The 136,431-nt window shown below is 49.8% G+C and overlaps 10 protein-coding genes across 15 annotated transcripts in view; 4 read left to right on the plus strand and 6 right to left on the minus strand.

The window, feature by feature from the left end:
- Positions 1-14,222: 14,222 nt before the first annotated feature.
- Positions 14,223-64,583, plus strand: ELAVL1 (ELAV like RNA binding protein 1). 2 transcript variants are annotated; one of them, XR_004061418.1, is made up of 7 exons: positions 14,223-14,317; positions 24,597-24,780; positions 41,865-41,968; positions 42,737-42,890; positions 45,988-46,213; positions 53,485-63,072; positions 63,830-64,583. XR_004061418.1 is itself a non-coding variant. In XM_030966549.1 (6 exons), exons 2-6 carry the CDS (start codon positions 24,609-24,611, stop codon positions 53,807-53,809), a joined length of 981 nt encoding a protein of 326 aa, XP_030822409.1. In that variant the 5' UTR covers positions 14,223-14,317; positions 24,597-24,608; the 3' UTR covers positions 53,810-64,583. The 2 variants fall into 2 exon arrangements, 1 of the variants encoding a protein (XP_030822409.1); XM_030966549.1 differs by having other exon boundaries at positions 53,485-64,583.
- Positions 64,584-75,092: 10,509 nt separating this feature from the next.
- LOC115914217 (excitatory amino acid transporter 5-like) lies at positions 75,093-89,626 on the minus strand. The gene is made up of 11 exons (XM_030966615.1): positions 89,450-89,626; positions 87,115-87,194; positions 83,714-83,926; positions 83,002-83,044; positions 82,064-82,286; positions 79,077-79,176; positions 78,634-78,867; positions 76,950-77,144; positions 76,186-76,320; positions 75,330-75,429; positions 75,093-75,230 (listed from the first exon to the last, which is right to left on the minus strand). The coding sequence occupies exons 1-11, from the start codon at positions 89,624-89,626 to the stop codon at positions 75,093-75,095; spliced, it is 1,638 nt and encodes a 545-aa protein (XP_030822475.1).
- Positions 89,627-90,624: 998 nt separating this feature from the next.
- Positions 90,625-93,629, minus strand: PRAM1 (PML-RARA regulated adaptor molecule 1). Its single transcript, XM_030966865.1, has 7 exons — positions 93,589-93,629; positions 93,235-93,289; positions 92,857-92,950; positions 92,418-92,580; positions 91,831-91,864; positions 91,220-91,254; positions 90,625-90,759 (listed from the first exon to the last, which is right to left on the minus strand). The coding sequence occupies exons 3-7, from the start codon at positions 92,926-92,928 to the stop codon at positions 90,755-90,757; spliced, it is 309 nt and encodes a 102-aa protein (XP_030822725.1). The 5' UTR covers positions 92,929-92,950; positions 93,235-93,289; positions 93,589-93,629; the 3' UTR covers positions 90,625-90,754.
- A 6,990-nt stretch (positions 93,630-100,619) lies between these two features.
- On the plus strand, positions 100,620-102,874 carry POLE4 (DNA polymerase epsilon 4, accessory subunit). Its single transcript, XM_030966728.1, has 4 exons — positions 100,620-100,920; positions 101,729-101,813; positions 102,100-102,141; positions 102,448-102,874. Exons 1-4 carry the CDS (start codon positions 100,717-100,719, stop codon positions 102,459-102,461), a joined length of 345 nt encoding a protein of 114 aa, XP_030822588.1. The 5' UTR covers positions 100,620-100,716; the 3' UTR covers positions 102,462-102,874.
- Positions 102,875-113,444: 10,570 nt separating this feature from the next.
- Positions 113,445-115,836, plus strand: LOC115914347 (bone morphogenetic protein 2-like). The gene is made up of 5 exons (XM_030966831.1): positions 113,445-113,709; positions 113,824-113,960; positions 114,382-114,504; positions 114,871-115,069; positions 115,430-115,836. Exons 1-5 carry the CDS (start codon positions 113,445-113,447, stop codon positions 115,834-115,836), a joined length of 1,131 nt encoding a protein of 376 aa, XP_030822691.1.
- Positions 115,837-117,905: 2,069 nt separating this feature from the next.
- LOC115914252 (potassium voltage-gated channel subfamily V member 2-like) lies at positions 117,906-121,570 on the minus strand. The gene is made up of 2 exons (XM_030966676.1): positions 120,132-121,570; positions 117,906-118,759 (listed from the first exon to the last, which is right to left on the minus strand). The coding sequence occupies exons 1-2, from the start codon at positions 121,380-121,382 to the stop codon at positions 118,493-118,495; spliced, it is 1,518 nt and encodes a 505-aa protein (XP_030822536.1). The 5' UTR covers positions 121,383-121,570; the 3' UTR covers positions 117,906-118,492.
- A 1,560-nt stretch (positions 121,571-123,130) lies between these two features.
- CD320 (CD320 molecule) lies at positions 123,131-127,178 on the minus strand. Of its 2 annotated transcripts, XM_030966677.1 has the most exons (5): positions 127,001-127,178; positions 126,617-126,826; positions 125,663-125,734; positions 125,165-125,313; positions 123,131-124,819 (listed from the first exon to the last, which is right to left on the minus strand). In XM_030966677.1, exons 1-4 carry the CDS (start codon positions 127,095-127,097, stop codon positions 125,168-125,170), a joined length of 525 nt encoding a protein of 174 aa, XP_030822537.1. In that variant the 5' UTR covers positions 127,098-127,178; the 3' UTR covers positions 123,131-124,819; positions 125,165-125,167. The 2 variants fall into 2 exon arrangements, with proteins under 2 accessions (XP_030822537.1, XP_030822538.1); XM_030966678.1 differs by lacking the exon at positions 125,663-125,734.
- An 808-nt stretch (positions 127,179-127,986) lies between these two features.
- NDUFA7 (NADH:ubiquinone oxidoreductase subunit A7) lies at positions 127,987-129,534 on the minus strand. The gene is made up of 4 exons (XM_030966694.1): positions 129,457-129,534; positions 129,283-129,332; positions 129,040-129,189; positions 127,987-128,231 (listed from the first exon to the last, which is right to left on the minus strand). The coding sequence occupies exons 1-4, from the start codon at positions 129,505-129,507 to the stop codon at positions 128,135-128,137; spliced, it is 348 nt and encodes a 115-aa protein (XP_030822554.1). The 5' UTR covers positions 129,508-129,534; the 3' UTR covers positions 127,987-128,134.
- A 41-nt stretch (positions 129,535-129,575) lies between these two features.
- RPS28 (ribosomal protein S28) lies at positions 129,576-130,435 on the plus strand. Its single transcript, XM_030966695.1, has 3 exons — positions 129,576-129,678; positions 129,756-129,803; positions 129,878-130,435. The coding sequence occupies exons 1-3, from the start codon at positions 129,640-129,642 to the stop codon at positions 129,998-130,000; spliced, it is 210 nt and encodes a 69-aa protein (XP_030822555.1). The 5' UTR covers positions 129,576-129,639; the 3' UTR covers positions 130,001-130,435.
- Positions 130,436-131,687: 1,252 nt separating this feature from the next.
- The window catches only part of KANK3 (KN motif and ankyrin repeat domains 3), a 12,268-nt gene continuing 7,524 nt past the window's right edge, over positions 131,688-136,431 (minus strand). For 2 of the 4 annotated variants that reach the window (XM_030966691.1, XM_030966690.1), the window contains exons 4-10: positions 135,844-135,943; positions 135,507-135,704; positions 134,933-135,020; positions 134,385-134,604; positions 133,907-134,049; positions 133,457-133,657; positions 131,688-133,374 (exon numbers count right to left, since the gene is read on the minus strand). In XM_030966691.1, coding sequence (XP_030822551.1) covers positions 133,144-133,374; positions 133,457-133,657; positions 133,907-134,049; positions 134,385-134,604; positions 134,933-135,020; positions 135,507-135,704; positions 135,844-135,943 — 1,181 coding nt within the window. In that variant the 3' untranslated portion in view covers positions 131,688-133,143. The remainder of the gene's footprint in view (positions 133,375-133,456; positions 133,658-133,906; positions 134,050-134,384; positions 134,605-134,932; positions 135,021-135,506; positions 135,705-135,843; positions 135,944-136,431) is intronic. The other 2 variants (XM_030966693.1, XM_030966692.1) reach the window with 2 other exon arrangements.

Genomic DNA, 136,431 nt, shown 5'->3' on the forward strand with positions numbered 1-136,431 from the left:
CAAGAAATTAAGATTCAATTAATATCATACTATTACAGAGCTGTAAGTGATATATGTATTCTGAGGACAAAATGTGTACAATTTTGTTTTCCTAGTGGTCCATGAAAATGATGGGAATTGAAGTCTTCAGTCCTAGAAGGGATTTCTCCCTGTATGAACCACACAGTTTATTCCAAGAGGTAATCTGGTGGCCCCATGGTTCTCACCCTTCTCTACACTACAGGCACAGACAGCATTTCAAACACCTTTTCCTAGCTTAAAACCCTTACTGACAAACTTGATTTGGAGCAAGAATAGCAAAATGGCACATCAGGTCTACAGACTTGCTATTAGTGGCATTAAACATGGACCAGGGAAAGAATTGTTGTGGTGGGCAAGGAGGGAAGTGTTTATTATGGGGGCTGGATAATGGTCCCGTTCTTCCCCTGTCCTCTGCAGAACTACTCCTGTGACCATGGAGCATCCAACAAAGGTTATGAGCATTTTCTGTTATAGCACAAGTATCTCTGCCTTTGTCTGGAGCTCCTTGACAGCTCACAGGACTCCTTCCTCCTCCAAACATCCCATCCTATGCTTGGCAGTAATTTAGTACTTGTCCTTAGAAGTAAATCCTTTGGCTTAAGACAAATATCTAACCTGTATTTTCCTTTTATTTCATTTCTTGCTATATCTCAACTTTGTAATCTTCATGGCAAAAGATGAAGTAGGTCACTAGTAGATATGTCAAATTAGCCTGGGGAGGAGGAGGCTCAGGGAGGACCTTGTGGCTCTCCACAACTCCCTGACAGGACGGTGCAGCCAGGTAGGGATCAGGCTGTGCTCCCAGGGAACAAGGGACAGGAGGAGAGAAACAGCTTCAGCTTGTTCCAGGGGAGGTTCATGTTGGATATTAGGGGGAAATTCTGCCTGGAAAGGGTTGTCAAGCCCTGACACAGGCTGCCTAAGGCATTGGTGGAGTCACCATCCCTGGAAATGTCTGAAAAACATGCGAATGTGGTACTTAGGGACACAGACTTGATGATCTTAAAAGTCTTTTTTAACCTAAACAATTCTGTGATTCTAGGAAATGCTAATGACGGAGTGGGTTGGAGATGTTACAGCGCCATGTGTACTGATGGTCAGTCTAGGCAGTATTCTACTCTCCCAAAGCTTCACAAGCTGACATTTTTTTTCTTCAAGATGTCAAATCTTCAAGAAAAAAAATCTACTCTTTTATCAGAGCTCCTGGCCTGTACCCAGTGCAGGCAAGCCTCATGCTTTCAGAAAGAGAACAAAACATTGATGTATCCTTATAGACTAAAAGCTGCTGATGAATTTATTCATCCTTGATGCCAAAGCAGATATATTCCTATGAAACTGATCAAAAACTTTCTATGAGCTCCATTGTCTGCTGAAGTGCTCTCAGTACATAGATTAAAAGAGCAAATCAAAGCAACTCCCTCGTTAAGCAAACTCCCAACCAACCCACTAGTTCAAAGCCACAAGTCTGAACAAAAGGTCTGTTTTTTTCCTTGGAAAGCATTAGCAATGTATGTCTGTAATAAATCACATGAGATATAAAGACAATGACTCACTTTATTATCTTCAAAGTATGAGAACAAAATATTCTGCTGAGACAAAAGTCCCTCAGAAATGCTGATACCCACTGCACTTTGCTCTCTGGTGGCAGCAAGGAACAACAAAACAATTCCAATAAACCTCCGCAAAAACAGAACTGCAGAGATTACAGGAGTTTAGTCTGGATTTCTGTGTTGTACACACTCATCTTACAGCTCGAAAAAGGCTCCCTTTGAGGAACAGGCCTGCAAATTAAACCTAACATCTCAAAACTAAATATGTGCAGAGCTGAGGAGCAAACATGGCAGCAGTAAAAGTTCTGGTGGCCAGAGGGAAGGAACCCTGTGGGACATGGCAATCATTTCTGTGGATAATCACAAGGTTAGTTCAAGACATTCCAAAACTGACACCTCTACTACAAGCAATAAAACCCTGCAAAATCTTCATAATTTGACACTGTGCCATACCAGGAAATTTCTAATTTAATTCACCCAGAGCCCTTACTGCCCACAAGCCACATCCCTTCCTTCTTGAAGCTGCCTGAGTACTTACATTGGACAGGTCTGTTTTATCTGCTCTATCAGGCAGCCACAGGTAACAGGAACCAATTTCTCCTAAAATGATCAAAAATCCTGACTCTAATCCAGGAAATAAATGTCGTTGATGAAAGCTCAGAAACACAACCATGATGTCCATGGGCAGGACCACAAAGCCCCTGCCAAAGGACGCAGTGCTGCTGGTGAGGCATTCCTGTCAGGAGTCCCAGGGAATTACTTGGAATAACCTAGACCAAAAGCTGAGATTTATTAATCCTGATGCACTGTTATTTCCAGAGTTACACAAGGAGAAATATGCAGCAGTAAAATTCAAACTGCATTGAACTGTGGTGTAGCAAAGGAAGTTGGAAAATGGGGTTTTATTTTTACTATCCCATCATTGGAATGCCAGGATGAACTGTAAAGGCATGGAGAACATTGAAGTTAGTGACAACTAAGTCTTTTCAATTAAACATTTGCCACACAAATCATAGAGGATCTTAATCTTTGCTGCCTTGACTGTGTAATTGGCATACAAGAAACCCTGCGGGGCTGGAGCATGTCCAGACATGAGAATGGAGCTGGAGAAGGGTCTGGAGCACCAGGAACAGCTGAGGGAGCTGAGGAGGCTCAGCCTGGAGAAAAGGAGGCTCAGCGGGGCCCTTGTGGCTCTGCACACTCCCAGACAGGAGGGGACAGCTGGGTGGGGGTCAGGATCTGCTCCCAGGGACAAATGATAGGACAAGAGCAAACAGCCTCAAGCTGTGCCAGGGAAGGTTTAGTCTGGACATCAGGAAGAATTTCTTCCCTGGAAGAGTGGTGAAGGGTTAGAACAGGCTGCCCAGGGCAGTGGTGGAGACATCAACTCTGGAAGTGTTCAAAAAATGAGGCCCTTGGGGATATGGTTAAGTGGGCATGGGGGGATTAGCTTGAAGGTTAGACTTCATGGTTCTGAAGGTATTTGATGATTCTGTAATAAGCAAATACCATCAATACTGGTTGCCAACTAAAACTGCCCCAGGTTTTAATCCATGTTCCATTCCTGAATGTTTGCTGTTAGGACAGGCTGGGGAATAAGTTCCTCTGCTGCCAGGCAAGACCACAGCCTGGCCAGTGGCCTGGACTGGACAGGGCCAGAAGGGACAGCTCACCTGGGCCAGCAGCCACAGATGCGTACATGGGAGTTTGCTCTCTGGTAGAGCTCACTCCACTGATAGATTAGACTTAAACTGCACATGGCTGAGTGCTTAAAAAGACCTAAAAAAGCCAACAAATCAAAAAAGTTGTATTTAACAGACCCAGCTTCCAGGCAGGGAATGTAGCAATATACCAGTCTAGCATCACCCCACAGCCGGGCAGTTTGTAAAGACAGACTGACTAATGCAGGTCAATCCGTGATACAACACTGAGGCCACAACTGATTAGACATGGAACTGAGATAAAGTCACACAAATCAGACAGGAAATTCCAAGCAAATAGATAAACAGCTCCTGAATTCCTAGCAATTAAGGATTTTAAATTGCAAAAATACTTCTTGCCCAGCATGACCAGCCCAACTCTGTAATAACAAGTAAACGCTGGATTTTTGTAGGTATTGTTTCAGTTACTGTCTCAGTTTGGAGGCAAATTGAGGAGAAAACGCTCTGAAATGAGTGTTTCCTTTAAAGAGAAGGGCTCCAGTAATCCTTTTTGCTAATGAGAAATGGAAACCAGTGGGTGAAAGTGAAAAACCCCCAAACTGCTTATTAACGAAGAAAAAAACCCAAGAGGTGTCCGCAAGGCACAGAAAAGGATTGTACAAATGCCAGATGTGGAAGTTTCAACCCTTAACCCCCATCCCCAGCAGGGTGGGGAGGCGCCGATGGCGGCTGCCCCCCTTTGTCTCAGGGAATGGGAGGAGCAGGAGCCAACGCAGCCACTCGGGAGGAATAGACGGGAACCTTCCTGGCACTGGACTCTTCCTCACAGCAAGAATTGTTATAAGTAACTAATGTTTGTTCATCAAAATATGGAATGTAACTATAGGAGCCTGGATGTTAAATGTCACAAGACTTTGTATACTTAACAGGAAATCTTGTAACTGCACGAGCCTTGTTTAACAGGAATAGCACAAACCCACGATAAGCACAGCAGGAAGTCCCACTCAAGATAAGAATCCACTCGCTTGCAAAAACAGGAGGGTCAGGACCACCAGAAGGCAGGAAAAGACCCCCCTAGCAACAGCCCGGAGCAGGAACAGAAGACATGCACGCAGGAACAGAGAACACGCACAGAAGACATGAACGCAGGAAGATGGAGCGGATAAAAAAGGACTCAGGAGCCTTGGGAAATTGCGAGCCTTGGGAGAATGGAGACTCCCGGCCACCAAGCGTGCTGAACTTTCTTGTTATCCTTGCCCAATAAATTCTCAATTCATATTCTGATTGGCTCAGAGAATTCTTGATTGGCTTAGACAATTCACAAACCTTACTTATAACAAGAATGACTTGTGGTTTTTAGGGTCCTCTCTTGTGTTGGTTCAGCTTCTCTTGAGATCGGTTTGGGGCAGCCCAGCTCCCTGGATGGGCTGAAAAAACCCCAAAATCGAAACAGTTCAAGGAAAACAAACAAACAAACAAAAGCTGCTGTTATAGATGGATAATGAGATTATTGGTTCTCACAATTAAAAGATAACTATTGTATGAATATTAAGAAAAGCTTTAGTGATGTATAGTTATGTTATTGTAGTTTAGATGTCTTTTGTTCTCCAAATAGTCCCCTTTTTCCCCCTGTATTGTTGCCATCAGACAGACTGGGTTGTCTAGGACAGGTAAAAAGAAGGCATGCACGTGTGTCCCTTGCATGGGGCAGCTGGGAATGGAAAAGCTCAGGGGGTGCTTAGGGGGTGCAGCATGGCAACACCTGACCTCCAATCCAGTTACAAGAAAGCAGTCTCCACCGATAAATGGCAAAGAAGAGCAGACTGAAGACTTTGAGAAAGCGCAGGGCTGGCTGATGCAGCCCCCAGGGGTATAAAAGACTGAGCATCCATCCTGAAGATGAACCAGCCACGTGGTGTGCACGAGGGGCAGTTCCCAGTGCTGCAGCTTTTTCCGTATGTAGTCCTTTGTTGTATTTTTGTCAAGGTTTAACAAACCTCTTAAACTTTTCAAAGTGAGCAGTTGTCTCTCATAGCTGCCAAGAGGATTCCTGGTACAGCCTCCAGGCTAGGGGAATGGGGAAAAAACCCCTTCTTGTTTCGAACTGGCAAAAAAGGAATCCAACAAGAGGAACAATGAGGTGTCCCGGCCACACCGCAGCCCAAGCACCCGGGCAGAGAGGGTTTGAATGGACCCGTGCCCCTCCCGGCTCCATCTCAGAGCTACAGCAGCCCTTTTGGGGCACAAAGCAGACGATTAGGGAATAAAGTATCATAAAATCAGCCCACCACAATTGCAAAAAAAAGCTGCTCCTTTGTTTATGTGGACAAACCAGCATCAGCTCAGACCCCAGGAGTTCCCACAGATATGCTGAAAGAAAATATAACCCTGCTGTCGCTACCTTGGAAATTTTATGGCAGAGGTGATTTAGAAAGTGAATAAATGATCTTTTCATGTGTCCCTAAGTCATTAACTTAGAACCCTATTTCTGCATTCAGCAGCTCTAGTTTGCTGCTAGATTTAAATTAAAGCCATACTATGCAGATCAGCTGGGTCATGGCAGTGGGGAAGCTCATGTAGAAACCCAAAACTGAAGGAAGGAAAAGCATTAAGGTCCATTCGTTGTAACAGCCAACAGAAGAAGGTCCCTAAAATGATGCTGTTAAATTGAATGAGGAAAACTGATTTAAGAACCTGCTCTAAAAGCCTTTATCACATCATACACTCTCTCCTTACTGAGGAAGACAGAAAATTATCAGAGCATTTCTCCTCTTGCTGTAGCTCCATCTCTCATGCATATTCTATTCTGAAACCATGGTTCACATCAACATTCAAATAATAGAAATTTTATTTTTAAAAAGTTAACATTTGCAAAGATTTTACAAAAATTTTATAGTGCCATTTGTTTCCATGCTTAGTTATTTAACTGCAAAGGTGAAGTTACGGCAAAAGTTACTTCCAGCTCCAGAAATTTTTGACATTTGGTCACTAGCAAAAAGTTACATTTAAAACAAAACATTTTAAAATTTGATACTAGTATTACTGTAATAATTGCAAGTATTAGTTTCCATTAAAGAAAAGAACGTTGAAGACAGAAACAAGAATCATCATGCCTTGTAAAGAGACTTCAAAACAGAAGAATTTGTACACCCAAAAATCCATAAACTCAAAAAGCACTGTGCTGTAAGTCTTTAAACACTGACAGTTTTCCATCCTCCCCAGATACAGGATTCTGTCATTTGAAAAGAAATCTGGGTCTGCATCGTAGCCTTGACTTCAGTTTATTATCAAATTTAGCTCTTCAAAGAAACCAAACCTTGAAGTCTGGGTAACCTCTAATGAGCAGGGTAACACCTTAAAAAAATAAAGCAATGCAGAGGTGAAGATCTTGTCACATTTATAAAGAGAAATTATTTAGTCACGTTGGCTCCCCCCTCCCCTTTTACACAGCACTGTTATTAAAAGCTGTTTTAGAGTTTTATCTAATAGCTATAGGTAAGTAGCAAAGATACAAACATCAAATGCAGGAGCTTAACCTATAAAGTAGGGAAAAGTTCTTTATTACTCTCAGGCAGATCCTGAGGCATTGTGATGTCACAGGAGAGAGTCTGACTTTCTTCAGCAGCCCCGTGCTCAGCTGGTTCAAACTCCATTGCACCTTTTCCCACACCAATCCTCCAGGCAGCAGCAGCAACACACACATCCACTGCTGAACTCTGACTGAAACGAGAGCTCATGTTGGGACACAGCAGACCAACAGTACAGGACAATTAATTATCATATAATTGTCATATAAGACAGGTGACAGTTACCCACATCACAGCCAGCTCAGCAAGCTGCAGAGGAAGGATGGGAAGGGCCTGTCAGCACCATCACTGGGAAGTGACACCATCTGAAGGCCATGCTGGAGTAGCCCAGGGCCATTTCGAATCAGTCTGGGTCACAGCTGAGTGCTCACACATGACCATGGTGGCTGATATGCCTCAGCTTCAACTGGGATGAATTTTCCCCAGGAGCTCCAGTGCTTTGCAGCATCTCCAAGCTGTTCTTGTGAGAGATTTTTGAGAGATTGTGCTTGGCTTCTGTCATGGAATCTTAGAAAATTTTGCCAGAGGAGGTTTAGACTGGATATTAGGGAAGGGTTCTTCCCCCAGTGGGTAGTCAGGCACTGAACAGACTCACCAGGGAATGGCAACAGGCCCTAGGCTGCCAGAGCTCCAGTAGTTTTTGACAGCAATCGCCAGGGGGGGATTGTTGAGGTGTCCTGTGCAGGGCCAGGAGTTGATGATCCATTTGCTCCCTTCCTACTCAGGAGGTTCTATGAATCTACAATGCTATGAAATAATATATTCAAATTATATTTATTTTGTAAGCCGTTTAAAGAAGATAAATCAATTAAGGCTTAGCCAGCCTTTGAATACAAATTCGTGATGTCAGACAGAGCTGGTGCTGCCCAACTGACTTGAGAACTCTGAATATTTTAGAACACTTAGTCCAGATACAGAATCCCTCACACACCGAGGCAAGGGCTCTCAGCCTCCAGGAGTTCCCTTGGGCATCCCAACCCACAGAAGAGTCCTCAGCTGCAGACCTACTGCTCCAAGGAGGGCTGACCCCACTGAGAGCCTGGCAGGGCTCCACCACAGCCTAGTCAGATCTGACTGATGGTCAGGAATGGTCATGCTCACGCTCCCTGGTGGGCTCTGACCTGCTGCCCACCACAGCCACTCTGAAATGTGGTGGGGTCCAGCCTGCACAGAGAGCTAGTGATTCATCCCTGGAGCCACGCCACAGCTCAGGCCAATCCAGGTCCCTGCTGGGGGAGCACCTGCACAGGTGCTGAGGACATTGTCTCCTGACTGCTCTAACACCTAGCAAGCTCCTGACCGGATGACTGGAATTTCTGAAGTTAACCCCTTTGAGGGCCACAGCTAATGTGGGTCATGTGAGCAGACATCCTTAAGACACCCCAGCTATTCAGAGAAGTGTTCAGCATGTAAACACAAACCATATTGCTGGAAACAGGAGCAAAATATCCCAGCCATCAGCAGTACCACTGGACAGCCACACACATGTGACACAGCAGCCAGCACAGCCACACACGGACCAGCTCCACGTCCTCTTGCTGCTGTTGCCCAGGGCTGGGGCAGCTCTGCAGGTGGGGTCTGACCTGAGCACAGGGGCAGAGGGGCAGAATCCCCCCCTCCCCTGCTGCCCACGCTGGGGGCTCAGCCCAGCACAGGGGGGGTTTCTGGCTCAGTGCCCATGGCCGGGGCAGCCTGAGCCTCTCACCCACCAACACCCCAAGTCCTTCCCCCTGGGCTGCTCCTGATCTGTTCTCTGGGTTTGTGCTTGGAATGCTTGACCTCAAGGCTAATAAACCACTCTCCAATAACATTATTAAAGTGCACATCAGGCCCTTCAAAACTCCCCACTGCTAGTTCATACTACCACTCATAGTGCCATAGCAAGTGGTAGGTTTTGTCAAACATTCAAAAGTACCAAAAACAGGTGCTTTCCCTAAGCTGCTGGAGAAACAAAAAACATAAATTAATCAGTGTGTTTACTGTGCATTTTACTACTGCTTAATATCTTTCTGGAAAATTATTATAAATGTAATTAATATTGTCTAACTGACAGTCTGACAAAGTGTTTTCCCAGCAACATCTCACTGGACAGATACAACTATGCTACAAATTCATTCACAACCAGAATAAAACCACACACAACCACATGCTTCATAAATTATGAGCTTGAAATAAAGATGACTCCTGGCAACCAGGAAAGCTTCTGGCTTGCTTCCTCACATTTTGATGTTTTTTCTGTTAAATCTTTTACCTACTGATAAATTTTAAAGGAGATTATTTCAGAATCTAGGCTAATAGATGGTGGCTGCTGCACAACAAACATCTGGGGGGGGGGATATTTACCGACGTCATTAATACATAAAGGAAGAGAGAAACCAAAGAAAGAGTGAGGGAAAAATCAGCTTCAATAACAACTTATAATAACTGCACATTTAAATTGAATTAAAACTTTTCCACATTTATCTGTAAGATTAAGTGTGGCTCATTTAATTAGAGCAGCTCAGTGCAGAGAAGCCTGAACCAACACATTCCTCAGCCATTGTCCTGCTGGTGGCAGCTGCTTTAGGGCTCACACACCTATGCCTGGTGTTTTCTTCAGTGACCTCAGGAAATCCAGAAAATGTTCTACAAGTCACTGGGAATGTAAATGGGGGTGATCTTTCTGCAGCACAACTAGAGACAAACTAGAGACAAATTATGCTCCAGGTGACATAATTCACCTTACAAGTGAAATGACAGCAGAGGCAGAACAAGAACAGCAGCTACAGGTAACCTCAGGGAAGGTGACTGTAGCAGTCTCTATGGACATAAGCAAGGCTCCTTGGAGGATTTGAATGAGGGAATGAGACAGCATTTTTACTTCCTGACTTCTTGACCCCCACCCTAGAGCATATCCCTGTAACCCTATAGGTTAGGACTTTAACCCTTTGCCATTGGTTCAAACTCAATTCTTCTAAATCCTATAAAAGGGGCATACTTTAGCCCACTCCTCAGAACAAGCGCTGACCAGGACCCCTTCGCATCAATAAAGACATCTCGCGGAACCTCTAGTCGCCTCTTCTCCTCTCTCTCATCTGCTGTGCCTCTCGCCCTGGGCTAACCCTGCCTAGCAAGCAAGCTGAAATCCTGAGCTGAATCTCACTAGAGCTGACAATCACCTATGCTTGCTGGCAGATAGCCCTGCGGCCACGCCTGTGCTACGCCGGGACTCCGGGCGTTCTGTTCTCAAGGGAACAGGGCTCCTGAGGTTAGCTAAGGCCACACGGAGGCTTTATTAACAGGTGACTCCCATGGGAGTGAAGCAACAAGAGTGAGTCCATCCTTCTGCAAATGGCCAGAAGGGAATTCCAAAGAGGGCAGACTGCTCCAGACAGTGGGTATTATTCCTCCTGAGGGGAGGAAATGACACTTGGAACAAAGACAAAAGCATCAAGGAACAGGACACCAGGAACACCTAGGAGAGCACAAGGAAACACCACAGAAAGAAAAGAGTTATCTAGAAGGATGCTGTCAGTGGAGCAATACTGACAAGAGGAGCCCTCAAGTCTGGGTGATGGAGTCACAAACCCAAAGATGAGGGATCAGAAAGGGTCGATAAGCAAAGCCTGGGAACAGAGCTGGGGCATGTGTTGAGAGAGGTGGGGTGAATCAGAGAATAATGGAGAACAGGGGCTGAAAGCCTGTGGAGAGGAAGACGCAGGAGAGTAAAGGTGATCTCATAAAGGTGAGGAATCAGAGAACAACATGCAAAACCCTGAAGAAGGGAAAGAAATTCAGACACAGAGGAGCCAAGGAGGGGTGGCTGGAAGGTGCCAGGGCATCTTTCCAGGGTGAATCATAGAATCAGGGAATGGTTTGGGCTGGAAGGGACCTTAGATCCCATCCCATTCCACCCCCTGCCATGGCAGGGACACCTCCCACTGTCCCAGGCTGCTCCAAGCCCTGTCCAGCCTGGCCTTGGGCACTGCCAGGGATGCAGGGGCAGCCCCAGCTGCTCTGGGCACCCTGTGCCAGGGCCTGCCCACCCTGCCAGGGAACAATTCCTGCCCAAGATCCCATCCAGCCCTGCCCTCTGGCAGTGGGAGCCATTCTCTCTTGTCCTGGCACACAAGGCACTTGACCAAAAGACTTCTCCAGCTCTCTTGGAGCCCCCTTAGGCACTGGAAGGACTCTGAGGTCCCTCCCCTTCTCTTCTCTAGGCTGAATATTCCCAGATATCTCATACTGAATAAGGGCGGGAGATCAGGGCAGTGGCAGCTGCCCAGGACGCTCCAACGCCCGCAATACCCCTGTGCCCTGCGGTCAGCAGCCGGTGAGGGGCCAGACGAAAAGTGCCAAAAAAATTCCACGGCCGGGCCAGCCGGTGCCGCCATTTCACTCCTGAGGGCTCGGGGAGAGCGGAGCGGGCGTGGGCGGGGCCGTAACAGACCCCGCCCCCTCAGCCGGCCGCCATTTCAGAGCCGTGCTGGGACAGCGGGCCGGGGCGCCCGGCAGCGGGTGAACGGCACCGCCCGAGCGGCGCTGCCCGAGCGGCGCTGCCCGAGCGGCCCTGCCCGAGCGGCCCTGCCCGAGCGGCGCTGCCGGGGGGTGACGGCGCTGCTCTCCGGGGCTTCGCAGTGCTCCCAGCCGCCGGAGCCTGGGGCCTCAGCGGCTACGAAGCTGGCACTGCCCACTGTGAGCGTGTCGGGGCGCTGCCGCTCACGGGTGTAGCCGGGAGAGTCCACCCGAGATAAGGCGGCTTCTGGAGCCTCCCTGCTGTTCTCTGTGTGGTGTCTGCGCCGTTAGGCATCCATCCATCCATCCATCCATCCATCCATCCATCCATCCATCCATCCATCCATCCATCCATCCTCTCACCTTCTATAACCCGGACTGTGCAGCTCTGGGCACTTGGCTGGTTCAGCTGCAGCCCAGGAGACTGAGGGGAGGCTCCTCGGGGGCTGCAGCTCCTCCCCAGGGCAGGCACAGGGGCAGGGGCTGAGCTCTGCTCTGGGACAGGGACAGGAGCCCAGCAAGGGCTGGAGCTGGGCCAGGCCTTGGCATGGAGCTCAGGGCAAGGTTCTGCCCCCCGAGGCTGCTGGGCACTGCCCAGGCTCCCCAGGGAATGGTGCCAAGGCTGCCAGAGCTCCAGGAGCTCTCAGGGTGGGGATGTTGGAGTGCCTGTGCTGGGACAAGGGCTGGGATCAATGATCCCTGTGGGTGCCTTCCAATCCAGAACATTGTGATTTTATGATTCTGTGTTTATTCACAGCCAGGTACGACCATTTGTACTTATGGTGCTGCTTCCATCTGTCAATTTGCACTGCACATTTCCCTCCTGTGTCAGAACCACGTTCACCAAGGGCTTCCTGGGTCACCCTGTTTTCACTGAGCTTTTTTCATGTTTCAAGATATCCCAAGAAATGGCATGACCGAAAATACCTGTGGCATTCATGTTGCATTATCTTGAGATGATTTCAGACATGACACTTGGCTGTACCTTGCTAAAGTTCCACATTATCATGAAACCCTCAGGCTGATGTTTTCATATTGAACTGAAACACTGTAACAGACCATCAATATAGAGCAAAAAGCATAATAACAAAAAGAGATAATTCCTTTAAAAACTGGCACACTGTTTCAAAGGACACCTTTTAACTGCCTGCACATCTTAAATAAGTGTTTATGGTGATAGATGAAATTATGAGATTGCAAATATGCTGTCAAAAGATAAAGGCATCAACACTCTGTGCAGTGTTGTGCTCATGGCCTCAATTTTTGAAGATTTGAGATCCACCTCATGTCCAAGAATGGGATTGTTAATTAAAACCTGGATGATACAAGGAAAACATCAAATTTTCAGTAAAAGAAAGCTGCCACTGATGTGAATGACAATATTGTGATTTTGGGGCTGGCAGGATGAGCAAATAACAGATGCACAAACATCTTTAATGTTTTATGAGGCCTTGAAGGATATTTCCAAACCTGTGAGGCTTGGAATTTTCATGTGAGGATTCCCCATCTGGCACTGAGCTATTGTAGAGAGGAAAAGAAAATGGCAATGTTTTAAACATTGCTCTTAATCTAACATCCTCAGTAGGCTCTTGATGGAGCTGAACATTAGGATCTCTGTCATGCTGTGCCCATTGCATATGGCAGAGGCCGGGCTGTCCCTGGCTGTCACATGTGGAAGGTTGGGGCATGGCCCAATGTAACAGGGCCACTTGAAGGGGTTTCTGGGCAGTTAAACCAGAAAACATCAGTGCAACCATGTTGGGAATTTACCAGACAAGGTCTTGATAGAAGCCACATCAGGATAGGCAGAGGAAGATAATTGTATTTTCATGGAGTAATGTGCCACATATTCCAGTAGACAGAGTATTTCCACGTGTGTGCACGGAAATACCAAAGAACACAAACTCCTGTCTTGCTGCAGTTCCCATCCTTCAGGTGAGATCTCACTTTTCTAGACTCAAGAAAGGAGCTAGATGAGGAGAAATTTGATTTTCTGGTATGTCACTCAACTAAGTGAATGAAAAGGAACATCATGTATTGTAATGCAGAAGTATTCTGATTTTTCGACCTTGAAGGAGAACACCTTAATGCAGGATTTACAGGCCTGAAACTTACATGTCACACACTAAGCATGCTGCTTTGTACTGGGGTATTATTGCAGAGTACTGTTGGCAATGACAAAAAGACTTCTTTTTCTGCAGAATAGTGGAAATTTGCTCTCACAGATGTCTCCTGTGCAGGGAAAATAGGTGCTGACGTAAAGGGATGCCCTTGGCTACAAAAAGTGAAAACGGAAGAGGGAAAACTCTTGGGCGGCTGGTCCCTTCAGGGCGCTGCAGAATTTCTCAGAGCACAGCCAAGCGCAGGCCACCAGTTTCTCTGACAGATCATCATTTGCATCTCATTTACACAGAAAGCATTTAATCTCCTAACTGGCATTCCTGTGGGTTGTGCCCGGGCTCCGGCAGTCACTGGCCCTCAGCCGAGGAGAGCCTCGGCTACCGGGAGCGCTGCCCACAGCCGCCGGGCCCAGGGCTGCCGTGCTCCGTCTCCCACGCGAGCCTGGCTCCCTGGCACAGGGCACCACTCGCGTTCCTCCTGCTCCAACAGCCCGGCCGGCCACAGGAGGCACGTTCTCCTCCGGGCTCCTCTCCACAGAGCAGCCGGACCCGCGGCCGGGGCGCACCGGCCTTTCCCGAAGCCCCGGGCCGCCCCGGGTAGATCACTCTGTTTACGCCGCCGGGCCCCTCCGCCCCGGGCGCTGCCCGCTCCGCGGTGCCCCGCTCCCCGGCCCCGTTCCCCTCCCCCCGGCGCACGTAGGCTCCGCCCCTGGCCGGCACTTGACGGACGGGCGGAGGAGCCAATGGCGCGCGGGGCACGTGCGCGTGGCAGCCAATGGGTGTCGGCGGGCGGTGCGGGGGCGGGGCTGTGGCGCTGGAGCGGCTCGTTGTGCGCTGCGGACCGATCGCCTCCCGCTGCCCGGGCCCGGCCGCCGCCGCCGCAGGTGAGGCCGCGTGCGGGGCCGCGGCGCCGCGCCTGAACAGCCCCGGCGGCGCCCGCGGGGCCGGCGCAGGAAGGAGCGGGCGACGGGGACGGGGCGGCCGGGCCGAGGCCTGGGCCTGGAAGGGTAGCCCGGCCTGTTGGGGAGGGGCCGTAGGGCTGCGCGGGCCCGGGGCGGCGGGCGGGCGGCGGGGTCGCGGCCTGCAGGGCCTGCGGGGGCCGGATGGGGCACGGGCAGGGAGCGGGTCCTGAAGCCGCCGCGCTTGCGGCGGGAAGGCCGCGGGTCGCGGTGCCGCGATGCGCGGCGGGTCCGCGCCGCGTCTCAGGGCCTTTCTCCGTCCGGTTAATGGCCTCATCTTTCATGTTTATTTTTCCCGTGTCTGTGCGGATACAGCTTTTCAGTCTCCCACGTTGGTTAGGACTGGCACGTCGTTGTTGACTGGCGGTACCCGAGGGTCCATGCCAGCGCCGGTTGGCATCAGTGCTGGCAGCGGGGCCGGGACTGGTGTGGCGGGTGCTCGGGGCCGCAGGAATCGGGGCTAAAGCGGCAGCCACTGCTGTTTGTGCTCGTGGGAGCAATTCAGTGCAGAGCGTTTGCTCGCTTTTAGCGGCTGGAGGAGGCAGGATTGTCCTGGGAGCGCTTTCTCGGCAGTGGGACAGCCGTGGGGAGCCGCGCTCCTGCCGGGTTCTGCACTGCTGGGAGTGCGGATGCGTTTCTTGGGCACAGAGTTGTATCCGAGACTTGCTGGGAAAGGAAGCTCGGTTTGTTTCATGAGGACTTGCACTGGGATCCTGTGATCTTTTAATGAGGCATGTGTGGAAAACAAAAGAGGAAAGAGTTGGGAAGGGTAGGGATGAATTCCTTTTGTTAACGCCTGTTGTTGTTATATTTGATCACTTTTTGAGGTGTTTGTAGTTTTGTTCATTTTACTCCCTGATGGTGGGTGTTTACTGCTCATGTTGCTCGGCTCTCACCTCTTTACGAGTTGTTGTTTCTCTGTACTCCTGTTTTAACCACTTTTTTTTCTGGAGCTGTGTGAACCGTTCTGTGACTTGTTACATTACAACTAGGGTGATGCACATGTTCCATAGTCTTTATCAAACCTGTAGAGTTGATGGGATTTCTTAGATTCCTGTTGACTCCTGGGTTATGTCTATGTGTGTGATGAATAGTAAAATCAAGAGTCCTGAGCCTGTAAGTCTGTCCTGCATGAGATGTTACTGTGAGTGTCCTGTGTTTTGTTCTGAGGCAGAGTAACTGTATATAATGATCCCAGTGCTCCTGTGGTTTCCATGATTCAAGGGGTTCAGCGGTCAGGAGTTACAGCTGTGGTTGCAGTAGGCTCTTTCCAGGCCTGACTGGAATATGAACAGGAACCTCTTAAGCTGGTGTGATTGTTAAATGTGTTGTGCAGTGAGTTTATAGCCCTGCTGTGAGTGGTTCTGCGGGACCAGATGAACTCCTTAGGGAGTTGTCTTGTGTGGTACCAAGTTTGTGAAAACAGCAGCAGCAGTAAGCACAGTCTGAATGGAGATGTGAATGTCGTGTGTAGCAGCTTACTCATCTGTGTTTGTTGAACAGTGTTTGGTGCTGACATGAACCTAATGGGAAATGTGCTCTGTGCTCTGAATTCAAGTACTATTCTCTTTCTGTTTCTTGAATGTTCTATCACTTTTTTTCTTCTGGAAAAAGCCCTCCATGTCGTGATCTGAGACATTTTACTTTCAGAATCCATCTCTTTCAGCTGTTGTACCAGCCTACTTTGTCTCTTGAAGCTTTGGTCTCTGTCTTGTTTCTTGCTTATTTGTTGTGAGCTCTCTGAATTGATTCCCAGAGTTACTGGCTGTCACTGACCACATGTGGATAAGCTGCCTGTGAAGTTGGTAGACTTTTAGTCATCAAGTTTAGAAAGCTCAAACTTGCTGTGTATTTAGACTTCAAGAAGAAGTTCAGAGAAGCTGTTCTTTCTGCACTTCCAGGTACTTTAGAAGCGGCCTGGAAGGCATTTAGGGAGAGTGACAGGAGAGATGATAAATTTTGGCTTGTGCTGAAAATGATCAGGGCGTTTCTGTCTGATGTGCAGTTCTGTATTCAGGCACCTGCAAGCTTCAAACTGCTGGCCTAAATGATCCATTTGAGTATACAACCTCATTATATGTAGGTGATGTATGCAAAAATAGATTCTAATTTTTTTTTTTCTGAGGAGATAGGGTGGAAATAAGCTGTACTGAGAAGGCAGAGATGTTTTTCATGTGTGTGGGTTTGCTGCCTTTGGGGGGTTTTTTTTGTTTGTTTTTAAAATTAGTAGCAGTAGTATAGTACTACAAAGGTATAATTTTCCTGTCTCCTACTGCTTCCATGGCCTCCATGTAGGAACACAGCAGCAAACTACAGTGTCTCACCAGGCCCTCAGAGGTAGATTTCCAGCTAGTTGTTTTGTGCTGGTGAACAAGTTGGATGCTGTCTTTTCCTCTTGCTATTACTTGTCTTCCTGACCATTCTGAAGATGGGTCAGTGTTATAAAAGGTTGGATCAATGTGTGGGGCAGCTGTTGTCAGAAGGTGTCTGGAATCTACAGTTCTTATGTCCACTTCTTCTCATCTCCTGCCCTCTCCCTCAGAAAGGAATCATTCCCTCACAGCACAGTTGTCTCCCATTGTGTAGGTGAAAAATTGCCAAAGGCAATTTATGGACAATCTGACACTGTCTAGAAAAAGGAAGATAATAAATTATTTCCTTTTTTCAAAGATCTGTTTATCATAACTCTGTTTGGTTTTGGTTTTTTTTAATACCAGTGCAGAAGGTGAGATAGTCCAGGCTGCGCAAAGTTCTTTGCTGTTTCTTCCCTGTATAGGAACTTGCTGGTGGTAACTGGCAGCATCTTTGACCCAGGGGCAGCAACTGTGGAATCACAGAATGCCAGAATGGCTGGAGTTGGGAGGGACCTTAGAGACCATTTCATTCCAACCTGTGCCACAGGCAGGGACACCTCCCACTGTCCCAGGTGCTCCATGCCCTGTCCAGCCTGGCCTTGGGCACTGCCAGGGATCCAGGGGCAGCCCCAGCTGCTCTGGGCACCCTGTGCCAGGGCCTGCCCACCCTGCCAGGGAACAATTCCTGATTCCCAAGATCCCATCCAGCCCTGCCCTCTGGCAGTGGGAGCCATTGCCTGGCTCCTGTCCCTCCAGGCCTTGTCCCCAGTCCCTGTGCAGCTCTCCTGGAGCCCCTTCAGGCCCTGCAAGGGGCTCTGAGCTCTCCCTGGAGCCTTCTCTTGTCCAGGTGAGCACCCCCACCTGTGCCAGCCTGGCTCCAGAGCAGAGGGGCTCCAGCCCTTGCAGCATCTCTGTGACCTCCTCTGGTCTCACTCCAGCAGCTCCATGTCTTTCCTGTGCTGAAAAGTGTATTGTGATGTGGAACTCAGAGCAGAGCCTGCTATCCTCTGTCTGTCAGGGCTGGCTGTTAACCTGGGGAGATGGGGAAATGTGGATCTGGCAGCAGATGTTCAGTGTCTCAGCCACAGGTTTTCTGACTGCCCTTGTTCTTCCTGCTCAGGCTGAGAGGGGCCCCAGTCCCTGCTGGGTGTTGGACCAGCAGTGGATGGTAATTACGGCCAGCCTGTATCTGATTTCTGACAGCATCCCAATGATGATTAATTTTGTTCCTAGGAATTGAGTGCAGTTCATCAGACTGGTAAAGTAAGGTCATTGCTCTGAAGAATGCAGCTTTGTTTTTGGCCTCAAATGCTTTTGTCTCTGAATGGCAATATAAGCATGGACAAAAACACCTTGATGATGTTATTATATGCACATGAATAAAAATAACTAAGGGAGGCAATTCCAGACAATCTGATTGCTAAAACTGCTTTGCTGAAATATTAAAATTATGACAGTTGAGATTTGTAAGACCAAAAATATGCTCAAAACTAAGTTTATGCCCAGTGTTTTTAAAACAACATTTAAAAAAAAAGCTTAAAATATGTTGTACTGAAATGAGTGATTCAGCATATGGAAATAGAATTTGTGGAAATGCAGCAGCAGATTTTAGTAATGGCTGCTTCTGGTGCTGAGCTATTTTTACTGGCAAAAGTGTTGGAATCTTAGGTGCAGTCAAGCTGAGGAGAACAAGGGTAATGTCCTCGTTTCAGGCGTGCAAAGGGGAAAAGAATCAAAGAGATAAGATCTGTTACCTCTGGAAAACCCAAAGGGCTGGCAAGTAGAAAGGGTTTGCTTTTTTTCCCTCATACACTGTATAAATGCTGTTCTTGAATTTAAGAGACAATCTGGATGTTGTGATTTCTCCACCCCCAAGTGGCTTTTGATGTTTGGTCAAGATTTGAGGGGAATTAGAAGGAATAGTGCATGAATGTGTGGTGAATCAAATACCAGCAGGGCTTGCACTGCCCTTTCCTTGTCCTGTGGTCTGTGTGTTCATGGAGAGGTCTGTGCTTGTGGGGTGCAATATGCAGAGCTATTGGGGCCATGAAAAGAGTTTGTATAAAGAATAAAAGGTGTTTTCTTGTAGATTATGGGGAAAGGCTCTGTGATGTAGAGAGGTCTGGATTAAGTAATGGAGAGAGATGTGTTCTGACTGTGGAGCGCTGGGAAACTTTTTTTCCTTTGGGAGGCAGGTAGGCCTAGGGGAAGGTCTTCTGCTGGTGTGGCTCTTCAGGTGAAACCTATTCTGTTCCTTACACCAATTTCAGAGAAGACAGTATGTTGCTTTTTCTTCCCCAGTGTCTGTCCTACTCTGTTGAGATTAAACTCTTCCTTCTCAATCCTGGTATGAAGCTGCCTGCAGAGCAAGTTTTTGCATGACAACACTGTGTTGGATAGTTTTTGAAAACTTTTCCTGAAGCAGTTTAAATTCATAGAGGCTCTTCAGGCCCTTCTGCGTGTGGCATTGGTTTTGACATTCCAGCCTGGACATCTCAACACCTCTGCACCTGCCTTCTGGATTGGTTTGGCACTTGCCTAAATGTAGTAGTGTTCTTTTTGTTCTGTTTCAGGTGTGGTCTCCAAGAAACAGCTCAGCAGCTTAAGACAAGATTGTTGCCTTGTAGTCAGCCATGACTCTGGGGGCGTGTCAACAAAAATCCCTGTGCTGGAGAAGCAGAAGGGCTCTAGTAACCTTGGGGTTCTGCTGGAGAAGCAGAAGGGCTTTAGTAGCCTTGAGGTTCTGCTTGAAGCACCCCATTTAGATTCCTAAGTCCACAGGCAGAGCTCAAGAATAAGCCTATGAGACTGTAGTGCAAGTTGATGAAACGGCTCATGGGCAGAACACTGCAGCATCACTGGTCTCAGGGCTCCTGTTCATTTACCACTGACACCATCAACAAGGAGATTTCACCAGTTCAGGGACTTTGTCAGACACTGTCCACTGGAGCCTTTCCTGTGTAGAGTGTCCTGGGTAATCCTGACTTGCACTTCATGGCAAAGAAAGATGGAGGTTTGGGTGAGTAGCTGGGTCAGCAGCTTCAGGTCTGCATGGTTTAAAGACCATGCTGTGCTCACTGAGGCTCATTCCCAGTGCTCCAGTCAAGGTGCCATGAGCTCTGTGCCACAGAAATCATTGATCCAGGAAGAATTTCCCATCTTAAGTTCTGCACTAGCTGATCCATCATCCATCCCACCTGAAGAGCTGCCTCCATCTCTGGGGACCCCAGCAGAAGAAGGACATGGACCAGTTGGAGTGAGACCAGAGAAGGCCACAGAGATGCTCTGAGAGCTGGAGCCCCTCTGCTCTGGAGCCAGGCTGGCACAGGTGGGGGTGCTCACCTGGACAAGAGAAGGCTCCAGGGAGAGCTCAGAGCCCCTTGCAGGGCCTGAAGGGGCTCCAGGAGAGCTGCAGAGGGACTGGGGACAAGGCCTGGAGGGACAGGAGCCAGGGAATGGCTCCCACTGCCAGAGGGCAGGGCTGGATGGGATCTTGGGCAGGAATTGTTCCCTGGCAGGGTGGGCAGGCCCTGGCACAGGGTGCCCAGAGCAGCTGGGGCTGCCCCTGGATCCCTGGCAGTGCCCAAGGCCAGGCTGGACAGGGCTTGGAGCAGCCTGGGACAGTGGAAGGTGTCCCTGCCATGACAGGGGGTGGAATGAAATGGTCTCTAAGGTTCCTTCCAACCCAGCTATCCTGGGATTCTGTGAGCATCTGTTTAAATGTCTACATATGAATTTGTGACCTCAGTAGTGGTCTGGTGCCTTTTTAGTCCTGTGAACAAGGTGAAGGTGGACAAAGCCTCTTGCCTGATGTTGAAGGCGGACAGTTCTTGCCAGTGTTCCCATTTCACATGATCTCCACAGTTCCTTACAGCAAACATCTTGAAGTGAAATAATAGCAGTGATTCCTAGAAATCTGGATGGAGGTACAGAGTGTCATTGGGAAAAAACTTCTAGTGGTCTGTTGCCAGAACCATTAACCCTGTGTGATCTGGTGTGCTTTTGTGAGAGGGTGATTGTCATGGTCAGTGCAACATTTCTGCAAATAATGCTCATGAGAGCTTTTCAGTCCAGTCCTGGGAATGCTGGCCTGGCTGAGGATGCCTGAGCAGTCACTGTCACAGGTGGTGAAGTGTTAAGCTGTGTACATTCGAGCACCTCCAGAATTAGTGGAAGATTCGGGCACAGCACATGTGATTCCCTTTGTTGCTTTGTGCACCCTTGGCATTTTAATTTTGGGGCACCTTACTCAAGGAAGAAGGTGGCTGCTGCCTTTTCAAACATGCCTCTGTAGCATTTGGTTATTTTTAAAAAATTGTCATTTTAGGAAGTGCAGTTCAGTGGAACCTAGTTTTAAAGTTTTCGTTTTTTGGGACATATAAATGAAGGCCTCTTTTGGAAAGGTTGCAAACTACCAGTCTCTTTTCAATCAGCCTTCCCAAATGGAGCTGTTGGGCCTTCTTGCCATCATTGACCAGTCCACTGGGAATATAAATGCATTCAGTCTTTTGATTTATGTCATTGTGGATTGACAAATGTCAGTTACCCAAGCTCTCACTTGCAAATAGTGTATAGGCCAGGTTCTCAAATCTGGAATATTTACTGATAGAAATGGATTGTTATCTCTTTGGTAGAGAAAGATCAGGACATTCCCTCAGTGTGTTTCAGTGAGAGCAGAATAAACTTGTTTTGCGGTGTAGCATTGCTTGTTTCATCCATCCTATTTTATAGCTCCTTTTCTTTTTGGAAATCTTGTTGGTATGCAGAGGTTACAATTCTTCAGGGGCTCTTTTTAACTTTGCTGGCATGAGAGCTGTTCACCTGTTGAGGAATACACCTGGTGCAGGTCGGCAGCAGCAGTGTGAGCTGCAGGTTATTCTGGGAGGGGGTTCTTCAACTCTGACAGACTTGGGGCCATGACCATTTCCCTGGGGAGCCTCTTCCAGAACCTTTTCCTAATATCCAACCTAAACCTCCCCTGACGCATTGAGAAGACCCTGGACTAAACATCAGCATCAGAATGGGCACAGCCCGGGGGGGCTTTGTCTGGAGTCCCCCCTGAGGGCACCAGCTCGAGGTGTTCTGTGTCCCTGCACCACAAAGGAACTGGAGTCTGGGACTGTGCTGTGGGAAACCTGGGGCCGAGCTGGTGAGAGGAGCTGGCCTGACTGGGGGACTGTGGGGTGTACAGGGTCTCACACGGGGCCTGTGGGGTCACTGGAGCCACTGCTGCAAAGGGGCTGTGATCCCAGCACTGCCAGTCTGCTGACAGTGGGACCCCCGGAGTGGCGTCAGACCGGTGGAGTGCTGGAGTTTCCTTAACACCTCAACAGCAGAGGAAGTGGTGCCCACTAACTTCCAGGCTGGCTGGACAGTGTTAGTCCTGCAGCCAGTTGTGTAAGTGCTCAGCAAGAGATTGGGAAGAAAGAAACATCTTCTCTCTCAGCACTCTGCTCCTCCAGCTCTTCACTGTGCCTTTATTGCTCCTGCATACTTGGTTCCTGGTCTCCCATGGAAACCTTTGCCAGGCCTGTATGCAAGGGCTTCCTATGTTTACTTTCTAAAAGCCTGAAGAAAAGCAGGTGGAAGCTTCTTTCCCACCTTCTGATGGCTCTGAATCAGCACTGCCCCAGGCACTGCTTCAGTATCCTGGGAGGGCAGACTGTGAGCATTGCAGCAGGTTAGAGGATGTGGGACAATGATGGAAAGTCAGCAGCCACTTGCCAAACACTTGGCAATTCTGCTTTATGCCAGATACAAGTGTGGTAACTTGCCATCCTGGTGTGCTGGGAAGTTTTCTCTGCTTCATATCTGACTGTGGTGCCTCCTTTTCAGATACACCCTGGAGAATTAAAAAAAAAAACCCAAACCCCAATCTTTTAAGTATCTGTTCTTGAAATCAGTAGAATTTATAGCAATTTCTTAATCTCAGCAGCAGGAAGGATTTATATCATAAATAAATGGCAATAAAGGGCAAAGTTGGTTAAAATGAAGGAAGTGTTAACTCTTTCCTCTTATAGGTGGAAAAATCTCAACATTTCTTCCTTTGCTTACTAGATATTCTAGTTGTGCCATACAACTTGCAGTCATCAACATATTGGTGTGTTCTGCTTGTAGGACTTGAATTTTGTGGAGTGCAAAGGCAAGCAAAGCTGCCTTCTATTCAAATTATTCTGAAAATGTGTGTTACGTGGTTTTATAACTTAGACATGGTGACTACAGATGGTTCAGCTGTTTGAGTGTTGTTTACCAGAACAGGAAACTTCTCTGAGATTGTGCTCAGCAGGTTCTGACACAGCCAGGAGGGAACCTGTGTTTAATGACAGAATTTGCAGTACAACTGAGATGACCTGGCAGCTTAAAAATTGTCTCTTCCCTTGCTTCCAGCTTTGCAGTGCCTCCTCCTGCTTTCCTATCCTGTGGCATTAGCTGGTGCTTATCTTGCTGCAAGGAAAGCAGATTAAAACTGCTGACACAACAGAAAGGGCTTCCCTCCTGTGTGGTTTTCCATTGCTTTCACAGTACAGATTGGTTATCCCATGGGCAGAGGGTGCTGGAATAGGCTCATGTTGACACTTGAAACACAAAAATGAGGGTAGAAGCTGATCTGTGGGTGAAGAGGAGCAAGAGCTGCCAGCTCTTAATGCTTCAACACACACTGAAAAGATAAAGATTCAGTTCAAATCCATACTGTGTTAAATCTCAAATTAGCACTAAGTCTTCTCATGGTTTATTCTATAATCATGTGCTCAGGTATTTGTTTAAAAATTTGACCTTCACTGTCAGACATGAGTTAGCAGCAGCTGCTGGTGAGGGGCCTGGAAGTCCCTTCAATGCAGGGAGCATTCCCTTTCTAAACTGAGGATTTCTGGTTGCTGTTTCTGACTTCGTCTGTTATTCAACTTCTGGCTGTCAGTCATGATGCAGTCTCTGGAAAGGCTTATCCTTTAGCAGATCCAGATCTGTAGATCCTGTTGCAGAAACAGGATTTAGATATCTTGATTTTGACTATTTCAAAGCAGTTGAAGGGCTTTAAAAACTAGGATTTTGGCAAGCCATGAGCAGCTTGAGTCTGGTGTGAGTTTTAGTTGTAGGTCAACTAAAACATCAGGATTCAGTCCCTGATGGTGAACTGAGGCAGAGAGTATCTTCCTGTGATAGGAATTCTGTATGTTTTCTCAAGGCTTTCTTTAAAAAGCTGCAAAAATAGAAACTGTCAAATACTCAATATGCCCCCAGGTCAGTGTGCAGCAGACTCACCAGTTTCATACACACAGTAAAGCAGCACCAAAGGCAGCAGTAAACAGTAAAAGGCCTTGAGGTGCAGGATGAACAATGTTTACAGGGGAAAACATTCAGAAAATTAATAGTTTCCAGTTGAAACACTGAACTGGATCAGATCTTGCTGTTCTTGTCTTCCTGTCTGAAAAAGTTCTGGGCATAAGGTTGGAATTCAGATCGAGGTGGCAGTTTGGTTGTGGCTGGTTAAGTACCTGGACATGGGGGACCTGATTTTTACCTTGGCTGTTGGGAATATTTTGGTGTTTACAGGAATGTCTTCAAAATCTGTCTTGATGCTTTTTATTAATGTAAAAAATTAGAAATCCTGAAGAGCTCTTTAATGGTACATAGTTCTGTAAAATGTCATGTTTATGCTTTTGAAAGAATGAATTGTTCTGGAATTTTCAACAAATAGCATTTTGTTTTCTGAGTTGAAAAAATGCATTGCTGAAGCAGTGGTTTGTTCTTAGTTTTTAAAATAAACATTCAAACTTACTTCAGGTGGAGGAAGTTTGGTTTATGGAAATGCGAAGATCTAAACCTCACTGAGGGTTTTTTTCACTTTGCAGATTTATTGTAAAATGTCCAATGGTTATGAAGATCACATGGCTGAAGATTGCAGGGATGATATTGGTAGGACAAATTTAATTGTGAACTACCTTCCTCAGAACATGACACAGGATGAATTACGGAGTCTGTTCAGCAGCATCGGTGAAGTGGAATCTGCAAAACTTATTCGGGACAAAGTTGCAGGTATGATTTAATGTTTCAGAAATTGTCACCTTGTGCTAGACTGGGTGAGCAAATACTTGATTGAATACAACTTAATCTAGAAATACTAAATATTTGTGTGTGTAATCAAACTATTGACACGTTTACCTGGAGCTCCAGTAATGCCAGGATTGGGCATTGGGAGGATGGAATGCTCGAGGCTAAGTTCATGACTATTGTGTGTATGGCTGAGAATTCTAAGTACTGTTCCCATATTTGAACATTAATAGACAGGTCTAAAACTGGTTTAGATTTAGTCCCTGGTTGATTTATTCTTCCTACAGTCTGAGTGTTTTTGACTCTGACAGATCTCTGAATATAAAAACAAACCTTTTGTTCTTATTCTGATTATTAAAATAAAGGTATACTGGAGTTCTGAAGTGGCTGTAGGTCTTATCACTGTTGCAGAATTTAACTTGTAAGTTCCCTAAATAGGATTGATAGTAGTAGCTTTGAAATATGAGAGGAATGAATTGTTCTGACTTGTGAAACTTAATGTTTCCTTGAAGCAAAACAAATGCAGACAGAGCAGCTGCTTCCATGTCTCTTTAGTTGCAGGAGGGTTTTTAGCTGCTCTCTGAAGAGGTTTTAATCCTTGCACTGTTAAAATACCAAACTTTACAAGTTTTGGTTATCGTTGCAGAATCTTGGATTCAGTGAGAGCACTTGGTTGTTTCTGGAGGGGAAAAAAAAGTGCTGTTGACTGGCTGTGCCCTGGTGTTTGCTGTTGACTGGCTGTGCCCGGGTGTTTGCTGCTGACTGGCTGTGCCCTGGTGTTTGCTGTTGACTGGCTGTGCCCTGGTGTTTGCTGTTGACTGGCTGTGCCCTGGTGTTTGCTGTTGACTGGCTGTGCCCTGGTGTTTGCTGTTGACTGGCTGTGCCCTGGTGTTTGCTGTTGACTGCCTGTGCCCTGGTGTTTGCTGTTGACTGCCTGTGCCCGGGTGTTTGCTGTTGACTGGCTGTGCACGGGTGTTTGCTGTTGACTGGCTGTGCCCGGGTGTTTGGTGTTGACTGCCTGTGCCCAGGTGTTTGCTGTTGACTGCCTGTGCCCGGGTGTTTGCTGTTGACTGCCTGTGCCCGGGTGTTTGCTGTTGACTGCCTGTGCCCTGGTGTTTGCTGTTGACTGCCTGTGCCCGGGTGTTTGCTGTTGACTGCCTGTGCCCGGGTGTTTGCTGTTGACTGCCTGTGCCCTGGTGTTTGCTGTTGACTGCCTGTGCCCTGGTGTTTGCTGTTGACTGGCTGTGCACGGGTGTTTGCTGTTGACTGCCTGTGCCCGGGTGTTTGCTGTTGACTGGCTGTGCCCAGGTGTTTGCTGTTGACTGCCTGTGCCCTGGTGTTTGCTGTTGACTGGCTGTGCCCGGGTGTTTGCTGTTGACTGGCTGTGCCCAGGTGTTTGCTGTTGACTGCCTGTGCCCTGGTGTTTGCTGTTGACTGCCTGTGCCCGGGTGTTTGCTGTTGACTGGCTGTGCATGGGTGTTTGTTCCCAGTCTGCAGCACAGTGGAATTCTCTGCTGCACATGCTCAGTGTTGTATTTCAGAATCCAGTGATACTGATCGTTATCTAATCCCTAACGGAGACTGCTCCCCAGTCTGTACAAGCTGCATGGGAGCTGCTGGAATGCCTGAGAGCTCTTTGTGCGTCATCTTTAGTGCTTTATTTGCTTGAGAATACCCATGAGAACTGAATAACTAAAAACTTCAGAATTTCCCTTCTGAGTAGCCTCTCTGATTTCCATGCCTCTGGCTTTCCTGATATCTTACAGATGAGGTATCTTGTGATGTCTCTGTCTGTATCTCTACTTAAGGGATATATATGTTCCAGTCATGGTAAAATAGTTACATAAATACTGATTTCTTTGAATGTTTTGGTAGGTGAGTGTTTGTCCCAGATGTTGTCATGTACTTTGCAGCGCTCAGAAGTTGAGGCTTACTCTGCAGGCTGGTTTTGCAAGGAATAAGATCCCTTGCTGATAGCAGGTCATATCTGACCCACACCTTAGACTGTAAAATAAGCACAGAATCACCTGCATGGGAGGGAAGATATTTTCAGTGGGAAGCAAGAGACTTAATCAGTCTCTGAAGTTGAGACCCTACTTCACAGGCACCTGTAGCATCAAACACTCTGGTAAAGTCTGGTTAACTTTAACTTGGAACTTGACAGTGCTGGGTAGTTTAAAGTCCAAAACATAGACTTGTGTGCTCAAGGTTGTTCTTAACCTCAAGAATGAAAAGTAAAATTGCTGTTATTGTTGCAAGAGCCCTTGAGTGCCTGTGGACAGAACATTGGCTTTTCTCTAAAGTGGTTGCAGGTACTGGGTTCTGTGTGGCTGCTGTGGTCAAGCCGCTGAATTTTGTTGCTACCTAATTTTTCACTAGCTTGCAACACTATTAGAAGCAGTTACCAGTCATCTCCATGCTTACTGAGAGTTCTGGAATATCAGTGCCAAAGAACTGGCTCATTCTGAGCATTTTTCCTTCCTCTTGCTTTTGTTTCTGCCCCTTAATGTCAACATTATATTCTTTATTCTCAAACTCTCTGTTAAACACATGAATGTGCAGCAGTTCCTGAACAGAAAAATCCTGTGGCACAGTTCTGCTTTTCTTATGCCTCCACTTGAATTTCTCTGACCCTGTGGTAGACAGCAGGAAACTGGAACTGCAGAAAAACCTGTTCAGCTCCCTGACCTTGGTTTCTGGTCAGATAAGTCATAATATTGGCATGTGAGATAGAGTGGGTTGAGTGGCCTGGGCAGGAGGGAGGGAACCTTTTGCTTTTGTTTGAGTTAGACTTTTTGGATCAGTTTAGTTCTTTTCAATGAAGTCATAGCTTTTTGTGCCCCTGTAAAGTTTTAATAATCAGAGTATTTTGTCTCTGAAGTTCCCTTTGTTGTTTGTGTTTGCAGAGTTAAAGTCAACATTTAGTTGATAATGCTTGCTTTTTGTAAAACATTGAGTGATACATACATTTCTTCTCAATTTATTGTCTGGTAATGAAACATGGGGCAAAAAATACTTCTGCTTGGAATGCAGTTTTTCATGACTTATTGAACTGGCATAAGCTGTCTGGAGACTGATTACTGGGATTCAAGAACTGATTTGAAAGGCAAAGTTTGGGTTTGTTTGAGCAAAATATTTTATTATGATCATTCCATATGTTGTTGCGTTTTGCTTCAAATGCAGCAGAGTATTGAACAATCTGTGTTCCATGTGTTAGGTTGTGGTTATAAAATGTAGAGAAGCTCCTTGAAGCCTCCAGACTGATTACCCTTTATCTCACTACTGATGAGCATTACAGGAAGGTGAAAGTAGCAGCAAACCATAGTGTCAATTCACATTTCTTACCAGGAGCTTTTGGGGTTGTGTATGGGTTATAACCATTGATAAAGGTGTAACTGTGTGTCTGGTTTGTTGTTTGAGATGTGACAGCTTCTTTTTCTGGTTTTTTTTTCCTTTATTTCAGTACCTGTACAGAGAAACTTGTGCGCAGTAGATGAGCATTAGAAAGATGCAGGGCTCCTCCTGATCATACTGGAGGAATAGAGTGCTGGGCTTTGCATTCCCCAGTTGGTGTAGTGCACTCCTCAGCACTTCCAGCTATGGCTTTGCTTGGCATGTGATGAGTGAATCAGTACTGGGGGTCAGCAGGCAAATACTGGATTGTTGCTATGCTGCTCACTGTACTTGTGCTTATGGTGAGTGTGTCCTGGACATCCAGGATTTTCATAAGAGAATTATAGCATTCATTGGACACTGTGCTTTCTGACAAAATTAAGCACCAGCCATGCCTTTGGGCTTTGAACCCTAGGGAAATGTTAGAAGGCTGATTCCCACTTCCCAATATAGTATGGCACAGTGTCCAGCCTGCAGTGTAACTTTTCACCGGTGCATCTTCTGGCCTGTCATGATGATTGCTGAGGTCTGTGAGTAGCCATTGACCTGATTCTGTCAATTAAATCCTCTCTTCCTGGGGCTCTGGCTCATGAGGCTGAGAGCAAGAAGTCTGGGATTGGTCCAGTAGCCCTGCAGCATTGACTGCAGACACAGCAGGGCCAGACTTGTACTCTGCACTGATTCCCTCTCCATGGATGTGTGTATGATTAGATGTGTGTATGATTAAATGTCCACTTCCTTGGAGCAACTGCCTCGTGCTGGAGATGATCCAACAGAAGAAATCTGTCTTGTACTGTATTTTGCATGGTCAGTGTTTCACTTTGCTGCAGCATCCAGGTTCTGGGGTGTGGGTTTCTAGCCATTGTGCTGGGCTAGACTCCTCTAGCAGGTGAGTTTTTAAAAAACATTTCTCCTTCAGTACCTGTTAATGTAGGAATGCAGAGCTCTGGGCCCCTCTGGGGGTTGCTCAGTTTCTTGCAACTTTTTGTGTCAGGATGTCTGACTTTGTACAGCACAGATGCTTCTACTCAATAGCTCTAAATTTTCCAAGAGAGCCTGGTCACCTCTAGCCTGCTGTCTATGCAGCTGTACACAGACTGTTAGTCCTTCTGGACCAAATGCTGAAGCTGAAAGTCATGTGTGTTTTAGTTTCTCTGTCTTCCCCTTACTCTGCTGAAGTATTTATAACTTTCAAACCTGACTGTCCTAAAGCTCTGAAAAGGTAGAGTTAAACTGCTTTTTTGTGTAATTATTAAAAACAAAAAGCTGCTAAACTCATGTGCTATGGCAGCACATGGTAATATTAAAAATAGTATTCCTTATTGGAATAATTGTGTGAGCTGTGGGTGCTCCCACCTGTGATACTGTATGTAACTGTCCTCAGAGTGCAAGGGAAAAGAGTTCATCAAAACTACCACAAAGCTGTGTTGGGGGAGTTTAAACTGGGTATTAGAAAGAGTTTCTTCCCTAGAGGCTGCTGGGCACTGCCCAGGCTCCCCAGGGAATGGTGCCAAGGCTGCCAGAGCTCCAGGAGCTCTCAGGGGTGCTCAGGGTGGGGCTGTTGGGGTCTGTGCAGGGACAGGGGTTGGAAGGGCCCCACAAGGACCATCAGTCCAACTGAGAATATTCTAGGGTTCTATTCTAGTATTCTGTGAACCTTTTCCCCCATGTGTTTATGGTCTCAGACATCTTTGGGATCTATTTATTGCTCCTGACACCATATCCCCGCTCGGAGTCCCTGGTGACAGGTTGCTGTGCACACCTTATTCTGTGATGGTTCCTTCTGACAGTGATTGATTTTGGTAAGGAGGCATCCAGCTTCCTGAGGGTTCCTGTTCCTTCCCTCACACCTTCTGTACTGCCTGAGCAGGGAGTGTTTTCCCTCTGGTACTCACGACTGCCTGCTCTAGGAAGTGTAGGATATGATCCTTGAACCTGTTCCAAAGGCTCTGTCTGTACCTGTCATCTCCCCAGATATGGCCCCCTCTGTGCAGAGGCTGGGAGGGAGGCTTGGCTTTCCTCTGCACTTTCTGCATTTGCTGTGTCAGTGTGAGTTGTGATGGAGGTCGCTTAGGTGATCAGCAGCTGTCGAGGTAAAGGGATCTCTCCACTGCTGCTGGCAAGTGTGGATCAGAAAGGACATTTTGGGGTGACTTGTTGTTAAGGTTTTATGCAGGAATTTGGGGTCCATCTCAGACATTGCTGTAGTGATGGCTCACTCTGCAGGTGTGCCTGGGACATACATGTTGCTTACAGGACCAAAAGAAGTCACTTTCAGATAGTTGCAGTTCCTCAGGAATGGATGTAAAGCTTTACCCTTTCCCGGCCTTTTTCTTTTCTTGTCTTCTCTCAGACCTGAAAACTCATTCTCAGAAATTACACAACTAAAAAAGAAATGAGTGTCCTTGTCCCTGTGAGCTTTTCAAGCAGAAAGGGGAGGAGGATTTTACTGCCCAGCTGTCAGGTGCTGCAGGGTGGTGAGTGGCTGAAGTTCATGTGACAGGGCAACTACTCATTACACCAGTGCAGTGAACTCAGTCTAGAAATGGAATTCTGAAGTGTTCTTGTTTGTGGAAAATACTTAAGTATTCTCTTTGACTGAAATAGTTTCCTTTTGCATGCAAAACACCCATGAAATTGTTTATGCAGGTTTGCTGTTAACTGTGGAATTGGAATGCATCATTACCTCTGAATTTTTTTTTTCTAGCTCTTTAATCACATTTGGTGGTATGTGATTTCTTTAAATGTTCATTCAAGAATGCCTTGTGGCAATGGTTAACTTAATGAGAAGTGCAAATGGTTTGCAGACAAATTGCCCAAATACTGGAAATGTGAACACCAGCTTTGCCAGCTCCACTTAACTCCCTTTGTCATAAAGGTGGCCACATAAACTGCCTCAGAGGTAGTAACTGAGTTCTCTCAAGGGTATAGGAATACAGTTAACCTAAATCAGAGAATTCTGGAATATCCTGAGCTGGAAGGGACCCACAGGGATCATCAGCTCAGCCCCTGTCCCTGCACAGGCACCCCAAGAATGCCACCCTGAGCAGCCCTGGGAGCTCCTGGAGCTCTGGCAGCCTTGGCACCATTCCCTGGGGAGCCTGGGCAGTGCCCAGCAGCCTCGGGGGGCAGAACCTTGCCCTGAGCTCCATGCCAAGGCCTGGCCCAGCTCCAGCCCTTGCTGGGCTCCTGTCCCTGTCCCAGAGCAGAGCTCAGCCCCTGCCCCTGTGCCTGCCCTGGGGAGGAGCTGCAGCCCCCGAGGAGCCTCCCCTCAGTCTCCTGGGCTGCAGCTGAACCAGCCAAGTGCCCTCAGCTGCTCCTCAGACCCTTCTCCTCCAGATCCTTCCCCATCTTTCTAGCCCTAAAGCTTGCCTGGGTTCTTTCAGAAGGATCAGAGCACAGCCAGTAGAAGCAACAGATCTAGCAGCAGTTCTTGGGCTCTGCTTCTCAACACTTGGGGCATATCTCGGGTTTTCAGTGGATTTCTGGTACTCCTCTTATGACCCAGAGAGCTGGCTGCTGTCAGGATGGGATAGCTGCAGGACACCTGGACTTGGAGCTGGTTGCTCTGAGCTTTGTCAGGTGTACTTGGCCAAAAGGAGGAGTTTGAAGTTTTTGTTCTGGTTGACCCCTGTTTGGGAACGGTCAAGCGCTTGTTTAGCTGTTGCTGAAGCCAGGCCTATGTACCAGTCTGGCCTAGAGCAGATCTTCTGGAGCTCTGTGAGCTGGGACTGTGCACTCAGGGCTGGTGATGATGTGCTGTGGTCTCCAGCAGTCATGGCAGCACCTATTCCTGGAACAGCAGAGACCTTGACAAAAGAAGAGCTGCCTTTGCTGAAAAGGATAGCGGAGCTGTGCAGGGAGTGCCTGGGACCTCTCACTCAGGCTGGGCAGATGTGTTCTCCGTGAGGAGGACCTGTGTCACCAGGTGAAGGGCCTGTGAGCGTATTGAAAACCAGTCCTCGAGTTTGGGGTTCATCAGCAGCTGGAGGGGAGCCTCTAGTGAAGTAACCAAAGGTTTGACATCAAGGGTTCTGTTAGAAAGTTGGTCAGTGAGCTGGCTGGTGGCTCTGACTGCACACTCTCTGTGCATACTGGGTGTGCAGTGATGCCAGGCTGGGAGCAGTGCCTGGTCACTGGTGGTGGTGCTCCCACTCAGAGGGACCCTGAGAGTGTTCTCTGGAAGCTTTGAGGCAGGGCTGGCACAACAGGCAGTGACTCCCTGCTGTTTTGGGGTCATGTGTGTCCTTCCACTCTGGATACACTGAGAGGGTTAAATACAACCCTCCTTGCCATACAAGTCAAAAAGGCCGAGAGAACTGTACAGACCATTCCATGGCTCTGCTTCCTTTGCTTTTTTTTCCCTTATGAAGCCATACAAATGAGCTATGTAGCAACATCTTTGGTTGTGCTTTAATAATTTTCAGCATGCTTTTAGTGGGAGTTATTTTTCTACATCTTAGAATACTTTCATTTTCTTCCAGTGGAGCAACTGCATTTCTGCAGTGTAGAAGTTGGGTTCAGCTCAGCCTGTGATTGGGGTGACTGAGCACTTGCCGAGACTTTTGTACTGTAATGTTTGCAGCTAGTGTTGTTATTTCAAAATTGAAGTTTCTTCCTCAAAAGAAGGAAGAATTGAATTTTTGAGCCCTCAGCATCTTGAGCAGTCAGATTTTTTTGTTCCAACAACAGGTGAACAAATTTGGTTCTGTTTAAAGAAATGAGATCTTGCAGTAAGTGGACAGGCGTTTTCCTCCCAGACTCCCTCCAAAAAACAAGCCTGTGGTATTTCTGTACAGTTTTGGGCCTGGTGTTTTCTGTGTTCAGTTTACAAATCCTTTTCACTACACAGAATCTTGGATGCTGGCAGTTCATCTGGAAAAGGAGCCCTGGAGCAACTGAAATTAAATCTCAATAGAGAAATGTTCTGGAACTGAGAGAAAGGAAAAAAATAAAAAAAGAACATATAGAAATGATAATTATGCAGAGAGGCTTTGTGAAATAAAATTAATTACTAAAAAGCCCCTATCCTTTTGTTTTCAGACTGTAAAGCTGTTACTCTTATGTAGTAGTATTTTTATAGTATTGTGGAGATGGTGAGATCCCTGTAAGCTCTCTGAACCAGGGTTGACAGCAGACTTTTGTCAAGTTAGCTTTGTAGCTGTTGACTTTTCCCCAAAGAAGTGTCTGAGTTGTTTGTATTCATCTTTGTTTCAAGGCAAATATCACTGATTTTACGTAAGAGGGAGAGGAAGCTTTATTTGTAATTTGTAATGTTTTCCTGAGTTGTTTGAAGGTCAGGCTTTTCAAACCAGTTAAATGTGCTTTTGCCCTTAAACTTCTATAAATGAGACTCTTTATTGTTGAGCCGTGAACCAAAATAGAGATTGTGTCCTAAAGCCGGGGGAAGCAGTGGGGATGCATTCTGGATTGGAAAGTCATTATCAATATAACGACATATTTCTTTGTTTCCTTGCTAGTTCCTTTCTGTTGCCATCAAGTGTCTGTTCAGTAAGATGTGCTGCTTTGAAGTCTTGAGCAGAAGTGGAATTGGCTTAGTGTGCAGTCTGGGTCTCAGTCACAGGAACTGCCACAAAGCTGGGTTCAGGTCCTGTAGGAAAAAGATCCTGAGCTGCTGCACAGACTAACAGGAAAGGGTGAAAAATCATGCAAGTGCTGAAATATAAGCCTAAACTTTCTGCTCTGTACTCTGTGTAGGTGGAGCAGGTGCAGTAATTGCCCGTGAGGTGTTGGTGTGACTGACCCAGCCCTACAGGAGCACAGTGCTCCCCAGGGCTCTCGAGGTTAGGCACAGCCCTGGGCTGTTTGCCCCCAGCCTGACACAGACAGGACTCTGTGGGGTTCTGGTGCTGTCCTGGTGTTTCAGGGACTAAATTGTGGGAATTGGAAAAACAGAAACTTCCACAGACACTGAAAGATTTGACCTGCAGCCTTGGGAGAAGCTGGGATTGATGTAAAAATACAATACACAGACATTAAGCAGGAAAAACAGAAACTTATGTTTCTATAGCTGTAAGTAGGAATATGCCTTAAGTAAGTGAGAAACTGTACTGGGTAAGGTAGTGAAGGGTTTATAATGTAGGGGTGTGGTTGTATAGAGTAAGCTAAGAGTTTAGAAGTTGTAATAGAAGCAATATGTGTATATGTGTGATAATTGGATAAAAGTATCCACAGTGCAGCAGAAGTAGGTAAAGGTGATAGGTTAGAAAAGCAAAATAAACCCTGTGGCAACTGTCTGTTGGTTTAGAAAGTTATGTATTATCTCATAACAAAGAACTTGTGACTACTTTGAGCTGTGGTTGACTGCCTGCTCCTCTAAAATCTCACAGCCTCTGAGACTGATGTTCCTCTGAGCAATAAATTGTTCTTAGCCTGACTATGGTCCCACCCCTTCATTAAAAGTAGCAACAATGATACTCAATTATAGTTTTGGGCAGCATTTATAGCTTACCTGGAGATGAGGCAGATGAAAGAATTTCAGAATGATTAATCGTTCCTTCAACAAATTCTTTGGGTAAACAAAAAAATATTTGCTTCCATTTGGTGGAATATTTTTGGTAGGGAAAGTAAAAGTGAAATTTACTTTTAACTGCTTCAGTACCTGCACTGAAGCTTCTGTACTCAGTTCTGTCTCCAGTAGTGCGTTTTCTGGAACCCACTGTGGTCACCACAGCACAAATGGTTGTGTCAGAGACAGGTGCTCAGTGGTGGGGCAGATGAGAGGACATCCCTGAACTGTGGGATAGGGGACTGGATAAGAGAAAATTTTTGGTTCAAACTATGGGTTTTAGCTGCAGCTTCATGTGTTTCCAGAGTAGCTGAGATGCATAATCTATACCATTAATGAAGGACTGAGTGTGAGGCTGGAGCCCCTCTGCTCTGGAGCCAGCCTGGCACAGCTGGGCCTGCTCACCTGCACAAGAGAAGGCTCCAGGCAGAGCTCAGAGCCCCTTGCAGGGCCTGAAGGGGCTCCAGGAGAGCTGCACAGGGACTGGGGACAAGGCCTGGAGGAACAGGAGCCAGGGAATGGCTCCCAGTGCCAGAGGGCAGGGCTGGATGGGATCTTGGGCAGGAATTGTTCCCTGTGAGGGTGGGCAGGCCCTGGCACAGGGTGCCCAGAGCAGCTGGGGCTGCCCCTGGATCCCTGGCAGTGCCCAAGGCCAGGCTGGACAGGGCTTGGAGTAACCTGCAATAGTGGAAGGTGTCCCTGCCATGGCAGGAGTTGGAATGAAATTGTCTCTAAGGTACTTTCAAACCCAAACCATTCAATAATTCCATAATTTCCTGTATTTTAAAAAACAGGAAATACTATGAATTATGTGCTAGAAGTTCTTCTACTTATTACTGTCTATGTTGTGATGATGGAATTTGATCAACATAGACATGGAATGGAGAATCATGCCTTTAATTGTTAGTTTTGAAAATTGGTCATTAAATACTTCAGATGTTTGTGTACAAATGCAGAAAAATGTTTTGACAGAAATCCTTCATGCGGCTGCTTTCTTTCTGATATAAGGACACCTTGCAGTATGAAAACAAAACCTGTTAAGGATGTACCAAATAGCAGGTCCTTGTCTCCAGAGCCAAGTGTTCTGTCTTGTGCCTGTACAGGATGCTGTTACCCGTCTCCCTTGGGGCACTGCTGGCTCATGCTCCATACCCTGGTCCCCAGCTCGTTTTCCCTAGAACAGTCTCCAGCCAGTGAGTGTCCAGTCTGTTGTGGCCGGGGTGTCTTTCTCCCATGATCAGGGCTCTGCATCTGTCCTTGCTGCATTCCATGAGGTGCTCTTGGCCTGTCCTCTTGGCAGCCTGACCCTTCAGTCTGTGACAGGTCCCTCCCAGCCTGGTGGGATCTCCAGTCTTGGTGAGAGCACATTCCCATCACCTCCTCCCCAACGTGGATCACGAGGTAAGCTGCAGGTCCCAGTAAAGACCCTGCAAACTCCACTAGCTCCAGGCATACAGTTGTGGGGGGGAGGGAGGGTGTTTTTGTCTCCTTTTGAAGATGAATGTGGTGCTTACCTTCCTTCTTCCAATTTCCTGATCATTCAAAGATGAAGCAGTTTTGGCAGGGACATGAGCCTGGTGCCTCATCACGCTTACATAGAGCCCATTTCATCCCCCATGGATTTGACTGGAACCAGTTCACTCAACCAAGTCAGTCCCTGGCTCAGTGTTCATCCACTGGCCTTTCTCTGGGAGCTCTTTCCAAAGTGAAGAGCCTGTTAGACTCTGCTGGTGAGGTGAGGCACAGAAAGCATCCCGTGCCCCTCTGCTCAATCACATATTAAATCTGCTGTCATACTTCCAGCCTTGTGCTGCTGGGACAGCAGTAGAATATTTTCTTGTTACCCTTGATATTATTCTTTTCTTTCCATTCTTTTCAAGTCTGAACTGCATTTGAGCTCTGCCATTCCTCAGACGCAGTGGACAGTGTTTCCAAATTCCTCCTGTTGTAGCTGTTACTGCTTCTATCTCCTGTGCTCTCTGTTTCCCTTGGAGCTCTGCCATGGCTCCCTGCTCAGCCAGGCTGCTCTGCTCCCACATCTGTGTGTTTTCCTGGCTGTTAGGAAACAGAGGATGCTGTATGTGTGCTGGGACTCACTCAGCAGTCAGGGTGCAGTCTCTTGGTCACCTGCTCTGCCAGTCCTGCCTTGCTGCGCTTCTCCCCTGTCATAGCCCTTGAGGGAAGTTTGATGCAGGATGATTGTGGGCTGATATGATTGTGGAGCCCTGGTTGTACAACAGTGGAACTGTGCTAAAGAAGCCCACACAAGGCACATCTGAGTGCTTTAAACTGTTATTGTCCTCAGACAGCCACTGCTTTGAATTCTGCTGCCTGGTATTTTTGTGGTACTTCTCGATGCACTCACACCTATTTAGGCTCTCTGGTTATCACTCCTGGCACAGTTTGTAAAGCTAGACAAAAAACTCAAACCCAGCTCACATCCTCCAAAAACTGATTCCCAGTTCAGAAAACAAGTTCTAAGCTAAGTTGCCATCATGCTGAGGTGCACTGACATAATGGGAGCCAGGTTTGATTTTGGGGTTTCTTGTGGAGGACAGGAGGGGGAGGATCTGAGTTAGCTGCTGTCAGTGAAGTGCTCTGGTGTGTATCAGACTCCTCAGTGAAGCTGGAGTTGTCAACACTGGGCTGGGAATAAGGAAGAAGCTGCTGACTGAAGCTGTGTGTCTCAGGAGCTGGGAAAGGAAGCAGGGACATGGACAGAAACCCAAGTGATGCACGGAAAGAAAAGCAGTGCCCTCTCTCCTGAAAGGGCCTTTTATCATGGAAACAAAACTTGATTCTTTCTGCTGAAGGAGTGTAGTATTTTGCTTAAAACTAGGTTTTGTAGTTACTTTGTTAATTGTTTGTGCAGATAAGGACCTACTTGTTGCTCTTTTTTAGCTTTCTCTCTTGAGTAAATTTATATTTATGTATATGTAAACTTTTAAACTATCCGCTAAAATATTTTGAAAACTGTTACAGCACCAATTTCTTTTGTGCTGCCGGTTTCTATAGCAGGCGGGGAACATGAGGAGAAAGCAAAAAAACTTCTCTCCTTGCCTGGGGTAAACACTTGACAGCAGTCATAATACTGTGTAAATGCCAATTCCTTATATATTTCCTGTCATCCTTAGCACATAGGTAGATTGTACTGTTTTGGAGTAAAATGATGAAGCAAAGAGCATTCCTGCACAGGCATCTGTGAGGTGGACATGTCTCCTGCAGTGACAGGATTGCTGTGTGTTGGCCCAGCCTGTGTAGAGATGAGCACTGGGCACTGAGTGGGCAGAGATGGCTGAGGCTGATGCTATTGGCTATTTTAGAGCAAGATAAGTTAACATATGTACTCAGTTTGCATGGTTTGGGTTTTTCTAGCACTTAAGGACTATAAGGTCATGTTATAGTACTGTAGTTTAGAGGTGGTAAGTACAGATGAAAAGGGATGGTCTGCATTCTAGATTATTGTAGAGAAATACAGGTAAGTGATAGTTTCTTACCTATTGTCAGGTAAAAGCTAATAGGACTGTAATATTGGGGTTCAGTACAAACTTACTGTCAAATGCCTAGAGGGAATATGAGAATGAACCTCTGTGATCCTGCCACTTTCAGAGCCTTCTTTTTTTAGTCAGTGTTTGTTTGGGTAAACCGCATTACGTCCCTGCCCCCTCACTTCCCAGGACATTCAAATTGTTGGATAAGGAATAGTCACTGAGGAACCTGTATAAAACTGGAAGTGAAAAAGATGCAGAATTTTGCTCTGACAGAAACAGTAAAGAAGGCCAGACAAAAACAGTAAAAAATGATGCAGTTGCTGTGTGATGGCACTTTAGGGACAGACACTTGGAAGGACAGGTGTAAGGTCCAGGGTAGGACTTGTACAGGAACAAGTGGGGACAGAATATGTACACCTGAGTTTGTAAAAGGAAAGCATTGGCTGGATGTTGTAGAATGTGCTTTCAGAGTGCCTGGCAGACTGCTTTTAATGTGGGCTTGTGTGTGTGTTAGGGCACAGTTTCTGATTTTGGGGACTGGGCTCAGGTCACGAGGTGCATTTTACTCCTGGGTGTCCATGGGTGTTGCAACTCAGGTCTGGTTTTATCCCGTATATAAGTAACTTCAAATTCCTTGTCACTGATCTCAAACCATGCATAAACACATAACTTGTGTGATGCTTTGGAAGGAAACAAAGGAGTGTGGGAAGCAGGGGAGGGGGGGGGATTCTGTCCCTCTGCTCTGCTCTGATTAGACACCAGCTGCAGAGCTGCCTCCAGCTCTGAGGCCCCCAGCATCAGGAGGACGTGGAGCTTCTGGAGCCAGGCCAGAGGAGCCACGGAGATGCTGCAAGTGCTGGAGCCCCTCTGCTCTGGAGCCAGCCTGGCACAGCTGGGCCTGCTCACCTGGACAAGGGGAGGCTCCAGGCAGAGCTCAGAGCCCCTTGCAGGGCCTGAAGGGGCTCCAGGAGAGCTGCAGAGGGACTGGGGACAAGGCCTGGAGGGACAGGAGCCAGGGAATGGCTCCCACTGCCAGAGGGCAGGGCTGGATGGGATCTTGGGCAGGAATTGTTCCCTGTGAGGGTGGGCAGGCCCTGGCACAGGGTGCCCAGAGCAGCTGGGGCTGCCCCTGGATCCCTGGCAGTGCCCAAGGCCAGGCTGGACAGGGCTTGGAGTAACCTGCAATAGTGGAAGGTGTCCCTGTCTGTGGCACAGGATGGAATGAAATGGCCTCTAAGGTCCTTTCAAACCCAGACCATGCTGTGATCTGCAATTCTATGCCTGCTGTGTTCTCTGGGAACTTGTTGCAAGGGAAGGATACTCAGTGTACTGAAGACAACATAAGAAATTTATGAGTGGAATCATTCTCTTCTTCACCTGTCAGGAAAATAGTCCCCCAGTCCTCCCCAGTGCAGCATCCATCCAGGCAGTGAGAGTCCTCCAGGGCTCACTGTGGGTCACACTTATAGGGATTAGTCTTGTTTGGGGTATGTTTCCCTGGTCTTTAAGGGCCCATTTCCATAATTTTTATTAGGACCTGGTTCTGTTCATTAGTTTGCTGGAATATTCATGCTTATGTGGCTTTTGGGACAGACTGAAAATATCCATAAAGCAGCTATTGCTCTGAGCCTTCAGAGCAGGACAGGACCTGTGACAGATGTTGGATCCTTCCCATCCTTGCAAAAGTCATTGCCAACTGTCCACCTGGTATCTTTTCCCTCTTAAGCTTACTTTTGTTTTCTTAGTCTGGAGAAATAAGGTAGGGTCCAGGTGCACAACATTTTTCTAATTGTTCAATTACTCATTTTCTGGATCAGCGGTAAATAATCTCATTAGGTAAGTGGGTGGGAACTAACTGTATTTGATGTCAATGACTGACCATAATAAACAAAAGGAATGCTATAAAGGAATCACAACAGCCATGCTGTGGGTACATGTTAGAAACATTGATCAGAATTTTGCAGCTGTTGTCTGTAGGTCTCCAGAGGATGGAGTTAAATCCTACTTGGCTGGCACAGAGCAGTTTGCTGTTAGTTGTGTTGTGTGTCTGGTGTCACGAGAGGCTGATTTGGAGCTGCTTTAACACCAGGTCTCTAAGGGAGCACGATGTTGTTTCTGTGTGAGGCTTGAACACAGGGGATCTGGCTTCTCTAAGAGTTTTAGCAGATGGCAGAAATTACCTGTGAGTGTTTATACAAAGGGTGTATTAGACAGCAGGCTCTGACATTGTGTGGGTTCAGCTGAGTTACTGCTGGATTAGGTTTCACAAGGAAGCAGCCAAAGGCAGAGGCCGTGCCAGGAGCTGGTGCAGCTCTGCAGTCAGTCTGTTGGCATGAAAACACTGAGGGTTATTTGGGCCTTCCTTCCATTCCCCTGTGGATTCTACACTTGCAATCTCGATGTCTCAGCAGACTGGGCATCCTTGTTTCTGTATCTGAAGTTAATCTACAGTTCTCTTGCAGCCTTTTTCTTCATTTCCTCTGACATTTGTGCCACGATATCATCACTGGACACCCGGGTCTGTATTTGGCGTTCTGAAATGTCAGAAAAGTGTAAGGAAACTTCCTTGTCAGCTAAGACCGTTTCAGAGCCAAGCAGTGTGATTAAAAAGGGCTATTTCACCACAGAATCCTTTACCATAACAATTAGCTTTGACTTGTACTGTCCTTAAGCCTTACAATAGAACTTAATAACTTCAACGTAGCATATTGTTAGAGGAAAATAGCACATTTTCCTATGCATGCCTGCAATTTTCTTTAGAAAATCCCACAGATCTGACAGAGACAAGGGGAAGCTGGCTAAAAGAGGTGTGTTTTGGGTTGAATTGCAGCTTTTTTATTCTGAGACAGTCTTGAAAGCATTTTAGTTATTTTTAGGCCTATGCTGATAAGAACTTGTAGGAAATTGCAACCCAAAATGATCTTAATAGTATGTAATGTTCTAATTGATAGTAGCAATTTTGGAGATTGGAGGTAGAAGCAAAACACATAAGTATCCAAATAAATATTCTTTTTCTTGAATACTTTGAGGATTTTTATTATTAATATCAAATTATTCCTTTTAGAGTAAGCTTAATCAAGGTAACAGTACATGGATTGTCTGCTTTAAAGAGAATTTTTCACTCTTCACTATGATGCTGTGTTTGGGAAACTGGCTGCTTGTTAGCTCTATTAATGAAGGATTGGGAACTTCTTTTTCCTTCTTGTCCCCAGGGGTGGAGGTTGGAATAGCCAAAGAAATCACAAGGGTCTTCATTTCATACCTGACAGTTCATCCGTTGACATTTTCTCACTTTCTGCTCTCTGTCCACGAGACTGTACTGATGAACTTGGTTAAGTCACTGCCTTTGTTCCACACCCATGAAGTTTGCAAGACTGGTCAGAGTTGGTGTTTTAGCCCTAAATTTCTTCCTGTTAAAGGGTGCTCTGTCCAGTGCCTGCTCTCTGTGAAGGCAGAGGGATGTCCAGAGTGGAAATAAAAGCCCTCTGAATTACTCATGATGTGTGCCAGCCTTGGGAAGCCTCCTTGGCTCACTGAAATATTTGCTGTGTGAATTGTGTATGTTAAGTTCACTTCTTGTTTGCATTTCCTTTCAATTTAGTAGTGATAACATAATTTTGTTAGGGTGAATTTAAAAAAAATGTTCTTTCCTTTAGGACACAGCTTAGGCTATGGCTTCGTGAACTACGTAACTGCAAAAGATGCTGAAAGAGCAATAAACACACTGAATGGCCTCAGACTTCAGTCAAAAACTATCAAGGTAGGAGCTCTTCAGTTGGCTGTGAAAGCAGCATTGTAATAGACTTTATTCTGAGGGTAAAGTTTGTGTGCTCCCAGCTGCAGCAAGCATGAATCTGGGAAGAGAATAGTGAAGTGTTTTGAAACAACTTAGTATTTGAAGGTTTCCTTTCTTTATATTCCCACCATTTTTACTGCAGTAGAGGGGCCATTATAGATGGTTGCCAGGTGTTTAACTCATGCATATCTTGGATGCTTCATAATATTTATTGTACATCTTGTTAGTACACGTGCAAACAACAGCCTGTGCTCTATGTGTAGGATTCACTCCTGCTTAGGTGATTTATGCAGCTTTCTCCAGTAGTAGAAATTAGGACAGAAAACTGCACCCTACTCATGCCATATTTTTATGAAGCTTTAGAAGATATACTGATAGGACAAGTTCCTGATGTGAGCTGTGGCAGGTCCAGTGGCTGAGTCAGAACTCGGGATTCTTGGCGTGGCAGAAGCGTTTGCTGGGAGCATTGGTATTGGTCTGTTGCGGTCTCCTTACAGCAATGCTAGTATAGTTGTTATCTCTTGGGTTAGCCCAAAATGAATGGCATTATGTAGGGACATGCCCTTTCTCCTGTTGTTTGGTTGATTTTCCCCTACTGTCTCGGTTCCATGTTTTTTTAATTCCAGTCAAAATGCATGTGTTGGGAATGGGAGAGTTAATTAAATTGGCTCATGACAATAAATTGATCTTCACTGTTAATACCCTGAGCATGTGTTTTTATTTCTTTTAAAGGTTTCCTATGCCCGCCCCAGTTCTGAAGTTATCAAGGATGCTAATTTGTACATCAGTGGCCTGCCCCGCTCAATGACACAGAAGGATGTAGAAGATATGTTTTCCCGTTTTGGACGCATCATCAACTCACGTGTGCTTGTGGATCAAACCACAGGTGAGTTCTGGGACCTTGGCTGTGGAAAACTGGAGTGTACAGCATGTGTTTGGTGTTTTCTGAGACTGGCAGTACCTAAACTTCAGAAATTAGACTGCCACAAGCTAATCATGACATCTGCTGTCAACCGGTGATAGAATTTTGACAGGATATCCATGTTCAGTGATTTTTTTAAAGCACAGAATGACTCACACTGCCTTTTCCAGCTTACAACCCAAACCTCAGACCTTATTAAAATAGGATTATTGTCATTTTTATCAGCTACTGATTTGCCAAATTACTTTCTTGCTCTGATGCTTGCTGGCACTGCAGTGCACTGTATTTCTGGGCCATGTGTGTAGCCTGGAGTGCTGCCCTTACTTTGGCTTTACACACATGCAGCTCTTATCCACTGGTCAATTCCAGGCCATAGTTAGAGATTTAAAGCAAAACAAAAATTGTTTTGTCTTTGGTGCCAGCCTGGAACTCACTCAATTTTCTTATATTTTAGACCATGTGAGATGTCTTACAGGCTTCTGTGGTTACTGCTAAGGAAGGGAATTAATTTCCTACACTTAGTACTGCCCTGAAAGTTCTAAATGTATTTTGTGTATTAAAAAAGAAAAAAGGAAAAAAAAAAGAAAAAAAAAAAAGAAAGGGGAGAAGTCACTTACTTAGGCACTTGGCTCAGGGGAAACCAAAGTTAAGGTTTTCTTTGTGATGGCAGTTCTGACTCTGTTGCAGTGTGTTTTCAGAGTTTTAAGTTCTTACCCTCTTATTTCAGACAGTATAACTGTCTGGCTTATCCGGTCACCCAGCTGTTCTGTGATTTTACTGGTAGCCCATATGTCATGTATTAATCTGGAGAGAGCTTTTACAAATACACTTTTTCATTGATTATGCATCTGGTGTATTGGAATAGAAGACAATCTAATTCTAGCAATTCCACATTTAACGTTTATAACTGGGATTTATGCACTTCAGTTCAGAAGCAGCTTTCTTGCTCTGTGAGGAATCTGCTGTAGTTTGGAGTGGGCCACCAGCAGCTCCTTGTGGGCTCAGTCTGAGAGCAGGCTGAGATCTGCAAGGCTGTGTCCCCATCAGAGCCACCTCCTGGTCCAGGCACCACTTGCAGGTGTTTGGTCAGATGGTGCTGCAAATGTGACTGTGCCTCAGAGAAACCTTGGTGAGATCTGGGGACTGACATGACATGGTTGAGTGAGGAAAATCCCATCCTGCCTGGAGAGTGTTATTTGTTTTGACCAACTCTGATACCTGCATGGCCCTGTCCCTAGAGCTGGTTATCTAGGAATGCAGCTGTAATGAGAAGCAAGAAAAAGACTGGTGGAGCACAGCATACTTAGTAATGCAAGTCTCATAACTAGTCATCCCTCTCTGACAATCTGTGGGATCTGGAGAACATCTGGATTTGACAGAGCTGTAAAATGAGATGACAGAAATCATACAAATAAAATCTCCAGAAGAATACTGTAGTTTTCATGGATGTGCTGAGGCCTGATGCTGTGTAATTCAGCTCAGAACACACCACCTGCTTTCCCATAGCCTTAATAATTCATTGACTGAAGAGTGGGTTCTGTTGCATCTCACAGTTAATACCTGAAAAGCCTGGCTTGCCATCCCACCAGGAATGTAGCTGTGCCTTGGCTTTAAGCCTGCCTTTCATATCTTGATCTGCTCCCACTTAAGACACATTTTGATTTGTACTTAGCTGTACCTTCTCACAGAGATGGTACTCCAGCTTTTGAAAATTATTCTGTTTAAAAATACGCTTTCTAAAATATTTACATTTTAAACGAATGCTTTGAGAAGCACTAGGATGAGAAGCATGAAAGTGGAGGAGTCACAGTAAGCTGAGCTCAGAGATAGCCTTGCTGAGTTCTGAGTGAGGCTGCTGCCCTGGGCCTTCCCAGGGTGGGCCATACCCTTCCCCTGGCACGGAGGCTGATCTCAGTGGTACCTGAGCACACAGGGCTGTCGGCTCTACTCTGGTGAGCCCATGTGTTGTTTTTTATCAAAAGGCAATCACACCTTGTTTGCTTCAGGCCCAGGTCTTGACATGTAGCATTTCCTTCTGTGAAACAGAAAATGATCCTCAACTGTTACTAACAACAGTTTATGATTTTGTGGTTTATGATAAGATTAACTTCTGTATCTGGCTTTGAAGATGTTCCTGGGTGGATGTGAAGAAAACAAAGTATCTGATATGTCCCTTTCTGAAACAGAGCTAATGAAGTCCTACATTTACAGTCCTGGCCACAATACCTCCTTTGGAATGGCATTTAAACAAAATGTACCCTTTTAGCTTCACTGTGATAAACGGTGTTTTCAGCCTACGGTCAAGTCACAGATAAGAAGCAAGGGGAGGAGAGGAGAGCTCACAAGGCATAACTTGTACCTCAGTCAGAAGGAGACAGCATCCAGGGACTGGGACTAGGAAAAAAATACACAAATTTTTAACAGCTGTGATATTGGTGCATTCAGTACAGCTACCAAGAGGTAATTCTTCATTGATTTTAATGAATAAAAATAACTTAGGTGCCAGCTGGAAATAGCGTATGTGAAATTCTGATCTCTCCATTAAAAAAGGTGGAAATCCTTTATTATAGTCAGACATTTGTTCCCTCATCTCTGAACCTGAGTGTGTTTCTAGCATGGAAAAATGAAAACATTTGAAAAAATGTTTATATTCTGTGTTTGCAGATGCTCTTTAGTGATAAAGTAATTGAAACTAAGGGGTTTGGGTTTGTTTTTAACCATCTGGAGTTAATTCTTTTATTTAATTTAAAATGTTGAGGAGTTTGTTGTGAATGGAAATGTCGGTTGATGATGAATATAATGGAATTCTACCACATATTTTTTAAGTGTTTAGTCACTGTGGTTGTTATAGCTGAAATGAGTACGTTAATTTGTCTTTGGTTTCTTGATTTTGTACTTTATCCTCCAGCTGCCAAAGAAATATAAATGTAGAGAACTTGAAAGCTGTGACCATAGAAATATTGAACTTTTTTGGGTTTTGTTTTCAAAGTTATTTTGAGTTTATCCTGAACTTCAATTTTTTTTTTTTGTTTGTTTGTTTTTTTATTGGTTTGGTTACAAGGTTTGTCCAGAGGGGTCGCATTTATCCGGTTTGACAAAAGGTCAGAAGCAGAAGAGGCAATTACAAATTTCAATGGTCACAAACCCCCAGGTTCCTCCGAGCCCATTACAGTGAAGTTTGCAGCCAACCCTAACCAGAACAAAAATGTGGCACTGTTGTCGCAGCTGTGTCATTCACCAGCTAGACGGTTTGGAGGGCCAGTGCATCACCAGGCACAGAGATTCAGGTAGGTTAGGAGGAATAAATGCATTTAAGGCTTGCTCCTGTTCCCATGGTTGTGTGGGGAGCTCTGCCCCCCCAGCTGGGCAGTGATACCTTCACTGCAGCGTGTGTGAATGAATACATAGTGCACTATGTGTCCTCAGTGTTATGTAAAGAAACTGTTGCATTAAAATATGATTAAAGAAAAATCTTACTTGTAAAATTTATATTGAAATTAGTGTTTAAAGGTACCTGCACTCTGGTGTCTGTTTCCACTACTGGATTACAGTGAGGGGACAGCAGCAGCAGGTTCCAGGTGGGTGTTGGTAGGTGCCTGTCTCAACAGATCCCCGTTCTGTGGTTTATATATCTGAACACAAATAGAATTTGGCAACTAAATTAAAGCTCTGAATGGTTGGTTCCAGCAGGGAGGTGTTACAATAAGAGAGGAAAACCTTATTTCTGATGAGGAGGTTCTGTGGGATTCCTTCCTGCATTGCAACCTGTGCAGGGTTCTGCCTTCCCTCAAGGCCTCAAGAGTTTACTGATGAGAATATTGAGCAGTTGCAGCTTCCCATCTGCTCCCAGGGCTGTAGAAGACACTGTGCTTTTGCCATAGAAAATTGCTTTGGTTGCTTTGAATATGAATTGCTTGAATTGGAAGTGCCTTGGGTGTTCATGGAGGAAGCTGATGGTCAGAGGGTGGTCTGGAAAATGCAATGTATTGACTGGCTTGCAGAGAAGCAATAGGCTTTGAGATGATATATGTTTCTGAGAGTAGTGGTTCCCTGTTGAGAATTTACTCTTTTTTTTTTTTTTATGTTCTACTATAAGAGATCCAATCAGCTCAGTAAAATTGGGCTGAAGTCTCAGCCACCTTTTAGCTGTGCTGCTGTTCCAGTGTTGCTGTCTCCTGTCCACAGTGCTGTAGCTCAGCATTTTGAGCACAGCTCTGTGTAATGGGTCTCCAGCGAAAATTCGTACTTTGTAGTCAGTTGTGGTTTTATACTGAGAGCGGTTGAAGAGTTTGCCCAAGGAGACAGTGAAGTTTCTGTCCTTGGAGATGCTGAAACCTGCCGAGAATTGATACCAAAAGGGTTCATCTAATTTCTACTGTGCCTGTGAAGTTTTAGCAGAAAACAGGGTATGTGGGATCTGCTTTCTCAGCAAGGATGGTTGGAAGATAAGGGGAAGACATCTGGCTTAGGGATGCAGCCACAGCCAAAACAAGGACTGAACCTGGGAAATTGGGGAGAGCTTTATGGTAATGAGCAAAATATGGACGTGGTGACTGTGTATAAGCAACGCACTTGTGGAAGATCACGTGCACACAAGGTGGAGTTATCCCCTGTGCAACCAGGCCTGTAATGAGTAATGAATGCCCTTCTGAACACTACCTTGGTGTTAAAGAGTTTTATTTGACCAGTTTCTGGTGAGTTTCAGTGACAGGATGAGCCTGAACAACCTGCTCCAGGTGCCTTGCTTCGAGCAGGGGGTTTATTAGAGGATTTCCAAAGGTTCCTGCCAGCCTCAGTTGTTCCTCAGTTCTCTTCAGCTGTGGCCCAGGGAAGTCAGCTCAGGCAGCTCCTCGTTTCCCTGAAGCAGTCACCCAGATCTCCACACCAAACCTCCTAAGCCACGCCGAGGAATGAAATTCTGCATTGTTTGCATTTAGGTGAATTATTAAAAAATGAACACACCTGCCCTTTGTCTCAACCAGCGCTTCAGTGTGTCCAGATCCTACTCAAATCTTTTTCATTCTTAACGTTCTTAATTTACTTGGACATTTTCATCATCATTCTTCCCCCTAAAATCAAAATACCAGGATCAAAATGCATCAGAATAAGGAGTGCAAATAATATTCACATCCATAATTAAGAGGCCAAATACTTTTAATTCAATCCTGTAACGATCACTCAGAAACAATAAAAACTATTAATGTATTTATAGTGAGAGTTGCTGGTGAAACTAAATTTAATAACCAGTTTATTCATTATTCTCTTAATGTACCATTTAGAGCAGCATTAATGTCAATTGTGTGCATTTCATAGAATCACAGACTGGTTTGGGTTGGAAGGGACCTTAAAGCTCAATTCATCCCACCCCTGCCATGGGCAGGGACATCTTCCACTATCCCAGGGTGTTCCAAGCCCTGTGCAACCTGGTCTGGAACACTTTCAGGGATGGGGCAGACACACAGAGTGTTTCTGTAGGCTTGGGGTGTCACAGTGGGGGTTAAGAGGAAGAAAATGCTGTGTCTCTGTTCCATTCCTGCTGCCCTGGGAGCTGTGTCCTGTGCCCAGTGCTTGTTTGGCAGCACACCTTGGCCGGCTGCTGCTCCCAGTGGCAGATCTGCTGGTGGGGAAAGAGCTAAAGATTTTGGGGTCCACAGCCTTGCAGAGGTGGGAATAGAGCAGTTGAGGTACGGCTGTGCTTTCAGGAATACGCTGTGGACACAAGAGCCCCCAGTTGACCTGCAGACACAAGCTCTTCATCTCTGCCTTGTCACAGACTTGTGAGAGCTGCAGCACTTACTGCAAAGCTTCCTTCTCTCAGTCACTCGTGCAGGCACGTCTGTACACACATGCACAATGCTTACACCATGGGGTCATGGAATTATTAAAGTTGGAAAAGACCTCCAACATCATCAAGTCTGTCCCACAACCCTTTGTATTTTTCTTTAGTGTTAGCTGCAAGTTCTTCTAGTGAGTCTGTCTGCCTTGAAGGATGCTGAACTGAAGGAGTTGTGGTTACTCATGCTGTGGTTGAGCTCAGGAGTTTGGGCTGAGTCTTGTTTGTTTTGGTAGTGAACAAGACATGATGACTGGATAAGCAGCTTCCACAGAGCCCACAGTCTGTATAAATTAAAGTTGTGATCTCTGCTCCACAGAGGTTGAATACGTAACCTGATATTTTGATTACATTTCATCTCATTTCATCATAATCCCTGTAAATCCAGGTTTAAACCTTTAGTATCTAATTTGTAATTATTCATTTCCTACAGATATTTCTCCAACCCTTTGTTTAATGTTCTTTTAATCCTTTTGAGTTCCTGGGGTGTTTGTGGCTCACATCAGGAGCTGGTCTTAGTGCTGTGTCCCACTGGATTCTGGACTAATTCAAAGACCCAGACTCTCTGCTTCCATCCAGAGGGAATGATGCCACAGCATGAGGTTGTGTCTGGAGGACAGATAAAACATCTGGGGTGAGGGTTTCTTTAGAGTGTAAGATTGTTTACTTCAGGAAAATAGCAGATCTCCAGGTGCTGAACTGTGATGAAATGGAGGGGTTTAGCTCCTATAGCTTGAGGAGGCTGCTCAGGACCCCTGGAAGTCCTGTGCTTTTGCAGCTCACCAGAGCTTTATACCAGAACAACGTTCTTTCAAACCTCAATTATTGCCCGTTCAGCTGATACTGCTTTCAGACTTGTTCGGGGTTGGAGCCAGTTCCCAGATCCTGTAATGGGCATAACTATACCAGTATCAGCCATGAGTTCTGCCCTGAATGCCTGAAGGGAGCCATTTCTGATAGTTCTTTGATCCACAGGGAAATGGAAGAAGATTGTTTAACCCTGTCAGTGATACGGTTGCTTGGACACCTCCTGTACACCTGCTTGTTATCACTCCAGTGAAATTGTTTAAATTTTCAGTTTTTAAACCAATTTATAATTTGAATGCAAGCTGTGTGTATTGAGTAGAAACCATTTCATCAAAGTTCTGGAAGAATATGGGAGTGAAACCCCAGTTGCTTCTGTTCTTCCTTACATGGTTGTTTGACCCAACACCCTGATTTTTTTCAGGCTTAGAGCTTGTGTCACTGAGTTCTCAACAAGATTTGTGTTGGCCACAGCAGATCTTTTCTGTCTGTAACAAAGACAGCAGAACAAGTTGCTTGTCAGAAGGACATTGTCAATGTAGCTGAACTCCTGCTCTTTGTAGAACTATTAAAAAATAAAAAGCTGCCAAGCTCAAGTGCAATGGAAACACAAGCTGGGATTAAAACTAATGTTCCTGCTTATTGGCATCCCACCCATGGTGCTGTATGGAACTGTCCTCAGAGTGCAGGTAAAAGAGTTCAGCAAAACCAGCACAAAGCTATGTTAGGGGAGGTTTAGGTTGGATATTAGGGAAAGATTCTTCCCCCCAGGGGTGCTGGGCACTGCCCAGGCTCCGCAGGGAATGGTCCCAGGGCTGCCAGAGCTCAGGAGCTCTCAGGGTGCTCAGGGTGGGCTGTTGGGGTGGCTGTGCGGGGCCAGGGGCTGGGCTGATGATCCCTGTGGCTCCCTTCCAGCTCAGGAGTTTCTGTGGTTCTATGAAAAGAATTTATAGGACTTGCATATACCTGAAAAGAAACTGCTTTAATTTAGGAGTATCATTTCTGAGATTACATCCTCCAGTGAGTTAATCTAATCTCAGGATCTGTTAAATGAAGAAGGCTGTCTGTCTAATGGCAGAGGGAGCAAAAGGTCATTGATAGAAACGAGAAGCTTATAAAGTAAAAAAGAATTATGGAAAATACACTCTTGTTGATACCTAATGCCCCAAGATGTTGGTGTATTAGGTTAGCATGGCTTGAAAGAACCATCCACAAATAACACTGGCTACAGACTCTTTGGGAGGTTTGAAAAAGCAGTGTGGAGGAGACAGTGTAAATATAATTTCAACAGAAATGAGGACACCAGCTGTAAGTGTGCTAAGACTGAGATTGTTCAAATTACAGTATTAAAGGAATTTTAAAACTACTTTCTCTGCAACATCCTGGATCTCTGTTGGCCTTTGTGTTTGCCATGGTAGGGCATTCTTCTAAAGATCCTTAATAAGTGTATCTTCCTAAAGGTCATCTTAAATTGGCGTGGCCACAAAAATCTGTCCCAGTAGGACAGAGAGCTGTGTGTCAGCTGCTTCAGCCCTGCTCATGCAGGCTGTTACCCTGAGCTGGGTGAGAGATCTGGGGTCCCTCTTGTGCAGAGTGAGAACAGACGTTCATCAGATTAGCTGAATAATATTTCCTACAGGTTGTTTTGTTTTGTTTTTGTTTTGTTTACTTTTCTAATCTTTTAGAAACTTCTTTGGTTTTACCCTGTTTTGTTTGGTTTGGGTATTTTAATAAACCTGTAACATTTTTTTGAGACAAAGCGGGAAGGGAGGACAATCTGTTTGAAGATAAGTGTATCCAAAAGCAGAGGTACTTGGTATTTTAAATAATTTTGTCTGTTACAAGCATTTAGATTTGTTTTCTTGCATTTAACACCATTGCTCTTCTACAACTGATTGCATGGGATATGCAGTATCATGATATGGTGTTACCTGGGCTCCTGGGCAGAGCCTGAGCCTTTGGAGCAGGCAGGGGCAGAGCTATACTGACTGCTGGAACCAACATCAGGCAATTCCGAGCTCAGTGGTTTGAGAAGGGATTCAGGACTGGTGATCTGTTGAGATGGAAACTTGACAGATATTAAGATAAATTCATCCTACCAGATTATTACTCACTTGGAAAGAAGCTACAGAACTGAAGGTGTCTGTCAGAACAAGTAAGTGTATCAAGCATGCAAGCACAGGAACGTTTTTATACAAAGCCAAAAGAAATACCAGATGTGTCACCTCTTCATCAGATCATACGGGTTGGTATGTCTCATTCACCTTGTGGTACTTCTAACTGCTTTTTCAGTTTGGCTGTAGTACAAGGCTTCCCAAAGTTCTTTTTTCTTGGGGCTGGCTGTCAGTGAGCTACTGCAGCTCAGCACTGTCCCACTGTGCTCCGGGAGCCCCCAGGGCTGCAGAGCAGCACCGAGGGAGGGATGGAGTGACATGTGCTCTGGGGACAGGAGAGTCCAGGAGCTCAGGTGTCCAAGGCAGGGAGCTGTGAACACCAGAGAGCCTGGGGGAGATGGGCACTGAGTGGTTCTCGTGTGTGAGTGCACAGTGTGTGTGTGAGTGTGTGTGTATGAGTGTGCACTGCCATCCCTCTGCTCCCCTCCCTCCCCGTACTCCTCGAGCCCTCCCTCCCCGAGAAAGGCAGCAGCAGCTCCTTGATGCAGGGCAAGAAAGAGTCAGAGGGGAAGCATTTGGCACTTACTGCAGCATTCACTGCCCAGACATCCCTTCCCTGTTTCCTCCAGGTCAGCAGAGAATCAGGATCTGCCACCGCCCTGCTCTTGGCAGAGAGCAGCTCGTGTACCGCTTTTAAGGGGTTTGCAAATCACCAGTGGTACACCTCAATTTGGGAACCCCTGGTATAGTATCATTATATTTCTATGATCACATGACCTCATATTTTTAAATAATAAATAAGCACAAGGGTTCAAAGTGAGTTTTTGACATTAACCTTCGCATTTCCTGGCCTTTGAGTGCTTAGCTGTGCAACCCTAATATTGCACTAAAATATTCAGAAGCTTTGATTTTCTGGAGTTTAGGCCAGAAATAAAATAAAGGGGAATTAGAAATGTGGGTTTTAGGGAAAATAAATTAATACAAAATGAGACATAAAAAGGAGAAGATTTTTGCTTTTTGTTATGCATGAATCCTGCTGAGGTATTGTGAAGGAGGCAGGATTCAGGAAGAATGGGTAGGTGATTTAAAAAATCCAGTTCAGTAAAGTCAGATCTGAGTTTTCCTGGAAAAATTATTAAAACCATCCATACACACTGGAATAATAAAGCTGCACTGAGCCTGCTCATGTTGTGAGTGTTTGCCTGCACCTGCTGCCTTTGGGTGGAAAGGGAGTAGGTTTTGTTCTGCTTCACAAAAGAAGAAATTAATACATACAATCTCTACTCCTAAGAACCCAGAACACTCATCCCCTGCCCGAGCAAATCCAAAGAAACTCTTTGACTTAAAGAGTTTCCCAACATGTTCTTTTAGAGGCAAGAAAAGGAGCACGGGGTGAAAGAAAATCTCCTTCTGTCAAATAAGTGGGAGATGCCTGGGGGTATCTGGGGCCTCTGGGGAGGTGCTGCCTGTGCCCCTGAACTCAAGCAGTTCTGCAGCAATGCCCTGGACACTCAGAGCGGCCTGGCTGAGTTCAGGCATCCATCCAGGTCCCCTGGGAAGGTGATTATGTAAGCTTGCCTTGCCTGTTTCTTGCCTATTTCTAAGGATAGTTCCTTGTTGATAAAGCAGTTGGAATACTTAACTTTTTTTTTTTTCTGGCAGCTGTCAATTTGATTGTCAATTTGAATGGGGAAACATTTATGTGGCGGTTTTGATGTGCCATGTATAAAATATTCATTCTCAGTTGCTTCCCATTCAAGTTAATTTGCTTAATTGAACATGAAATATTGTGCTTTTTATTTGCTAGGTTCTCTCCTATGGGTGTAGATCACATGAGTGGGCTTTCTGGTGTAAATGTTCCAGGAAACGCATCTTCTGGCTGGTGTATCTTCATCTACAACCTTGGTCAAGATGCTGATGAGGGAATCCTCTGGCAGATGTTTGGCCCCTTTGGTGCGGTTACCAATGTGAAAGTTATTCGAGATTTCAACACCAACAAGTGCAAAGGTTTTGGTTTTGTGACCATGACAAACTATGAAGAAGCTGCAATGGCCATAGCAAGTCTTAATGGCTACCGCCTGGGGGACAAAATCTTACAGGTTTCCTTCAAAACCAACAAGTCCCACAAATAACTTGCTCGTGCTTTTTGTATGGAATAGATAATGGAGTGACAGAAGTTGAAACATTTTTGTTAGTGTAAAACTCATTTTGCGCCAATTTTCACAAGTGTTTGTCTTAGTCTAAATGAGAAGTGAAAAGGTTTTATATTCTGGGATGCAACTGACATGTTCAAATGTTTGAAATCCCACAATGTTAGACCAATTTTAAGTTCCTTTAAGTTATTTCATTTAAAACATGTTAAAAATCCCCTGAAATCTTAAGTAGATTGCATTAACTAGACCCTCTGGATGGTGGTAAAATTGAAGCATGCTTTCACTTATGAGACTAACATTTGTTTCATTGAATGTTGTCTGCAAAAACTGGAATTTTCTGAAAAATATCAGGATGAATTCATTAATTTTCTTTGGGTTTATGTTGTTCTTCCTACCCATCCCCCTGTCCTTTTGTTCCCCCTCAGTTTCAGTAGTATGGAAGAAAAGTTGAGAAATACTAATGTTTTAGTTGACAGTAAATTGTTTGATAAATTAATATTCATTACTCTGTGTCTAGTTGAGGATCAGGCTTTTTAAAGTCAAGGTCTTGTAAGTAGTAGCATGCCAGCCTAACTTTAACACCATTGAGGAGGTAAGTTGCACACTGAGCAGTGGCCAAGCTGTCCAATTCACAGGTTTTAGAAACAAGACTTTTAAAACCCACTTTGAGAGCAATGGACCAAAGAGTTTCAAAGAAACTCCAGGAAGATTTCAGAGTCAAAATGAAACTCCAAAAAAGCGAGTGTGAATATATGTTGCTACTTTACCAGACTGAATCTCTTCTGTCCAAATACTTAATGCATGGTGCACTACTTACTGGTACATTATAATGCAGGAAGATACTTACTCATTTTCCAAGATCATTGTAGTTGGAATTCCTTTGGCAGTTCTATTTTGTAAAGAAAAACCAGTTATAAACATTTGAGCATTGTATTTCTCGCATCCCTTCTAATGAGTGCTAGTTTTTCTATTTTAATAGGATTTTGTTTTGATAACTAGCTTTACTTACTGAACACTCAGCAGAAAAGTACTTACAACTTGCAAGTTAGATATTAACCAAAAACCCCTTTGATTTGTAGATTTAAAGATTAATCCCCCAGGTTTTCTGCAGACTGCCTTGAAACTTTGAGTTGTTCTGTTTCTGTTAATTTTCTTTTGCTTTTTTGTGTTTTTTGTTTGTTTTTACTTTTGCATTTAAGAACATTAAATTTGATTTTGTTTTGCTCAAATTTTGTTTTGTTTTTTATTTTCTGTTCTTTTTTTTGCTAAGTATTGCACAAAGTGTCCAGCTTTCAGAGTGCTGTTTAAGGAACTGTAGCTCCGCTTTAAGAGAATTTTAATTTACTGCTTTGACAGATGAGTAGAAGAAAAGAGTTTTGAAACAAGCACCACAATAAATCTGTCACATAGAAATGAGTGTCACAGACTGATGTAACCCTCAGGTGTGCTTGGGTAGGAAACGGGGAAGGCTGACCATGCCCGTGCAGGTGTTTGAGCTGCTGTGCACAACTAGAGACTTGGCTCTGGTGTTTTTGTAGGCAGGGCAGGTGTGGAAATGAGGTCTGTGGCAGTTTAATGCGGTGTCTCCTTGTTTTGCCTGAATCTCTACCAGCCCCAGAGTTCATTTCCAAACTCGAGAGGCCAGTCCATGCTCCCTGCTTGTCTCACTCCATCCCAGCTGACCTTGCCTTCTGCTTGCCGCCGTTTGTCTTCTCCTTGTCCTCTCCCTGCCATGGGACCTGCGCAGCCTGAGGGCTCCCTCAGCCTCCGCATGTGGCTCAGCTGGTGCCCAGCTCCAGGGAGGACCTGTGGGAGCTGCTGATGTTCCTGGAGCTGCCCAGGACATATCTAAACCCTACAGATAGGCCTTGGCCCAGCGAGCAGCCTTCCACTGAGTTTGAGCTTGTGTGCACTGAATGCAGGTGGGATTTTTCCTGTTAAAGCATCCAACCTTGCCTCTCCTGCCAGTCTGTTCCCTCCCCATCTCTTGAGATGCTCGGTGGAACAGTGACTGTGACACAGCAGCCAGGCCACTCCCACCCCCCAGAGCTGCTCTTGGCTGTCAGAGGTTTCCTTCCATCAGTTCATCACCATCCATTTATCACGTCTGTGATTATTTCCTTTCTGCGTACAAGGAGAGCTTGGGAAGCGTTCTGGGTGTCCTCCCAAGTTAAAGCTGTGTAGTACAGAGAAGTTCTCTTACATGTCCCATCATTGTTGAGCCCTGCACTGTCCTGTTCCACAGGAGTGGGCTGTAGTCATTCCCAGTTCCTGTCATTTTCTCTTGCTTTATTCCATTTAAGATAAATTTGCTGCTAAACTGAAATGGGAGCTGGTGTTTATCACAATATTTAGCGGGGGTTCAGACTTCCATCGAGTGACCCCCTAAACATGACTCTGTCAGTACTGGTTCCAAGCACACTGGCCATGGCAGCAGCGCATTGCTGTGCTGCCACTTTTGAAGAACCCTGTTCTCTTGAATGCTTTCTGGCATCACTGTTCCTTTCTTTTTCCACTGCTTCCCTATTTGTCCATCTCTCATTCTTTGCTAAGTAAGAAGGAAATGCAGGATATGGTTTAGTACTGCTACTACAACAATCTCTTTTAGGAAAGGTCTGATTCCAGCTTTCTTTGATAGTTGCCCTGATAATAATATTCAGGCAATTGGTATGAGCAAAGCACTGCTGCTCAAGTCAGGCAAAGAGGAAAAAACTCCTGCTAATATCCAGAGCTGATACCAGAAGTAATGTATGATTTGTGCTGTTCTAACAGTCAATAAAATCTTGGCATAAATAGCTGAAGTCCAGAAAAAATTATGTATGTATACTCGATGATTTTGGTCCTAAACCAAAATGCTTGTGCATCCTACTATTAAAGACCAAAAGGAAGCTTCTGGGCGTGGAAGCTAAATTCTAACAAGACATCTACCAGGAGTTTTTCTGCCCCAAAGGTAGGAGCAACTGGTTTCCTCCTCACCCTGCTTTGAAGCTCTCACTTGAACAGACCTGTTTCGAGAGAGTTTTTGGCCTCTTAATTCTCAGAGTGCTCTGCTTTTTCATCCATCCATTTGGTGGAAGCCAGGTGTTTCTATCAGGTGATGCCTCTATCAGTAAGCACTTACAGGATCTTAGTAGAACCAAAGGCTGTCTCAAAGCAGGGGTCTCACATTGCTCGTGAGATTCAGTGGTCTCATTGAGGTAGAGAGTTCTGAAAAGTCTTCATTGCTGGACTAGGATGTGATAATCAGATTCTGGAGACCTGAATTTTTTGGTCTGTACTGTGAGATGTGCTACAGGAACAGCTGAGATGGGAGTGTTTTAGAGTCCTTTAGAGTAGGTTAAGAGTCTCTTGGGACAGCCCCTGGTGCAGGTTCTGAAGGACCAGGTGTAATTTCTGCTGAAAACACAGCTGTCTCAGGGTCTCGTGTGTAGATGCTGAGGGGAGTCTCTGCATTTGCTTCCCAGATGTCCACATGAATGGAATTCACCCCAGTGCAGAACGCTGGCCATGAGCCTCAGCACCTGTAAACCTCCTGTTAACCCTTAGCATATAGGGAAATCCCACATAAATATGGAAGAGGAATCTCTGTATGTGCTTGGTGTGAGCTGGCAAAGGCACATGCAGATCCTTCAGGTGAAGGGCTGGCAACACCAGAAATCCAGATGTGAGCAGAATCAGAGCAGCTCAGTGTGTTCAGTTCTCAGTTGATTCCCTGTTAGGTGGTGTCTGTGCACTGAAGTGTTGGATTTATTTTATTTTATTCTTCAAGCTGCATTATCATAATATTTGATTTACTTGAGCTGCTCCACTCTCCTGTCAGAGACTGGCCAGTGCAGTTACTGTTGCCTCCTGAGCCTTCCTCTGCCAGTCCCTGCATCTGTTCTAGCTCTGGGGCTGGGAAAGGCTTCAGGATCCAGCTCTTAGGGTGAGGGGAGAAGTCACATCACCACAGCGGTGTGTGTGGCCACACAGCTCTTCCTTCCATTTGCTTGGATATATTTTTTCTACATCTGTATCATGTGAGTATGAAAACCATGGAAAATCCAGAGACAAGTCACTGGAGCAGGATAAATTGTCACCTCAGTGAACACTGGTTGGTCAGTGTGTGGTCACTTGCCCTTGTCCAGATGACCAAAGGGTATTTGCATGGAGAGGACACCTATTTTTATAGGGGGATTGAACATTGCAGTAATGTTATTTATACAAAGCAGTTGAAAGTCTTTTTTAAAAAAGTTTTTTAAAAAACTTGGTATCATTTATAGAAAGAATATCCAGCAGTCAAAACCAAAATGATGAACTAACTGTAAAGGTGATCCATTATTTTAAGGCTGAGTTTGGAAAATGAATAGTCCTTAAGGTCCTTCAACATTTGTTACAATTCTATGTTGCTTTAATGTTCTGGGTAAGGTAAATAAAGTAGAAATTCTTCAAATATTTCAGGAGAGATTTTTTTTCAGTGCATTTTAAATGGCAATAACTCAAGTTCCTTTTTGGATAGTTTATAATTACATATGTGCTTTAAAAAAACAAACTTGGAGAATGTCCCCATGTTTACTTTTCTAACACAATATACAGGTCATATGATAAACTGTTTATTTAAAGTAGCTCCTCTGATAGCTCTGCCTGCAGAAGGTTAGAGTTTGTGGGAGATTTTTAACACACAGCTCTTGTGAGCTGCTGGTAGCCTGATTCAATCACATAAACATGGAGCAGTTTGTCTGGAGGCTGCCTCTGCCAGAAGGTCACTGTATTTTTTATTTCCATATTGAAGAAATGTGTCCTTTTTAACTCTGTCGATGAAGCACCTTATTGTTACATTTCTATGTTTAGGCATCTACAAGTAGCTTTAGAGGGAAGGGACCAAATTCACCTTTAGCATAAAGAAACACCAACTCCTTGAGCTCTCTGAGTGGAGCTGCATTGTGTTTTGGCTTTTTCTCATTTTGTTTTTATTTTCCAAGAGCTGAATTTGTCACCTGAGGTATTCTAATCTCTATTTGGAAGGAGGAGAGTCTTTTTGTGCCTTCGGCAATTCCTCTAACGTAGCTCTGTGCTTCTCAAGGTTGGCTGCTCAGCACAGTAGGATGGATAAATCCGGAACTCAAGAGGCCAGTGGTTATTTTCTCTGATTATTGTATTTATTATTACTGGGTTTCTCCTTACTAATATAAAAAATGAAAAATGTGGAGTTCATAAAAAGGGTCTCAGTTCCCTCCCTCTCGCTCGGAAGAGGCGGTGCCTCCATGACAAGCAGTGGATTGAAAATCGCCGGTCATTCCTGAGCGGCCGCTCGTAGGTTGATCAGGTACAGCGTCATGTCAGTGCTTGCTGTTTGTAGTAGTCTCATGTAGTCAAACAAAACCAAACTCAAAGTGTTACTTTCTCATTCTACATGATTTAAAACCAGTCCAAGTCTTTATGATCTCTACAGCAGAACTCACCACCCCATCGGTGGGTTTGACATTCAGCTCTGGAGATTCCTTCTAGATCACACTCGATCCAACAGCAACAAAGGTTTAGAAATATTTTTCTGTTGAGTGGAGTTTTCAGCACTGAAATTCTCTTTTGTTGCTAATGATGGGAAAACAGTAATGGTAGAACTGCCACCTGAAACCTTGGAAAATTGCTTCTCTGTTCACATTTTAGAATCTCAATATTCTCCTACTGTTGTTCCTTATTTCTGAACATTTTTGAGCAAGTTTTTAGTGGTATGGCTGAACTTTTTCACTTGGTCATTGAGAAGAAAATGACTTGAGACATTTGAAACATAAGTTGGGATAAACCTTTATTTGATGAGTAATTTGAATAATATTGTACTTCTAGTCTTTTTATTGATTTCCTTTCCTTTAACTTATGTAATCTTTTGTTTATAAATTAATCTGTTTGTGGGACAGAAGGTTTTATCAATTGCTTTCCATACTGTACAGTATATGGTTACACATTTTGTATATTTAGTGTGTTTTTAAGTTATTGATTTGTTTTATATCAAATAATTTATTTTTCAGGTACCATTTTCATTTAAACTTTGTTTTTACATGGGTTTACTTTAAATAAAGTATGACACTGCTTTCCAAATGTCGAAAATGAAGTTGAATCCCATTGTGTTATTTTGAGATGATTTATGTAAATTAACTTATTTTAGAAATAACTGCAAAAATGTACCAAGTTCATACTTTGGTTGTGCTTCAATTCAAGTGCTTGGAAATTCTCTGCAATGATTTTTGAGCAGTTTGAAAAAATTGAGTTTTCATATTGAAACAGTTCAAAGATTTGTTGATGAAGCAGCAGTTTTGTAGAATCCTGTGGATGGAGTTATGAACATTGTTTTCTATGTGGATTTTCAAAATTAAATGAAACAACTCATAGATATTTTACACTGGTGTTAAGACTTAAATGACATTATCTATGTTAATAGTGCAAGGAGTTTTTGTACTTTTGCCACATGTTCATGGCTGGTTTTGTTGAGCACTTGTTTGGAACGTACTTGGGATGCTTTTACTTGAGCCTTGTTGAGGGGTGATGTACTTCAAAATAGAATTAGGCTTTTACGTAATTGTTCATATTTTGTCTTTTTTTCCCTGCAGGATTTGGATTATTATTGTGCAGTTTGGAATTTGACATGTTTTCAGAAGAATCTGAACTGTGTTCAGGAATAGGCCAATCAAGGTTCCTCCACTAAAGATTTTGTAACTTGTGGCCTTGTTAGAAAGATGGAATTAAAAGAAGGGGCTTAGTTTCCTTTTTATTTTTCAGGGAAAAAATTGTTGTCTTTATCTTACATTTTTCTTCCTGATTAAACCAAACCCAAAGCCCAGCTATACTGTTACTCAGAAATGTGTGTGAAACTTCTTCAGGGAGCTTCTGGGGAAACCCCTCATGTTGGCCCATTGGAGGTTTAGGTTGGATGAAGATTTTCTGTGATTGTGCCGGGGTTGTCAGGCCCTGGCAGAGGCTGCCCAGGGGAGTGGGGAGTCGCCATCCCTGAAGTGTTCCAGAGCACGTGGCTGTGGCACAGGGGTCGTGGGCCAGTGGTGAACACGGTGCTGCTGCCAGCTTGGTGCTTGGGCTTCATTGCCTTAGAGGATTTTTCCAACCTGACAGCTGTGATTTCATGGGAAGGGACCATCAGTGCAGGTCAGGCTCCCTGGTTCCTTCCTTGGGTGAGGCTGGGGCAGGACAGACACCCCAGGTCAAACCCTGGGGGAGGTTCTGTAAGGGGTGTTTTCCAGAAATGCTTCTGAGACCACGTCCTTTTGGTTGAAGGATCGCATATAACCCTGCTGGCTCTGCACAGACTGGGTTCCAGTCTTAGTCCTTTCTTCACCAAAACAAACTTTTAGTTTTAGTAAACTGAAATCTGTCCTGCTGTGTTTCAGCAGGTGCCTCCTGTCCTTTAGTAACAGAAATAATCCCTCTGAGAGCTGGGCTAATTGTTGTACCTTCGACACATTGCCTCTGATTTTTCTCTTAAAGACTTACTGAGAAAAATGATGTAAAGTAAGAGATATAGATAGTGTTTTATGTATGATGTCATGGAACGTGTGGCAGTGCTGCCTCAGCTCAGGATCTCTTCCAACTCGGGAGTTTTTAGATTTGCAGTTATTTTTTCTGTGATGGGAATTTCTCAGTTCAGCACTGTTTGCCATATGGAATTATTTGTTGAGCTAAATTGGTAAAGAGCAGAATTGAGAATTTCTGTTCATACCATTACATCAGTGGATTGTTGAATGTGCAGCATCTGGTGTATTCAGGAATGCTTCATCAGTACTTAGACCTTTCCTGGGTTTTCCTTTGCATGGAGTTGGAACACCTTCCCCATTTTTGCTCCCACCAGAGTTACCAGAGTTCATCCCATGTGGTTGACTTTGCTCATGTTCATTTTGACCACTATGGTATTTTCTATGTTTTTCTTCTATGAAGAATCATGAGGAAAAGATATATTAAATTCCAAAAAGCTTAATAATAGACATGGCCATGTGAAGTTCTAGCCCCTCAGAAATGGCTCTTTTTTTAAAAGCAAACCAAAAAAGTTTGTGTAGACCAATTAACACCCAGACAGGGACTCTGGTTTTTGCAGAATTCCTGGCAGACTCCCTGGCTTTTGACTGTTCCCCCTCCTTGCTCTGCTCTTGTGGTGTCCTCCCTCCAAATTTCACCCCCTTCATTTCCAGAACAGCGAAAGAGGGAGGGAGGGAGAAAAAAGGTGTTAAACTGGTATGTCCAAGAAAGATGTCTGAACCCTTTTCTCTGTATTTCCTATGCTTTAAAAAAAAGGGAGGAATATGGCTGTAAGAAGTGTCCTGGGTCACGCTGACAGCGCACTTGCTCCGGATTCTGTCCCAGCAGTGGCAGTGAGCAGCTATTTAAGGAAAGCCTGGCTGCCTTCCCCCCCTCCCTTCATTCCCCTTGTGCTTCCCCAGCTCAGTGTCAGGGGGGGCCTGAATACCTCCTCTTCTTTAGAATCCTGATTTTTGAAACTGCCTTTCTTTTCCTTAAACTGTCCTCTGCTTCTTCCTGTACTGACAGCAGGAAGAGGAAGTGGAGCATTTGGGAGTGGTTTAACACATCTGTATTATCTGAGTAGCTGAATGAAGGTGAATAAATCACAATGTTTTGCTATTTGCACTGTGACACACTTCCTTTTTTTGTCTTTTTTTTAAGTGTTTATGTATAGAAACAGTGATGAGCAAAATGGGACTCTGAACCTGGTTTGTCAGAACATAACTTGTACTAACATCTCATTAGCAAATAATGTTTCATTGCATCAAAATTCATTTAAACCAAATTTGGCAGTTAAAATACAGATTTTCTTTATTTGAATTTTAAGTGTGGTTTATAACGTTCTGAAGGTTGACCTTTCCAGAGTGAATTGACTTCTTCCTACAGGGCTGGAGCTCCATACTTACAAAGGAGCATGTACTCAAACTAGAGCTTACAAAGAACTGAGTTTAATAAAAATAAGTTCGAGGCTTCCTGTGTTCTCGGCATAGGAATCGGAGGAGCTGTTAGACCTACTTTAACAAACCTGTTAAACCTACTGTTTGAATGTGTTGGAACAGATTCTGCCCCAAGAGAAGGCTCCTAGAGGAGAGCAGAGCAGGAGTGGTTTGGCTTGGGAGCAGAGCTGGGGCAGTGTGAGCAGTGCTGAGCTGCTTCCTGCCATGGGCTCCAGCTCTGCTGTCATGGGAGGAGGAGGCACTGGCAGGACTCCAAGGCTGTCTTGCAGCCCGTGAACAGCTGTGGTAAGTAGCTTGTGCTTCTCAGTCTTGGCACAGAGGAGTTTGGTCTTGGTCTAACCAGACTTGCAGAATTTGTGATTAAACACTTTTGTGACTGTGTATCCTGCTTTACCTTTCTGTCCCAGCTTGTTCCTTCTGCTTTTCATCTTTCAAGAGACACAGAGTGCATATATGTTTGTATGTGTGTGTACACATACATCTAATACCTGTGTGTAATAAAACGTGTAGACTGGAATGACACAATTAGAGTAGGTACACATCTCTGTCAGTTGTGTGTCACTGTCTCTGCTGTTTAGGTGCTATATATAGCACATGTGGAATGACACATCTGCACTGTCCCACATCCTGCACAGTGCAGAGATATATGTCCTTGAAAAAACAAGATTATGTGAAGCTTTCTAAGGCATTGGTCACAACTCTACAGTGATGTGAGGAGCAGGCTGTGGAGGTTTAAGAAAATTAATGCCCATCTTAGGAATAATTTAACATCCCCATTTTTCTAATTCTAGAAAACTGCCCTATCTGTATGTTGTGTCTCAGTGTTTTTCAGCAGTGGTCCTGTACTGTACCATATCACTGCTGCTCAGGGAGCACCTCCCATTCCCTCCTCCCTGTGAGATACAGTGCTGTCACTGGGGGAGTCAGTGACTTCAGAAATCAGTGATTTTGTTTTAATAAGCCACCTTTACTCTGTATTTTCCCCTTTTCTGTTTTTACTGTATTCCATGGGTCTTAATGTTTTAATCTTTTCTTACTGCAGGAGCGGAGGAAGGAAGACAGTTCAGCTGCAAGAAGGACTGTGGCTCTAGAGGGATGGCAGTGGTTGAACTGCGCCTGCCACAGCGCACGGCACAGCAGCCTGGGCTGCATGGCCAGGCCCCCCTGCCCCCTTCACTGCATTCCCCGAGGGACAGCAGGGCTGCTCATGCTTTTTTAGATAAAACATGGCAAAGCTTTGTTCCAGTGTGTTCAGGGCTGCTTTTCTGAGCAACACAAAGTTCAGGTTTGAGGTTTGACTCACTGTGATGTTTGTGCCTTGTTTAGTCACTCAGGTAGCTCACAAAGACTTGCACCAGGTGTTTTATTCCAGGGCAGTGGTGGCGGCAACACTGTAATAGCTTCTGGAAACATTCTGGCTGTGCTGATTTGCATCTGATCTTACTTCAACACAGTGATGCTCAATGCCAGAACAAGAGCTCTGTGATGGAAACTGGTTGAGAAGCTTTGTGCTTCTGTTTCCATCTTGGTGCTCTGTGCTCAACTGTGCACGAGAGCCTCATGTCCTGTTGGACTGCTGGGGGCCTTGAAGAATGAATATTTGCAGTGGAATATTTGCCCTTATTTTAGTCTTTCCACGTTCATATGACAAATCCTTATGTTACAGAAGAACATCTCTAACGTCCACTCCTTGGCATTGGATGTCCAGCTTCTTTGTCATTATCCATTCTGGGTTTTGGGTGAGGGAATAATGAGAGCTGCTTGTATCCAAGAAGGAATAAAACAAGAAAATGACAGACTTGTTGAATTGGTGAGATTAAGGCAGCCTGATGTAATTTGTGAAACATGACAGGAAGGATCCCTCTTGGGAGTGTTGGGGTCAGCACAGGGTAGGGAATTGATTGATAGGAACTGTGTCAGCCCTTTGCTCAGTGAGGATGGTGAACAGCATCTAGTCCTAACAGAAGGTTTGCTTAATTTGCTGCACAAATGAAAGGAGGGAAGGAGGTGTGATGTCTTAACGTGGGCAAGGATTAAGTGATTTTGCTCAGAAATACTTTGGCATTTGGTGCTACAGCTGGGAGGCAGTGGGGCCTGTGTGGCAGTGTTGCTGACTGAGGTGTCATCTGGGCCCTGTCCATCTGCTGTTCCTTACTGGAGATGGGGGAGGAGTTCCTTGCACTGGGTGCATTTTCATCCCATGTGAAAGCTTAACAGGTTATTAAAATATTGTTACATGGTACAGCTCCATAAATGTTTTTGTATTATAAGATTTTAGATATTGAGGTCCTAAAAAACCCCCATAATAATAGTAATCATCATCATAAAATGTCTTTGAAGATGTAAATAAGGCTCCAAAGGTGAGCTCTGATATGTTTTAGGTGCTGGTGTTGTTCCGGTGTCCAGAATCTTAGACCAACCCTCCACCATCATCTCACTTGTGCTGATAAAACTGCTGGTAGGCATTTCTTTAGTTAAAAGAAAGATAAGTCTTGCCAGTGGTTCCTTTAAACCTGGATCAGTTCTTGGATCTGGTTCTCCTGTAGTCCCCATTCCAGCCATGCTAAAGGGGCAGTTAAAGTGTTGGGATCAGGCTGTGTAATATGGCACTTTTATCAAAAGGTGCACTGGATTGTGCTTGGGGTCAGCTGAGGGCTTAAGAAAACAGTAGGAATTAATTATTCTGAAAAGCCAGCTAGACTAGAGTGTGGACTGTGGATGTGAAGGACAGTTCTTGGAGTCACTTCTTAGTCAAAACTGGTGGTGTCATCATCAGTGCATGTACCTGGCAAAAGCCAAAAAATCTGCACTGGCAAAAATCCAATCCAAGGTATTAAAATCACAGTAAATGCCATAGTGGAGGACTGGTGAGAAACCAAAGGTACTTCTGAAAGGTCAGGGAGGAGATGAGCTGTTTGTTATCTGTGAAGTGGGCAAGGAAGCAGCTCCATGTTCAGCCAAAGGGAGAATGTGGCGTGTTGGTTACAGAGGGTTGGGCAGTGGAGCTGCAAGGACCTGCAAGGTGCAAGGTAATGGCCACACTAAAACCAGGAGAGATGTGATCTTGAACAGAAGAGTTCTGGTAGGAAGTACATCAGCTTGTCCCTCCTGGCAGTGTCTCGTGTGGAAAATCTCCCATCACAGACAAATGGGTATTAGCAGTGTATGGCATGGGCTGGTACACCCCTGTTAAACTGATCCCTGTGCTGCACCATGTGTTTCCATAGACAGGACACTTCCCCCTGCAGAGTGCTGAAGTGGGGAATGAAGGCTGGGGCAGCTTCTTCCAAGGGGCTCTCAACTGAGGAGGCTCCATCCCACCAAGGCGTGGTCAAAAAACTTCTCTAAAGCCATATGCTTCAAATTCTGAATGACAGAATTTAAAGGTACGGAGTTAAATGAAAATGTTCAAATACATTTTGTCACAGAAGAATTAATTTGGTAAGTTACTTTGAGAATAATAAGTAAATAGATTTTTAAAATTCAGTAACTCCCATTTACATGGAGTTTTGTAAAGCATTTCACATGATGTTGCATATCACTAAATAAACTGGTAGTTACAAATACAGGAAATTTAGGGTGGGAGTTGCTTTAAAGAAGGAAGGCAGCATGGAAGGGTTAGCAGGAGGTTTTCAGCTGGTGGGATAGTACTAATTTCCCAGATCTTTGGGATGCATTTTCAGCATTTACCTATGTTGAAGTGTCATGTATGTGCTATGGCATCCTCTGCTGGAAATCGTGGAGAGATGCTGTAGCTCTTCCCTGACTTGCCCATTCCCACTTTCCTGAATGAGGAGAGATTTTGGAGAGGCAGGAGTGTAAATGCTCTGGCCCAGAGCATGGGTTGGGTGTGATGCAGAGTGCACAGACAGGTTCAGGAGCCAGGAGCTACCACAGGGGTAATGGGGATGTGGGACACAGCTGTGAGAGGGAGCTTTGGGTGCGAATTGTTCAGGGCCTGTGGGAGTAGGAGAGTCCATGTGAGTCCTGTAGGCTCAGTCATGTGCTTTTTAGCAACTTGTGACACAGGACTGCAGCTCTCCAGAAGAGCTTCTTGCTGGGGTAGTTCATTTACATCTGTGTGTGCTACCAGTCTGTATCCTTTGGCTGGGAGTGGGGAAATCCTTCCAGGACAGGATCTGGCAGTCCACTGCCAATATTGTCACTTGTTTATTTATAAAAATGCAGTGGAAGGGTGTTGATGAGAAGTTCAAAATCTTGATGCATCTGTTGTTCAGGGGTTGGTGACACAGGTGACATAGGAGGCTCAGAATTCTTTCTCCCAAAGAAGCTGGAGTAGAGAAGCTTTTTGGATGTCCCGTTCTCAGGTGCAGCATGTGGCACTGCTGTTGAGCTCTTTTTGCTTATGAGGAAATAGATGGAGAGGCCCAAACCCTGTGCTGTGTGTTTGTGCTGAACTGAGCCATCCTGCTTTGCTTATTGTGTGGTGGTGTTCACAGGGGTCTTAGGATGAGGGAAGAGATGAGAAAGTTGACTCAATGTTTCAGAAGGTTTGATTTATTATCTTATGATACATATTATATTAAAACTATACTAAAAGAGTAGAAGAAAGGATTTCATCAGAAGGCTAGCTAAGAATAGAAAAGGAATGATAACAAAGGTTTGTGACTGACCGAGACAGTCTGGACAGCTGGACTGTGATTGGACATTAATTAGAAACAACCACATGAGACCAATCGCAGATCCACCTGTTGCATTCCACAGCAGCAGATAATCATTGTTTACATTTTGTTCTTGAGGCTTCTCAGCTTCTCAGGAGAAAAAACCTTAAGGAAAGGATATTTCATAAAACATGTCTGTGACACTTACTGTGACAGGGAACCAGCTGAGAAATTTGGTGGTTTTCCTCATGGGGATGGGAGATGAGGGAAGTGAATGTGTTGTGTAGGGTAATGATGCAGTGATGAGAATGAATTGTGCACACCAGAACCTGCCGGTGACAACTTTGAGCGGCTCAGCACGTTTCTCAGGTGAAGCCAGTGCTGGCTCTGCGGTGATGATGGATGTGGCTCTTTGCTGTCCAGAGCCAGCCAAGGACTTGTGGGGCTTGTCACTGAATCACATCCTCCTGAGAGCAATCTTTGCAATCCTGGGTTAAAGCAGTGTGTTCCTGCTGGTTGCAGGTGAAATCCAGCTGAGGGGTGGTTTGGTGAGGAGGGCAGAGCTTACCTGCTGTGTGTGGCTGCCAGGAGCATCAGGGCTGTACAGCCAGGGCAGCCCCATGAGCTGCACACACAGGAGGGGATTGGCTCTGCCCTGGGCTCACTGCCATGGCTCTCTTGGTACAGGCACCCAGCCCTGGCTTCTTCCTTCTGAAACGGTGGTGTTACCTGGCCGTCTTCTTTGGGCACCAGGATGTGGTGGTCCTTGTCCCCAGCCCAACTCAGAGCAGGTGAAATCATGTGGCTCTTGGTGCTGGCAGCAGTGGATGTTCCTGGTGGGTGCTTTTTCTTTTCAGCTGTGTTTGAGTGCTTGAGAGTGTGATGGACAACGGAAGAGGACTCCTGATTGTTCATATCTGCCCATTTGCAGGGTTCTTGTGTCTCTGGTTGTTCTATATCTGCCAGTTTGGGGGGGTTTATTGCCCCAGTAGAGCTGTTGGGGGGAGGTGTGGTGTTCACCCTGAGCAGTGGGACTCACCAGGTTGTTTCTGTTCCCTGCTGCTTGGCTGTGTCACTGCTGAGACTTACGTTGACTCCTGCCTTTGCTGGATCATGAAGGGAAAGGCAGGTTTTATGATTGTGGCTTCAAAAGGTGAAATAATTCAGGTCCATAGGTGAACCCAGAGCCCGAGCACTTCCCTGTGTGGTTTGCACCTTGTTGGGAAGGTGAGAGGGTGAATTAGAACAGAGTTCTGCTTTGGTAGCCAGTTGTGAGCAAGTGGGTAATTGCTGCTCTGGAAGGATACATATGAATGTTTTATTTCCTACTTAAGGCTTCATGTCTAGGAAATGCAGATTGGTGCTCAGGTTAGAGGGAAGCATGGTTGAGAAGAGCAGCTCATAACTCTGAATAGCAACTGGGTGGATGCTGCATCCTGTGGGGAAGAATCACTTGATTCATGAGCAGTAAAACACAACAGTTAAAGGTCAGGATTCACATTTTGTTGGCATTAGGAGAAGAATTGTGAGGATGTTAGCCTGGCTTGAGCTATGACACGACCAGCAGATGTCTGCCAGGCTGTAAGTGCAAGGAGCATGTGCTTTGTCTGTCTCTAGTGATTGCAACCTGTCAAACTGCTGGGGATAGAGAAAGCAAGACAGAGAAATGGAGTGAGATGTCTAGATACATCACAGTGTTCTGAAGTTGGGGTCATGATCCTGCTCTTCTCAATGTTTTAGCACCAGAATCTGGTTTAAAATCCTGCTTTGCAGGTGGGTGAAGACTCCAGGAATATTGAAAGGGAAAGAAGGAGGAGAATGGCCAAATACCCATTTTGTTGTGTTTCCAGGAAGGACAGTGCATAGAAGATCTCTGAGGTCAAATGGCCAGGTAAGTGGAGCAGCAAGTTGTGGGTTGGGTGTAATGTTTCAGCCTTACTGTTCTTTCCTGTCTGCGTTGAGCTGTGATTTGCCCAAGTCCATGGCTCAGAGTGAAAACTAAAATAAGGCCTTTTAGAATTTGAAGGCTCAGGATTCTAAAAATAGGTCTCTTGCTCAGACATGTAATTTAGGGTGGGATTCACCTACTGACTCGAACTATTAAAGTCTTAGCACCAAGTCCAAACCCATCAGTAAGAGCCTTCTGAAGACATCTACTCCTAAAGCCTGAGATGTACTGCTCAGGAAGGTGCCTGGCTCTCACTGTTGGCTCCAGGGCACTTCATCTGTGTAGTTAAACTGAGACATGAAGCTTCCAGAAAACAAAGGTGAGTGCACATTGCACACCTGGGTGCCAGGACCTCTGCACCTGCAAAAGTCTGGCTACTCCTGACATGGATTTTGGAGCATCTTACAGAGGGATGTTACAGCTTCCTCCCCACACTGAATCCTATGAAGTTTGCATCTGGACAACGTCCAGCACAGTGAGGTGGAACACGCTGCAGAACTGCCCAGGCTGGTGGAGGCCCAAGGTAAAGAGTCCATGGGGCACCTCTGCACCCTGTGCATGGCTGGGGGCTGATGGGGTCTGCAGAGCACTGGGGGGAGTCTAAACACCAGACCTAAGGGCCCAGCAAAGGTGCAGATAAAACTTACAGGGAACCTGCAAGAGACCCAGAGAGGGACTGGAGACAAGGGCCTGGAGTGTCAGGACAAGGGACAGTGGCTTACCACTGCCAGAGGGGGCAGAGTTAGATGGGGTATTGGGAAGAAATTCTTGCCTGTGAGGGTGGGCAGGCCCTGGCACAGGGTGCCCAGAGCAGCTGGGGCTGCCCCTGGATCCCTGGCAGTGCCCAAGGCCAGGCTGGACAGGGCTTGGAGCAGCCTGGGACAGTGGGAGGTGTCCCTGCCATGGCAGGGGATGGGATGAGATTCTCTGCATGTGAACATTGAATGGCAGTTTAGAGCTAGATCTGAACTGTTAACTCTTGTACAGTTTGCAAATGGTCCCATGAACACAGGCCCTGATGTGCCTCACTGCTCTCGTAGCACCACGTTCTGCCCTGACCTGGCTGTGGTGTGTGGAACCCTGGGTGATGGACTTGGCTGCACCTGCCTGCAGGAGGGACTGAAATAATTCATTCAGATCTTCTAGAAAATTTTATTATCATGTCAGACAAAATTAGGAGTTCCTCAAGGAAACAAATGCATACAGTGAATTGGAAAAGGAGAGGCAGAAAACACATCCCCAGGGAGGCACTCACTCTTTAGAGGAGCACTGAGCATTTAGTGGAGGTTATATGCTGTGATTGTCAAAAAAAACTTACTTGAACCATATCTGTTGTTCAGAGCTGCTTTAGAAATCTGGTTTTACAGAGAAACCTGGGATTTTAATATATTTAAATAATTACCTTAAAAAAATTGTGGAAGGGTCTTTTCAAAATTATTCTAGAAAACTGGCAGACTAATTTTGAAGTGGATAGTATTTTAAATTAAAAGAGAGCTTTGGGCTGGTTTTCACATCTGTTGTTTAGATTGTATTTTGCCATATGCTACAGCATTGAGTTATTTTGTTGTTTTTTTTAGTTTTAGTAAAACACAAACCGAGGCACATTGTGATCCAAAGGAAGGATGTCAGCAGTGCTGTGCTGACAGTGCCCTTCCAACTCCATTTATACATCCTAAAAAGGTGTGAAAATAATATAAAAGCAAAAGTCTCTGATCAAAACTCATCATTTTATAAATTCAGATATGTAAAAATAATTTGTTCTCTGGAAGACAGCTGATGCACAGGAAAGAACCAATCTGTAGGATCAAGGTAACTTATCCACGGGCTTGTAGGAGCAAGCCAATGTCTTCTGAATAAAGTATACACTTGAGTCATTCTGTTCAATGAAAATTCACTTTAGCTTAATGTTTATGGCCAGTCACATCCTCAAATTCCCAAATACCATTGCAGAAATGTCATTCCCCAGTCAAGGCTCATGTGGCCAACAGGTGGGTTTTCTGTCCCGCTGTCTGGGAAGTGCCCCAAAGCCAAGGGCTGCTTCAACTTTTCCTTTTGCTCAATACCCCATAAATATCTTCCACATGGATTTTAGTTCACCAAAGTAGCTTTCCTTCAGTGTTTTTTTCCTTCAATTTTTTTTTCAGTAAAATAACACTTTTTGTGTAACAGCCAAATTCCTTCCCCCAGTTGCTCTCCAACTTTATTACAATATTATGCACAGCAGCCATAACCCAGGGATCACCTATATTACCATAGCAGCTGAGATTTTTTGTTTGTAATGTAAACAAAGATTTCCAAGGAAGAAATACAGGTTTGAGCTTGTGTGCTTTCTGGACACCAGATTTCTGTGCTGTAGGGTGTATGCCTTGCACTGCCTGCACTTCTCTAATTGCATGGAAATAACACAGAGTTAGATTTTCAGTGCTAGAACAGAGAGAGGCCCCTCTTCTTCTTACAGATGCCTGGGAAAATAGTTTATAAGACTTTGAAGGTGCAGTGTGTCAGTCAGTAGAATTTAATTACGGAACCACAGAATATCCTGAGCTGGGAGGAACCCTCAGGGATCATCAGCCCAGCCCCTGGCCCTGCACAGCCACCCCAACAACCCCACCCTGAGCAGCCCTGGGAGCTCCTGGAGCTCTGGCAGCCTTGGAGCCATTCCCTGGGGAGCCCGGGCAGTGCCCAACTCCCTTGTTTTTACCTTTTTTGAGGCTGTATTGATGGGTTTCAGTTTGCCAAGCAAGACACCTCAGGTTTCCTGATGTGGGACACGTGGAACTTCACCTCCCTCCCATCCTGGTCTCCTGAAGATAGTTGGTACAAAATAAAACTCCTCCTGGTGGTGCCCAGTGACTTTGTCCAGAGTCTGCTACTTTCTAGTCTTCTAGAAATCTCTTGTTCCTTGCCCCTGGTGAGTTTGTGTTGCTCTCTACAAAAGCCCAGCTGGCATTCTGGGGTCCCATGGGTGCTACCAGCTCTCAGGGCTGGCGCAGGTAGGCTGCTGTTCCCCCCTGAGCAGCAGATAAACTCTGGTGTCAGTGTTTCCCCAGCAGCAGATTATTGAAAACACAGGTGGGCTTGGGATGGTGCCATCCCAAAGGCATAGTCTGGGACAGTGGGCCCCTCACCAGCTGGGCCATCTCATAAATCTGCTTCATTTACTTTTCTGCAGTTTCCACCCTAAAGGTGTTCAGGTGCCTCTCCTGTGCCTGTGTGCAGTGCTGAAGATGGATTGTCCTTGCTGCCTTTGGGTTTTCCCCAGCAATAACAATGCCTTCCCTCTATACCAGACCACAAGAGATTTTCAGAAGCACCTGAATTATTTTTCCCCTTGTTTTATCCTGTTAGAAGGGCACAATGATGGCAGCCCAGTTTTGAGGCTGCTGGACACAAAGGTCTCCCTTGCTGTATTTTTCACAAGGACAAGGCTGTGTGGACTCCAGCATGACACTTTACCTCACTAGCACCAAAATACTTCCTGCTGATTTCCAAAATCCAAACATCTCTGCTAATGTGAATCTCACCAGGTAGTAAGAGATGTTCCAACACTTTTAAGGCCACGTTGATCAGGGCTTGGAGCAGCCTGGTCTAGTGGATGGTGTCCCTGCCCATGGGAGATGAGCTTTCTGTTCTTTTCCAATGCAGCCATTCTGGGATTGATAAAGCACAGGACTTGCAGCTCCTGGGGTGAGTTGTACAGGTGGGATTGGCTTCACCAGCTCTAGATTTATTACTGAGATATGATATTCAGTTTTTTCAGTAATAATTTTTTCCTTGTTGCAGTGAGCTCAAGGATGTGCTGTTTAAGTTGTTTTAGTATGACTTGCAGTTTCTGGGGCAGGAGATAAGGTCTGGTCTGCAGCAGCCAGAGCCCAGTAATGGGAGTGACTGCCCAGAGGCTCATCCTGCAGCCCCAGCACTCACTCAAGGACCTTTAGTGTGGATATTGCATCCTGCCTTTTGTTGTAGGGTTAATTGTGTGCTGTAATATCCAGAGCTCACCAATGAGAGGAGAATGGATGTGAAAGTGGGGCTCGTCTCTGCTGCCTGTGCTGGTGTCTGTGCTGGTTGGCCTGGGCTCATCCAGCGAGGGATGTGGGTGCTCCTATGCACCAGTGCCTGACCAGACAGGTCTCATAAATCTTGCCTGTTTTAATTCCTGTGTTGGAGCATGTGCGTCTGTCCGGCTGTGTCTGTGGGGTGTGGGTATCTTGAACAGGACAGGCTGCTCAGGTCCTTGTCCAGAGCTGGGGCTGCCTGGAGCCTCCCCAGGGGGGTCTGGGTGCCTGAGCTCACTCCTGCTATAGAGGAACCACCTCAAAGCCCTTCAGAGGCAGTGATGCTGAACCAGTGTGTGATGTATCAAGGTGATCATAAATGATATGGGAAGGAGGGAGGGATGTCTGGGGAAGCTGCAGAGATTCATTTGAAATGTGATTATTTTGGGTTTGCCAATGATGCGAATGCTCCTTGAAGAGCAGCTGAGCTGTAATGTTTAAGAAAGTATTAATTAACCTCACCAAGGAGAAAGGGTGAAAAAGGCCAAACTTAGCAGCAGTGTCTCAAGCTTATGTTGCCCAGGATTCTAATTATGTGAAGGCTTTCATAAGTTAAACAAAGACAATTTTTGTGCAAAAGCTGGTTTATGATATTTAATAGTTTCTGCTTTTCATTTGGCAAAACTGGAATGAATATTTCTTCTAAATTAGAAATTTTTTTACAACCTCTGGCTTCAGCTGGAAAGAATTCTGCACAGAAAATGTTCTCTTTATGTACAGTTGGAGAACAGTTCAGTGATGTGAGTGGGGGGTCTGAGCTGTGTTACGGTTCCCAGTTCTATGTCAGAAAAGATCAAGAAGGAGAAAAGGGATGAGTTGACATTTTGAGAGACAAATTAATTCACTGACATGAATTGTTGATATAAAAGGCTTTTGTGTAGAAGGCTGCCCTGGGAAGCCTGAATTTTAAGGCTGTAATTGGAATTTGAGCTTGGGGGCAGATCCTTAGCTGGGAAAATCAACACCGTTGCAGTTGGGCCTGGTTAATTAGTTCTCTGTAATAAAACAGCTGTAGAAACAGGTGTACAGCTGGGCCTTCCTTCCCTCCAGCCAGTGGATCCCACTGTCCCTGAGAGTGCAACAGCTCAGCCATCCTGTCTGTAACCTGACAGCTGGGAAATCCAGTTATGTCCAACTTGGATTTTGAGCTCTAGACAAAAAATCACTTAATCTTAGTTTTTATATCAGAACCCAGTAGTAAAATAAAAAGCATTGATTAAAAAAATAATCTCTATAATAAGGAAAACAAAAGGTTCTGGAGCACAGCCTGGCCTCCAGGGAAGAGCTGCTGGCCAGAGGGTTCAGTGTTGTATCCCATCCCTACTGCATTCCCACCAAATCCAGTCTGCTGACACCTGCTCACCTCCCTCGCTTTCAAAAACAGGTGAGCTTGGAAAAATGGGAGTTACAAATCCTTCAAACCCAGCCATGTAAGACAGGGCAGCGAGCTCCCAGCTGTGTCCCCGGGCGCAGGGAGGAGCTGGCTCCCTGCCCCAGTGGCAGAGCCTTGCTCTTTGGGTGCCTGCTGGGAGTCACATGGCCTTCAAAGGGTAAGAGAGGTTTTTCCCATTTTTTGTGCCAAGTAAGGCCTTTATCTTGCAGAGCATCCACATGCGACACTCACAATGTCAGTGTTTAGCACCAAGATGCCATTTCTGGGAGCAGGAATGCTGTTATCTACACCTGGCAGATGTTGTAGTGAACTCCCGTCTGATCCAACAGGATTTCCTCAGTCATTTCAATCCCCTTGTCTTTGGGATGCAGGTGTGAGGTCTCTGCAGAAAGAAACTTGTCTGTGTTGCTCATTGGGTTTTGCTGCAAAAATCAGAGCACAGTTTTAATTCCTGGAGCGAGCAGGTGCCTCGTGCCCATCCTGTCCCACACCCCCCCGCCCTCCCTCCATGGCACACGTACCGGGGGGGGCTTTGGGGCAAAGTCCTTCTGGCAGACGTGCGCTATGATGCCGGCAGCCAGCGCGTCCCCGAGCACGTTGGTCATCGTGCGCAGCCGGTCCCTGCGGGAGACAGCGCCAGGATGCAGGGGGTGGCCACAGCCAGGGTGCCCGGGGTGCTGATGGCTTTGGGACATGTCTGCCCCCATCCTGAATTCCCTCCCACTGGTGTTACCAAATGCTGTGTTGGTTTTGGAGATGTGAGCCCTGTGCTGGGGCAGCATCTGCGTGACCCTGTCTGTGTGAGCATGGCAGGGACCTGCCAGTGCCACCTCCCAAACTGGGACAGGCATTGTTGTGCTAAGTGCAGGGAGAGCTGCCTCAGCAAGTCATAAACTCCTTGAGATGCCTCTTGAGGAGAAATCCTGTAGATCCAGATACTGATCCTCTCTTGTCTACCCAGGCACCTCTCACATTAGTAGAAGGTGCCAGCAGTGCTGGGTACCCTGTGGTGCTGAAGGGTTGAACTGGTGGTGTGTTAACCTTCCTTTGTTGGGGGAAAGAGAAAAGCAGCCTTGGTACTTGGCACTGTTCCCTCTTTTCCCTGGGGGGCTGGAAAGTACAAACCAGCCACCCACATGTCACTTCCCTAACTCAGCATCTGCTCTGTGGTTTCTCACCTAATGACTCACTTTGTTTTTATCTGAGTACTTTAGAATGGCACATTTCACAAGCTGTGAGTTTATTTGTCTGTGACAAGTGTAATCCAGCACCAGTTTGTGTCTTGAGAGCAGTCTGGTTTCATCCATCAAGATGAAGATACAGCACCATGAATTGACACAGGGCACTGCCCACAGCAGTGGCCTGGAGAGCACTTACAGAGCCCAGTCGACGGCGATGATGAGGGTGATGTCCTCGGTGGGCAGCCCCACGGAGGTGAGCACGATGACCATGGTGACGAGCCCAGACTGTGGGATCCCAGCAGCCCCAATGCTGGCTGCTGAGGCCGTGATGCTGCAATGAGAAGGTGGCTGTGCAGCTCAGACTGGCGTGTTTGCATGGCAGAGTAAATTCTTGCTGTGTGGAAGGACTGGATTGGATCTGACTTCCTCCACCTTCCTGCTGCCAGGTGCTATCACTAATTCCCCTGTGCACAGCAGGGGCTGGCAGCAGGTGCCCTGGCTCTGTGCTCTCCCCTGCCTTCAGGGTAGGGACTCCCTCATTAAAATTACTAAATATTTGCAAACGTACTTAATTATTATTTAGTTACATGCTTTATGTCCCTGCTTATAAAATGAGAATATCCCACTCCTGAAAGGGAGTATATACACCTGTACAAATGCTTCTGTGCTCAGCCCTGCAGTGCTGACCTGCTCCAGCCACATGTGTGTGCACCTAGGCTTTTCCCTGCAGGCAAAGTCCTTGACTTGCAGCACTTTTGGGGGTGCAGAGCCAGCCCAGCTTTCCCTGGTGCACAGCACAGGGACTGGGACATGCTGCTCCCCCCCTGCTGCTCCACTTCCCAGCAAAGATCAATCTGCATTAACAAGATCTCTGCAAACACGAAAAATGCAAGAGGTTGTCCTAATGTCCATAAATAGGAATAGAGAGAAATAATGTGGCTGCTGCAGAGAAACTTGTACCTGATAGTTATAATTTGTCCCAGGTCCAGTTCATACTCGTTGACCTGGGCGATGAAGATGGCAGCGACGGCCTCGTAGAGCGCGGTGCCGTCCATGTTGATGGTGGCCCCCACGGGGAGCACGAAGCGCGCCACGCGTCTGTCGATGCCGTTGTTCTCCAGGAGACACTTGAGGGTGATGGGCAGGGTGGCTGAGCTGCAGGACAAGAAATGAGCAGGAATTGCTGTTTGTATTGAGCTCTGTAAGTTGGAGTCAGTGTGATGGGACAGAAATACCAGCCCTCCTGGGGGTGGATGCCACAATGTCGCACAAATTGCTGTAGCAATGAAAATCTCTTCAGCTCTCACCACCTGGGGAATAGACGTTATCAGCAAAGTGAGCTGCAGGCTGAGAGAGAAAATGTCAGAATGTCATTTCAGTGGCTGAAGGCACCACTTTAACCACCGGTGTGCCATGGCTGCAGCTCTCTTGACCATCCCTGGTGCCCACGTTAATCCTGCAGCACCTCCTGGAGTGTGAGACAGTGTGTGCCAGCACTGGCTGGGTTGGGGTCCAGCCAGACCCCCATCATCCTCACCTGTCTCCTCCATGAGGGGTGCCTGCCTCAGCTTCTGCAACCCTGACCTCTCTCTCTTGTTTCTGTCTAGCATGAAGATGTCAACTGTCCCACAGGAACTGGGATGAGGAATGGAGGAGGAACAGGTTGAAGAAAGGAAACCACAGAAAAGAAGTCCATGGGATTGCAACAGACTCTGGGAGGGGGGGACTGCATTTGGGAAGGGCTGTGGGTGCCGAGCAATGGCCCCAGCCCACAGACCATGGGGCTGGGACACGGAGCAGGGTGTTCTCTCTGTGACAGTTCTCCCTCCCTTAGCTGGCTGCAGAGCAGAGGGAGGAGAAGCCTGATGGAGACAGAGATGGAGACCAAGGTTCAGGATGAGACCAGGTATTAAGAGTTGCAGAAGCAACAGTTGCAGCAGTGGGCATTGGGGAAGGGAGGCACAGTCCACGTGGTTTTATTGGGATTACATGGAGAAGCAACAGAGAGGCCAGAAAAACCCTTTGCCTGGTCAGATGTGCTCCAGGAAAATGTTTGAATTTGTGTCACCTGGAAAGGATGCTAATTTATAGTGTGAATTTTTTTTCATTGTTATAAGGAATGTATTTCAATGAAAATAGAATAGGTAAATATAATCTAAAATTCGGAGTAGGCAAGATTTCTCTGTGGATGAACTTGGGATACACTGTAGTTCATTTTAGATTGTCAGTAAAGTGTTCAGAAGAGCTTTTGGTGTTTTCAATTAAACTCCAGGATCATAACCCCATGCAGTTTATAAAGCACCTACAACAGTCCTAGTTTGAATTAATGGGAAGAAAACTGCAGCGATGGAATGGAGTGTGCACGCACCCACACAAAACCATTGCTGGTTTGCCCTGGGAAAACCCTGGGAGAGGGTGAGTGGAAGAGCACCAGGAGCTGCCCAGGTTGGCTGCCCAGGGCAGGGCCAAGCATCTGCTTCCTCCTAAAAGCAGGAGCATTCCCATTTCAAAGTGCTGGAGCATCATTTTCTTTTGAGTTCCACCTGTCCCCCCAGAGCTCACCTGGCCAGGCACAGCCATGTCTCCCTGGCTAAACCACATCCCTGCTCTGCAGTATCCACAGGTTCCAGCCACGTTTTCCTACCTGGAGGATGTAGCTAAGGCGATCAGCAAGGCTTGCAGTATCCCCTGAATGAAAGCAAAGGGGTTTTTCTTGGTGATGAGCACAAACAGCAGAGGTAAGAGGATGATTCCATGCACGGCAAGCCCTGACACTACTGTAATGACATACAGGCCCAGCTTCTGTCCAATAACCGATGGATCTTCCATCTCCAAGATCTTTCCAGCTATGAGAAATACAATGCCAAAGGGGAAGTACCTGCAAAGAAGAAGCATAAAAAAATATAAGAATGCAGCAATCACTGTAGCACTGCAGACAGACAAGGCAGTGTTTAGTACTGTGCAGTACAGTTGTACAAAAACAAATTCAGTGCTCACAACAGACACTTGCAGACGTGTGACTGGCACTGCCATTAGATAGAAGGAAAAAAATCAATCAGTCAATGAATCAATCAAAACCAGATTTACCAAACAGCCATCGAGACAATTTTCATAACTGCTTCATTCAGACACTGGCACACGTTTACCAGGGGGGCTCCTCGCTCGCCCATTTTCCCCAGGAGAAGTCCTGCAAGCAAGCACAGCAGGTTATTTTACTTGGGAGCAGCACGGAGCAGCACCTGACAGGCCAAGTGTCTTGAGGGTCTGGTGGCCACAGAATGGGGGTCACCATTTAAACCTGATTTAGTCCTGTTGCCGTGTGCTCTTACAAGTCAGAGCCATTCTCTGTCCCAAGCAAACACAAGTATCTGGCCTTTTCTCACAATGCCCCACCAGACCCAAATCCAGGATTTGGACTCTTCCTTGCACAGAAAACAGATAAACTTCACTGCTGCTCAATGCTGGAAGAGTAATTTCCTGGGGCAGATAAACTGTGGATTAGCTGGATTAGGTGGATATCTGGATTGCTATTTGGTAGTACAAGAATAATGACCTCTGGAAATAAAAATGGAATTCTTTGAAGGATAAGGTGTGGTAGGGCTCTCTGTAGCTGAGGATGTGATGCTGTGCTGCATCCCTGCCCTGCTGTGGAGTGAAAGGGGCCCCAGCTGCCACAGGGACTGAGCAGTGCTCAGGCCCCGTGCCTGGTTCCCTCCTGGGCTGGGCTGTTGGTTGTTGGTGGCTCACAGGCTGTGCCATGGTGGTGACAACACACGTGGTCAGGAAGGATCTGAGTGAGTTGCTTAGATACAGGCATTAAGCCTTCTCTCCTAAATCTGTTTTTTTTTTCCTTTGATGTTGCATTAACCTAATCCAGTCTAATTTTCTGTTGAAGGAATACTAGAGCAGAAATACAGGCTAGGGTTTGAATGGTTGGAAGGGATATGGTGCTGTCCTGCCTGCCAGTGCTAAACCCCATTGCTTTCACTGGCTGGGAGGCTTTCCAGGAACCCATCAAGCAGAGGGAAAAAGGAACCTTTGAGCATTTGCCCATCTTGTTTCCAGCTTGGTGCAAGTCCTTCTTACTGTGTTGGCTAAAATTAATTTTGAAGCGCTGTGCAGTTGTCTGTTTTATCTGGAAAACAAGAATATAGACAGGATCTTGTCCTGTTTATCCCTCCTCAGTCTTCAGGGTTGAGGACTCCAAGAAGCCCTTGGTTGGTTGGTTCTCTTGCCTTGCTCAAAAGAAAGATGAGGCAGGGTTGCATTTGCCAGAAATGAGACAAGGCTTGGCATGTTTAAATCTCAGCTCTGTGGACAAATCCAGTATTTGGTAGCCACAACAGCTGCTTTGGAAGAAAGTAATTTCTCTTCAGGTCCTACAGAGCTGATTTGGGAGACATGGCCCAAGTAAACAGATCAGGATCTTAAAAGCTCTGCCCCCTCATGGATTTCAAAAGCAACAGAGAGGCCCTCAGTGCCAGTGAAGAACTGTCAGAGCTGTGTGTGGTCACCCCTCATAGCAAAGTCACTCTGGGTACCTGGTGGGTGCTGCATGGATGCCTTGGTCTCAGCCCCACAAGCTGCCTGGTTTTGGTGTTGGACACAAATACACTTTGCTGAGAGCTCAACCACCTTCCAGCTGCCCCCACCGTGCTGCATGCAGGTGATCCCTGTTTCCCAAGGCATGGGGTTGTGGTGCCCTGCCTGTCCCTCTCCTGTTCTCTGCCAGGCAAACTCAGTTCAGCCTCTCCTCATAAGGAAAGCCCCCTGTGGGTGTATGAATGGCCTTTATCAAGCTGCCTGTGCCTGGTGCAGGTGATGCTGTGCCAGTCTGTGGCTTTGTGGAGCTCTAATCCTGGGCAAAACATGGGAAGTGCAGGTGGTGGCTGAGGCTGGCTCAGGTGATCTCCCACTGCCTCCTAACTCTGGCTGATCCCACTCCCACGCTAGAGGGGTCGTGGAGTGTCATCTTAGAAGAGAAAAGCAGCTTCTCCTTGCAGGTTTGGCAGGGCTGGAGGGGACACGTGTCCTGTGGGCAGGAGCTCAGCAGCTTTCCTGGGTGTCCAAGGTGTGCAAAGGCTGTTGGTTGCTGGGACAGGAGGTTGCCAGAGACACCTTCTGGCTGTAGGGATCTGTCAGTGGCTCTGGCTCTGCCCAGTCTCACTGTGGCCACCTCCTCTGAGGTCTCACATTTGGAGCTGGCTGCTCCCTGAGGCTCTGACTGCAGTCCATCACACTCCAGTGCTGTGCTGGCTGTGCTGCCTCCACACCTCAAATCCTCTAATTGGCTTTTTGGTTCCTTATACACAAAGTTCAAGCTCCTTGCCCTCACCTCTTAATCTACACATAATCCTACCACCATGCTCATCTCACTGCCTCCCACTCTTTTTCCTTTCTGATCCCTCCTTCCTCCCTTTCTCCCTCAGCCTTGCCCCTGTGTCCTCTTACGCTTTGAGGCAGCTTCAAGTTCCTCCTTTCAATGACTTTCTCCCCCTTAAACCTCCTCTCTTGCACGTGTGTCTCCACAACCCCTGCTCCTTCTTCCTTCCCAAAATTGCTGCCAAGCACCTTTTCCACACAGGACTGCAAGCTGTTCAGTGCAGGGGGTGCTGCCCTACCCCCTTCAGAAAGTCCTGTTGGGAATCCTCATAACAGCCCCAAGTCTGACCCTGCTGTGACATCCTGCCTGCTCAGGGGCTGAACACTCAGCATGAAGAGTTTGGGGCTTTGTGGTGAGCTGTGTCCCAGGCAGCCTCTGCAAAATTACACCTCGCTTCAGACTTCATTAAAAGGAATCCCCAGCTGATGTGATGGTTTGAAAACCCTCAGGACCGGCACGTGGGCTGTGAGGGAAGTACGGGGTAAAACCAGCCTTGGCCATGCCTCCAGCTCAGTGAGCTCCAGCACAGGTGCTGCTGGCTGGGCCTTGGTACGAGCTCTGTGCTGGGCCCAGTTCCCAGGGGCTGGGGCAGTTGAAACTAAAAGAACCTTGTCCCACATCTTTCGCTCTGTAAACCGTGGTGATGCAGCAGTAGCACCCTGGGCTGCCCTGGCTGTGGAGGAGCAGGTACCTATGGTTGCTGAGAAGATGACAATGCCCAGGACATTCATCTCATTGCTGGTCCCAGCCAGGGTCCTGTAGGTCATCTCGGGTGATGGTGTCAGCTCAAGGAACACAGGCCGGTGGATTTCAGGGTTTTTGTCATCAGGTGCAAAGTAAATAAAATTAACAGGTTTTCCTGGGATCTTTGGAAAACCAGGAGATTTCACCACCGGGACAAGAACAGTTCGGTACTGGAAGAGAAGCAAAGGAGGGAGGTCAGTGTGTGCTGGCATGAGCTCTGTCCTGCTCTCAGCACCGAGGCCAAGCCAGCCCTAGGCTGCTGCTCCTGGAGGTCAAGGTTTGGTTTCCAGGCAGTGGAAGGCTGGTGGAAACAAGGAGTGAGAGTCGGGCAGGGGGAGCTGTGGCTGTTGGCTGCAGACCATCCTCAGCTAAGGCTGCAGAGCAGACTCGTGGTGTTGGTGATGCCAGCACAGCGCTGGGGTCCCTCTGTCCCTCCATCCCTCCTCCTGGGAGCTTTACCGATGCTTTCCCAATGCCAGGAGTTTGTTTTCCCTGTCCCTCCAGCCTACCTGGCCACTCCAGCTGTCCCCTTTGACCACTCTACCTTCCCTCAGGCATCTCTTCTTTGTGTCCCTTCTCTGGGTCCCCTTCCCTGCCTGTGCCCACCCCACGGCCGCCCCTCCCCTGCACAGGAGCAGGGTCTGAGGGGTTTGTGCTGCTTCCTTGGAGAGCCTGGCAGGCAGAGGGCAGGCTCAGGGTCCCTGTGAGCTTGTGCCCCCCCTGGCACCCTCCCACCTTCTGGTGCCCACCCTGGGTGAGTGTGGGGGGATGCAGAGGAAGGGAAGGGGAAGTTCAGGGAGGGGAAGGAGCTCCTGTCCAGGCTGTGGGTGGGCAGAGAGGCAGCCCCATGTGGAGCTGAGCACCAGAGGGGTCAGGGCAACTCACCTGCTGGAACGAGGCTTCAACCAGGTTAGAAGGAAACATGTTTCTGTAAGAGACCAATTACACAGGGTTAAAGTGTTATGAGAGCACAGGGAGCGTCCTGAGAAGCACTTCTGGTGGGCACAATGTCCAGATGAGGACATGAAAGCCAACCACAGCTTATGACAGTTGTGCAAGCTGAGAGCAAAGAAAGGCTGGAAGGTGAACGCATAGCAGGACTGAGAACCATGAGGAAATGGGTTTGGTGGAGAGCCTGAGCCTGGGATGGACATCTGCCATCTGCAGCCCCCTGCTCAGAGCCTGGTCCAGTCCATCCAGTACCTCCAGAAATGGAGATTCTCCCCCAGCCCCTGGGCATTTGCTGCAACGCCTCCCCAGCTAACCCCATCCACTGCCTTAACTGAGCTCTGGGCTTGGCATGTCCCAGCTGGGGCTGCAGAGCAGAATCCAAACCTTGCTGGGAACACAACTCTGCCTGACCTCTGCTGCAGGGCATCTCTTTGCTGATGGCTTTGGGAGAGCAGTGGCAGTGCCAGAGTGGCCAGAGGGGAGGGGTGGGGTGAAATGAACCCTGTGTTGCTGGCCTTGAAGGTACCAGCACCTGGCCAGCGGTTCTCCTGTTCCCCTTGAGATCTCAGGGTCTTTTGGGAACTCAGAACATTCTGGGGAGATTTTGTTATCACAGCCTTGGCTCTGCTGAATTCCTGTGACACACCTGATTAAATCCAGTAACGCGTCGGCGGAGCTGAGCACCACTTTCCCCACAGAGTAGTTGTCCTTCTGGGCAGCTGCACCAGGATGGATGCTGACCACGAGGATGATCCCCACGGTCACTGCCATGAAGGTTGTCCAAAGGTAGTAGGTGATGGTGATCACCCCCATCTTCCCGCAGGCCTTGGAGTCCATGGTGGCCAGCCCAGACATGAGGCTGCAGCACAGAACAGAGTGGTCACTGTCTGCTCCCCAAACTGCACAAGATGCACCTGATGGGCAAAATCTCCAAGGTGGGAGGGGTTTCTGTAGGTTTTTTAAACCAAAGCCTAAGGGCATCACTGAGCTCTTGCACATTCCTGCGCCAGTACCCACAGGATCTCACACCCAGGATGAGCTTGTGACAACCCAAGCTGAGCTGTGAAGGGCAGGAGACACCGCCAAACCTCTTCTCAAGATCTGGCTGTGTTTTCTGTTTTCTGTGAGGGTTAAGAAGTTTATTTTCTTAGTTGTTCTAAGTTGTTCTGATGTTGCTCCTTTTTCATGAGATGCTGTTATATCTCCATTGCCTCATGCCACTGCTGTGTGTCATTGTGAGGAGCAAAGGAAGGTACCAGCAAGGTTCATAAAATCCTGCTGGGGATGGACCCCATGGCCCCAGGAGAGACCTGCAGGTTCAGATTTCATGCACACATAAGCTTTCCTAAGAAGTAACCCATAAGCTACTTCTCAGCAAAACTGGGCTAAAAATAGAGAGGGCATTACAGGCTGCCCCAGCAGGGAGAGCAGTGCTGGTGGTGGGGACAAGGTGGGGGCAGGACTGGGTTTGCTGAGGCTCACTTGGCAGGAACTGCTGACATTCTCAAGGGCAGAGAGGCCACACAGAGAGACCCTGACAAATGTGAGGACTGGGAAATCCCCAGCCGTGTGGTGTTTAACAGGGCAAGTGTTGGATCCTGCCCTGGGATGGGGCAGCCCTGGGTGCAGGGACAGACTGGGAATGAGAGGCTGGAGAGCAGCGCCACGGGAAGGGCCCTGGGGGTGCTGGTCAGTGGCAAGTTGGATCTGAGTCACTGCTGTGTCCTGGCAGCCCCAAGGGCCCCCCTGTGCTGGGGGGCACCAGGCCCAGGGAGGGATTGTCCCACTCTGCTCTGCCCTGGGGCAGCCTCACCTCCAGTGCTGGGGGCACTCTGGGCACCACAGGATCAGAAGGATCCAAAGCTGTTGGAGAGTGCCCAGAGGAGGGACAGGAGCTGGGGAAGGGGCTGAGGAGCAGCTGAGGGCACTTGGCTGGTTCAGCTGCAGCCCAGGAGACTGAGGGGAGGCTCCTCGGGGGCTGCAGCTCCTCCCCAGGGCAGGCACAGGGGCAGGGGCTGAGCTCTGCTCTGGGACAGGGACAGGAGCCCAGCAAGGGCTGGAGCTGGGCCAGGCCTTGGCATGGAGCTCAGGGCAAGGTTCTGCCCCCCGAGGCTGCTGGGCACTGCCCAGGCTCCCCAGGGAATGGTGCCAAGGCTGCCAGAGCTCCAGGAGCTCCCAGGGCTGCTCAGGGTGGGGTTGTTGGGGTGCCTGTGCAGGGACAGGGGCTGAGCTGATGATCCCTGAGGGTTCCTTCCAGCTCAGGATATTCCAGAATTCTATGCAATGTGAGTGTTTGGGGGCTGCAGTGTGCCCCCCATACACAGACCCACACTGAGCCCCTGCAGAGCCCAGCCAAGCCCCTGACCCTGAGGCAGGACATGATCGAAGGCTGCAAGGGTCAGTGCCAAGCCTGGGGACACACAGGGTGGCTGAGGTGGTGGTCAGCCCATGGATCCCATTCAGCAGCCACACATCCAGGAGAAGAAGGGCCTTGGAAACTCAAGTCCAGAAATGTAACCCTGGCATAGGTGGTGCTTTCCAGCTTAGGGCTTGGGGATCTCCAGAGCTCCATCCCCAGAGCATACCAAGTCCCCTCTAGGATGGTGTGTACAGGGAAGACACCACTTTGTAGCAGGCACAGGGACTGCAAAGGCCCCGTGGAGAGCAGAGGCCTAAAGATTGGAAATGCCAAGTCATGGTGAATAGCAAGAGGCCCCTCTCTTCTGCCTTTTGGACCTCTGTTTATGTCTCTGTAACCCTATAGGTCACTTCCCCTTAACCCCTGCTACTGGACAATTTCTGGTCCCCCTATACCCTATATAATGGGCTGTTTTAGCCTGGTTCTGTAGAAGAGCTGTCACTGAAACCCTTCACAGAACACCCAGTAAAGACATCTCTGTGGAACATCAGAACAGCCTTCTCCTCTCTCGCCCTGTGTCTGCCTGCGGCACTGAGCAAGCTAAGAACTGGAATCACAAAGAGCTGGAATCACAAAGACCAGATAATCACTAAAGAGCTGATATCCCTTAAGCTCGCTATGGTTGCCAGCAGCTGAGAGCTGCTTGGGAATGCGGGCAGTCTGTCCCTGAAGGACTGAGCTATCTGGACCTCGTGCAGCCTGCTCGGGGCAAACCCGAACCCAGCAGGAGGCTGAATTATGACTTCACCATCATTCAGTAATTATAGAAAAATCCCTGGTTCAATCCAACGTGAAAGAAAACTCCCAGGAGGCCTCTGCAGACCCTGCACCCACAGACAGCAGTGATCAGAGGAGAGCACTCAGCAACTGAGCTGCAGGGAGGGCTGAGAGCAAAGGGAAACCCCAGGCACCTCAGGGAGGGATGTGAGGCACAGACCTCTCTACAAGGGCTGGTACTGAACAGGCCAAGTGTGGCCAGGATAGAGACCACTCTGTTCTCAGAAATGAACCAGAGGCAAATGGGACAGCAAGCAAACTCTGACAAAAAATAGAGAAAAGACCCATCCTCCAGGGAACGAGGACTTGATCATTTGTGTGTGTCTGATGAGCACATGCCAACATATTGTTTGCAATGTGTTAATCCATGCAAGGTTTTCAAGACCTTGCTTAGACCCCAGTAGGACTGCTGACTCTGTTCCTTATTTCTAGGTCTGTATGAGCCAATAAAATGGGAATTTTCAAACACAGACACAGCACTGGGGAATACTTATGACTTTTTTACCCAAACTTTCTCAAATCTCTCTAAGAGAATCTGCTTTGAGGTTAAACAGCCCATCACAACTGCCCACAGATGGTCCTGGCATCACCAGCTGCCCAAAAGAAGGGAAACACCCCACCCAGTGCAGGTGTCTGAGATGGGTGCAAGTGCCTACCAAATCCAGATGAGGATTTCTCCCAGACTGCTGCTGGGAAATCATGGGGTTTGATGGACACCAAGCCATCTGCTTGACTGCCAGCTGCCTGGAGCCAGGATTATTCTCACCCCATTCAGTTTTCGAGTAATCTCCTCACCAGGGGGTTGCAGGGTGATGGAAAATGGTGCTTTAGAGCAGAAGATCATGTCTTACCTGGAGGTGATCAAGGGCAGGATCAGCATCTTCAGCATCCTCATGAGGAGCTCTCCAGGAAAGGAAAAATACTGCTTCTCCTGCACATAGAGCAGAGCATGTGTCAGGCAAATTATTTCAGGCTCAAACTTGATCAATTTGCCTTTTTTTCCCAACTAGACCCAGCTCTGAGCTTGGTTCTGAACTGGCAGCCCCTCCTTGAGGCTCTCCATGAGGCCATTTCTCTGCTGTCCCTTACTGGGAGTTGGCTCAGGGATGGGGAATACTGGCCACAGGGCAAACCTGGCTATAAACAAGGGAGGAGCATGTAGGGGTTGGTCCCCTCCCAAAACCATTCTTGATTCTGTAGCCTTCTAGGGAATGGTCCCCATGCCCCCACCACTGGCTCCTCCCAAAAGTCATTGCACTCATTAGAGAGCAGAGGCTTGGCTGCATCTGATTTGGGGCAAAAGTGCCCCAAAGCTGTTGGCAACAACAAAAGGTGGGATTTATCTCATGGCTGCAGGTGGAAAAGATGAACTCAGGGAGAGCCCAGGTGTCTGGCCCATCCATGGGACACCTTTGGTGCCATGGCATCTCTCCACCCCCTACACCCCTCACAGGGACATGGGGAAGGGCTGCAGAGACATCCCCCAAAGTCTGGATCCCACAGCCATGATCAAGGGGAGAGTGAGGGGTCTGTGGGACCAGCAGCCTGGCCAGCATCCCTCCTTCTCTCTATCCCTATCTCTACCCACCATCCATCTCTCCATCCATCTCTCCATCCATCCATCCATCCATCCATCCATCCCCACATTCATCTATCCCCTATCCATTCCTCCATGCATGCATGCATGCATGCATCCATCCATCCATCCATCCATCATCCTTCCATCTCTGATCCCCCTATTTTGCTGTGCCACTGTAGAGGTGTCAGGGAGGGATCTGAGTTGGCCCCAAGACAAGAAGGTAATTTTGGTTACTACAAAGTAGCCACCACCTCATGCTGGGGCTTTGAGGGGTCCCAAGGCAGCTGTTCAGTTTCTCCCCTGTGCTGTCCCTGCACTGTCCCAGTGTGTGACCTGGACGTGGCTGATGCCCCCAGGGAGCTCCGGCAGAGCAGAGCTGTGATGGGACCAGCTGAGTGCAAGGGGTAATGCCAGATCTGAACAGCACCTCTTTGCCAGGGGGTCTCCCAGCTTTGTGACACTTCCCCATGGCAGGGAGGAAAGCAGGGACTGGCCACCTCTCCAGCTCTCCTCCAGATTTTGTGACAAAAGTCTTTACTGGGGACAGTCTCCAGTGGCTGCCGGGCCCACAGCAGAGCTGTGGCAACAGGGCAGGGTGGGTTGGAGCAGAGGATGGATAAACTTGATGCATGGCAGGACGAGGGGCTGGAGCCCCAAGACTCTGCCAGCCTCATGCCCAGCACGGGTGTGTGCACTGGGAAGCAGGGAGATTACACCCAGCTTCAATTAAGTAACGAGATCATCCCTGCTGCGCTGATGCTGAAGGGCCTAATTGAAATGACAAGACTTTGCTAAATCCTAGTGGGCAACACAGGGATGTTCCAGCATCAGCTGCGCTCTCCCGGAGCGGCGTTCCCCCTCCTGGGCTCAGCAGCCTGGCCCAGGATCAGGGCTGAGCCGTGGCCCAGCTGCCCCAGGGCAGAGCTCTCAGCTCGGAGCCGTTCGCGCAGCGCGATGCTCCTGGAAGGGGCTGAGCCAAATGTGCCTTTCTCATGCGTTTTCTCCAATGAATTTGTCTCCAAGGCTCCACAAAGCAAGGTGACTCCTCAAAGCCCTCCAGGCTCCCCACCAGCCCTCTATTTATTTGCTGGGTCCTCTCCAGATCATGGAAATGTGCTTTGATTGCACACAGCTGGGGAGAGTAATGGGAGGACCCCATCCCTCAAACCTCATCCCCTGGACCCCATCCCTCAAACCCCATCGCCTGGACCCCATCCCTCAGATCCCAGTGCTGCTGGTGGTGTTGGAGGGAGCCTGTTTACTGAGCATCTAGCCCCTGAGTAAACATTCCCCCCTTTCCCATCCTCATCCCGCCTCGAGCTCCTGCAGCCCCATGAAGTCCATCCCAGAGCTCCCCGCTCTCATTGGAGGGAGGCAGGATTTGTCCTATAGCTTGGGCATTTGTTGGCACCTTCTTGGAAAAAAAAAAGGAAAGAAAAGAGAAAAGAGAAAAAAGCCATGGGCAGAAACCTGCCTTGAGGTGGTTTTCTTGGGCAGGTGCCCTTGCTTTTGGGGCTGTGCCCATCTGTGACCCTTCCTGGCACCAGGGCTTTCCCCCTGCCCCACTCCATCCCCCTCACTCCCATCACCATTCCAGCCAGGCTCACCAGGTCTGTCAGCTCCAGCGCCCGCAGCAGGAACCCCAGGAGGCATCCAGTGACAACCGACAGCATGGAGAGAGTCAAGAGGCCATTTTTGTACCAGAAAGCCCGGAGCCACTTCCAGAGGCGCAGGAGGGCCGTGGACAGCGAGTGCAGCACAGCTCTTCTGACCCACTCCCACATGGTCACCCTCAGCTGCCCAGATGCTGCCCCGGGGAGCAGCTCCCAGCCCCGCTCATGGCCACGGCCCCGCAGTGCCAATGGAGCCCTGCTCTGTGCCCGGAGCTGAGTGCGCTGCTGGCTAATCCCCAGAACCAAAAGCTTCAGGGATATTTGGGAGCCTTTCCCATAATGGAAAGTGACGTCTTCAACTGGTTAATCTGGACTTGGCATCCCGCCGTGAGGTGCTGAACCCTCCCAGTTTAACCCTCCAGCCCCTGGGATGGGGCCAGTGTGCAGACTGAGAGCAGGGACTCAGCCCCAGGACTTCTCACCGTTCCTGATCCAAAATGATCCACCAAAAGGTGGATCCTGCCACCAGATCTGGGTCCTGCACTAGATTTGTGCTCCCCACTGGCTGTGAGTGCACCCCAATCCTGCCTCCATCTGTGAGGGCTTCATGAGGGCAGGGTCAGCAAAGGGAAACTTTCTCAGTGAATGAGAGAACCTCCCATGGCATCTGCAGACACAGCCCAAGGCACCAACAGGTGATGCTGAACATTCCCACACAAATATCTGCCCCAACGGATCCAACCTCCTGCCAGCTCTCCAGGGAAGCGGCCCCATGGCCATGAGATGCTGCTGGAGCACCTGTTCCATAATTCATGATATTTTAGAGTATTTCTCTGTCCAGTTTGCCTCTGGTTCAGGCCACGAGTGGCACTGGGGCCAGAGTGTGGTGCAGAACAAAAGGGCAGGTGGGGCCCAGGCTGAAGATGCTCTGGAAATGGGAAAATATTAAAACCTTTATGGGCCTGATTTTACCCCTCTCTCCCCACCTCATCCCCCCCTCCAAAAAAGGGCCATAAAACCCACTTGAACCATGGCTATATTTTACAGGCAAAACAGAGCTACAGTTGATGGTGTGACTTGAGGATCTGGGGCCCCCTGCCCCACGGGACAGGACCTGTGCAGCCCCACGTGCTGAGCAGCCAGGCTACTGTTCTGTTCTGGCAGGGACACGGTGGTTTTGCATTCTCAGAGGAAGCAGAGCTCCTTCCCAAAAGGAGCCTGGTGTCTGGTGCTGTTGGTGTTTCAGCCCTTGGGGTCTCTGTGGCGCTGTCTTGTGCCTTTGGCCTCAGCGTGGTTGGCTCAGCCTGCCAGAATTAGGGAAAGTGTGTGCTTGTGAGCACAGCTGAAATACAGTTGTCTCTATTCAGCTCCACCTTCAGAGCCAACTGTGGAGCCAGCCAGGGATGGAGTTTGCATGTCAGGAGACAGCAACTGCTTGGGAAAGGGAAGTTTGAATTGTCTGGGAGATCAGAGACACCTCAAAGGACATTGAAGGGGTCCTGGGGCTGGCAGCAAGTGGAGGGAGCAAGCTGAGAACAGGATGCAGAGAAGTCCAAATAATTGGGAACAGAGGAACATGAAGACTTTTAGGGAACCCTGAGTAAGTAAAGGATACCTCAGGGAGAGGAAGAGGAATTATACAGAGGGAAGAGAGAGAGGGAAGGCAGCAAAACAGCAAAGGGTCAGGAGGAAGGGAATCCTGGTGCTTGGTGTGGTGGTAACTGTGGCCAGTGAAGGGGTATTGCAGCAGTTCTGTGCACCTACCATAAATCTCAACGTCATCATAGATGTCAGTGTCCCTGCAAGGACAATAGACAGGGTGCTGTGGGCAATGTGGTGTCCCATGTTCCACCACCTCCCAACCCCGAGGCAAGGGTCAGCTCCTGCTGTTGTGTCTGTCTCAGCTCCTCCTGGCCCATCTGTGGACTCCGGTGTCCACCTGCAGCCCTGTTTCCCCCTCCCAGTGCTGTGCTCTCCCTGCATGGCTGGGACCATCTGGAGTCGGGTTAAGGTGACTCTGGCCCCTCTCAGGATGGTGGCTTCATCCCAGACTGCCAGGAGCTGCAGACCCAGCTCTGCAGAGGGACTGCACCCTCATCCTGTCCCAGCAGCAGCCTCTGAGCAGTGTCTGGGCAGGTCCCACACAAGGGACCACAGCCTGGGCAGTGCTTCCAGTGTCCCAGTGACAGAATGTCTCCTGACACCAGAAATGGCAGATTCCACCCCAGGGGAAACTGCTGGTCTTAGGCTTATGGTCCCAGCCTGAGCTGGGTAGTTTTGAGTTGTCAGCCAGGACTAGTTTGGTACTGGCCACTCATGGAGCAGCTGTTGTAGCTGATGGAGTGGAGATGAAGGGGCTGGGAAAGGGTACTCACAGAGGCAGCACCACGGCCCGGGGCACGTAGCCATCTGCAACAGAGCGAAGAAAAACACGTCAGGTTGTGCTGGGAACCAGGGCATGAGCAGGAATCACCCCAGCACCTGCCCCTGCCCAGGGTTTAGCAACACCTCACATTCCCAGAAAGAGCTGGGACAAGGAGGAATCCAGCTCTGGGCAGCCCAGCTGGACCCTCAGCAGGAACCTGCTCTGGGCAGAGTCAGGAAGGAGCTGCCAGGCTGAGTGGCAGCTGGCAGGGAAGAGCCTGAACCCTTCCCCTCTGCCTGAGCCATCTCCAGCCCATTCCACCTGGAGGCTTCCAGGACTGCAAAAGCTTTTAGCAGAGGGAAAGGACAAGCCCAGCTCACAGCAGAAATGCTGCTGCTGAGTGGAAGGAAGAGCAGGATATTTGTGCACAGAAAAGTGGGAACCTTCTCAGGATAGCAGGGTACCTGTCAGGTCTGTCTAACAGGTGGAGGAGATCTGTCAGCACGTCTGTCAGGGGATGTTTGCATGAAGAAGCTTCTTCCCAAAACTCTGCTGTGCTCCCTGCTGTGTGCGAGCCCCATCCCCCTGCAGACTTACACCTCCTCTGGCTGTTCCGGCAGAGGATTTGCTCCTGATTTGTGAACTGAATGACATCAAGGATTTCTCCCGGTCTCAGTGGCAGGTTCTGCGCTCTGCCCCTCTTCTCTGTCGCTGCAGGGTCGACCATCATCTGAGTCAGGACTTTGATGCTGCCTTCGAACTGAAACACAAACAGCAGTGCCCATGGGGAGTTGAGTCAGGCAGGTCTGACCCTCTCCCTCCTTGAAAAAGAACAGATTCCTCTCTGGCCAAATGGTCTGTGGGACTGGTCTGATCTGGGGGAATGGGGCAGGTGTGACCTGGGGGAACAAGGCAGGGTGTGATCCGGGTATCACTGGTCCCTGAGGAGAACAGTTCCTTTCTGCCATTGCACTGCACCCTTCCCAGAAGGGGAGAAGAAGCTCAAAGGGAAAAGTGATCACTCACTGCTGCTCACCTTGAATTTCTTCTGAAACCCCCTGTCCATCTTCTCTTCCTTCCTGCATGCCTTGAGTGTCATGGTCTTCATCTTCTGAGACACCTGGGATGCTCTGCAGCCATTGAAAGCCATGGGAAGGTTCAGATGACCCCACCCCATGCTCTGCTCCCTCCCATCCCCTTCTCCCTGCTGGCTGCTCCCCATTGCATTTCCCTGCACCAGCCCTGGGGCTGTGGAGACTCTCAGGCCAAGGGGTACAGCCTGCAGCTTGTGCTCTTCACCACAGACCCGCCTATTGCAAGCCCAGCAGAGACAATTAAAGCAGCAGCTTTGTCAGAGCAGCAAGGAGCCCTGGCCATTTTGGGACCCTTAGAAAGAATAAAAAAGCCCTATTACCTCTGTGTAGCTGCCAGCAAGGTAACCCTGTTAGAGGCTCGGCCAGCATTTCCACCTGTAAAACCAAACCCGGGGAGAGGTGCTGCCATGAGGCTGCTGTGAGGTGAAAACACTTGCCAAAGCAGGATACGAAGAACAGCAAGAGCTCTCTCCTCCTGGGACCAAATCCTGAGTTTGCCCCCACGTGTGGGGGATCAGGGCTTCCTGTGCCCATTTACAAGAGGAACCCACTGCCCTGCTGTGTGGGGGAGCAGCAGGCTTAGCACAGACCCTGCTGCTGCCCATGGCTCACTGGGGCCTTGCAGCTCTCAAAGCTGCAGCTCTCACCCCAAACAGCATCCAAGCTGTACTCACCTCCTGTGGGGCAGGGACACACAGACAGCTGGGACACAGAGGGCAGCAGAAGGCCTGGGCTTCTCCTGGCCACCTCAGCAGGCTCAACATCATCGTATATCTCATCTTCATCCCTGCGGCGAGGCAGAGCACGGTTGGGAGGTGCTGCTGCAGTGGGGGCTGAGGGCAGAATCGGGGCTGCCAGGAGGAGGGCGGGCTGGCCATGGACTGGCCCTGGCTCTGGGCCAGAGCTGGACAGCAGCTCCGTGCCCTGCGCCAGCAGCTCCTCACACAGCTGGATGTGGACAGGCAGCAGGGTGCAACGGCCACAGTGAGGCAACATAACCCCAAGGGATGGCCATACTTCACACTGTGGGAGCTGTTTCCACACCCTGGGCTCCAGCAGCAGGCAGGAAACCCCAAACTTCCTCTTGCTGTCACATCTTGTGCCCTTCCCAGTGGCTTGGCACAGCCTGGAACAGCCGTGCTGCCTCAGTGCTTACCCTGTGCCACTCGGAGCATCCTGCAGTGGGAACCGTGCAGGCACTGATGCAGCACAGCCTGGTTGCAGGTGACCTGTGACAAACAAGAGAACAGGAGGGAGCAGGGAGGGATTATTTCATATTTTCTCCTCAGCTCCGTCAGCCACCCTGAGGTCAGAGCCACTCTGGGCTGGATTTAGTGCAGGAGGAGGTGGAGAGATAAAACTCACTACAGATCTTGATAGAGCAAGGAGTTTTTTACTCCATAGCCCATCCAGGGATTTTCTTCCAGCACACCAGTGCATGGCTCATCAGGTTCATCACTGAGGACCCTGAATACATATTTTCCTGTTTGCATATTTCTAATGTTTCCTGTTTGCATATTTCTTCCCAGACAAATGATGGAAGAAGAGGGGAAGAAGCCAAAACAGGTATCATGAATGTGGAAAACCCCTAAATTTCAGATATGTACCAGAGCTAGGGCAAGTCCCGGATATGTCCATATGCTCAGAAGCATCATCAGTCAGAACATACTGCTGCCCCTTTTAGGATTGCCAGTATGACCACAGCCCTGCCAACAAGCCCTTATTTGTATCACAAGCCCTGTCTCGAGCCTGGTCAACCAGACCAACCAGAAATGGCCACAAAGACCTGACTACAACATCAAATCTCTGCTGGCTTACAGTACCAAGTAACACACAATCAGATAGTTAGCCCTAAAAATCATAAGATTGCCCTAAAAATTAACAAAAACAGTAAAATCAAGGCAAGGTGTGACTCTAGATGTTGCAGCTTGCCTCAGGACCCATGAGACAAATAAATACTTGTAGCCAATCATGTGAGAATCTCCCAGCATAACAGCATGGCCAGCCCTGATAACACATTTTAATTATAACATAGACCAGCCTGATTTTTCAGTTCTCTTAAGGAAAGGAAGGGAAGTCTACTCTCATGGTTAGAGAAACTGAGCAAGAAATGGTATTTGAAACAGCTTTCATCACCTGTACTGTGGATTAGCAGAACAGCAACTGTGAGAAACCACCACAGCAGCCTGGCTCTGGAAGGCCACTGTGAGCGTGCTGGGGCAGTGTCTGACCGGCACCTCCCCTGCTGCTCCTGCCCATCACCCCAGGCCTGCCCCTGGGCACCTCTGGGCCCAGTCTGGCCCCATTTTCTCCCTGTTAGGTAGCTGTGGGCAGTGAGATCTCCCCTTCTTCCCTCTCCTCCCAGCTGAACAAGCCTGGGTCTCAGCCCTTCTTTCTCTATGTGCTCCAGTCCCCAGCCATCTTGGGCTCACTCCAATTTGGCAATATCTCTCACGTTACGTACTCCAACCTTACTTCCTACAAAGACTCCAGAGATGGAAACTTGTGCCCAGCCAGGGACAGGACACTGTTTCTTCACCTGCCCTTCTTCTCTCTCATTCTCATCCTCGTGCTATTGCCTATAAAAGCCCCTTTGGTAATAAAAGCCCCCACCTTTCCATAAGCCCTCCCAGTATTTCCATCTCCCAAGAGCTGCAGGCTCTAACTGGGGAGATTTTCTTTCCTGAATGAGCAGTGCCCTTTCCTGAGGGGCTTTCCTGTGCCTGGCCATACCCAGCTGAGCACTCCTTGGTGGTTCTGTGGCAGGACAGATGGATGTCCCAGGACGTGCAGCTGCTCTGAACTTTGCCAAATCCACATCAGGAGGGCGCCGGGGCTTGCCTGGCTTCACTCCCAGTGCCCTGACATGTGGCAAAGGCTTCCTCCGGGGCAGAGCTGGGTGCTCCATCCTCTGGGGGCTTCCCACGGCGAGCAGGGGCGCTGCAGCAGCTGCACCTTTGACAAGAACCACTGGAGCCCCCTTGTCTTTGGCAGGTGGCCGTGTCTGCTGGGCTGGCTTCCTGTGGGGAGGATCAGAGCTGGCTTCCACCTTCTTCAACACATCTCCTCCTGGCTTTGCAGGTACTGGGTGGAAGTTGGCACCTGGAGCCGTCCCCTTCTTCCGACACACTGTTGGTGCCGGGGTCTCGCAGGCAGAGTGAGGTGAATGCTGTCCCAAACTCTGACCTGTACTGTGAGGCGGAGAGGCCCTGCTGCAGTCCCTCCTGCTCCAGGGGGCCTCCTGAGAAGGATCACCCTTGGAGGCCATGGCAGAGGTCTGTCCTGGCTCTGGTCCATGAGAGGCTGCAGGGTGACTCTCTGGCCAGCCACCCACTTTGGGAGGTTCTTTCCTGTTCTGTTGGAACTTTGCCCGAAGGTCCCTCAGCACGGCGTCTCTCCCCTCCAGAGGCACCTGCAACCATTAAGAAAAACAGTTCCAGTTGAAACACCATTGTTGTAGTGTGTTCAGTGTTCAATGGTTTGCTCCTTTTTATGTTCTTTTAATGGTTCTGTCCTGGTTCTCCTTCCTGCTCTTTTCTGTATTTGGTACTTGTCATTTAATCGGTTACTATAGTAATTAATTGCTTCCCCTTGCACCCCTCCCCGGTTTCCATGGTACTTAATTGGTTCTCTCTCCCCAGTGCCCCGCCACTCACTTTCAGTTCCTGCCTTTATCGCTAGAATCTTCTACCCAGGGCAGAGGATGAGTGGCTCAGAGGCTGGGGCCCCTCCTTTGCATTGTTACTATTGGTTTGCCTGTTATGTCTGTTATCTGTAGCTTATATTTGATTTGTCCGAGGACAGGTGCCTCCCCTACCCCTTAAAACTCACCTGTACCTGCCCCTCGGTGCTCTTTTTCTGTTGCACCCCACTGGATTACAATAAATCAGGACTTCACCACAGATTAAAGGTCGCTTCTTTTCCTTGTTGGCCGCAGCGGACTCTAGTCCTGTCCCAAGGAGACGTCTCGCCACTGTAACGTGGGGGATCTCCTTAGGCGCTGTCCCTTGAGCTGAGGCTCCTGCGAGTGGGACAGTGCCCCGACAGGCTGCTGGCAGTGCTGGCTGCTGGCCGGGACGCTTGACTGTTAGGCAAGCACTGCTGCACACCATGGAGGAAAATTAGTCAAAATTCCCAGTGCAAAATGTGGTACTCCTTCAACATGGTCTCACACTAACTCTTCTGCACAACACGAGGTCTTTGCTCAAAAAGGTCCTGAATATATCTGAGTAAACAACATGGGGCTGCACCAAACTGGGAGTGGTTACCCCATGAGGGCATCCAGGAGACCTTTCATGGAGTTTTTTGGTCTGATCCACCATCTGTCCACTACCAAGAACCATCACATCACAGGGACTGTGTGGCATTCACATTCTCTGAACAGAGAGAGAGATAATTCTCTCTCTCACTTTTTTTTTCCGGGGGAAGCACAGAGAGAAGAAGAGACAAAAATTCTTATCTCTACTTGCTGCTCCTGTTGTTTTTACACATGTGGAATGTATTAGGAAGATTGTTTACCTGAAGGGATTTGTCAATTGATTCTGCTGAGGATTGTTATGTTTCCTTGGCCAATCGCTCAAAGCTGTGTCCTGACTGTCTACAGACAGTCACGGGTTTTTCTTTAATATTCTTTATAGTATATTATCTTTATTATAGTATAGTATAATGTAATGTAATATAGTTTAAATAAAGCAATTGTTCAGCATTCTGAATCAATTGAGTCAGGTGCCAGTCATTCCTCACCTCACCCAATCAAGGGGCGCCCTACAATACTACCAGTGGTGACCTCCAATGTTGGCTGAAGAACCAGGACCTGGATGGAACCGCCGGATTCGCAGCCGAGGCTGAACACGACAAGGTTTGCTGCACACTCACAGGAGTGTGTCCGGGGCTCCTCTGGTGAGTCACGAGATGGGAGACACCCCTCAAACCTTGGCTTAGACCCCGCGGGACCCTGCACAACCCACTTGTAATCTGACACTGGCTCCCCCGAGAAGGGACTGTTAACCCTTCCCCTCCCCATGATAACAATACCACAGGACTGGATGGTAGTAGCAAAGCTCCTGAGGGCAGAATCTGAGATCCAGAGACTCCCAGGGATCAGATGGGAGCAACCTGCCTTGCCCTGGTCCTGTTTTCTGGGATGAGTTGGTGGGGGAGACTGCATAGGGCCATTGGATCCCTCCCTGGAGGAAAAGCAGGGACGGCACTGCTGGGCCTCATCCCACCAAAGGCTGCGTGCAGACAGAACAAGGCCAGGAGGAAGCAGACTGCCCTACTTCTCTGACATGTGTCTTTCCTGTGTGGTTCACACTGTGCACACACAGCCAGGACACATCTGCTCCACCACAGAGCTGCCTTTAGCTTCCTCAGTAACCAAAATTCATCTTTCTCTAGAGCCTCCAGAGAAATGCTGCCAGGAGGAGGCTGTGAATGGCTCTTGTAAAGACTGCCAGGTTGGAGGTATGGTACAAAGCTCAGGGATGGGGCTACATTTTTCCTAATCTTCTCAGATGGACCTTGTGAGAGGGGAGGGATCAGCTTACCCTCCCCATCTTTCTTCCATGCCCCAGTCCCAGACCACAGTGTCCCCTTGCACCAGAGCTGGCTGCCGCGCTGGAGCTGTACACTTTGGTTTTGGAGTTTTTATCCTTCTGGGATTTCAGTTTGGGTTTGTGAGTGCATAATTTTTATTTTCAGAGAAAAAATAAAAAAAGGGAAAGGCTGATATGGAGAGAAGCTGATGCAATATTTTTAGACATAACCGATCAAATGTATATATATACAGACTTACAAAAGTGCAAATTCCCCAGGCAAACACCCCAGTTTTCCTGGTAAGCCCTCAAATGCAGCACTTGGTATAGCAGTGGTGAAGCAGCATGAATATGTTATTTCCTGTATACCAGCACTGGGGCTTTCACTCAAATTAGTGAAAAATCAATGTTTTCCAGACTCCCAAACATGCTAGGATTTTTGACACCTGAATCATTTGGTGGTTTGTAATGATCATTTTTGGGCCTGTTCCATGAGCTAGGACTTGCTCAGAGCCCTTGGATGTACAGCACTGCCATTACTGTGATCAGTTCCAGGTTTTCCAATCCATTTTGTGCTGGTGGGGGCTCTCCTGGACTCGGTGGGAGTGTGGACTCCTCCTTTCACAGATGTTTATATTCAGCTTACATTCACCCAGCAAACCTTCCTCCGAGCCCAGAAACTGGTCAGAAACCTTTGAAGCTCCATCCAGCTCAGATGTACAGAAGGACTTTGCCTTTCTGGAGGAGTGAGGTTGTTGGCCAGATCCAGCCCCTCACAAGGACATCCCCAAAACCCTTCCAACCAGGACGTACAGCTCCCAGTGTCCCGTCCCCATGTCCACTATAGCCCAGGTCTGGTTGTTACTCACCATCTTCCATCAGTGGATGCTTTCCTGTGTGCTCACCTCCTTGGTGAAGACCACCTGAAGCATTCTGGACAAGCCTCTCTGAGGTGCCCTCCCTTGAAACCAGCAGCTCTTTCCTAACAGCTGTGAGGAGCTGTATGCAATTCCAGGAAGTTGCTTTTGCCTGATGAGACGTGGTGAGACCGCACGAGGAGGAGGAGAAAGAGGAGGAGAAGCAGCTCTTGGTACGCTGCTAGTTTGGCTCTGCTGCTGTTTGACACTTGCCGCCCACCAAGTCCGGCTGGCCATAAGAGGAGAGCCCCAGTTTTGGGAACCGACTGCAGGATGCGAGGGGATGGGAGCAGGAGGGTGGGCAATGTCCTTGTGTGATGGTGGCCCAGGATTCCTCTGCAGGTCAGGTCTCAAAGCTGCACAGGACTTGCAGGGTGGGTAGGTGCAGAGGGTGCACAGCTGAGCTCTGCGGCAGCACAGAAAAGCTGGGTGAGGGCCTGTGGCTTCCTGGAATTAGGCTCTTCATGGGGGACATGAGCTCGGCTGAAAAGCCTAATTCCTCTGGGAAGCAAGGGGAAGCTGTGCACCGCAGGGTGCTGTGTTGGGCCATCACAGTGTCACCGTTTACTGCCTCTGAGGCAGGAACGGTCTGACACCCTGGCAGGGGTGCTCTGGCCTGCTGGTTGGTGCTGGTGTCCCTGCGCCAGGATCTGTGCGTCCCTGCAGCCCTTTGGGACCGTGTCCCACCAGCAGTGCCCGAGGCGGCTCCTACCTGCAGGTGGTTTAAAGATAAGACACAGTTTGAGGACATGGGGAAGGCTGGGGCAAACACCCGTTGGCCAAGGGAGGTGGTCCTGGGGGTCCTGTGGAGGGTGGTGGGTGCCCTGGGGAGCATTGGAGGGCTTGATCCCACCAGCTGGAGATGGGATGGAGAGGGGCGCTGGGAGATCCCAGAGGGGACCCACGGGGAGCTGACTCTGGGGCACAGCACGGACAGACCGCAGTGACGGCCACCCCCTACCTGCCCCACTGCTCCTGCCGCTGCAACGGGGAGGGCACTGTGTCCCTGTCCGTGCTGGGGCACGGGGGTGGCAGGGAGGCACCGAGGGCCGTCTGTGGGGAGCACCGGGATGGGGGTGGCGGGGAGGCACCGAGGGCCGTCTGTGGGGAGCACCGGGATGGGGCTGTGCGGGCTGTGTTAGGGGACATGGTGAAGGGGAGGATGAGGGGCCGTGAGTGGGGATGGGGTGAAGGGGAAGCTGAGCCGCTGTGTTTGGCGCCGGCCTGAAGGGGAGGAGGAGGGGCCGTGCTCGGGGCCGGCAGCGCCGCGGGGCCCGGCCGAGGATGCAGCGAGGCCCCGCCGAGCGCGGCCCGGCCCCGCGGCCCCGCGCAGGCGCAGCGCTCGGGCGGGATGGCAGCGGCGGCGGCCGTGCCGGGGCCGGGACCCGCGGAGGCGGCGGCGCCCGGGGAGGAGGCGGCGGCCGCGGGGCAGCTGGGCCCGGGTCCGGCCCGCCTGGCCCGGCTGCCGCTGGCGCGGGTGAAGGCGCTGGTGAAGGCGGACCCGGACGTGACCCTGGCCAGCCAGGAGGCCGTGTTCGTGCTGGCGCGGGCCACGGTGAGGGGCGGCCCCGCGGGTCCTGGGCCCGGATCGCTGCGGGGATGCTGCTTGGTCTTGCCCAGGAGGTTTTCCCTTCTCTCAGGGACCCGCGGGGCGGTTGCGGCCGGCCCGAGCTGGGGAAGGGTCTGGAGCTCTAGGAGCAGCTGAGGGGGCTGGAAAGGGGCTCAGCCTGGAGAAAAGGAGGCTCAGGGGGGCCCTTGTGGCTCTGCACAGCTCCGTGACAGGAGGGAACAGCCGGGGGGCTCGGTCGCTTCCCCCAAGCAGGAAGGCACAGGACAAGAGGAAATGGCCTCAGGCTGCGCCAGGGGAGGTTTAAGATATTGGGAAAATTCCTTCATGGAGAGAATTGTCAAACTCTGGCACAGGCTCCCCGGGGCAGTGACCATCCCTGGAACTGTTCAAAAAATGTAGTGCTTGGGGACATGGGATGGGAGTGAGCGTGGAGGTGGTGCTGGGCTGATGGTTGGACACAATGATCTTAGAGGTATTTCTCCTCCTGAAGGATTCCATGATTCATCTCCTGAGCACAGGACACCTTTCCCCCTTCAGAAGGTGCCCTGGGAGCCCCTGGTGTGGAGTGGGCCTCCCAGAGAATGTGGGAGCTTACCAGCTTTCTCCCTCACTGCTTGTCCTGTGCATCGCTGTCCAGCCATTTCCTTTGGTATTTTCAGACCTGTTTACTAAGAATGGGTAATGTTAGGATGAAGATTCTGATCTAATCCTGAAGCCTTGTAGGACCTTTCTTTTTCCTCGGGGTATTCTCTCTCTCCTCTCCTGTGTGAACCTGTTCTGTTTTGCCTTGCAGGAGCTGTTTGTTGAAACCATAGCCAAAGATGCTTATGTGTATGCCCAGCAAGGGAAAAGGAAAACCCTGCAAAGAAAAGACCTGGGTATGGGAGCATGTTCTGTGCTGTTCTTACCAAAGGGTTGCTCTGATGGGGGATTTGCCCCCGTGTCTGGAGGTGCTGAATTATGGATTTATTCTTTCCCTGAAGATGGCAGAGAAAAACTTCTACCAAAGACTACAGTAATAATTTCACACACCATCTCCAGAACAAATGAATCTCTTTGAAATTGGTCACTGTGCTGTGATGTAATTTCAAATGCTGCAGTTTGAAACAGATGCAAATATCGAGTTGGTTTATCTATTTTAATTGTTCTCAATTTGCTTTTCAGATAATGCCATTGAAGCTATTGATGAATTTGCTTTTTTGGAAGGTGAGTTTCTACTTGATTTCAGTATTTTGTGTAATAACCTACTTAGGAGAGAAAGAACTGAATCATTTGCAAAGCTCTCTGTGTCCACATCCTCAGTAATTCCTAGTGTGGCTTGCAGTGCCCCTCTGAGCACTGGAATGGCTGAAGCACGTGCAGTAGTTGGGGTTTTTTTGCTGGATTTGGTTTTACTCATGTGATTTGCTTAAAGTTACTGCATTTTCTTTTGCCAGTTTGTAAACAAGATTTATTTGTTCACAGAATTGCCCTTCTAATTCTTGAGACTATAATATGTTTTTTCATTTTCAGGTACTTTGGACTGAGGTGGACAGAAACAGAGCTCTCTGGAGAGACTGCAGAGGTGGTGTGAGATGGAAAACAGGATGCTGAGAGTTCAAAAATAATTCCTAGAATTGAGACATGGCAACCATGATATTTTTTATAAAGTTGAAGTTATTGTAAGTTCTTTATTTAAAATGGATATTTTTTCATAACTGTTTTGTATGTCCCTTCCCATGTGGCTGCCGTGCAGCTCTCTGCTCTGGCCAGGTTACACAGCAGTTACTCCCAGTAGCAGTCCCAGCCTCTCTGGATACTCAGCAGCACCACGGAGCTGTGAACAGAGAGTGGCTTGGCTCAGGTGCCCAGGCACAAGGAATTTTTTTTATTTAAATGTGGATTTTGTTAATATGTTTGTCTCTTAACACAATTAAATTGTTGATGTTGTTGCTGTTGAGCAGCTGTGCTGATTCCTGCTCTGGGCTGGGGTTCCTGTAGCCTGGTGGGAAATGGTTTAGTTTTGATAGGATGCCTTCTCTAGCATTTTGGTTTTGCTAATTGTTTTCTCAAGGCATCCATTCCAGAGAAACCCTCCAGGAGCTGGGGATGAGCAGGGGAGCTCGGCTTGGCCCGAGGCCTGTGCAGCTTCTCTAAGTGTCTGTGACTGTTGCACTTGTAAGTAATTGTAGGAAAAAACCCCAACCCAACCCCGCAAACCTCATTTTGAATGCCAGGGGAGTGTCCATGATGCCATCACTGTTCTCCTGTGTGCTCTCACTCCTGAATCTGGCAAAACGTTTTCCCTGGGACCTGCATCTGTTCCCTGCCCTGTGCCCTGGAGGAGCTGGTGCAGAGACCCTGAGTTCTTGGTGAGGAGCTGAGTCCATCCTTGTTCAGGAGCGCTGCTGCCACCAGCCCTGTCTGAGGGGCCCTGGCAGCACATGGGCACCAGCACTGCCAGGAGGTCACTGGGGCTTTTCCACATTAGCTAGAGCTTTCCTAGCTGGAGTTAACAGCAGAACTGTGTGGCTGTGGGGGACATGCTGCCATCACTGCTGGGACATGTCCTGCTGTGTTCCCAACATTGTCCAAGTGCCAGCTCTGACTCCACTTGGTGTGGGTTGTCCCCAGATAAAACCATTGAATGGGATGAAGGAGGATGAAGGATGCATGTTCTTTCAAATGAGGGTATTTGAGAGTGGCTCCCAGTCACCACAAACTTAAATTAGTTTGGAAGTGGTGATAAGAACAAGGACCCCTCAAGGGAGCTTTCCCAGGCTGTCAGAAAATCCAGTGGCTCTCAAGAAACACTCAGAAGTTTGCTAAGAGCCTGATCCAGGCTGGGAGCACAATCCTGATCCTGTGGGAGAGATGCTCATTTCCCAGGCTGCTGAAGTGTTTGTTCAGCTCACAGTCGGGACATTTGCCAGGACATGTGAGCCTGTGTGGCTGGGAGCTGTTCACCTTCTCACCTGCCAGGGAGGGCAGGGGTAAGTGTCAGAGGTACTGGAGACTTTCCTGTGCTTCCCAAGGTGCAGCATTGCAGGACCCACAAGCTGTGCTCTTCCTCACAGGGCTCTTGCAGGTTCCCATCTTTGCCTGTAAGTTCCTTTTCCCTTCTTGGCCTTGGCACTGCTTTGGCCTCTGGCTGGGAGAGCAGGGCTGTGCTGTGGGGCTGTGGTGGGCTCTGCTCACACGTGGTGCTGCTGTGGTTGGTGTGTGCTTTCCACAGTGAGCAGCACGGAGGGGTGGCTGCCCTTGGCAGGCAGTGTGGGGTTTGTGTCAGGAGAAGCTGCTGTGCAGGAGTCTGGGGGTTTAGTGCCCATGAGCTCCTTTGTGCTGTGGGAGGGGACTCCTTTCACCCAGCTCTGCAGTAAGGTAGAAATAAAGAGAGCAGATAAACAGTGAGAGAAACAGTGCCAGAGTGTTTTCCTGGAGTAACTAAACAGGGTGTTTGGCCCACCCAGCCAGGGTCAGATGTGTCATGTCTATCTGTAACAAAATTTCTTCTTTGTGCTGGAGGCATTTTGTTCAGGACAGGGAGCAGCTGGACCTGTGCTGGGCATTGAGTGCCTCATCCCAGCTCAGGCAGAAATGGCGGGGAATTGTACCTAGGGTAATGCTGGGCTCAGGGGTTTGTGACTGCAGGTGCAGGAGCTGTCAGCAGAGTGCAGGAGCATGGGAATCTGTTTGCAGAGAGGGGCTGCTGCAGGAGGCAGAGCCATTTCCTCCGTGTTGGGCACGGTGCGTTCACAGAATCATGGAGTTGTTTGGATTGGATGGGACCTTAAAGCTCATCTTGTTCCACCCCTGTCACAGGCAGGGATACCTTCCACTATCCCAGGTTGCTCCAAGCCCTGTCCAACCTGGCCTTGAACACTGCCAGAGATGGGACAGCCACAGCTCCTCTGAGTTCCCCTTCACCCTCCAGAAACCAAGATTCTTGATGCTTCTACACTCACATCTTGCCCATCCCTCAGCTGTTTTTTTATGTTGAAGTTTTCCAAATGGCTTTTCCCTTGGGGGATTAAGGACAGAAGTGTGCTGGGGACCTGTTGCCCAGATAAGCCAACACTTAAACATCTTTCATAGCACGGGAATTGATGAGTAGCCTGACGCCAGTGTCTATTCCTTTGCACAAAGGAGCTCAGTTCCCTGGACCTGAGCTGTACCATGGTTGATCCTGTGTTTGAATTCCCTGTTTATTGCTGCATAAGTTTGAGGCAACTGCAGGCTTTTGCTTCCCAGGATTGATGTTGTAAGTGCTATCAGTAGGTAAACAACAAGATGCCCTGTAAAAGTAGAGAAAGCAGATGAAGTATAAAAGAGCTCCATTTGTTCATCAGAAAAAAGTCTGTGGCCTTCAGGAGCAGTCTGTGGGCCCTGTTGCCCTTTGCAGTGGCTGTAAGGACACAACAGCTTTACTCTCTGAGGTTTCTTAGGATTTTTCAGTGCACGAGAGTAGCACTTGCACAAATTTAACCTTTAGTGTTTGCCAAATACCAGCTTCTTGTGTACAATAGGAATGATAAAATTATCCAAATTAAGAGCTGTTACAAGCAGTGACAGCTTGTCAGCTCCAGAGACACCAACTTTAGAAGAGTAAATAATGATGAAAATGTAATCGTAGAATCACAGAAAATGCTGAGTTGGAAGGGACCTGCAAAGATCATAAAGTCCAAGTCCCTGCCCAGCACAGAGCCATCCCCAAGAGTCACATCATGTGCGCCAGAGCGTTGTCCAAGTGCTCCTGGAGCTCTGTCAGATTTGGTGCTGTGACCATTCCCTGTTGCAGTGCCTGACCTCTGTCTGGAGGAAGAACCTTTTTCTAATACCCAGCCCCAACCTCCCCAACATGACTTCAGCCCATTCCCTTGGGGCCTATTGCTGTCACCACAGAGGAGAGATCAGTGTCTGCCCCTCCTGTTCCCCTCACAAGGAAGGTGTAACTGCAATGAGGTCTCTCTTCAGTCTCCTGCAGGCTGAACAGACCCAGTGCCCTCAGCTGCTCCTCAAATGGCTCCTGCTCAAGCTCTTCACCATCTTTGTTGCTCTCCTTTGGGCACTCTCCAACAGCTTTGGGTCCTTCTGATCCTGTGGTGCCCAAAGTGCCCCCAGCACTGGAGGTGAGGCTGCCCCAGGGCAGAGCAGAGTGGGACAATCCCTCCCTGGGCCTGGTGCCCCCCAGCACAGGGGGGCCCTTGGGGCTGCCAGGACACAGCAGTGACTCAGATCCAACTTGCCACTGACCAGGACCCCCAGGGCCCTTCCCGTGGCGCTGCTCTCCAGCCTCTCATTCCCAGTCTGTCCCTGCACCCAGGGCTGCCCCATCCCGCTTGCGGGGTCTAGCATTTTCCCTTGTTGAACTGCATATGGTTGGTGATGATCCAGCCCTCTGATTTCCTGAGGTCTCTGCGGTGTCTCCCTGGCTTTGAGGAAGTCAGCAGCTCCTCCCAGTTTTGCATCGTCTGTGAATATGCTCAGTGTCCCTTCCAGTCCTGCATCCAAGACATTTATGAAGCTGTTGAAGAGCACTGGGTGAAGGATGGAGCCCTGCAGAACCTCACTGGTGACTTGTGCCAGCCTGATGTCACCCCAGCCACTGTCACCCTTCGTGCCTGACCCATGAGCCTGTTGCTCATCCATCCCATGATGTGTTAATCTGGCTTTGGGATGGACAGTTGGTCCAGAAGGATCCTGGGAGAGACAGTATCAAAAACTTTACTGAAATTCAAAAAGATTACATCAGCTGGCTTTCCTGGGTCAACCACGTGGGTCAACTTGTCATAAACGGTATGCAAGCAGTGTTTTGATGTGGGTGTGTCCCCTGGCCCTGCCCTGTGCTGCAGGTGAGAGGAGAGCCCTGCGTTCCTGCCCCGGGGTGCTGTGAGCCGGCCCGGCTGCACCGGGGTGGCTCCTGCTCCTCGGAGGCCTGAGGGAGGTGGGGGTGGTGGAGGTCTGCCACTGCAGCACCTGCCCTGAGGGATGGCTTCGGCTCCTGGCCCTGAAAACCTTTCCAGACTCTCCTTGGGAGGTCACAATTACCGTGAGGCAGTGCTCTGACCCAACCTACAGCGCAGGGAGAGCTCCTCTTCCTCCCTTGCTCCCTCCCTCCCTCTGGGAATATGGGAAGAAGCCCTCTTGTGTGATCAGCACCAGTGTCCAAGCTCAGGGCACCCAGTCTGCTGAGCAGAGCCTCTGCCTTTGGGAGTATTGGGGTTGTGTTTTGGGGTTGAGTTTCCTGTTGCTGGGCCTTTACCACACAGGTCTGCAAGCACAGTGATAATTCTCTGCTGTGTGTGTGGGTGAGGATGGGGATACAGGCACCTCATATACAGGGAAATGTCCTCTAGCCAGAGATGGAATCAGTAACCCAGGCTGGGAGGGACCTCGGGGGTCTCTGCTCCAACCCTCCCAATCAAAGCAAGGAAACCAACCTGATGATAAAAGCTCTGCTGGAAGCAGAGCACTGGAAAATTCAATTTCCTTACTGACACTCTAAAATGCCCTTTTAGTACCAGTGAACTACACTGCTGGTTCAAAAATCACTTGGAAATGGAGACTCTGAAAGAAATAATTCCAGATGGATCAAACCCTCCCACTGGGACAAAGCTGAACTCATTCATTGTGCACTGGTGAGCTGTCTCGTGAGTTCACTCATAAAATAACCCAGACACGTCAGTGGAGATGAACTGATTTTATCAGAATTGAAAGTGGTGTTGAAATGATTTACCACAACTGTTTGACAAATTCCATAGTCCTGGAATTTACTGATGTAATTTTTCTGGCATTTCTGAAAGCCAATCCGTTCAAAGCTGCCAGCAGCTGCTGCGGCAGGGCTGTGGCAGCGCCACTAGAGAGGGACAGAGACCGCGGCAGGGCTGAGCCGAGCCCCGGGAGCAGCGCAGGGCCCGGGAATTCATCCCACGATCCCGGGAGCCGGAGGGGCCGGGAGTGGCTCTGCCTGAGGCCGGGTCCCCTCCTGGGCAGCGCAGGAGGGCGGCACAGCTGCAGCAGCTGCTGCTTATCCAGCTGCAAGTGGAAAAGGCAATTAGGCAGCGTGAAGTGCTTTCTTCCAGAGCTGAGAGAATCAGCATTTACTTCCCAGACGTGTTAGTGGAAGGTGCCGGACAATTCTGTTGCCCCGGGGAGGGGAATTAATGGAGTGGGGAGGGAGAATCTCAGTCACAGTAATAGCCCAGGGCTGGCAAATGTGGACTCGCCGCCAGCTTCGCCTCTGCCCTAGGGCAGGTCTCTGCACTTTCCTTTGGCATCTTCCCGCATAAAGTCGGGCTGATACTTTCAGTGTCATGGTAAAAATTTGGAATCATCAGAGGAACGGAGCGGTGGTGGGGGGCTGGAGGAGTATGTTAAAATCTCACCCAGAATCACTGACGTCCAGAAATCCATTGTCATTTTGTGTCCCACCCTTAAGGCATCCCAGAGATACTTGCTTTCAGAAATCACTTTTCCTTCCCCTGGAAACAGCTCCATCCTGGAACAAAGAGATCTCCTCCAGCAGCTGCTGAAGTAGTTGTGAGGGGGCAGGAAACTCTCAAAACCCGTTCAAAGCCAGGAGCCAAACAAACCCCGAAGGATGTACACCCAAGGGCTGGGGCAGGGCAGGACCTAGATAGAGCCCAAACGCACTTGGCCATCAGCTCAGCCATCCTTCTCCCCCTCCTCTAGCTCATGCAATGCAGATTTTTAACCCTAATTTACTTGGTGAAGGGAGAAAAGCCAGGAGATTTAGCACAGAAACAATATTGTTTCTTTCTGCACAGAACATCAGCTCAAGGCTGAGCCACGCAGGACAGTCAGTGCCTCTGCCCTTCCAAGGAGATGTCATTGCAGCTGGAGGACCCTTGTCCCTTCTCTCCAGTTGCTGAGCCCCTGCCTGGGCCACCCTGCAGTGGTGGCATGTCCTGGTGTGGTGGTGACACAGCAGCAGGGATGTGGCTGTTGGTGTGTCCACCCACAACCCAACCCCCAACCAAACCGGGAATGTCAAATCCAGACAGAACTGCTTTGTGCCCTGGGAATTTTCATTGAGTTAAAGCTGGAATAGGGAAAGAAAAAGCAAAGCAGGATTTTGTTCTGCACCCCCAGAGCTGGGGTCACTGTCCACCTCCCCCTTCCAACCCTCTGGTACCAGCCTTCCTTTATCCCACACCCCAGAACTGGGGCATTCCCTTCCCCTTCCCCTTCCCCTTCCCCTTCCCTTCCCTTCCCCACCCTGGCAGATGCCACGCCTGGTGCCCATTCAGAGCAAACCTGTGCAGGTGCCTGGGGAATGCATCTCCAGGAGAGCCCTTAACCCTGGCTCCAGCATCAGAGAAGCCCATTCAGGGCACAGTCCCTGTTAAATCCAGAGGGAAATGCTGAATGAGTTAATGCTAAATCACATTCCCCCATCCCTGGTGTGAGAGTGTGGCTCTGAAAATGTGCTGCCTTCAATATTTTGTGTTCAAATACAGTTTTTCTCAGCGATAACGTGCTCACTCCCCACAGCTGGGGCTTTCACAGGGTCAGGGACAGCAGTCACAACTTGCATCCACAATAACCTCCCTTTCCTCATGGTCTGAAACTGGCATGGAGGAACAAAACCTACCACTAAGGCCCCAAGCTGGTGAAGGAATGAGCCCCAAACTCCCAGCTGGGACCCTGACACAGAGAACAGCCTTTTGGCACCCAGTGGGTGCTGGATGCCTAAAGCTGGGTGGTCTGTGCTGCCGCCACAGGAAACTTGGGTGCAGCTCCAGGTTCATTTTCCATTTTGTTTCCTTGCAGATGGACTTTTCTGTGTGCCCACAAAATTCAGCACTGCTCTGGTCAAAAACTCACGTGGTGGGGAGATGGTTTAGACCCTGGAGAACTGCGAAATGAAGGAAAAATGTGATTGTGTCTCCCAGGTGGAATACTATGAAGTTGTCCGGAGCTCTGCAGGACACAGGGAGGAATGGCTCAAGGTGGCTTTCCAGGGGTTTGGCTCCTCTCTGGTGGGCTCAGCTGGGCCCTCATGTGGGGTTTGAGCTCCTAGGTGGATGTTCTAACATCGGCAGCTTCACACTAGCATCAAACTAGAGTGGTAAAACCCTCACATTTGTATTCTCTTGTGCTATAAAATGTATTGTGCTGCCACTAATTCGTGCATGTATCAGGGCCATAAAGAAACAAATGGCTTTTTCTTTGGAGTGAGGATTTCTTTAATAAAGTAACTAAGGAACAATGATATTTATTTTAAAAAATATTTAGTTGTTAGATATGTCTTCAGTTTAACAGAGACCCGACTGTCTAGTTGAGTATACCTTTGTGCACAGGGGTTTCTGACTCAAAAACCACTGCTATGCCCCCAAAATACTTCTTGCCAGCCGTGCCTTGCTGCTGCCCTTCTTTGGGGATGAATGAAGAGCCTGAGGCTGGAGGGAGGGTGGAGGGTCCTGAGGTGTCCCTGCTGAGGTGCTGCAGGGGATTTTTGTGCCTTTGTTTTGCAAATCTTTGCAGGAAATCGATGTGGGAAGGTGCTTGGGCAGCTGCTCCTCGGGGGATCCCTGCTTGCTTAGGTAAGCACAGCTGCCGGGCTCCATCCGCTCTCCTCCCGCACATCTGCACCCGGGCCAGGCGGGAGCTGCCCCCGTCCTCTCACCCAACGCATCTGCGGCTCCCGCGGGGGAACACGGAGCAGGGTTTGGAGAGCACCCCAGCTCTCCCACCCCAGCAGGGTTTGGGGAGCACCCCCTTCTCACCCCCACACTGTGCCATGCCGGGGGGAGAGCCGGACCTGCCGCCATGGGGCTGAGTTGGGCAGGTGGCTGCAGAGCCTGTGCTGTCCCAGGACAGCAGACACAGATCCTGACAGTGGCTTCTGCAGCCTGGAATGTGCCACTCGTGTCCCTCACCTGCTGGCAAAGCTGCGTGGCAGGAAGAGCAGGGGGTTGCTGGGGCAGGGTGGGTCCAGGCAGGTGCTTCAGGCCGAAGGGGCAGGACTGTGTGTTGATTGTAGACATAAAAATATGTCCCCAGCACAGGAAGGACATGGACCTGTTGGAGCCAGAGGAGCCACGGAGCTGCTGCAAGGGCTGGAGCCCCTCTGCTCTGGAGCCAGGCTGGCACAGCTGGGCCTGCTCACCTGGACAAGAGAAGGCTCCAGGGAGAGCTCAGAGCCCCTTGCAGGGCCTGAAGGGGCTCCAGGAGAGCTGCACAGGGACTGGGGACAAGGCCTGGAGGGACAGGAGCCAGGGAATGGCTCCCACTGCCAGAGGGCAGGGCTGGATGGGATCTTGGGCAGGAATTGTTCCCTGTGAGGGTGGGCAGGCCCTGGCACAGGGTGCCCAGAGCAGCTGGGGCTGCCCCTGGATCCCTGGCAGTGCCCAAGGCCAGGCTGGACAGGGCTTGGAGCAACCTGGGACAGTGGAAGGTGTCCCTGCCATGGCAAGAATTGGGATGAGATGGGCTTAAGGGCTTTAAGGTCCCTTCCAACCCAAACCATTCTGGGATTCTTTGCATGCAAAGGGAAGCAAATCAAACCATGCAGGAAGAAAGAGCTGCTCTGCTCAGCCAGGGGGTGGTGACAGTGGAGTTACTCCAGGAGTAAGGAATCGATGCTGTAGGAAAAATGCTGCCTCCCTTCTCCCCCATCCTACTCCAGAGCGTCTGCCCTTCTCCTGGGTGTGAACAGAAGGTCCAGGATGTGGGGGCCGGTGGTGTACTGGGGATGCACTGGGGATGCATTGGGGATGCATTGGGGATGCATTGGGGATGCATTGGGGCTGTACTGGGGATGCACTGGGGCTGTACTGGGGATGCACTGGGGATGCACTGGGGCTGTACTGGGGATGCACTGGGCTGTACTAGGGCTGTACTGGGGATGCACTGTTTTTTCTCTAACTGCAGGGAGTTACAAGACGGAGAGGAAGGCCTGCTTTGGGCACAAGCTGCCCCGGGACGCGGTGCCTCTCACGGCTCTGACAGGCACAGGTTCCGGACCAAGTCCGCACCGTCGCTGCCATCCGGGAGTGCCGGGGTAGCGGGGCTGGAAGCTGCGGGTGGGGCTCCTGAGACCCCGCCAGACTGTCTGTGGGATATGTAAATGAGAAAACGCTATTTTTTTTTTTAAATAAAAGCTACTTTAACCAGCGGGTATAAATGAACCCTCTACAAAATGTTTTGCAGCTTGTAAAATAAACATCGTGAGCAATTTGCAGGTCCTTGGGGCTCCGCTGTGCAGCTCCACGGCCCCTCCGCATCCAGCATCCCCGGAGGATGCAGCCGTCTGGCACGGGCTGGGGGTGCTCGAATTGGCTGCTCCCGGTTGAAACTGTGGAGCCGGAGACAGGAGAGGGAACCGGGAGCTGAGCGTGTCGTGGCAGAGCTGTCTCCTCTGCAGGCACCCCCAGATACCCTGTGGGACATGCTGCTGGTGAGCTGGGAAGAGGAGGGACAGCATCTCGGGGATACCCATAGTTTCCTCTCGCCATTAACTCCAGCCAGCCGGTGCCGCTGTGCCTGTTCTGCATAATTAACAGCCCTCTGGGTTGGAATAAACTGTGGGCACCGCTGGACGTTAGCCTTCACCTTGTCTCCCATCAGGTGGTCCTAGCAGGGCTTCGGCCGGTTGATGAATTAGTTAATTAATGCTAATTTTTCCGTTAATTCCCATGGCAGCTGTACAGTGTGTCATGTCCACCTGCAGCAGCTTAGTTTCTCTGTGTGATTATGGAATAAGACCTAAAGCATTCGCTTTTATCCCACTAACCGGATATTTCGTAAAGTTCAAGTATTCAGGAATTAACAGCAAATGCCTTTTAATTCCCCGGAAGCCAATAGCCTCTTAAAAAAACCAAACAAGACAAAACAAAAAATAACAAACAAACAAACAAACAAACAAACAAAACCCCCCAAAACCAAAACCACCAAACAAACAAACAAACAAACAAACCCAAAACCAAAAAACCCCCCAAAAACGCTGGCTTAGGGTGCTGCTGCTGCTGCTGCGGTGTGACCCCACACACAGCCCGGGCTGCCCCCACCCTGCACGCTGACAGGGACATGGTGTGGGGACACCAGGGGGACACTGAGCCCCCGCCACGATCCTCGCTCTCAGCACGGCTGAGAGGGGCAGGACCGGCCCGGGCGGGGGATGCTCATCTTGATGGGCTGCATTCCTCCACACAAAGGTCCTCCGATTTGTCCCATTAGTGCCATCATTAAAATCCAGTTAGTCTCCTACGGAGAGCAAATGCAGCCCAGCCAAGGCCCTGGCGAGGGGCTGCTGGCCCCAGAGCCCCGTTTGCCTGGCAGCCCTGGGAGTGCCTGGTGAGCCGTCCTGCCTCCCGCTTGTGTACTGGGGCTAATTGATGCAGGGGGCCCGGGAGCCGGGCTTCTCACCTTGTTAGCATGGCAATTAGCTCTCTTTACCCTCCTGATTGCTCCTGTGCATATTTCACTCCAGTCCAGCTTTCCAGTGAGTTATAAATGCAGCACCAGGGAGGCCGGGGGAGTCGTGCAGGGACAGCGAGCACAGAGCCATGCTGCGGACTGTCCTGCTGCTGCTGCTGGCCCTGGCCCAGACCGCGTGCCCGAGCCCAGCCAGCGTGGCCATCCGGCGGGCTGAGGCGCTGAAAAAACTCCTGGAAGTCTTTGGCATGGAAGACCCGCCAGCCCCTCCAACTCACTTCAAGCAGCCGCCCCAGTACATGGTGGATCTATTCAACACTGTCGCCAACGCGGATGGTGTCACCAAGAACCCTGACATCCTGGAGGGCAACACCGTCCGCAGCTTCCTGGAGAAAAGTAAGGGCGGGAGTCGTCCCGTGGGGCTGGGACGCCTCTGTGGGGAGGGGCTGAACGCTGCCGGTGGCGGTGCCGCCCCTGGTTCTGCTCTCCTCAGCACATCCTTCTCTCCAGCTCACAGCGAGGAGATGCGGTTCCTGTTCGTCCTCTCCAGCGTGGCCAAGAACGAGAAGATCCTGACGGCAGAGCTGCACCTCTTCCGCCTCTGGCCGAGGGTCACAGATGGGCCCAAACGGCAGCACTTCTGCCAGGTGAGGAGAGGGATGGGGATGGGGATGGGGATGGGGATGGGGATGGGGATGGGGATGGGGATGGGGATGGGGACGGGGATGGGGACGGGGATGGGGACGGGGATGGGGACGGGGACGGGAATGGGGATAAAGCTGTCCCCCAGCCTGTGCCCAGGGGTGCCACGGGCACACTGTGGTCATTTGCCTGCAGTGGGAACACAGCCTGGCTCTAGGATCACATGAACAAATGTTTCACAGAGAATCATGATGATTTAACTGTGGCAGGTTCTTAAATATCCTTTTGGCTTGTGCAAACATCAGCAAAGGCACACCAAGGTTGTTACAAATCCATGCCGATAACTCCCCGTCTGCCCCCACACCTCTGTCCACGGTCAACCCCTCGGGCAGAATACGTCGGGGTGATCACCTTTGCCTTCCCCAGGTCAATGTGTACCAGGTGCTGGAGAAAGACAAGCCAGACACCCCTGGAGGGAAGAAGCTGCTGGCAGCACGGCTTGTCTCACTGCAAACCTCGGGCTGGGAGGTCTTTGCCATCACGCCAGCTGTGAGTCACTTTTCCTCTGTTTTCACCTTTTAGGCTCCAGTGTAGTTTCCTGTCTGCAGTCTCTGCAGTGACATGGGGGGAATACATCCTCTGGGAGGGAGAGGAAATAGTCCTGCCAAGAGCCCCGGGGCTGCTTCATCCTTCCCCAAACTTGTCTCACTGCTCTGCAGGGTGTGCTGGTGCTGGCTCCTGCCACAGTGTCCCCTGTGCTGCAGCCCCGGAGCAATCCCTTCCCATGGCACACAGAGTGTGGCCTCAAGGGGTCCTGGTTCACCATGTCTGGCTGCTGGCCTGGGGCCTGCCTGTGGGGACACCGGCGCAGTGCCTGTCCCGGTCCATGTGACACATGTGGGTTTGGCTCCCCAGGTTCATGACTGGACCGAAGATGAAAGCAGCAACCAGGGTTTGCTGGTGACAGTCCAGAGCCGGGGGGGGAGCCCACTCGACCCCCCACCGCTGCAGTTTGCATCTGGCCGGGGCCACCACGAGAGCAAGAAGCCCATGTTGGTGCTTTTCACGGACGATGGGCGTCGCGGAGCGTCGCTGCCCACAGCCGGCTCCCCAGGTGGGTCCCACACGCCTGGCACGACTCGCTCGGTGCCAACATCCCTTCTCAGGAGGTGCTCCCCACAAGTGGGCTCCTCAAATCCAAACCTCCTTCCCTGGCTGCTGGGAGAGGCTCTCTCCTTTCTGGTGTAGCCTGCTCAGGGGTGTTGCCTGCTTGCAGATGTGAAGCTGGATTTGAGTTTGCCCGTAAGACTGAGGCTGTCGCCTCCTGTTGCCTCTGTCTGGGCTGGTGACAGGCTATGATCAGAGGGTTGCAGACAAAACCTGTGGGGAGGAGTGGCTGGGGGGGCTGCAGTATCTTCTCCCTCCACCCAGGCTCACGCAGTGGCCAATGACATTGGATGCTCCTTTCTGACAGATTTAACATCTCAGACTTCCGATCTCCCTGCCAAGATGCCGGTGCCCAAGCCAGGCAGGTCGCGCAGTACACGCTCCCTGGGCCGGCTCCAGCCCTGCCAGAGGCATCCTTTGTCCGTGGACTTTGAGGAGATTGGCTGGTCTGGCTGGATCATCTCACCACGGGGGTACAACGCCTTCCACTGCAAAGGCTCCTGCCCCTTCCCTCTGGGCGAGAACATGCGGCCGACCAACCACGCCACAGTGCAGTCCATCATCAATGCCCTGAAGCTGAGCGAGGGCGTCAGCAGCCCCTGCTGTGTGCCCGACAAGCTCTTCTCCATCAACCTCCTCTACTTCGACGATGACGAGAATGTGGTCCTCAAGCAGTACGATGACATGGTGGCCGGGAGCTGTGGCTGCCACTGAGGCAGGAGGAGCAGGGGCTGGAAACACCTGCAGGGGCGGCAGTGGGGCCGCACCCGCTCCCTCCGGAGCATCAGTGGGGTCTCTGTCCCACAAACCCTCTAAAAGAGACTGGGACGAGCAAAGCAAGGGAGTGCTGGGTCTGCCCAGGATGGCGTCACCCCCTGACAGGGCCAGCCAAGGAAGGCTCAGGGCCAAGCTCTGATTAAGCCAACCCAAAGGAGCCCGTGTGAACCAGCAGCCCCAGGGCAGCAGCTCCATTTGGAGTGCCCTGTGCAGGGGCATGAGTGTCTCTGCCCATGCAGAGGCTCCTGCAGGCTGTACTATATGTATATAGCAAGAGCACTAATATATGACAGAAACCGCCTGTACATTGTCCTGTAAATGTCTGTACATTCCTGCATCGCTGTGACTTGTAAAATTAATTCAGAGCAACTATTTAAAAGTGCTGTTCTCCAAAGGCTGCCTGTGGACTCTGAACTGCTGCCAGGAGCAGGGCAAGCAGACATCTCACAGGCACAGGGAAGGGGGTGCACATGGAGGGATGAAGATCCAGCTGCAGCGCAGTCTCCAGGGGCAAGGGGATGAGGTGGGTGTCCCCATTCCTTGAAAGCTGAACGATCTCAGGACCATCAGCCTGCAACTGGGGGTGCAGGGAGATGAGCAGGCGATGGGGGTGCTTGGGGGAATGTGGTGACGGGGTCTGGGGTGGGATAGGGGTGTCTATAGAGGTGCCTGGAGATGATGCTGCTGGGGCGGGTGGGTGGTGGCTGTTGAAGTTTAACCCCAGATGGCAACTAAGCACCATGCAGCCACTGGCCTCCCCCTCCACCCTGGTGGGATGGGGAGGAGAATCAGAAGAAAAGGTAAAATGTTTGGGTTGAGACACCCAATTGAAAATTCAATAATGGAAATAAAATAAAATATAGTAATGTTTAATAATATTTGTAATGAAAAGGGAGACACCAAAAGGAGGGAGTCATAAACCCCAAGACAGACAAATGATGCCCAATACCCAGTTGCTCAGCAGCCTCTGATCTGTGCCCAGCCTGTCTCCTAGCAGCAATTGGCTGCTGAGAGGTCAGTTTGTGATCAAGAATATTCTCACCCTGAATCTAAAATACAGCATTGCACCAGCCCCTGCCAAGAAAATGAACAATATTGCAGCTGAAACTAGGACAGTGGGGCAGGAGAGCTCTGGGGAAAGATGGTCAGAGGAAACTGCTGTGCCCAGAGAGAATGTTCCTCATGGAAGAGAAATGGGGTTGGAAACCAGAGCTGCCCAAGGCTGTGGGGTCAGGTCAGTGCTGGGGAGGTGCACAGAGGGTGGGTGTCATTGTGGGTTACTGGGGAGTGGGTTTAGGTGTTGGTGGTCAGCACAGGGGTCCCCTCACACCTGGTGGCACAGCCCCCTGCAGTCCAGCTCTCAGTAGGAGTGTGGCTGTCCCTGACAGAGCACTCAGCTCCTCCAAGTCTCTTTCCAAGTTTCCAACATCAGCAGCTTAGCCACAGCCCCGGGCTGATACCAGGAGTCCCCTGGCACCTCTGCATCTCCAGCTCACTAGTGAGTGAATTGTACCCTGGCCTGGCTGGCACCAGTTTCCTCCCCCTGCTCACCTGGAAGCAGCAGCAGCAGCTCTTGGCCCTTCCCCATGCCAACCCTCCCTGCAGTCTGAGGTCCCTCTCTCCATCTCACCCAGAGGAAGGGTATATCCCTTCACGAAGCCCTTTCACTGGACACAGTCACACAGTGGAGGGCAAATCCTCGCCCTGTGCCCCTCAGATATGTTCCCCACTGCCCCCCATGATGTGAATACAGGGCAGAGCCAACTGGTGTGTCCTGATCATATGCACATCCCAGCTCCAATTCCAATACACCCAGGCCCAGGTGTCTCATTCCAAAACTAATGTATGGACAGGCTCATCTGCATCCCTGAGAGCCCTGTCCTTGCACTGAGGGACTTATGAGCCCTAGGGAGATGTCCCCTCCTCACCCTAAATGATGAGCAGTTTACTGAATCACACACAGTGGCTGGACAAGAATCCATGACAATGAAGGTTTGGGCCTGGTTTATTAAATCCTGTTCCTGGGGGTGCTCTGGCTACAAGTTCTGTGTGCCTATAGTGCCTGTGGGTCCCACCACAGCAGCACCCCAAGTCAGGACCCAAACTCCAGGGCAGTGGGAAGAAGAGCAGATTTGGCTGGAAGGATGCATGGCTGTAAGCCTTTCCTCTGGGCCTTCACTCAATACTCCACACTGGACCAGGCCTGGGCTGCTTGGCTGGGAGGGAGTCACAGGGCCCTGGGCAGGGGGAGCCTGTGTGTGTCCCACTCAGCAGGGAATGGAGCAGCACCTGCACATGAGTCACACTGGGCTACCTGCCTCACACAGGTGACAGTTCAGTCCCATCCTCACTCCCCGTGATGTGAGGGTGCCCCTTGCCTCAGCCCAGGGCAGACAAACAGCCCTGACTGCTCTGCAGGACAGCATTGCCCAGCAGCAGCAGTGAGAGAGGTCCCAGCTGGGAGCAGGCCCCTGTGCAGCAGCAGAGCCCCAGCACTGTTGTGACTCTGCCCATAGCTCGGAGCCTCCCTGGGGGACAGGAGCTACAGGGAGAATGGCCAGGACAGGGGATGTCTGGGGTGGGGAGCCTGTGCTCAGCGGTAATAGCGGGGGTCAGCTCTCCAGCACTCTGAGAACTTCCGCAGGACTCGCTGCTTCAGTCGGATCCTCCTGGAAAGCTGAAGTGACTGGCTCATCTCATGGGCCTTCAGCTTGGCATAGTAGTCAGAAAATTTGTTGTAGAGGATGGAGATGGGCATTCCATTGAGGATGATGCCGAAGGAGATGCAGACAAATGCCACCATCCTGCCGAGAACTGTGTCAGGCACAGTGTCTCCGTAGCCCACAGTGGAGAGGCTGACCTGTGCAGGGACAGAAAAGGATAAAATCTCATGGGAACAAGCCCAGCAGACCCCACTGGCTGGTGCTGGAACTCACTCCCTCCCACCCCTCTGTGGAGCCACCTGTCCCCTGTGACCAGTGCCAGACCCTGACCCTGATGGCAGCCAGCTGAGCTGTCCACTCTCCAGAACCTGCAGGGCCAGGGCTCCACTGTCCAGGCTGTGCCTAGCAGGCCTGCAGAGATGAAGGAAATGGCTGGCTGAACCCAAGAAACACAGATCAGAGGCCACACCCTGCTCCCTCACTGCTTTTGTGTGTGTCTCTTCAAAGGCAGCTGGACACTCCTGAGCTGAGCCTTCCCCAGCAGGCAGCATCTGCGGGAGCTTCCTTCCCCCTCAGAGCCGTGGCTCCAGAGCTTCCTGGCTGTGAGCTGCCTGGCCCCAGACAAACAAAGCTTCCTGGAGCCTCCCTCCAGGAGAAACAGAAGCATTGCCTGGGAATGAACCATGTTTAGTAAATGGGGAGCAGGGCTAGGGTGAGATCTGAGGCCAGAGAGTTTTGGGCTTGGCAGCGAGCTGTGCTCCCAGGGGAAGGCTCAGCCTGGGATGTTGAAATGCTTGAACCTGGTGATGTTGCTCTTCCTCGAGGAGGGATGACTTTGAACCAGACAGCCTTCAGCAGCCAAAGGGGATTATAAGAGCAGAAGTGATCTGTGGGATCGTTTAATCTGTAAATCAAAATGTCCTCATAACCTGTGGCTCTCAAGTGCTTTAGCTGCTCCCCATCTTGGAGGTAATGCCAGGTTTATTACAGTGCTCAGCTCTGCAGAGCTGCCAGCTCCTGGCACAAGCAGGGCAGTGAAGGGGCAGCACATGCCAGTGTGTGTCCACTCTCATGACACGGGCTGAGGCACAGTGTGACTGTGGGTGCTACACGCAGCCACAGTCACACTGTGGCTATGGGTTCCCCATCTCAGACCCACAAGCTCTTGTGCCCCTTGAGCTCAGCAGGGCTGCAATGCTGCCCAGGCCTTAGGCTTTCCAGAGTGGCTGTCCCCATACCCACAGGCTGCATCCACTCAGCACTTGGGTCCCATGACAGATAAAGCTGAGTCACATCCCGCTTGTTCAGCTCAGGCCTGGAGGTTCCCAAAGCACCACCTCTGTCCCACCATCCCACCCTAGCACCAGCTTTTGAGCCTCTGGGCTCAGTCCAAACCTCTGACTCCTTTTCTCAGAGCACCAGGACACTCCCACCGTTACTGAGCTGGTGGGAAGCCTGGGCCCTTCCTGCCTCCTGCCCAGCAGCAGCGGTGAATCCCCCGAGCACTGGGGCAGCCCCTCCCTTCAGAGCCTCCCCCACCCCCTGTGCAAGAAGCTGCTCACACCTTACCGCTGCCCACCACCACGCGCAGGGGATGCTGGTGAAGTCAGTGCCAGGGACATCATGTTCCACCGAGTGTATGAGAGCAGAGAAGGTGAAGACCCCCATGGCAATGAAGAGGAGGAGGCAGCAAACCTGCTGGTAGCACTGGCGCATGGTGAAGCTGAAGGCCCGGAGGCCAGTGGAGTGACGTGCCAGCTTGAGGATGCGGAAGATCCTCATGAGCTTGATGAGCTTGAGGACTTTGCCCAGCTTGCTCACATTCTCCACCTTGTGCAGCTCCTCATGGTATTGCATTTCTCCATCATCCAGATTTTCAAAGAGAATCTGGATGTAGAAGGGCAGGATGGCCACCAGGTCTATAGCATTAAATGCTGCCCGCAGAAAGTTCTTGAAGCTGGAGGAGGATATGAGCCGCATGAGGTATTCAGAGGTGAAGAAGATGGCACAGATCATCTCCATCTGCTCCATCCACATTTTCCCTGTCTTGTTTTTCATCTCCTCCACTGTGCTCAGTGTCATGCCCACAATGGAGATAAGCACAAAGAAGCTCGACATGACAGCAATGATCTTGGCTGGGACAGAAGAGTACGGGTTTTCAATGAGGTTCCAGACCATCTTCCGAAACTGACCCAGAAACTTGCCATCAAACTGCGTCCCTGATTCCAGGGGCTCCAGTTCTGCCTCCAGTTCCTTCTCTATTTTCAGGTACTCACTGACTTCATCTCGCTTTTCCTCTAACAGGATCCGGCAGCAGCGTTGGGAGTATTTCAAATGGATTCCCCAGTACTCGATTTCCTCCACAAAGTTACTGGGGCACATCTCATCCATCACCCACAGGACCCCACTGCGGTAGAAGTGGAAGATGTAGTGGAAAATGGAAGGATCTCTATCAAAGAAGTACTCGTTCTTCTGCACCAAGTAGTCATCACAGAGCTGCAGCTTCTTCACGGGGTCTGTATAGAGCGCCAGCTTCCCAAGCCGGGTGATGGGGTATTGGGCAAGTACCTTGCAAGCTATCTGGAACAATTTGCCACCCACATTAATGTTGAGCAGATACTTGTTCCTTTGGATGGGAGTCTGGCTCTTCTCCTGGTTACCATCTGCCACATTCTGCATGGAGTTCCATTGCCTTACTAGGCTATCCTGTGCAAATGGGATGTAGGATTCCTCTTCCTCTGGGCTCCGGCAGTGGCCCCGGTGATCCCTGATCTTCAGGCTGGCCGAGAGACTCGCGCGCCTGGTGCGCTGCTGCCTCATGGTGCCCAGGCTCCCGCAGCAGTGACTCCTGTTCCCGGCCACAGGACAGCAGCTCTGGCTTCACGGGAACGCTCCCATGGCCACACGCTGACTGGGACAGTGCTGCCTGAGGGGCACAGCTGTGTCCCAGTGCCACGTGGCACCTGCTGGGGTCCCAAAGCCGATTGCTGATCAGATTGGAGTTTGCATTGGAGCAGTTGGAGGCGGTCAAGTGCCCGCTCCTTAAGACACTAATGAGATTGAGGCACTAGTCCTTTATGTAAGGAACTATTTCTAGCTCTGCACTTCTCTTTTCCCTTATTCTGTTATTATTAGCTGTTTGCATTTGCTGGATGCTGTTTCCTGGAAGGACATCCATGACAGCAAACTGGAAACAGCACAAACTTGCCTCAATTTGCCCCCTGTTGATGGGACAGGAAGGTGCAGACATGCAGGATTTGTACTGGCTTTGTATCCCCACACCAGATGCTGCTCTTGGCACCAGCCCTTCATTAAAGGCTAATGCAGCTGCCCCCGCTGTCAGCTGTCACAGCCAGGGAAGGGAGATGGTCATGACCTCTCAGCTCATCCCTCAAGTCCCACAGTGCAGATTTAGAGGGGATGAGGTGAAGGCACCACCTCCACCTCCACAGTGTCTGAGAAGATTCCCTGAGGGACAAGCTGCTGCTGTGTCCCTGCCCTGTGCCATCACATCAGCCTTCAGCCCCACGACTCACCCAGGCAGGGACAGGAACAGGGAACAGGACAGTGGAAATGCAAGTGAAAGTTCTTCTGAAGTATTGGAACTGAAAAGGAGGAAATAATCCTTTGGATTTGCAAGAAAAAGGGGAACCAAAATTCAACAGGCTGATCTTTGAGGTCGTATCCTGAAACATGATCCTACTTCAACATGTAAAACATCACATTGATCTCCATGAACTTGTCTAATTAAATACAGAGACATGGAGCACAAAGATGCTCCTGGCCTGAAAAGCAGCTTGGGCTCCACTACAATTGAAGTCTCTGAGCCTGGGATTAGAACAACAAAAACAATTCCAGCACCGGACAGAGGAAGGGAAATTGCTGTCAGAAACACAGCCCCAAGTTTTGGCACAAATCCATAAAATGTTTTTCTTTCAACCCTGAAGCACTCAGCTCAGTGAGCAGCAAGCAAAACCTGCAATGTCTTGTGAGTTTGCCCCAGGGCCTCACTCCCCGTGGCAGGGAAGAACCACTCTGCCTTGTACCACAGAACAGCTGGGCTCAGCTCGGCAGCTGCAGCTCAGAGCACGATCTGGGACCTGCTGGTGACAGCTGACCTTGGCCACATGGCCCTGCCAGCACCAGCGCTTCAACTGGCCCCAGCTCAGCCCAGTCCTGCCAGGACTCCTGGAGCCCTTCCCGCCCCACAGTGCTCCCCACTTCGTGTTCTGATCTGGCAAAATCAGGCATTTTTTTCACCTTGTTTTTGGCTGAACTCCCCGCTTGTCCACGGTTCAGCAGTAGCAGCAGAGGTGCTACTGTGGCATCTGTTCTTCCTGTCCTGTTTGCTTTGTTCCCGTATTTCATTTTCTCTGCTACAGCTGGTGTGTGCTGCAGTCACATCTGTCCCAGGCAGGCACAGCTTCCTCACTGCACCCCATGCCAGCCCACCCACCCCAAGTCCTCTTTCCTAGGATGTGACAATCCAAAGGTCATGCAGCCCCTGGCCTCCCATATACAGAATCCATGCAAATGCACATATCCAGGAAAAATAAAAACTCCAGAACTTGTTAATTTTACATTCTTTATTCTCCTGTGTCAGTCACAACAGCTATCTCTGTCTGTCCCTGGAAACAGAAGGTTGTGTGTGCCCTTGCAAATGACTCCTTGGTACTAAAAACAGCAGCCCTGGGATAGCTCAGGACTCCACACCACATATAGAAGCTACTCCCCTGGGGTATGGCAGCACTCACACACTATCCAGGAGCGGAAGACTCTTACTCCAAGGCTGGTGACTGGTGTCAGCTTGGCAAGCCAAGTTCCCACCTTCAAGGCACAGAGGTCAGCAGTCAAGGCAGCAGCTTGGCGCACTCAGTGATCACTTGTGCAAGGTGCACGTGGCCAATGCTGAACCAGAGGCACTGGGCACTAATCTGCCCCTGCACAGTCAGTTCTGAGAGATACACAGCACTCAGTCCTTGGGTCAGACACTGTCTGTGTGGCACGTGGAGCCCTGGCCAAAGACATGACTTACTTCCAGGGACATCTCCACTAGACCAAGACGCTCAGAGCCCTGTCCAGCTTGGTCCCAGGGATGAGGCAGTCACAGCTGCTCTGGGCAACCTGAGCCAGGGCCTCACCACAAAAGCCTCCTTCGTGTCCTACCTAGGCCCACCCTCTGTCAGTTTGCACCTGCTGCCCCTTGTCCTTACAGGCCTTGGCGAAAAGCCCCTCTCCATCTTTCTTACAATCCCCCTTTTGGACAAGACGCAACAAGGCTCCCTGGAGTCATCTCTTCTCCAGGGTTTGCCCTAACAAAAGTGCAAACTTATCAAACTTAATGAGGTTCCTGTGGGCCTGAAGGTCCCTCTGGATGACATCCCCCTCTCCACCTGCACTCCTCAGCCTGGTCTCACCCTCAGACTGGCTGAGGGTCCACCTGATCTCACTCTACACGCTGATGAAAACACAGAATAGTGCTGGTCCCAGTACAGACCCTCGAGGGACACCACTCATGTCAGAACAGTTTTAAGGAGATGCCATTAAGAGTGTTAAGAGAAGCCCCATGCAGTATTCAGCACTGGGGTGGGGAGAGCAGCTCTGGCAAGCATGGATATGTTGTGGAAGGGAGTGTGAAAGGAGCTGCCAGCCCAGGGCCGAGGAGCTCCTTGCCCCACATGGGCTCAGGTGACTGCACAGCAAAGCCAGACCAACCGTCACCCCCACAGTGGCACTGTCAGTAAAAGCCTCTTGTGCATGGGACTGAGCAGCATCAAATAGTAGTGCAAACATGGAGTATTTGTCTGACCTGTGCAGCCAGTGAGTGCCTTTGGAAACAGGTGAGAAAGTTCCTGTTCCCTGACAAAATCCAGGGGGAAGAATGGGACAGACGAAAAAAGGCTCTTGGCTGGAAATGGAAGGAGACAGTTGAACAGCACGTGGCATTTCAAGGAGAAAAACATCTTCGAGTCTAAGGCCACAGTGGTGGGCATCAGCAGCAACAACTGTCATGCAGAACAATGAAGACATTTCTGACACCTTTGGGAGGGCTGATGGACAGTGCCAGGGAAGGTCCCGTGCTATTTCTGGAGCCAAGGCAGTCCTACAATCTAAGACCCATTTACAAAGGGAGCATCCTCTTGGTATTCCAGTGTAACAAGACAGATTTGAGAGCTGATGTCCAATTCAGTCAGGCTTTGTGGTGAGCAGGAGACAGACCAAGCCAGTCTCACCTTATCACCTTGGGATAAGGATCCCTGTTACAAAGCCAGAAAAACACCTGGTTATTGACAGTCCTTTGGGAAGAAACCTAGTTTGAATTCAATTTATGCAAAGTGGAGGAAAAGTCCCACACTAGAAGATCAGTATCTCAGCAGGACTGCTCCATGTCCTTGGCAGCAGGGAGGAAAGGGGAGAGTTCTGCTGCTGCAGGGCAGACCAAAACCCCATGCCCCTGGTTGGCAAGCATCAGGGAAGCTAGGAAAACCTAACCCCCAAAACCTCCCCCCCTTCCAAGGGGAAAGCTCTAGAAGGCAGAAACTCAAGGCAAGAAGGAATTTCTCCCTCGGGCACTTGGAGCACATGGGATGCAAAACACTTACCCTTCAGGGCAAGGAGGCTTTCTGGCTCTTGCCAGGCATCAGCTGTTCCCTGGAGGCTTTTTCAAGACTGGAGGTGTCAGATCTGCATTTTGCTTTGGACAGACCCCACACAGCAACAGAACTTGCCACTGCCAGGATAATCAGGAGCCCTAGAGAGTGCACAAGCAGAAACCCTCTCACTGCTCTGGTCTTGGGACAGAGCACTGCTGCTCAACACCATGAGCCAACAAGCAGAGATGAGCAGTGTCCCTCGAGGGCAAGGGACAGACAGAGAGGAGGTAAGCTAGTGCCAGATTGCATGGAACGGCCTTTCCAAGGACACAACACACCCAAGGCACAGCAATAGTTAAGCTGTGGTGTCAGGCCTCCCTTAGTCCTCCCAGTGCAGCAAAAGCAGCTCCTGATAGAGGTCTGGAATTGATCCCATCAGGATACTCAATATATAGGCCAAGGTAGGTAGGTCCAAGACCATGTGCAGCACTCTTGAGTCTCACACACCTGCAACAATCAAGATCCATGTGTAACCTGGAATCCTCGATGGCACAGAGGCCTCAGGCGTAGCTGAAGGCTCTGTGAGGAAAGAGAAACAAGTCCATGAGGCTTCCAACTCACCTTATGGTCAGCACTCAAAGCAGTCTGCAATCTACACCTGGCTGAGTTCCCAGCTCACCTCAAGAGCACCAAAAGGCCTTTTTCAATTTAAGCAAAACCTTATCTGCCGCTACTGGAGGAAAAAAGTTCTACTGGAAATGCATAGCAGGGAAAGGTGGGAAATTTCCCATCTGGAGCTGAAACTGCAGCATCCCAACCTGTTCTCGTGGCACTGAGAAGCCACACGTACAACCAAAATGCAGCTCTTCACCTCACCTGCCAATTGAACAGGTGCAGACATCAAACCCGAACCCAGTCTCTCACACCTGCAGTAATCCCCCTCCTCTCCACGGCCTCGGAAACCCCTGGGTGAGGGAAGCCAGAAGTGCCTTCCCAAGCACCCCAGACTGCCAATGGGTCTGACAGAGGATGCTCCAGGGCTCTGGTACCGACAGTACTGGGGTGCAGACACAGCTGGACACAAGCCCAGGCACTGTGTCTGCAGCTCCTGGCCAGCCCTGATGGCCCAGACTTCCTCCTCATCCTCTTCCCTTCAGCCTGCCCATTCCCCAGAGGTCAGAGGAGCTCGGGAGGTGGAGAAATTCCAGTGTCTTCTCGAAGCAGCTGCTGGGAATTGCATGTTCTGGAAGAAGGAAGGATGTACTTCAAAGGCCCTTCCCGAGGGAGCCCTGAGGGGTGTCACTGCGGTTCCAAAGGAAGCTGAAGGTTCGCGTCCCCCACAGCGCTTCCTCCACTCACAGTGACCCGCGGTGACCGCAGCTGCCCGGATCGGCCAGAGACGGCGGGGAACAAAGGCTTCGGTCCGGCTTGCCGCCACCCCCCGCACCCCGGGGCCCGTACCTGCGCTGCCGGTGGGCGGCACCGCCGAGCTCCTCGGCGCGGTCACCGCGGGGCCGCCGGGACTCGGCTCCGCCGCGGTCGTGGTCCCGCAGCTCCACTCGTCCTCGCCGTCGTCACAGTCGGGGTGGCCGTCGCAGCGCCAGGCCAGGGGGAAGCAGGGGTCGCTGGGTATGCACTGGAACTGGTCCGGGCGGCAGGGGGACGGAGCGGCTGCGGGAACGGGAGCGTGAGGGAAGACGGGGGGGGCCCGGCGGGGAGAGCCCCCCGCGCCCCGCAACCAGGGGAGCCCGCGCGCGGGGCGCACGAGGGCTCCGACCAATGAGAGCGAAGGGCGTGCGCGGGGAGCCAATGGGCACCGCCCGCCCGGCCGCTCCCCCAGCTCACCCGTGCCGGCAGGGAGAGGCAGCACCGGCAGTACCGGCAGCGCCAGCAGCAGCAGCAGCACCGGGAGCCCTGGCGGCAGCACTCGCGGCCCAGCCATGCCGCGGGCCCGCACCGGAGGCACTCTCTGGGGTCGCCGCACCGCTACAAACGCAATGTGCAGGAAAAGCGCGTGCGCTCCACCCCGACTTCCACCAATGGGGGGCTCGCGGGGGCGGGGCGCGGACGCGCGCCCTTGAGGAAGCCCCTCCCCCCTCGGGTGCCCTTCGGGGCGGGGTCACGTGACGGGGGCGGGGCTCACCCATGCCGAGCGGCGCTGTCGCAGCACCGGAACGGCCCCGCAGCACCGGCACCGGAACGGCCCCGCGGCCCCGGCCCCGCAGCACCGGCACCGGAACGGCCCCGCGGCACCGGCACCGGCCCCGCAGCTCCGGCACCGGAACGGCCCCGCGGCCCCGGCACCGGCACCGGCCCCGCAGCACCGGAACGGCCCCGCGGCCCCGGCACCGGCCCCGCAGCACCAGCACCGGAACGGCCCCGCGGTACCGGAACGGCCCCGCGGCACCGGCACCGGCCCCGCAGCACCGGCACCGGAACGGCCCCGCACCGCGCCCTTGGCAGCCCAGCCCCTTCCCAGCTCCAGCAGCGGCCGGGCGCTCCCGCAGCTCCCTGGAAATCCCCGAGCACCGCGGCCCGCAGTGACCCGCTGTCCCCGCGGAGGGCCGCTCTGCCGGACCGAGCAGGGCGCGGTCACGGCAGGACAGCGGCACTGGCGGTGGGGGCCACTGCCCCACGGCGCTGAACCTTTCTCGCAGAACCTGGACCCGGAGGGAGCCCTATGAGCGAGGCTGTGCTTTTACTCAGCTCTGCTCTTCATTGACTGACTACAGCTTACAAACACTCCTGTCCTGTGTCACTATTCCAACCAACCAAATACACTGGTATTAAACAGCAGTAACTGGAATAAATCAAATAAAACACACACAGAATGGGGGGTAATAATCACAGCTTTATATACATTTATTAATCAGACATCAGCACCCTCCAGCAGCTTGGAGCCACATCCAGCACAGCCTCCCCATCAGAGCTGCTCTGGAACCACCTGTGCCCATCACGCAGCCTCAGCTCGCTCCCTGCTCACAAGTAGGGCTCATCCCTGGAAATTTCCCACTTCCTCAGTGGCAATCCTGGTGTCACTGGTTTCTTCCCTGTTGTTGTCACTGCAGCAGCTGAACTGTGGTAGAGAAAGGAAGAGAGAGAAGAGGCTTTAGCAACATTCTGGAAATCACACTTGAATTTCATCAGAAGTCCAAGTTGCAAAGTAGTGCTGGAGGTGTTTGTTAATCAGTCCCAGAATGGTTTGGATTGAGTGGGACTTTAAAGCCCACCTCGTTCTAGCCCCTGCCCTGGGCAGGGACACCTTCCACCATCCCATGTGGCTCCAAGTTCCATCCAACCTTGAACACTTCCAGGGATGAGGCAGCCACAGCTGCTCTGGGAAACCTGTGACAGGACACAAGCCCAAACCTGTGACACCCTCACAGCTAAGAATTTCCTCCCAAGATCCCATCCATCCCAGCGGCAGTGGGAGCCATTCCCTGGGTCCTATCCCTCCAGGCCTTGTCCCCAGTCCCTCTGCAGCTCTCCTGGAGCCCCTTTAGGCCCTGCAGGGGTTCTGAGCTCTCCCTGGAGCCTCCTCTTGTCCAGGTGAGCAGCCCCAGCTCTGCCAGGCTGGCTCCAGAGCAGAGGGGCTCCAGCCCTCAGAGGATCTTTGTGGCTTTCTTTGGACTCGTTGCAATGGGTCCCTTCTTGGAGGCCCCAGAGCTGGACACAGATGATGCAGGTGGGATATTGCTAAAGCAGAGTGAACTTCCTCCCGCCTCACTTATTTGCAAGGAAATATAAACTCAAATAATCAGTTCCACAGTCTTCTGCCAATCTGGATAACTTCCCACTGCCGCTGGGCGCGTTCTGCGTTCCTGGTACAAATCAGGAACAAGGCTGACCGCGCTCCACGGCGGCTCCGCCCGCATCAGACCTACCTGCGGGCCTGTGGCCCCGCGGGCAGGGGTTTTAGCGCCGTCGCCACCACCACGGGCGGCAGCGACTCCCGGCGCCCGTCGCGGCTGCAGTAATAGTTATCGGCGAGCTTGTGGCTGGGGCCCACCGGGAGCCGCGGCGGCGGCTGGGACCTAGGCAGAGAACGACCCGAGCGTCAGCGGCGGGCCCGGGGTGGGGGCGGCCCAGCGCCCCGCCCGCCGCCCGGCCCGGCCCGGCCCCGGCACCTCTTAGCGATCTCCTCGTAGCGCAGCTGCAGCTTCGCCTGGAGGTCCCGCTGCAAGGCAAGGCCAGAGCAGCTCAGGCCGAGCTGCCGCCCTGCGCCGGAGGCTCCGCGGAGCCGGGGGCGCAGCGCAGCGTCCCGCGGGGCGGAGGAGCCCCGAGCCCGGGGCTGTTCTTACCCCCGCCAGGAAGTTGCGGAGCCGCTGGATCAGACGAGTCGCCGTCGCCATGTTGGCTGCGGTGAAGGGCAGGGGCGCGGGGGACGCCGGGAGCGCGCGCGCGGAACACTGGGTCTCGCGAGACTCGAAGATATATAAGGGGACGCGGGGGTTGGCCGCCCCTTTCCGCGCCCCGGAGCCGCCATGGACACGAGCCGCGTGCAGCCCATCAAGCTGGCCAGGGTGGGTACGGGACCGGGGGGCCGCGGGAGCCGCGCCGGGCCGCGACACCGCGCTCACTCTCCTCTCTGTCCCCGCAGGTCACCAAGGTGCTGGGCCGGACCGGCTCTCAGGGGCAGTGCACTCAGGTGAGCGGGCGGGGCCGGGCGGGCGCGGTGCCGCGGGCCGGGCCTGGCCAGGCTGACGCGGGCCCGCCCCGCAGGTGCGTGTGGAGTTCATGGACGACACGAGCCGCTCCATCATCCGCAACGTGAAGGGGCCGGTGCGCGAGGGCGACGTTCTCACCCTGCTGGAGTCGGAGCGCGAGGCCCGGCGGCTGCGCTGAGCTGGAGCCGCCCCCCTGCTGCCGATCGGCCGTCGGGGATGGAGCCTGGCGCAGCTCGTTCGGCCGTGGGCGCGCGTGGCGAGGAGCGCGGCGGCCGGGTCACTGCAATAAAGGGTTTTTCCAGTAGCCCCTTGCCCGGGTTTCACTCATCAAGCGCCACCCGACAACTCTGGTTTGTCTCACACCTGAGCACCTGCCGCTTTCCTCGGGTTCAGTAGCAACATGGCTTGCTTGTTACTGGGGTTACACATAGTGTCTGCATTGTAATATCACTCTTATTGCATCTTTATTGACCTGTCACGACAAAAGTAATTCTGTTTTGATTACAGTAGCTTTAATCCTGACTTTCCTGGTAAACAGTTTTCTTTATGTGGTAGTGAGGTGGCGTTGGAAACTTACTGGACCTCGGTGGAATTAAATCACAAGTTGAAAGTCGAGCTTGGTACCAGCTTTTAAAGCAACAGCCTGCTGCTTCTGTCTGTCTGTTCTCAGTAAACTGCTCAGTGAATGCTGCCATAAATAACATCTACTTGTTGTCCTTCCTGGCAGTCATCCACAGAGAGCAAGTGCTTGTCACCCCTATTGACTACTCCATCTCACTTTCTTTGGCTTTCCCTTCCACCACAAAATCAGTTAGCAAGATGTGTTGTTTTAGGATGTTACATAAATCAAAAGTAGGGCTGAAAAGTTTAGAATGAGCCTTAAAACTGCTGGTTCAAGGGCAGGTTTTTAAGGATTGGCATTTTTTATCTGCTTATAGAGTGGTCCAGGTTTGTGGTGTGTTTGGGCAGTCAGATCTGCAGCCTCTCACGTATGGTCTCTGATGGGAGTTTTGTCTACAGAGTCCTGAGCTTGACTGAGGCAGTTCAGTGGCAGGTGTGACTGAGGATTTGTGTGTCCTAAAGCTGAGCAGAGCACTGCTGGGACAGATGTGCATTATGTTGAACCAGGGCAGGCACTGAGGATTGTTACAGGGCTGATGTTAGACTGTTTGTGCGATTTGTCCCTGCTGCCAGTTTTAGTTGTGCCCTGGGTAGCTCATGGGCAACATGAGGTGAAGAGTTTGTGCCATGGAGAAAGCCCTTGTGTTTGTGCTGTTGCTTGATGTAGTTTGTGATTCTTTGAGGGTTTCAGTTTCGGAGAATTGGCACAAGGCTCTGCTCCCTGGCTCGTGTGATGCAGCAGAGCTCAGAACTGGGGGGTGCCAGAAATCCTCTCAGTTCAGTTTTGTGGCTGCTGTTCATTCCCCCACTTCAGCTTCACCAGTGACCCAAGAGTGTTGGCTCTGGCCCCTGCCAGCCCTCAGTGCTGGGTCCTGGGGACAGAGTGGCTTACAGAGCTTCTGGAATACCCCTGTGGGGTCAGCCTGGTCCCTGTCCACTGAGGAGGGAGGCAATTTACATCTTCACACTTGGTCTGGTGATTGTCCTTTAAGGATGCAGTGTAATATCAGCACCACAGAGAACCAGGGGTGGTGCAGGGCTGCAGAAAGAAATGGGCAAAGACACTGCTGCAGGTGCCTGGGACACTCCAGCAGGAAAAAAACCAGACAGGGATGTAGCCAGTGCATAAAATTGGAGTGAATGACTTGGAACGTGGGGTCACCTGGTCAGGTCAGGGGCTGTGCCTCTGCTGCAGCTCTTGCAGGGTTTGTTGTGAGCCAGACAAGAAGGCAGGAGACTGCACATGTCACTGTAATATTTCAAAATAACTTTAAATTTTATTTATATCTTAAAAATAAACATCAGTATTAAAATACCAGTAAACAGAGTAGTGTATTAGGGAGTGGCAGCAAGCGCTGTATATGAACTCCAGTGCAAAGCTGAGAGCAAGTTTCTGGGGAGGGCTGTGGGGCTCCCCAGCTCAGAGCAGGTCTGGCAGGGCAGAAGTGGGGAGGCTGGGCCAAGGAGCAGGGATGGGGGCCACAACACTCTACCTTTGTGAAGGGCTCAGAGCAGAGCTGCATTGCCATGCAAAACCCTTCTTCTGGTCCTTGTCCTTACACTGTTCCCACCCCACATGGTGCTCACACACTTGCACAGGCACATTCTCTGACATACATGTTCTCCTTTGCAGCCTCCACGTGTGTGCTCTGAGCTCTTCTGGCCCATGTGTTTTTCCTGGTGTTGTCTTCAGCTGCTCTCCCTTTTGGGATGAAAAGTGGGCAGAGAGGGACTTTGCTGTAGGCTCTGGCTGTCTGCACAGTCTGTGGGACTGGCTAATTAGGGAAATGTTTAGGAGGTAATTGGTCCCTCTTCCTTGGGAGAAGGACCTGCTCCCCTTGTGGGTTATAAGATAGGCAGATTTAGTCCCCAAATGCATCCTCAGCCCCTTTTTTCACTTGGCTGCAACCCTAACTGCTCAGAGGTTTTGCTCCCATTGAGCAAATTAAATCCCAAGTCATTTCATGTTGAACTTCATCCCTTGGCCAAGCAATATAATTTTTTTGCTTTGTATGCATGTGCTTGAAAAGAGGAAAAAAAAATCAGATTTCAGCCAGGAAAGGAAATGCCAGAAAAGAAGGGCAAGTATTTGAGTCTGGAAATACTCCCAGCCCCTGTCCAAGGCAGCATTCCCTCTCCCATTGCTGTACAGGATGTGCCTGCAGAGCACAGTCCCTGCTGGGGCCAGGACCCGTCACTTGCCCTCCTGGCTCCATGTCACTGGCACTGCTGCCTTCTCAGAGCTGCCAGAGGACAAACCAGGTGCTGTTTCTGCTGGGTTGGTTCTCTGCTGTTCCTCCTTGCTGAGGGCTCAGAGGTGGCACAGCTCCAGTGGTCGTGGCAGGGAGCAGAGGGGATGGGGTGGCTTCTGCTCCCTGCATGTCCTGCCCCGAGGTCACTTTGCTCCGGTCCCTTGGTGGCGAGGTGGCCCCGTGTGGGCTGCATCCAGTGGAGGAGACGGGTGAGGGAGGCCCAGGGATGGTCCTTGTGACAGGACTAAAGCTGCAGAGAGCAGTTTGGCACAGAGAAGTGGCAGGTGGGGGGATGTGAATCACAGCCCAGTGCTGATGGTAGCCCCTGGCTGGATCCCAAGGTCACTCTAATTTGGTTTCTTCGGACTCCCAGGGCTCTTTGTGGCTGTTGGTGACGTCCCCTGCTGCAAAGAGAGGAGTTGCCTGAGACCCCTGCGGTGACTCCTGGTCAGGGCCAGCAGGGCCGTTCTGAGCACGTGGCACCTGAAACGCTCTGCTCTTGCTCCTGCAGCCTCTTCCTGGAGACACCTGTCTGTGTCTCAGCCCTCTCCCCTCCCGTGGGGAGCGGCGTGGTACTCACGGGTCCCTGCACCTTCGTGCTGTTGAGGTGGGCGTGGAGGAGCGCAGCGATGTCACTGTGACCGGCCTCCAGCGCGATGGCAACAGCATTGTTACCGTCCTAGAAAGAAAGGAGAGCATGTAGAAAGGGCTTTGGGACAGGACATAGCGTGGGCTGCCCGGGCCCAGTGGCAGAACCTTACACTGTCCACAATGGAGATGTTGCAGGTGGGCTGAGCCAGCAGCAGCTTCACGGTCTCCAGGCGGCCGTGCTCGCAGGCACACATCAGCGCCGTGGAGCCCTCCTCGTCCTGCAGGTTCACATCGGCCCCGCAGGCCAGCAGGGCTTCCACCATCTCCTGCCGGCCGTGGCTGACAGCCAACATCAGCGCCGTCTGGCCAGCCTGCAAGGAAGGGACACTGCCAGGCCACCCCAGCACCCCTGTGCTACCCACGTGTCCCCACACCACAGGACCACTGCTGGGACAGCCCTGCTGCCAGGCAGGAGGAGCTCCTAAGGTGATGCCTTCCCCATGCACTGACACCTCCAAGTTTTGGAGCCATTGTTCTGCCCTCAGAAGAGCTGAGCGTGGCTCTGGCATCTGCCTGGGGGTGGGAGGATCAAGATGTGGTGGCCCTCAGACTGCACCAACCTGGCTGGCCTTGGCGTTGACGTTGCCCATGCTGAAAAGCCTCCTGACCACATTCATGTCCTCCTCCTGCTCGACAGCTGCCAGTGCTGCCAGCATCAGGGCGGTGTACCCAGCTTTGTTCTGGTGGTCCACGTTACAGATCCCTGCAGGAGTGGGCAGAGGGGGCTCAGGATGCTGTAGGGCTGGTGGGAGACATGGACCAAGCCACATGCCTGGCTCCCCCTCACAGTCCTGCCTACGGTGCTGTGAACCTTCCCGCAGGCACAGAACTGCTGATGGATCTGCCCCATGAAATCTGGGCTCCCAAACGGGTTGGGGTGACTTCTGACCCCCACAGCTATGAACAGACACAGCCCAGGGTAGCTCTCCTCGCCCTCTGCTGCCAATGCCTTTCCCCTGTTCTGACAGGGCCAGGACATGACCTGGGGTACCGTGGGATGGTGGCCAGGGGATGTTTCTGGGGCTGGGGGGCACTGACCCGTATCCAGCAGCAGCCACACAATGTGGAAGTTGGAGTGGGAGACACTGTAGTGCAGGGCTGTGTTGCCATTCCCGTCTGCCAGGTTCACCACGTGGGCCAGGAGAGCTGGTGAGACCTCAGCAAAGGCCAGGAGGTGGTTGGCAACCGTGTCAGGGATGGACGACTTTTGGCTGGACAGACGGAACCACTCCTGAAGGACCAGGCTGCTGCTGGCGAGCTGTGGGCAGAGAGGGGCTGAGCTCCCCATAAGCCTCTGCATGCCCTGGCACCCACCCCCTGCTGCCAGCCCAGGTGGCAGGGAGCAGAATCCCTGCTCCAGAGCGGGTGGGTGAAGGCAGGACCCTGGACTGCCCAAACCCACGCTGAGCATAGCTTGAGCTGAGTCCACATGGGTTTTGGGGCTTCTGGACAAAACCTGGAGCAAAGGGCTGTATTTTGGGGGAAGATGCTGAGCCAGGCTTTGCTGGCCCCTCTCTGAGTAGGGCCAGCTCTGGGGGATGTTGGCAGGGGCTGGGCAAGCCATCCCACCCCAGCGCTCCACTCACCACCTCTTTGCTCTTGGCAGCACCTGGGTGGCCCAGGTGGGTCTTGACAATGAGGCAGGCCTCCCTCATCCTGGGGCTCAGCTCGAACCTGTGGAGAGCATAAGGATGTCCCTGGTGTGGGGCTGCATCACCCCACCAAACCTGTGAGCTCCACAGTGCCTATAACTCTCCACAAGGTCCCCAGAGTGCAACCTCCAGCCCAGTGGCTGCACCCTGGCTGCTTCAGCCTCTGCAAACCGCCATAGAACAGAGCCTTATATGGATGTGCTCAGGCACGGTTCACCCATTCTTGGGCCACATTTTTTCCTTTTGTTGAAAAATGCTATTGAAGGCTGTTGGTTTTTTTGTCCCCCTCTAAATTAACTTCTGCAGCAAAGAAGCATTTGGGGCCTCTCATCCTTTCCTTAGCAGACCCAAGAAACTGGAAGGATTGTTCCTGATGAATGGTCTCTGCATCTGAATGGGTTTTCCCACTGGCAGCACTGAAACTGGGGCAGATGCCCCGACCTGGCAGGGCCAGTGCCATGGCTCCCAGCTGACCAGGGAGCAGGGAGCCTTCTCCACTGGCACTTACTTTTCCTTCACCTCAGGGGGCTCCAGCAGGGTCACATCAGTCCCCTTGCACTCCAGTCTGGGCTTGCACATGCCTTCCCCGGCCTCCTCCTCTGAGGTTTCGGTGTCTCCCTGCTCTGAACTGTTGGAGCTGTCGGCTGAAGCCTTCTCAGAGGAGCTGTTGCCTTCTTCATCCTCCTCACTGGATGTGCTCTCATACCTGCACAGAGGGAGGATGCTCAGTGGCAACACAGCACCAGTCTGGCCCCCTTCAGGCCCTGCCACTGGCCCTAGCCCAGGACAGGGATGCAGGGGACCAGGATTGGCTCATGGGGTGGCAGGAGCCCCTGAGCACGTACTCCCCGTTCAGCACGCCCACAAACTGCAGGCTCTTCTTGCTGCCCTCTGCCTCGCTCCGGGGAGGACCATTCCGCTTCTTCATGATGGACTTCAGGGCTCCTACAGGGAAAGAGATGGATACCAAGAGCCAGTGAGCAAGAATCATAGAATTTTAGAATCATGGAATGGTCTGGGATAGAGGGGACCTTAAAGATCATCTCATTTCAACTCCACTGCCATGGTCAGGGATACCTTCCATTAGACCAGGTTGCTCAGGGCTCCATCCAACCTGGCCTTAAACACTTCCAGGGATGGGACATCCACAACTTCTCTAAGTGACCTGTGCCAGGGCATCACCACTTCATAGTAAGGAATTTTTCCTAATATCTAATCTAAACCTACTGTCATTTTGATACCACTCCCCCTTGTCCTGTCACTACATGCTCATGTAAACAGTCTCTCCTGGAGCTAGCCAAGCACTCCAAACCCACTAGACCTCCAGGCAGGCATGAAAGGGACATGGGCAACTGCTGGAGCATTGGCCCTGCAGGCATTGTCCCCAGCAAGGCCATCCTCTCCCTTCCTGCAGGAACATTCCAACCCAGACC

The sequence above is a fragment of the Camarhynchus parvulus genome, chromosome 28 (assembly GCF_901933205.1).
Source record: "Camarhynchus parvulus chromosome 28, STF_HiC, whole genome shotgun sequence".
In the NCBI taxonomy this organism is placed as follows: domain Eukaryota; kingdom Metazoa; phylum Chordata; class Aves; order Passeriformes; family Thraupidae; genus Camarhynchus; species Camarhynchus parvulus.

Bases quoted from the DNA above. Each gene is read 5' to 3' on its own strand.
- ELAVL1 (XM_030966549.1), top strand. From the start codon at position 24,609: ATGTCCAATGGTTATGAAGATCACATGGCTGAAGATTGCAGGGATGAT. The intron at 24,781-41,864 runs GTATGATTTAAT...TCTTTCCTTTAG, and splicing joins TATTCGGGACAAAGTTGCAG to GACACAGCTTAGGCTATGGC. The intron at 41,969-42,736 runs GTAGGAGCTCTT...TTTCTTTTAAAG, and splicing joins TTCAGTCAAAAACTATCAAG to GTTTCCTATGCCCGCCCCAG.
- LOC115914217 (XM_030966615.1), bottom strand. From the start codon at position 89,626: ATGTGGGAGTGGGTCAGAAGAGCTGTGCTGCACTCGCTGTCCACGGCC. The intron at 87,195-89,449 runs GTGAGCCTGGCT...CTCTATGTGCAG, and splicing joins CGCTGGAGCTGACAGACCTG to GAGAAGCAGTATTTTTCCTT. The intron at 75,430-76,185 runs GTAAGTGCTCTC...TGTCTCCCGCAG, and splicing joins ATCGCCGTCGACTGGGCTCT to GGACCGGCTGCGCACGATGA.
- PRAM1 (XM_030966865.1), bottom strand. From the start codon at position 92,928: ATGAAGACCATGACACTCAAGGCATGCAGGAAGGAAGAGAAGATGGAC. The intron at 91,865-92,417 runs GTAAGTCTGCAG...GCTCTGTTGCAG, and splicing joins CCGGAACAGCCAGAGGAGGT to ATGGCTACGTGCCCCGGGCC. The intron at 91,255-91,830 runs GTGAGTACCCTT...TTGTCCTTGCAG, and splicing joins CGGGCCGTGGTGCTGCCTCT to GGACACTGACATCTATGATG.
- POLE4 (XM_030966728.1), top strand. From the start codon at position 100,717: ATGGCAGCGGCGGCGGCCGTGCCGGGGCCGGGACCCGCGGAGGCGGCG. The intron at 100,921-101,728 runs GTGAGGGGCGGC...TTTGCCTTGCAG, and splicing joins TCGTGCTGGCGCGGGCCACG to GAGCTGTTTGTTGAAACCAT. The intron at 101,814-102,099 runs GTATGGGAGCAT...TTTGCTTTTCAG, and splicing joins CCTGCAAAGAAAAGACCTGG to ATAATGCCATTGAAGCTATT.
- LOC115914347 (XM_030966831.1), top strand. From the start codon at position 113,445: ATGCTGCGGACTGTCCTGCTGCTGCTGCTGGCCCTGGCCCAGACCGCG. The intron at 113,961-114,381 runs GTGAGGAGAGGG...TGCCTTCCCCAG, and splicing joins AACGGCAGCACTTCTGCCAG to GTCAATGTGTACCAGGTGCT. The intron at 115,070-115,429 runs GTGGGTCCCACA...CCTTTCTGACAG, and splicing joins GCCCACAGCCGGCTCCCCAG to ATTTAACATCTCAGACTTCC.
- LOC115914252 (XM_030966676.1), bottom strand. From the start codon at position 121,382: ATGAGGCAGCAGCGCACCAGGCGCGCGAGTCTCTCGGCCAGCCTGAAG. The intron at 118,760-120,131 runs GTAAGGTGTGAG...GTCCCTGCACAG, and splicing joins GCGCGTGGTGGTGGGCAGCG to GTCAGCCTCTCCACTGTGGG.
- CD320 (XM_030966677.1), bottom strand. From the start codon at position 127,097: ATGGCTGGGCCGCGAGTGCTGCCGCCAGGGCTCCCGGTGCTGCTGCTG. The intron at 125,735-126,616 runs GTACGGGCCCCG...CTTTCCTCACAG, and splicing joins GCCGCCCACCGGCAGCGCAG to AGCCTTCAGCTACGCCTGAG. The intron at 125,314-125,662 runs GTGTGTGAGACT...TGCACTCTCTAG, and splicing joins ATGGATCTTGATTGTTGCAG to GGCTCCTGATTATCCTGGCA.
- NDUFA7 (XM_030966694.1), bottom strand. From the start codon at position 129,507: ATGGCGACGGCGACTCGTCTGATCCAGCGGCTCCGCAACTTCCTGGCG. The intron at 129,190-129,282 runs GTGCCGGGGCCG...TTCTCTGCCTAG, and splicing joins TACGAGGAGATCGCTAAGAG to GTCCCAGCCGCCGCCGCGGC. The intron at 128,232-129,039 runs GTAGGTCTGATG...TCTCTACCACAG, and splicing joins GCGGGGCCACAGGCCCGCAG to TTCAGCTGCTGCAGTGACAA.
- RPS28 (XM_030966695.1), top strand. From the start codon at position 129,640: ATGGACACGAGCCGCGTGCAGCCCATCAAGCTGGCCAGG. The intron at 129,679-129,755 runs GTGGGTACGGGA...CTGTCCCCGCAG, and splicing joins AGCCCATCAAGCTGGCCAGG to GTCACCAAGGTGCTGGGCCG. The intron at 129,804-129,877 runs GTGAGCGGGCGG...CCCGCCCCGCAG, and splicing joins CTCAGGGGCAGTGCACTCAG to GTGCGTGTGGAGTTCATGGA.